Source organism: Mustela putorius, unplaced genomic scaffold, assembly GCF_011764305.1.
Source record: "Mustela putorius furo isolate JIRA1106 unplaced genomic scaffold, ASM1176430v1.1 tig00000997_pilon_pilon_pilon, whole genome shotgun sequence".
Taxonomy (NCBI): Eukaryota; Metazoa; Chordata; class Mammalia; order Carnivora; family Mustelidae; genus Mustela; species Mustela putorius.
Window position 1 is genome coordinate 3671444 of NW_025421527.1, and position 141500 is coordinate 3812943.

At 50.1% G+C, this 141500-nt stretch overlaps 3 protein-coding genes and 2 long non-coding RNA genes across 11 annotated transcripts; 4 read left to right on the forward strand and 1 right to left on the reverse strand.

Annotated features, from left to right (window-relative positions):
* Window positions 1–18244: 18244 nt before the first annotated feature.
* FCRL4 (Fc receptor like 4) lies at window positions 18245–39438 on the forward strand. The gene is given in 13 exon segments (XM_045086664.1): window positions 18245–18413; window positions 20208–20228; window positions 22302–22553; window positions 23618–23875; window positions 24168–24452; window positions 25306–25505; window positions 25507–25594; window positions 30856–30969; window positions 32456–32483; window positions 32983–33065; window positions 33297–33365; window positions 37626–37657; window positions 37757–39438. Coding segments are annotated over 13 exon segments (1578 nt in total). The 5' UTR covers window positions 18245–18382; the 3' UTR covers window positions 37874–39438.
* Window positions 39439–39487: 49 nt separating this feature from the next.
* LOC106004054 lies at window positions 39488–46604 on the reverse strand. Its single transcript, XR_006608556.1, has 3 exons — window positions 45239–46604; window positions 44490–45037; window positions 39488–42850 (listed from the first exon to the last, which is right to left on the reverse strand). It is a non-coding gene; the product is annotated as an uncharacterized LOC106004054 (long non-coding RNA).
* A 7063-nt stretch (window positions 46605–53667) lies between these two features.
* Window positions 53668–86123, forward strand: FCRL5 (Fc receptor like 5). Of its 6 annotated transcripts, XM_045086660.1 has the most exons (16): window positions 53668–53831; window positions 62827–62847; window positions 64014–64253; window positions 66193–66447; window positions 66672–67010; window positions 68489–68767; window positions 71163–71255; window positions 71361–71441; window positions 75396–75674; window positions 76829–77107; window positions 81019–81297; window positions 81727–81843; window positions 82459–82486; window positions 83414–83496; window positions 83664–83729; window positions 84959–86123. In XM_045086660.1, exons 1-16 carry the CDS (start codon window positions 53801–53803, stop codon window positions 85111–85113), a joined length of 2625 nt encoding a protein of 874 aa, XP_044942595.1. In that variant the 5' UTR covers window positions 53668–53800; the 3' UTR covers window positions 85114–86123. The 6 variants fall into 6 exon arrangements, with proteins under 6 accessions (XP_044942595.1, XP_044942594.1, XP_044942596.1 ...); XM_045086659.1 differs by having other exon boundaries at window positions 71163–71441; XM_013047530.2 differs by having other exon boundaries at window positions 53669–53831; window positions 66723–67010; window positions 71163–71441.
* Window positions 71448–72094, forward strand: LOC123393736. The gene is made up of 2 exons (XR_006608557.1): window positions 71448–71617; window positions 71844–72094. It is a non-coding gene; the product is annotated as an uncharacterized LOC123393736 (long non-coding RNA).
* Window positions 86124–118547: 32424 nt separating the features above from the next.
* On the forward strand, window positions 118548–128245 carry LOC123393738 (SLAM family member 9-like). 2 transcript variants are annotated; one of them, XM_045086674.1, is made up of 7 exons: window positions 118548–118743; window positions 123505–123897; window positions 124022–124174; window positions 125462–125758; window positions 127255–127386; window positions 127586–127676; window positions 127935–128245. In XM_045086674.1, exons 1-6 carry the CDS (start codon window positions 118671–118673, stop codon window positions 127642–127644), a joined length of 1107 nt encoding a protein of 368 aa, XP_044942609.1. In that variant the 5' UTR covers window positions 118548–118670; the 3' UTR covers window positions 127645–127676; window positions 127935–128245. The 2 variants fall into 2 exon arrangements, with proteins under 2 accessions (XP_044942609.1, XP_044942610.1); XM_045086675.1 differs by lacking the exon at window positions 124022–124174 and having other exon boundaries at window positions 118556–118743.
* The last annotated feature ends 13255 nt before the right edge of the window (window positions 128246–141500 follow it).

Consider the following 141500-nt stretch of genomic DNA (forward strand, 5'->3'; position numbering starts at 1 on the left):
CACATGGGATACTTGCACCAGCACATGGCATTGAGCAAGTGCTCGGGTTAGCTCTGACGATGATGTTGGTGACGCCGATCACGTTTATTATTGTTGCTGGATTTGACATTTAAGAAAGATTGCACAGACCAGACATTTTTAGTTCTCTGAAAACCTTCCTTCTCCCCTCCTGGCCCTGGCATACCGCAGTCAGCTGGGTCAGAGGAACAGAGATAATGTCTGACACGGAAATGACAGGAGCCACATCTCTCCTTAAAAAGCCACTATCAATTTCAAGAAACTGGCTTTTATTTAATAATTAATTAATTAATTAAAAAGAAAGAAAGAAACCAGTTTATGTCTGCTCAAACAACTACTGGATGTCTGAATCCTTCTACATGTAGCAGCATGTTCCACAGAAACCCTAGACTGTTTTATGGTTTTTAGCAAGAATATGATAGGAAGTGTCCTCCATCCTCACTTCCTGCGTATGTTTGTATGTGTACAAGGCAGGACTATGGGGAAGAATGAGGGATCCATAGCAGAAGAAGCCGTGGGTTCTCATGTCTGGAAACAGAGCCAGAGATTTCCAAATTCATGTGTGGAGTGAGTTTGGTGAAAGGGACAATGGGACTGGAAAGAGGACAATAGAGCAGAACATCATTTGGACATTAGTTCCTTCCTTCCCATCAGGTGGGAACAGGGCTCAATTCCAGAGAGGTCTTAAAGCCATCCTGAACCCCTCTAATTCCTGCTGGTGCAGCAGGACCAGAGACCAAGCATCACACAGCTTCAGCATGACCACCAGCTTCCTCTTCCCTTTACCCTTCCTCTACTGGGTGACCATGATGGTGCTCTGGAGGTCATTCAGGACACCAGTGGCCTGGGAGGTGCAATCGCCACAGGCAGGGAGCCAACAGTCAGCCAAAGGACAGCCCAATGCCAGGACTGACCCCACAGGGAGGCATATGTGGGTCAGAGAAGATGATGGTGAAGCGGGGGGTGTGAAGAGGTCTGAGCACATGGCACAGACTGTAGTTTTTCCCTCCTGCAGTGTCCCTGCAGAGGAAGGCTGATGCTCCCATTACCAGCCCAGCACATTCTTCTCCAGAACTGCCCCTGCTGAGGGAAATCAGGCTCCTGAGGTAAGCACACAGCCCAGGTGAGGAGGAAGAGGTCCTGCTTCCTACAGAAGTACATTCACAGTGGACACCCATCCTCCTCAAGCCCCCACTGCAAACCCCTCCATGGCCGGGTCCTAGTGTAGTGATGGGGGGATGCTGATGAGTTTCCTGGCCACTCAGTCCCTTTACCTATGGTTGAATCTCCTGCATAACTCGGATGCCCGGCCAGGTTTGGGCCCTTTGGGTAATTAACAGAACTAAAAATAACATAAGAAATATTGAGCAACAGATACTGTGACCATCACTTAGCATACATTAATGAATTTAATCTCCATTTGAGAGGTATTATTACTGTTTTCCCCATTTCACAGATGCAGAAACCAAGGCACAGGGAAGTTGAGCAACTTACCCAAAGTGGCCCAGCCAGTTGCTGGCTGAGGGAGCATGGCTCCAGAGCCTTGCTCTGTTGCACACACGCTACTCGTAAAATTACGCCAAAGCCCACAGAAGCTAAGTGATTTACTCAGGTTAACCAACCAGTAACCAAATCACTAAATTTTCAGGTACGAAGCACCAGCTGGCTGGCCTGGGGAAGATAGGGATCTCACACTTTTCCATTCATTCCACTAATGCATTTGAAGCACGAGCTCTCTGCCAGGTGCCAGGAGGGAGAGACACAGTGGGATGGACTAAGGCACTGAGAGCCAAGAACTATATAGGGCGGTGGTCCCTGACTGCCCTTCTGGGCAAGGACCCTACCAGACCATCTTCTGTGGTGCCAAAAACCAGTGGACCCCTTGTGTGCAATCCATCCCCAGAGAGGTGCCTTTGGCCAACACCAGTGCTCTGCTGTGTAGGAAGGGTGCCAGTGCCAACACCCGCCGCTGAGGCTGCCGTGTCTAGTCCACTCTTATGGGCTGGTTCACTTAGTCAGAATTTATTGTGCATGAACCATGTGCTAAAGATGCTAGAATTTTCCTTCTGATTTAACACTCAAAACAGAGAACTTGGGGAAAGTTTCAAAGTAGGAATACGGACATGCTGCATTCCACATCTCTTGCCCTCTCTGGCACTAGGCAAATGCCATACGTCCTGGAACAACCTCCACCCCCACCCCTGCTTAACTCCTACTTCTTCACAGTCAGCTCAATGCCCCTGTCTCTGAGAAGTCCCATTTTCTCCCAATTCCACCTTTAGGAATAATGATGAAAGATAGTTCCTAAAGATAATAATAGCTAGTCCTTAACATAGCACTTACCGAGAGCCCCACACTGTTCTAAGTGCTGGACATATGTTAACTGGTTGTATATAGCATTCTTTACATACGAGGGACTTAGCCACAGAGAGGGTAAGCAAGTTAGTCAAGGTCACACAGCTAGCAAACGATAAAGCCTAGTTTTGAACCCAGAAGTCTGGCTCCAGAATCAATACAAAGATGCCATAGATTTAAGACAAAATTTTATGACACATTTCAGAAAACAAAGAAGAAACACTGCATTATATTTGTACTAAACCCCTGCCTTGATGATGACTGATCTATAACCACATAATTGTATCCATTTCTTCCTTGACATTGCATTTGACTCTTGTGTCCAAGAGTCCCTCTTGCCCAGAGTGTGGATCTTCTGAACCACTTGAGCCGGCAGCAGTATATGTGGGTACTTTTAGATGTAAAGATATAGTTTCCAAGCACAAAGTTAAGTCAAAGTTTCTTTTTTTTTTTTTTTAATTTTTTATAAACATATATTTTTATCCCCAGGGGTACAGGTCTGTGAATCACCAGGTTTACACACTTCACAGCACTCACCAAATCACATGCCCTCCCCAATGTCCATAATCCCAACCCCTTCTCCCAAACCCCCTCCCCCCGGCAACCCTCAGTTCATTTTTTTATCTGTGTTGTACCATGATATACCATAAGTTAAGTATCTTCTGGGGCACTAGTCCAATATGATAGAAAGATATGTACACAGCCTAGATCTTTGAAGGAAATGACAATGAGCAATGCTATTGATAAAGATTTCCAATCAGGTGATTAGTTTTCTCTGAACTTGACTCAGACATCCCCAGCTTAGATTCATCTCGGCCACGCCAGGCCACAGGGGCTGCTCCTGGCAGACCCCACCTGCACTACCCATGCACAGGTGTATCAGGCAGCATGTGACCAATCTTGCCAGACCCTGTGCCTCTCTTGGTGCTGGACACTGTCTACCGTTTAGCTCCCATGCCAGCTTTTCTACCCCCCTCTGATTCACTGTGGAACCTCCCCAGCCCTAGTCTCTAACTCAGCCTTCTGAGACAAGCCAGCCTTTCTCCTCTCCCTCTGATTCACTATGGAACTTCCCAGCCCTGCTCTCTAACTCACACTTCCCAACCAAGGACCAGGAGCCTGTGTAGAGCCAGAGTGAGTACTGTTGTCAGGTAGGGTTTCCAAAGGAGGGGCTCACCTCTGTGAGGTAAGGCTTGTAAGGATGTCCTTGAGAACCTGGTCCTACTGAGACTCACTTGGGGGATCAAGATAGGCATGCCGCAAGTGGTTGGGGAAAATGCTTGTGTGAGTCCTTGCCCACAGCCTCCTGTCTAACCTTGTCCTTTTTTCAGAACATCCAGCCTCCTGGACATGCTTATGCCCAGCTCTGGAGCTTATGTCCAGGTCCCTCACCTGCCCATCAGGGATAAGAAGGTGAAGTTGAGCTTTGGAGCAGTGCCTCTGTCTTTGCTGGAGCTGAGGGGTGATGGGATTCAGGACACAGCAGAGCCCTGCCGAGCGGTGCCTGTTGCCCCCCTCTGCATAGACAGCAATCACTCCTCAGCATGCAGGAAGAGTGTGGTCTCTGCTGCTGATTTCCTTCAAAGCCAGCAGCTCCTGTGACTCTTTCCTGTCTGGGGAGAGAGGCTGAAGCCCTGGGTTATCATGTTTCAGGACTGGGCTGTAAGAGGCTCACAGGTTTTTTTGTTTGTTTGCTTGTTTTTTTGTTTTACTACTCCTGATTCTCTCATTTCTTCTGGCAGAACCCCTAGGAATACCCAGGGAGGCAAGCAGCATCCAAGTTCCTGGCTTTTCTCTTCCAGGGACTTAGTCTCCAAATGGAGTATGTGGTTCAGCGTATTAGACACAGCAGGCCCTCAACAAACCTTATCTTCCTTTGTCTTCATGAATACTTTCCTGCTCAAGATCCCTCTGATCTCTTCTCCACACTGAAGAAAGGGCAGCCTCAGAGGAGTGCCGCAAGCATGGAGGGGGTCCTAGAGGGAACTACAGTAAGCAAGGAATGTCCTGCAAGCATGTCTTGATCTTGACTCAGTTGTCGGGGTCTCCAGATGCCGACCGGGATGGCCATGTGCACCCCTGCCTGGGGCCCTCAGCCACTGCTTCAAGGAAAAGGAGAAATATTCACCAGGGAGCTGGCCAGGTGGCATGTGACTCAGAAGTGTCCCATGAGGATGCTAGAGAAGCTTCTGAGCTGTCTGGTCCCGACCTGCTCATAACCCAGACCCAAACCCTCAGGGAACAGAGTTTGCCTGGCCAAGCTACCCGTCAGCCCAGTACTCTCCATCCCCTCACCCATGGCTATCTCATCTGCACCACAGTGAAGCCAGCCCTGCCTCAGGGCCCTCAGCCAGGACAGCCAGGACATAGAAGGGACACAGGCCAAGGGGACCTGGGCGAGTAGGAGCTTTGAACAAACCCCAAGGGCCAGCTGTGCAGAGTCAGCTCCTGCACACGGAGAGCAAGAGCCTCGGACCAGGCCATAGCTGGCATGGCAGAGCCCTGGGGCATGTGTTGCCATGGTCCCTGGGTTTTGTGGTGACAGAGGGCCTCTACTGCATTAACCATGGGAGGAGACTTGGACTCCATCACTCAAGTCAAAACCACATCCCTGTCCATAACAGTGAGTCACTGTACCAGAAAGAGACTCACCAACAGCTCTTCACTTTGGTCCCAGGAAGACCAAAACCTGAGCTTCCGGCCACTTGAACATGTGGGCAGGACTTTCCAGTATGATTTAAATCTTGACTTTTGAATCTTGACTCTCACACGTATTTCCATCATCCACCTCAGGAGGCCTGTGTACATGAATAAACAACAGAATAACGCAATGTAGACAGATGCAGTGAGAAAACCAGTTGTGAGAACAAACTCCCGCCACATGTCCCTGCCCCAGTGGCAGACTTCCATTCCTACCACCACAGTGGAGCGCACAGACTACATCACGCTGCATTAGGTTAATCGTGTGAAAAACCACCATCAGTCCAGTAAGTTCCTGGCTAACGGATTCCCTTCCTCACTCTGCATCCTCTACTTCCCATTCCGAAGAAACAAATTAATTCTTAATACATTTTTTAGATTAACTTCACATCAATTTAAAAGGAAAAAAAAAATTTGACTTTCCTAGGAGATTTGAGCATGAATATTATGTCTGGAATTTTTTTACACCACTGGCCCTGTGGTTCTCAGGCCTGCAGGTTTGGACTGGAACTGCACCAGTGACGTCCCTGTGGGACTTCTCCATACAATGAAGTACATAGTATGGGTTATGCTTCCATAATTGCATGAGGCAATCCCTCGTAATAAATCTCTTTTCTCTGGGGAACCCTGAGGGATACAAAGCACAAAGAATGATCTAGTTCAACAAAAAAGAGGACGTGTTTGGGACAAGAGCAGCATGACCTCTGTGCTTTGGAGCTGGCAGTCCTGGCAGGCGCCCATGAGCAAGTTACAGACCAGTAAGATCCGAAAATGAGATGAGGTGTGAGAATATCTGGTTGACACATGGATAGGAAAGACCACGGCAGAGACTCAAGAATAACAACATTGGTTCCCAGGACACATTTGAGAATAGTCTCTTCCCCACTCTGTTTTTGGAAGACAGGTGACACGGCAGAACAAGAAGGAGATTTGAGCTGGGTGGGAGTGCTAACCACCATGCACACTGTCTGACCTTGGGAGCTTGTTGTCTGCTCTGAGCCTTTGGCCTCCTATCTGCAAATGGAAGCAATTGCCCCATCTAGTAGGGTGGTTAGAAGACCAAATGAGACCTTCTAAGCAATGCCTGTTGCAAAGAAAGCATATCATCAATGGCAAATTTAATGTTGGATCATTGCTACCATTTTTATGATGGGAAGTAATGTCCTTTTTTAGATACTCCAAAGACAACTCATCAGGAGGTCTCCAGTGAATCTTACTTGTGTTGTTGCCATGATATTCTCCATCCTGGGTGCCCAAACCCAGGCACATACATGGGCTCCTGCGTGCATTCATCTACACTCACCCAGTCTCCAGTCTGTTATTTCAGTCAGAACTCTTGGTTCTGGCAAGAATGACTCTGGGTCTCTTTTCAAAATGGGGGTACTTTACTAGAAGTATATCAAGGACTCAGAAAATGGGAGAATGAGACATAGAAATGAGTGAAAACAGATGGGAGCTGGAAGCCCAAGAGTTAGGAGCCACAGCAGAAACCTGACCCACACACTGCCCCTTCCACGGTCTTGGCTCCACAGCTCTGTGCCACCAGCAGAGTCCTGGAGTAGAGGTCTGATTGGCTGAGCCTGGGTCACAGCCCACCCCAAGGTAGCTCAGGCAAAGGAGGATGAAGAGTCTTCTTCTTTAGGCTTTTCAAATGAAGGCTACCCTGCCCTCTACCACACTCAACTTTCATGTAAGTCCATCTAAAGGAAAATCAAAGAACCAGTGGGAAGGGGGTACTCTGAGACATCAGATAAGTAAGTAAGCAACAAGAATCTGCTGAAGGCAGTAACTTGATCATCTGAGAATTTGACTGCCTGACCCCCAACCCTACTTCCCTTCTTAAATTTCAGAGAACACCCTTGGTGATAAGATCCTTTGAACTTCCCCTTTTTGAACTTCTTCATCCTGACCCTTGAAAACCTCCATTACCACAACTCTGACACTAGTTTCAGGACATCAAGGTTCTCCAAGTCAGTGGTACCATGTGTATCCCATCTCTATCCCTGGACATCTGCATGAAAGTGCCAAGGTCCAGATAGTCCCAGACCCACAGGGAACTGTGATTATCTCCTGATGGCCTGCCTGCCCCTGTGCCCCACCCCCACCCTCTACAACACCACACAGCCCCACAAACTCAGTTCTTTCCCTGCCTGGAAAACTTGAACATTAAAAGAACGTGAGTCTGAGAAGTTCTAGATTCTATATGTTCCAACTACAGATTTATCTCATTAACCAGTTGAAATATTTTCTTGACTCTACTTTCTACTCTGAAACGGGAGATTTTTTTATTAGATGTGTTCTGTGATCTTTATAAAATCAATACACTTGCTGGTGTGACTTACCCTAATACAGGAGAATCAATTTCTTCTTGTGTCTTTCTTAAAAAACCATAGTTAACTTCCACAAGCTGTCAATGACCCCAATCTAGCTCTTGCTCAACATATATGGCAAGATTCTTTTTTTTTTTTTTTTTTTTTTAAATTCGGCAGTTCTCTAAGGTAGGAACTCCACCCAGTGGCCAAGAATTAGATGAGGAGTTTAGGAAACCCTCCAACTTCCTGAAACTAAGTAGTGTATTCGTGGAGTCCAAGAGCTATGTATTCAGAAGCCGCTGGATGGCTAGGAAGGGAGACGAGAAAGAGCCCTTGGACCCCCAAACAGAACTCTGCCTTGAAAAATAGATGGTTTATTCTTCTTCATCTCTTTGGTATGACTGATAAGACTTCCCATAATCAAGAGCGATGCAAGAGGGCTTACCGCAAAAGGAGTTCGCCAAGACCAAGCACCATAAGGAAGAGCTTCTCTGTCGAAGAGAAGAGTGGTTCACCACTCTGAGCACAAGGCACTACAGGTCTGGGAGCTTCTTTTCATTCTATCTGAGACCAGCCTCCTTCAGAAAACCTCCCTCATTGGCCTCCATCACTGCTCCATCACTCCTTTCCTCCCTGACTTACTCTACCACATCCTGAAGCAGAACCAAGGCCAGGACAGTGAAGGCATTGCCCTTGCCTATTTGGTGCACTTCTGAAGAATACTGTTCTCTCATCCACTCATGCATTCACTTACCTGGTCTGCGATTTTGGCCACTTTTCCCAGTAATATGTGCTGACCCCAGGGGAAATATAGAATTCTACTGCACACATGTTCATTTGGTATACACTGTTGACTCACATGGTATTTAAAGGCATTGTTTAAGTTAGCTACAGTTAGGAAATCAGGAACTGGAGCTTCTCTTATAAAAATTAGAAAATGAGATTACGCCAGATTTTCGGACTTGGTAACAAAACGGGTAGTTGAAGATCTGTGTTTGCAGATGCAGTGTGTACCGTCCACTTAACCACAGTCTCTACTAATCCCTGTCATTTACCTGAATCTGAAGCCAGACGACAGGCTGCCATGATTCTCTCAAATATCTGGTTATTTTATTTATAGTAGATGTAAGAGAAGAGTGACTTTTTACCCACGTCTCTACCAAAAGCGGGAAAACAAAAGATAGAATAAAAACTTGTAGTTTCAAGAAAAAAATAGATCATTCCTTTGTGAAGAGTAAAAAAAAGTGGTCCTAGATAAGTATGCAAATAAAGTGGGTCTTTGCCAATTACATACACATAAAGATACTATTATAAAATTAATTATAGTAAGAATTATGGCAGGCTCAGAAAAGATGCATGCTAGAGAACACAATGAACTAAAAACAGAACTGAACTTTAAACAGGCTTCTTTTTCTTGTTCTTAAATTAAATATTGCCACTAGGGAATGCAGCTATGTGTTTAATAAAAAACAAAAGGCTTTCCAAGCACAAACACTTTCAGAGAGGGTAAATCTATGAAAGAATGTCTGTTGAGGGCAAAAATATTATGTTTCCTGAAGAGAATCAAGCATTGGCAGATGTTCAGGAAGCTGAAAATATCGCCTAGAACTGAAAGACTAAGTCTATGAAAATTTCAAATAATTCATGGCATTTTTCTATGGCAACTTGTAAGATTATAAGTATAAATAATATCACTTGGACTGCAATGTTCATAGCAGCAATGGCCACACTTGCCAAACTGTGGAAAGAGCCAAGATGCCCTTCAACAGACGAATGGATAAGGAAGATGTGGTCCATATACACTATGGAGTATGATGCCTCCATCAGAAAGGATGAATACCCAACTTTTGTATCAACATGGATGGGACTGGAAGAGATTATGCTGAGTGAAGTAAGTCAAGCAGAGAAAGCCAATTATCATATGGTCTCACTTACTTGTGGAGCATAAGGAGTAACATGAAGGACATTAGGAGAAGGAAAGGAAAAGTGAATGGGGGGAAATTGGAGGGGAGACAAACCATGAGAGACTGTGGACTCTGAGAAACAAACTGAGGGTTTCCAAGGGGAAAGGGAGCGGGGTTGGGTGAGCCTGGTGGTGGTTATTAAGGAGGGCACATACTGCATGGAGCACTGGGTGTGGTGCATAAACAACAAATTTTGGAACACTGAAAGAAATAAAATAAAATTTTAAAAATAGCACTTGGAGTAACTGTATTCATTTCAATAGCATTAAGAATTAAGATAGGACTCTGGTGTCAACAGCATATGGGGAGATAAGTCGTATCAGAGACTAATTCTATGTAACAAACCACCCTAATTTTTTTTAAGATTTTACTTATTTGAGAGAGAATGAGAGAGAGATAACACAAGCAGGGCGAGCAGCAGGCTCCCCATGGAGCAAGAAACCTGAGCGAGTTTGATCCCAGGACCCAGGATCTTGACCTGATTGGAAGGCAGATGCGTAACCGGCGGAGCCGCCCAGTTGTCCCATCCACCTAAGACTTAACGGCTCAAGTCAGCGGCCAGTTACTTATGTTTGGCAGCAGGGGCCAGGTTCAGCAAGACAGTTCTTACCACCTGGGCAGTGCTGGCCTGATTCTTCTGGGCTCTTACGTGTTTCTGCTACAGGGGAAGGACGGCTTTGGGCTGCCTGGTTTGTGATGGCCTCACTTAGCGTGGCTGGGATGACAGACAGGGTCCTCTCCCCATGGTCTCTTATCCTCAGCGAGCTAGCCCAGGCCGGGTCACATGGCAGCTCCTGTCTGCCAGATGGGGAAGGCAGATGCCTGCAGTCCGCCACCCAGAACTCGCACAACTTCGCTCCTGCCCCTTCTATTGGCCCAAATCAGTCACAAGTCCAGACCATACTCAAGACGTTCAGAAAAAGATCTCCACTCTGTGAGAGGATTCTCAGTGTAAGGTCATTCCTACAGGGAAGGGAAGAATTTGTGATCTGCTGTAAGTGCTGGTAAGTTGAACAGAGCCTGGACAAACTTAGCAAATGGAGTGTAGACAGGCCTCCACAGTGGCCACGGCTAACACCGCGCTCACGGGGAGTTTAAGCTCAGGAGCGCCTGGTGGCTCAGTCTTCATTTCAGTCAGGTCATGATCTCAGGGTCATGAAATTGGGCCCTGCATCACGCTCACACGGGGTGTGGAGCCTGATGAGGAGCCTCCCTCTCCCTCTGCCCGCACCATTCTCTCTCTCTCTCCAAAGGAAAAAAAAGAAAGAAAAGAAAAGAAAAGAAACAGAGAAAGAAATCTAAGCTCAAGCTGGCACTGCTTCCCAATGGTAGGAACTGACATCCTGCATTACATCACTGACTAGGAATCAGTCTGCACTAAAATGTTAGGCTTCTCAAACTCAGTAGTTAAAGCCATGAACTAGACATGCCCCTGAGATGAGCAGGTCAGAGTTTAGCTCTTTACCTGAGAGTAAGACACAGGGCATGGTGGTCATCGAGGAGTCCTGATTGTCACACCAAAGGGACTAGAAATGAAATAACTTGCTCCCATCATCTGAGGAGCAGCTGGCCTCAGTTCCCCACCAGAGATTAGATCAAATACGGGGCCTTTCTGTGGCTAATACAATCCCATTTGAACACTAACCATTTCTCCAAGAAGCACTCATTCAGAATTGCCCCAAATGAGGGGTTTTAGTCACTGAAGTCAGTTTCTAGAAATAAAGATGTGGATAGCCATGCAGGGTCCCAAATCATGGAACTGAAAAGTGAATGTGGAAAATGAAACTTGGAACATCAGCCAGCATGATCATTGACGAGTAAGACGATATCCCACAGAACAACCAGTTCGGCAGCGTGGAAACTCCAGAACCGTACACACCTCAGCAGCAGCTCTCTTAAATACAAGGACCTCTGTGCAGAGTTTCTCCCCATGATTGGGAGTGCTTGTAAACTTGTACAGCAGTAAGAAAATAACTGAAGATTGTCACCGTTTAGAGTTTGCAGAACTGAATTTTATGTTGCACATACACTACAAAAGGCCAATTCTGGTCCGGATCTCTTGATGCAGAAGTAAAGACGTCAGGTTTCCAGTTCCCAATTTGAACACGATGAACAATGAAAGAAAAAGTGATGATTTAATTATGTCTACATTCCAGTTTGTTTTTTCGAACTTGGATTCAGAATGTGATCTCCAACTTCCCCTGTTTATATTACACGGCACACAGTTCCAACAGCTCAGTAAAAACAATGACACTTTTGTTTCATTCTGGCAGTTGATTTTGCTCACACCTCACTTTCTGCACTCCACACCGCCTGCCAGGATCCCAAGGCTTTGAATTCACACCCCTTAAGATAGGCTGAGTTAGATTAAAACAGATGCCTGGGGCGCCAATCTATGAAAAGCAAGTAAGGCAGAGTACATCGATAAAATGTAAATTTGCCCCACTCCCGTCAAGGAGCGAGAACTCTCCGGTGCAGTTTTGGAAATCATGCCTCTCTAAAACCTTCTCTCTGTTGAGGTTTTTGTCATGTACAATTCCAGCTAAAAATCAGTAGTCACAGATGAAATCTGGAAGACAAATGCATAGTTTAATGTTGTTTGCCAGTGGATGGGTGATTTTACTTTAGTGTTGTCAGGGAGCAAGAATGTTCCGTCCCCTTCAAGGACCTTCTAGCCAGACTCAGAGTCCAACTGACATGGGACAGATTAAAGGGGAAAAATCAAATTTAATAGCATGTATATGGGGAATCCACACAGACACAGAAATTCCAAAAACCATGGTGCAAAATGAGGTATCTATGTCATCCCAGACTAAGGAGAAGGCGGCAGGGGTCTGGGACCTCCGTGGGAAGGAGGGTATTTCACAGGGTAATGCAGAGAAGAGCAGACGTACAGTAATTAGAGGTTTGCCCTGCCGTGCAGAAGGGTCACTCAGATAAAATTCATCTCTGCTAGTAACCCTTATTCTGGGAAAGACCCCCAGTTTAGATTCTTCTGTGTAGTTAAGAGAGGGGTGAAACTTTCTTTTGAGCCCACAGGGTCTCTGATGCCTACAGCTCAAAATAATCTTCATGCCAGAACGGCCCACCTAGGGGCAGCCCGTCCTCTGCCCCTATCGTATCTAAATTTTATTTTTTATTCTATTTATGTATGTATTCATTCATTCATTTGATTTGAGTATAGTCGACACACAATGTTATACTAGTTGCAAGTGTACAACATAGATATCTAAGTTTTAAATTTTTTAATACACAGACTTCCAGTGAATTACCAGGCTTGGAAAATCACCAAATTGAATGAAAAATTATAGCTTAAAGCAATTTTTATTTTGCGGATTTTTTTTCCAAAATGTTTTAGCCAGTTGAGGTGAAATAATGAAATTGGTTCCTACTGTTGGAGAGGAAAAAATTCTTACCTACCCTTCAAGACTCTTCTGCCTGGTCTAAGAATTAAACTGACATGATACACATGAACAAGAGAAAATAAAATTTGATTACATCCATATGAGGAAGACACGTAAGCATGAGATTCCAAAGATGTTGGGCATAATGAGGTATTTATGCCATCCCAAACTAGGGAGAACTAAGGGTCTAAGACTTAGACGGAAGGAAAACAATGCATAGGAAGATAGAAAAGTAACAGTCTGCCCTACAGTAACAACAGGCAAAGAGAAATTCTCACAACAGACTTGGCCAAGTTCCTCCCTGTCTTCCACCTCTGGTTCATATTATACCGTAGTTATCTATGGTGAGCACTCCCTTCCTGGAGTAGATCCTTTGTCCAAATTCTTTGAGGCAGTCACAAGGGAAGATCAAAGTTCTTTCTTGAATCTTTTGGGCCTTGGCTGCTTTGATCTTGAAATAATCTGCATGACAAATTGGTTCATCTTGAGGCCACTCATTCTAATCCCCACACCCCTATAAGTGAAATCAGTGGAGTAAAGCAGTATGTCCTCTCCCCTTCCAAATAAGTGTCAAGTGTCCCCTCACCCCACATCTGGCCCCGATTGATGGGACAAATGGAGGCCATCACACTACACATCTAGAGGTTTAAAAGTTAGAGCTCAATCTAGTAAACTAATAACACAGATTTTATCCTGCTGCCTTGACAAATACAGCTCCCAGCTTGACCTGGGAGTCTAGGTTCAAATGGAAAATTCTTGGATCTTTCGGATTCCCTACAGAAACTGCAGTGCAAGGAAAGTAAGCTTCTGGTGGCTGGCCCCAACCCTGCAGTGTCCTCCTTCTGCCCCAACGCCCAGCTCCACGGCACAGCAGAATACATGCGAACAAGCCAGCCTGCACACACAAGCTTCTGACACATCCTGCAAACGGTACCATCTGTGTCAATCCCTCAGAAAAAGATGAGCAAATGTGCCAAAATGTTAACAGCTGACGAATCTAGGTAAAGGACAAGCCAGTGCTCATTGTGCTATTCTTGCCATTAAAAAAATAATAATAAAATACAGGACAAAATTAGCATTTTTTTTAAAAAAGGTAATACATCTCCAAGTTGTGAAGTGGACTGACTTTAACCTGTAAAGCTCACAAGGGACAGAGCAAACCCACAGGAAGGCCTTAGGCTGCAGACCTACTTGCACAGTCTCCACCACATGTGTGTGAGTCATGAGCCTGGAATAAAGGGCCCTAAAGAGCTGTGTTTCTCAATTGACCCATGCTTTTTTTTTTTCTTAAAGATTTATGTATTTATTTGAGAAAGAAACACAGAGGGACAGGGAGAGAGTCTCAAGCAGGCTCGGAGCTGAGTGGAGAGCCTGACGCGGGGCTTGATCTCACAACACTGAGACCACAGATGGAGCCGAAACCAACAGATGGATATTTAACCGACTCAACCCCCCAGGCACCCCTCAGTTGATCCAGTTTTTGAACAAAAAGATCTAATATGTTCATGAACATGGAAGAGTCTAGACTTACAACAGGTAGCCATCTTGGAAAATTTTCTAATACCAGAAGAGTGTCTTTTGCCATTGGAGGTTAGAACTCTCTATGTGTGTATGTAGGAAATGTGAAAGAACTCTTGCAGATAGCAATGGCCTCCAAAGATGTGTCATGGAGCGGACGCACTGCCTTCTCTCTGAGGGTCAAAGTTGACCGTTCTAAGGATTTATTCCTCCATCACTCGTGAGTCAGCCTCAGGACGATGGTCACACAAACCACAGCAGCTGGTTTGAGAGCAGAGGCTGTTAATACCAAGATTTATAACAAATTTATCTGTTCAGGTTTTTTTTTTTTCCACTCATAAAGTCCTCTCGAGATGACAGATTTCCTGTCCCTCACTTAAAAATGCATAACTTTCCCCCAGTAATGAAGAACATACTAGCACCCAGATCTTACATTCTAAATGCCATTTTCCACAGAAGAAGTCAGGGAGCTTTGGAGGAATGGCTGATTCTAGAGCTGGGGCAGGAAAACACAAGACAAGACCAGAGAACCTTATGGTGCCAGGAAGTTCTGGAAGTGCTCAGGAAAAAGCACAAGGATGAGGACATGTCCAAGGGACCTACGAGCTAATCTGAAAGAGCCCCCAGTGGCTGACGCTGGAACTTTTGGACAGTGAAATAAATGAGGTAGTGTGGATTGTCGCCCAGCGCACAAAATAAATGCACATGAGTCGGAGGAGATAGAAACAAATGATTGAATGAATGAGTGAACACACGACAAATAAATAAATGAAGGAGAAGAGACAAGTCTTCCCCACAGAGCTGGAATTTAACCCCTTCCTTGTCCCATCCCCTGAGGGACAGGACCCAGGGCTTGTTTCCAAACAGCCGAGTGTGGAAAGGGACAAACAGCATCTTCACGTTGAAGAGACCTGGGGAGACCACTGGAACCCCGTGGTCACAATGAGCAACCCCTGCAAGAAATCATGTCACTACCACAGATTCCCTGGTAGGACATGACAAGAAGTACCCTCGAGTCCTGTGGCATCCTTTCTGAAATCCCATATCCCTAGGCTCATGTTTTCATGGGAAAGAGTCAGACAAACCCAGATCAGAGACATTACCAAATATTTGGCCAATGTTCCTCAATATCATCGATGTCACCAAAAAATCCCAGGAAGACTAAGAGACGGTCACAGACCAGGGGAGACTAAGGAGAGGTAAACAAATGAGATGTGGTATTTTGGATGGAATACCAGAAGAGGAAAGGGGGTATAATGAAAAACCTGGTGAAATCTGAATAAAGAGTAGAGCTAATCCTAAGGGACCCATCCTGGTTTCTTAGAATTGACAGGTGAACCACGATAGTGTAAGATGACATCATTCAGGGAAGCAGAAACAGGTGAGGGATACAAGGCACTTTCTCTCCTGTTTTTGCAACTTATTTGTGAGTCTAAATTCACTCCAAAATTTAAGGTTTATTCTTATGAGGTACAGAGTTTTAAATGCTTTTTTATTCTTTATATATGAAAAAGATCAGGATTTTCACAGTTTCTTACAGTTACTGACTACAGGTATCACTGTCCTCCCTTCGTGTAAAATCTAAATGCTGTTCCTGATTAATCAAGACACAACCTAGTAAATTGTGGTATATGCAACCCATGGCTGATATTTCGAAATGAAACCACAGTTTCGGGGCCAGGAACTGAAGCATCCATTTCAGTGACTCAAGCACAAAAATGAAAAATAGTACTTGACTTATGTAAACTATTTACGTCTTTGGAAGCTGATTGTAACATGACCTGTGTGTTTGGACATCTTATACAATGTCAAGAATGCAAAATTCCATTTGATAATTAAAATCCACTCATTCAACAAAACTGATGCCAGAAACAAGGGCACAAGATAGGACTTTGACTTCCCCAGGTCTTGGTCAACCAATAATGTTCAAGTTCCCCACCTGTGTAAACCACTCTTGTTGGTTGGAAACTGTATCGGTCCCAGTTCCTGGTCCTAAAAGAGTCATAGTGACACTGTTCACAGCGGGCCGGGTTCTGGGCCACGAGCTCTGCAGCGTCACTGCCCTCGCATATACTTTGATACCAGCATCCTCCCGCAGCGGTTATCACCTTCACCTCCTTTGTCCCAGTGCTGAGAGTGGGCCCCGCGGATGCTGATTGGCTACTTGACCAAGGTCATATGAACAAATAGGTGCAGGGCCAGGATTTGCATCCAGAAGCATCTCATCTCAGCCTTCCTGAGACAACTGAGAGCCACTGAGACAGGGCAGAGAGGTCAGAGGGCTGAGTGACGAAGGGCCAGATGCCGCCTTGACACCCTGTATGTCCCCAGAGCGCCTGATGTCTGTGGCTGCTGTGGCTCTTACCACATTGTATAAGTCTTGAAAAAAATATCAAAAAAATATCATCTTCCTATGCTTCTCGGGTTCTGGACATTGCCTGCAACATAATCAATGTTCATGTAAGCCCTCGATAGAGAAAGAAGCTAGGGCAGGTCAGAAGCACGTTGTCCTATTAGAGCAATACCGACCACTCATAACTCATCCTCTGATGTCTTCCACTCATGGAAAGATCAAGGGTCTTTTACTCATGGGTATCTCAAGGGTGAGGATGACGGTGACGGTGACAGTGACCACTTTCCACCCTTGCTCATGCTCATCACTGTGTCCCAGAATGCTTCCTTCTCAAGTCAGGTGTCACTTCCACTGAAAAAGTCCTCCTAGGTTTCCGGGATTGGGTTAGATTTCCCTCCTATTGAGCTATCAGAGCACTTCCCACTCTGTAGCTAACTCCCTCTTCTGCCTGCTCCACCAGAGTGAAAGTGTGCGGAGTCTTGCTTACCACTACACTCCCAGCTCCCAGCCCCGTGCATATCATACCGTTCTAGAATCCCTGCACATGTGTCGAAACGTTCCTGTAACAGATTTTAGATTCTAGAACACTAAGTCAAAAATGTTACAGTCCATTCTCCAGGAAGAGCGAGATGGGGCTATAATTCATTCTGCACTCTACCTCCTAATCAGATTAAAGTCGGTTGCTTCCTCCAAGACAAATGAGTCAAGGTATTTTCATATACATCAGACAGGCGATGAGCTGTCTTGTGATTCAGATGCTTCATCGCATATGGACGGTTGGCTACAAGTGGTCTGGCAGAGGCCCAAGTGTCAGAGGCCTGAGTGTCAGAGGAGAGTCTTTCTGCACTGGAAGAGAACCTCTTGGGGTGCCTGGGTGGCTCAGACTGTTGGGCATCTGCCTTCGGCTCAGGTCATGATCCCAAGGGTACTGGGATCGAGCCCCACATTGGGCTCCCTGCTTGGCAGGAAGCTTGCTTCTCCCTCTCCCATTCCCCCTGCTTGTGTTCCCTCTCTCACTGTCAAATAAATAAAATCTGAAAGAAAGAAGGAAGGAACAAAGAAAGAAAGAAAGAAAGAAAGAAAGAAAAAGAAAGAAAGGGAAGGAAGAGGAAAGAGAACTCCTCCAGCTCTGGGGTGGTTCAGGTTCATCCTTGGATTATGTGAGCAAGGGCTGCAGTCTTGCCTGGTATCTGGAAGCAGAGAGAATGTGTTGCGCCGTCCTTGGGAGAAAGCGGCTGGAATTTCTGAAAATACGGTAACTAAAGCTTTAAGAAGCTTTTCCCACCAAGAAGTCAGAGCAGTATTTCTGTTAAATAGTCACCGGGAGTCTCTGACATCGGGTGCCATGCTACCGGTATTTTAAGAAAGATTCTTCTTCTTTTTTTTAAATTTATTTTCAGCCTAACAGTGTTCATTATTCTTGGACCACACCCAGTGCTCCATGCAATCCGTGCCCTCAGATTGTTTTTCAGAGTCCGTAGTCTCTCATGGTTCACCTCCCCCTTCCAATTTACCCCAACTCCCTTCTCCTCTCCATCTCCCCTTGTCCTCCATGCTATTTGTTATGCTCCACACATAAGTGAAACCATATGATACTTGACTCTCCGTGCCTGACTTATTTCACTCATTCTTCTGCTTCCCTTTTCACTTCATGACTGCTGTGAGCTGTTCTCAGAAGCACCTGCTGCGCTGGCTGCGGGCCCAGGACGGGCCTCTGTGCGCGCGCTGCCGCTCCTCGGGATCCCGGGGCACGCTCCCATGCTCCTGTGGGTGTCTCTGCTCGTCCTCGGTAAGTGCTGGAGGGGAAGCCTCTGCTCCGGGAGGAGACCGGGCCAATCCATGAGCAAACGCCGTCCCCGGCGGGCTGTGGCACAAATGGGCTACGCTCTTACTTCAGGACCACAGGGAATGAGCAAAGAGGAAGATATTGAGGGCTTGGGAGAGTTGATTTCCAAAAGCACATCCCTCACTTGTTTTTAATTGCCCACAACGACTCCCTCCTACTCCAGAAGTGGGCTTATTTTCCATGTAAAAAAAAAAAACTACAGTTAGGAGCTGCCTAGCTGGCTCAGTCGGTAGAGCGTTTGACTCTTGATCTCAGGGTCATGAGTGTGAGCCCCACGTTGGGTGTCGAGATGACTTAAAAAATAGAATCTTTTAAAAAAAAAATCTACAGTTAGATTTTAGGTCCTAACTAGGTCCTAATTAGGTCACCTCCCTAATCACAGATCATGAAGGCTGAAGGGTGTGTGGAGTCTGGGTGGGTGCCCTGATTGTGAGCTGACGTAGGACTGAGCTTCTGCTGGGGATGGTCGTTCCTTCCCCGTAGCCCACGATCAGGTCTGCTCCGATAACTGCAGGAAGCATGAGCGCAGCAGAAATAAGGTGGTTTCCTCTGGATGATTTCCCCTGCTTCTGTACCAGTTTTCAGTCTTTGTCTAAGTGAGGCACAGGTTTCCTAGCAGCTCCAACGAGGGAAACAAGACCTGTCAGCCAGTCGCACACTACATGGTTAAGAAGTGTGTCTGTCTTCTGCCCGGCGGCACGTCCAGACCCCAACTAAAGGGAGAGTTATTCGTGTGGCTGCGCATCAGGGGAGCTCGGTGAAAAGCGAATGAAGGGGGACGCCCGGCCCAGTGCAGTGCTGGGCGGCGGGAGGACACAGGGTCGCAGAGGACAGTCTCTGCCCCCCAAACGCTGACCTTCCGGTGAGGAAATCAAAGGACAAATGCAAGAGCATTGGACTTGAAAACCCACGCAAAAATATTACACTGTGGGTCAAGATAATGTGTGATGATTATTCATTCTTGCTGATAGTAATTAATAATTAAATGCTGAGCCCTGATGTACCAGACACTCTTCTAGGAGCATCGCATGTATTGATCTGTCCAAGCATCTAACAATCAATGAGCTGGAACTGCTATAAACCCCATTTTGCAGATAAGGGAGCCAAGGCACAGAGACCGTCATTTGCCCTAAGCTCCGTGCCGTGGCCAGGTCGGGACGCAGACCCACCTGTGACACTAGCACTGCTAGTCCCCGTCCCGCGCCACATGTCTGAGTGCCAGTCCCGGAGAGCTGCGATCGCGGTGTTCTTAGCCTAGAGCAGCGTGAGGGCACCGCAGCCCCAAGGCATCCAAGAACACTTCATGGAGGAGGTGGCTCTCCTCGGGGTGTGAGGGCTTGGGTGTGACTTGGCTTTTCTTGGTACTGAAGGAGACTGACACTCCAGGCAGGGAGACGGAAGCCAAGGGGCAGCGGCAGCCACAGCGTGGTCGGGTCTGACAGACAGTGACAGGGGCCATCAATGGAAGACTTACCGATTCAACTCATTGAAATAAGACTATAAGGTCACTTTTATGGTCCCTGTGTGACAGATGAGGAGCGGGAGGCTGGGGAGCCTTCCGCAGCTTGCCCAGCACCACGCCACTCCGCTTCAAGCCTCGGTGGCCCCGGCTTCTCCAGGGGTGGAGCCGGGCCCTCCTCTCCCACCCTCGGTGGAGGGGGGCGGGCAGTGGGCTCTCTGGGCGGGAGCGCTCGGCTCTGTGCTTTGTGCTGACCGTGGCCCTCCCCTCTCTTGCAGCGCCGGTCATTGGAGAGCTTGGTAAGTCGGTCCCTTTTCCTTTCTTTTGTTTCTAGATATTCTAGTGACCATTTCTGGAAGGAATGCTGGTAAGGGGGGCTTGGTCCCCGTGTCCTTGTCCTGAGGACTTCAGGCAGGGCAGTGTCACCCTGTCCTGCAACCCGGACCCTGGGAGCTGGGAGTCCCACTCTCGAGCCAAACCCGCCATTGTGTCGGGTGAAACTGGGGGCCTGGGACGCAGGACACAGAGGTCAAGGAGGGGCGTGCCCCCACCTGATGTGGGGTGCTGGCCAACCTCACCGAGAACACAGACCCTGGCGGGACACTGGGAATAGGCTGAGACCCCAGGGCGGTCGGAGTGGGGGGGCCCAGGGCATAAAGAGCTCTGCTCCCCCACCCTCCCTGGCCCAGCCCAGCATGGCCACAACCACAGGCAACCACCCGACACCCCAGCATGCTGTGTAGACGTTTTCCTGTGAAGAGCTCAAATCGCGATGCCTTTGAGCGCCTGTCCTCTGGTCATCAGGGACCCCCGCCTTCCCGGGCCAACAGAAGGGTCTCCAGGTGTTGTGGTCGTCCCTGAAAATCCCTTCGAGAGCACCGCGTTCATCCTGGGGGCTGCTTGCTGTGGTCCGGCCCCAGCCAGCAGGTGCGCACGCCCTGCCCCTGCGGCTCTGGGTTCTGCAGTCCCCTGCTCAGTGCTGTGGACACGGACCCTCCCACACATCACTGCCCAGCTGGGAAGAGACTGTGACTTGACAGGACTTTGCTAAAAGCTCCAGGATGGAGAAGCAAAATACAGGAAGTGTCTTAGATCAGCGGCTAGACGTGCTTACGCTAGAGATCCCTGACCCAGCCTCACTGACGAGGCCCCGACGAGAGGAGCCGTCCTGCAGCACACAGCAGGGGCAGTGGGACTGGTGAGGAAGCAGGTGGCTCCCCTCAGCAGAAGTTTCCCCTCTCTCGGGCACGAGATCTGCTGCCCGGTCCCCATGTCCCCTCCCGGAGGCTTCCCAGGAGCACAGACAGTGGGGATTCTCTTCTCTCCAGGAGAAACACAACCCCTGCTCACTGGGAACACGGGATAATCTGTACAATCCTCTAAGAAAGAAAAGGTCCGCAGAGACCCAGGAATGTCTGTGTGACCAGACAGAGCCCCGAGCTGCTTCGTCTGAAACTGGCGCTCGGCTTCCTCTACGGTGTCTGCCTCCTCCGCGGGGGCACTTCCTTTACACTCGGGTGTAACTGAAAGACCAAGTCGGGCATTCTTGTCGACGAAGGCAAGACGACTCCAGGTCTCAAGCTTTAAGAACAGCCACGGTCTGTCGGTCCTTAGATGCAGGCGCTCCTTATCCGAGCGCCAAGGTGCTGAAGAAGGAACCCTCTTCAGGGGATTCCACTTAAAATTTTATGGTGAATTACATACCCCCATAATTGAAATGTTGGTTTTGAAAAACAAAATAATGCACATGGAAATAATCTGGCTTATTTTCTGCTTCGTAGAATTTAGATTACCGTAGGCAATTTGCAGAACAAATTGAATCGAATATTGATTTTTTAAATGTGGGAGTAGCTGCGACTTCAGCCATCCTGACGGCTCGGGGAGCAAAGCTGGGGGAGGAGGGAGGCAAGTAAAACTGTAAGAGAGCTCCCCCCACACCCTGTCCTCACCTTGACCTTGCTTTGCTCCTTTACTGCAGGGGTGAAGCCTCCCACAGCACCCCCACTCCCGGCCCCTCTGGCTCTCTTCCCCTGACATCCCCTGACCCAGAACTGGATCCTGTGGCCGCTAACTGCTCCCAGGGTCCTGAACTCCTGCCTCTCACAGGAGTCCGGGAGGACACGTTCCACTCCCCTTCCCTGGCACAGCAGCGCCGGCCTGGTTAGCCCAGCAACACGAGGCTCTCGTAGCCGGCAGCGGCAGCAGCAACAGGGGGGCAGGGGTGCGAGAGCGTGTTTCCAACAGGGAGTACATCTCAGGGAAGAACAACGTCTCTCTCCTCTTAGTTTATCACTGAGGCACCCGTGAAGCAGCCAGCTGCCGTGCGAGGCACAGAGGTCTCCTCCTCAGGCTCCGTCTCTTCCCTCCTCCAGCTGCAGCCAAGCCCGTGATCTCCCTCCATCCCCCATGGACCACCGTCTTCAGAGGAGAGACCGTGACTCTGACTTGCAATGCGTCTCGCGTCCACACAGCAGAGAACAGGAAATGGTACCGGTGGTTCCTCGGGGCAACAGTGCTACGTGACACCCCAGGAAACACCCTCAAGGCCCGTAACTCTGGAATGTACAGGTGCCAGACCCGGGGCTCACTCCTAAGTGACGGTGTCAGCTTGATCTTTTCTTCAGGTGAGCAGGAGGGTGGGTGAGTTCAATCGATAGAAGTGGTTCTGACGCCTCCTAGTCCCCTGGAGTCGGCCAGACCCGAGGTCCTTCTTGCGTGTCTAACCCTTGACCCCTGCCGGCTGTCCTGGAGTTCCTCGTGTCTACAGGTGTTTTTCGAACTTCTGTTGATGTTAGAGTGCCATCGTCTGACGGCCATCCGCGGCCCTCCCTGTGCACTTACACAGTGGAGGAAGGAGTTCATTTTAGGGGGTTCAAAACAGAAGCCAGCTTAGCGCCGGCCCTCCGGGGAGGCACAGCCCCCGGCAGGACGAACGACATGGACCTGCGCTTACTGACCACCAAGCAGGTGTGAAAAGTGGCCTCGGACAAGAGTGCGGAGGAGGGAGTCTCCGCCTCAGGCCTGTGTCCCCACCTGTCTCGCGCCTGTCCCTTCTCTACTCCTACTTTCGGCCTCAGGGGCTCCGCTCTCTTCCTGCGCTCTCGTGTCCTGCTTTGCCTACTTCCCAGAGAATGGTTGGGGCCACTGCACAGCCCTGCTCCGGGAAGAGGCCGTCCCTCAGTCACCGCAGACAGAGGAGCCAGAACGGGCCTGTCACGCAGAGCTGAAGAGCAGGAGAACGTCCTCACGGGACCCCATTCCCCATCCCTCCCCCCCGCGTCTGTGTCTGAGAACGAGCCTGCTGCCGGGCGAGCCCCCGAGGGCGGTGACCCTTCCTAGTCTGTTTCCTCTGCGGTGACGCTCGCTCTGGGACCCTGGGAGCAGGCTGGTGGCGATCCTTAACTGTGTTCCGCTATGTCGGAGTGTCGCTCACACCCCACTCAGCTCTCCGTCCCCGCGTTAGAATCCTCATACGATGAATCTGTCCTTGAGTAGGAAGCAGGGGTCGAGCTGGAGTGTTTGGGGCTTATTTACGAAACAGGTCATGAGGATCGGGAAGAAACGAGTGAGCCTGGGCCGGAGCCTAAATCCTGTGGAAGAGAAAAGAGAGCCAGTCGAGCCTCGTGAGCCGAGCTGCGCGGAGGGAGGGTGTCCCTGAGTGACAGGCGCTGGTCTCTGTGCTTTCCAGGACGGCTCGTCCTTCAGGCTCCGGCCTCCGTGTTTGAAGGTGACACGCTCGTTCTGCGATGCGGAGTGAGGGCGGGAGAGAAACTGGGCCCTGTGACGTACAGCTGGAAGGGGAAAGTGGTCTTCTCCTCTCCGGAAGCCCGAGACCTTGCGATACCACAAGCAAGTCTGAACAACAGTGGCTTTTACGGATGCACCGGATTTCTGCAGGGAAATCGTTACTCATACAGGTCAAGTGCCAGACATGTTCACATTCAAGGTACGCCCTTCGTCTCGTGTCGGTTGCTGAGTCATGTCAGGGCGGGGAGGGCCTGATGGGGGACCCGTACGTTAGCGCCCCAGCTCCGGATAAGGACAGCCGTGGGTCCTCCCGCAGACACAGCGGGGTCACTGCCCGGGGAGCTGCCGAAGGACAACAGGATAGCGGGGTCAGCGAGCCTCTGTCTTGCCGTGTGTCTGTCTGAAGTTTCCCAGAACCAAGCAGCCAAGCCTGCCCATCCCAGGGCTCTAAGTGACACATCCTGAGAACTTGGTTTCCCTCTTCTCTCCAGAACTATTTCCACAACCAAAGCTGGAAGTCATACCCCCCCAGCCCATGGAGGGCGGCTCTGTAAACCTGAGCTGTCGGACGCAGCTGCCCCTCGAGCGGTCGGACGCCGTGCTGTCCTTCAGCTTCTTCAGGGACCGTGGGGTCGTGTTATCGAACTGGAGCAGTTCTCCAGAACTCCAGATCACAGCCGTCTGGAGGGAGGACTCGGGGTCGTACTGGTGTGAGGCCTCGGCAGCCGTCTCCGGCATCCACAAGCGCAGCCTCCCCCTGCAGGTCCGTGTGCACGGTGAGTGTCCGAGTGGCAGAGAGCCAGGGCTGTGGCACCCTCCCCTGCAGCTCTCCATGGCCCTGTGCAGGGAGGGACCACCCAGCACGGATGGACTTGGTCATCCTGATGGACACAGGCTGGCCCTGGAGTCAGGCACTATAATAGAATCACACGGCTCATTTCCACCACTATCCGCCTGAAAACTCAGACTTCCTTTGGAACTCCAGCACCTCGAAATCATAGAGGTGGTTCGTGAAGTTAGATTCGAGAGTTAGGGAAAACAAAACCAAGAAATAAGGTGCTCTGAGCCGACACATTCTAGAAGGCCAGATCTTGGGCAAACCATTGAGGAGATGAGCCTCAGCCTCTTCCTCATCAACAGCAGCAAATGATGGGCGTGCCCGCCGAGTGCAATGCACAAGAGAAGGATGCGCAGGGAGAGGTAAATATGGTGAGTGTCACCTTGTCTCAGGGACCAAGCACGACTCCTGGAAACGGGTGTGATCCAGCCCGGCTCCAGGGGGACCTCTCTCTCTGCCCCCTGCCCCTGCAGACAATCCAGCCAGCCAGCCAGGACCTCAGACAAAACTCAAAGGCTTCTCCAGGGGCAGCCAGGTTTTCTCTCCAGCAGTTTCGTGTGTCAGGAACTATTAAATCGGGTGATGTTCTAGCTCCGAACTCCACAGACTACAGGCTACAGAGCCCCATCCAACATGCCGGCCCTGCCCTCCCCGCACAGACCCTCACTGGCCCCCTCCTGCTCACACAGGTGTCCTGGCGGCCCTCACCTGCCTTCAGCTGCCCTCTCGTGCTCACATAGATGTCCCGGTGGCCCTCACCTGCCCTCACCTGTCCTCTCGTGATCACGCAGGTGTCCCAGTGTCTGCCGTGCTCCTGGAGACCCTGCCCCAGGGGGGCCACGTGCTTGCAGGGGAGCGTCTGGTCCTCGTCTGCTCTGTGGCTGAAGGCACAGGGGACACCACGTTCTCCTGGCACAGAGAGGACACGGGGGAGCGTCTGGGGAGCACACGTCAGCGTTCCCAGAGAGCAGAGCTGGAGATCCCTGCTGCCGTGGGGGAGTCACACAGGGTGGTACTACTGCACAGCGGACAATGGCCTCGGCCTCGCCCGCAGCGGGGCCCTGAACGTCACCGTCACAGGTGAGGCTGAGTCTCCATGGGCTGGCACGCCAGCCCTCCTGGTGATTCTCCTCTTTCTGGCTGCATTTTGCCACTTTCCATGGTGACAGGCTCTTTCTTTCTTTCTTTCTTTCTTTTTCTTTTTTGTTATTGTTGTTAAGTATTTCCTGTCTATTTCCTGGAGGCTTTACATATATCATCTCAGCTAAACTTAGAACCTAACAGAACACACATGATCCACATTTTGTTAGTGAGACAGCGCGACAGGCAGTTTCCAAACACAGATACTAACCCTCGGGTCATGGTGCGGTTCTCCAGGGAGGGAGCGCTGACCGGAGCCTTTGCACGGGCAGGAGACGATGGCCCGTGTGTGCACTGCTGCATCCCGGGCTGGTGTCCAAGAGCAGCATTAGCTGGTTAACGGGCCCTCGGGGTCCTCGTCTCTCTGTGAGTCATCACAGCACGTCCACCGTCCCCACAAACCCAACACAGCCGGCCACAGGCCCTGCTTCATCCGTTCTACAGGCCTGACAGCCTCAGGGCCCGACCCCTCGCAGGCCGAGAAACCGACGGGCACGGGGAGCCGACGCAGAGCCCAGTCACCTGCGCTGAGGGGACAAGCCTTCCGCTGGGTCCCACGGTTCTGGCCTCTGCTTTCCCCTACTCTGTCCCTAGGAAGCCACACAAGCCAGGCTCCCATGCAGCCCTCGCGGCCCTGCCGACCTTCAGTCCCTCTCCGTCAGGCTCGGTCACACCCCTGCCCTCCAATAACGCTTTCACGGAGGGGCTCCTGGAAAGTGAACTCCTCTGGAGAGTCACCCCGCTCACTCCCTCCGCTTCTGCCCCCTCTCGTCCTGTCCGCACCGGCCTTGCCTCCTGCCGCCGAAGTCGCTCAGGTGAAGGTCTACTGGCCTCCACGCTGCTGAAGTCAGAAGTAACCCCCTGACGCAGCTGGTCCTCCCTCCCTTCTTGGACCGCGCTCCTCCCTGACCTCTCAGACGTGGCTCGCTCTGGGCCCCCTGCCCATCGGTCAGACTCTCCTGCCAGGCTCCCTCACGAGGTGCTCCCCGGCTCTCCAGCTCTGGACCAGGGGCAGTGGGTCTCCGCCCTCAGACCTCTCCCCGTCTGTGCCCACTGTCTGCGTCGTGCCATCCTGTCTCCTGACCTCAAGTGCACGTTTGACTTCTGTATACTTACGATTCCCGACTCCACCTACAGCCCAGACCTCTAGCCTGAGCTCAAAACCCGCACATCCAAGCGCTTAAATCAGACGCCCCCCGGGGGTGGCTAAGCGCCATCGCAAACGCGACTCATCCAGAAACACAGTCTTGGTGTTCGGGACTATCCGATCCCGTGTGACGCAGCCCCTGGGTAAACAAAACACCCCCCCACCCACCGCCCGCCTTGCTTAGGCCAAAGCTCTGGGCTTCATTCTTGACTTGCCTTCTTACTTTTTCTTCCACGTCGAAGCCACTGCCAGTCCTGCTGGCTCCACCTTCAGGATACAGCACGGAGGTGACTGATTCCTCCCACTTCCACGGCCACCTCCTGACCCAAGCCCCTAGGCTCCTTCCTGGGTGACTGCATCACCCCAGCTGCCCACAGTCTGCTCCCAGTGCAGCATCAGAAGGAACCTCTAAGTCATGTTGCTCTTCTGTACGAAATCCTCCCTTGGCTTCCCGCCAGCTCCAGAGGGACAGCCATCATCCTCAGTGGCCCCGATGTCCTGTTGCTCTGCCCTGATCTCCATCCACCCTCCCCTTCCCTCCTCCGCTCTGGTCACCGTGACCTCCCGTCTCCTCCTCAAGCCTTCCAGTCATGGTCCCACCTCAGGGCCTTTGCACTTCTCTCCCATGATACTCTCGTGCTCACCACTCATCTCCCCCAAGGTTCTACTCCCTTTTTAGTGCAACCTTCCCAAACCACCTGTTTAACCCAGAAGCCCTTCGTCCGGACACCCCTTCCCCAGAACCCCCTGGATTCTTCCTCGAAGCACATATCCCTGGCCTCCGTGCCATGTCTCTGTCCCTCCCACTCCCCCCATACTCGCCTCACGAAGGCAGGTCTTTCTTTTGACCACTATTGTATCCCCAGTGGCTGGACTAGGGCTTAGCCCCTATGAGGCATTCAATAAATCTGTACAGAGTCAGCGAATTCTACACACATCATTTTAGAAACCAGAGTATCCATCCCAGAAGACCAGGATATCAGTATCTCCATTCTACAGAAAAGGAGTACAAAGCCCAGAAAGATTTGGTATCGTTCACAAGGTCACAAAGAGCACACCTCCACGCAATCATTTAGCTCGGAGAGACAGAGGGCGTCCGTCCTCCAAAGAAGTGGTGCCCAGGCAAGTCCCGCTGTCCATCCACCACACTGAACAGGCAGAGGACGGTGCTGTGTCTGTGAGCGCTGAGCCCTGACGGAACTGTGACCCTGAACTGTCAGGGGAGCAACCGTGGGAAGGGGTGCTACACGGGCGGCCCAGCTGCTCTGCCCTTTTCCCCTCAGCTCCCTCGAGGCAAGTCCTGTGACCAAGGGGGACCTCCCCAGGCAGGTCTTCCCATCAGCGGATACCACGGGACTGTCTGCCTCTCGATCTGGAAATTTCTCAGTCAACAGTGAGAGTGGCTGAGATCCCCAGCACAGATGAGCAGAGATGGGGGCTCGTGTCATACGGATGGCCTTCCAGGAGGGAGAAGAGCCAGCAGAGAAACCAGCTGCTGAGGGCCACCACCACCACCACCAAAACATGCTGGCCTGGAACCCCACAGGGGCTCTGACAGGGGGAGACCTGCTTCTCCAGGAAGCCTCTTGTCCTGAAAGATGTCCTCGGGGAGCCCAAGGCTGCACTCCCTGAAGAGGGCAGTGAGGAACCTGTTGGAAATGCACACGTGTGTGAAGGCGTTCACCTTCCCTTTGGATGTAAGGTCAGTAAAACGCATCGACCCCCCCCCCCATGCTTTGGGCGGCCAGCCAGCGGCTCACACAGTCCCTGGGCCGGCTTGCACGACCCTGCAAGGCAGACGTCGTCCTCTGTTAAGGAAGCAGATGATCTCAGAGATGAAACAGATGTCAAGGATTTGGGGACATATGGCAGAGCAGGAATTTCTCACCAGATCTTTTTCATGCATGGACCTTATGCAAAATCTCTGTGCTCAGAAACGGGAGAATTTCTAGCAACAGAGAAAATCTGCAGTTGCTGGGAGCACCAGGCTAAGGGGGGGCTGTCTGAGCTCATGCGGTTTTAACAACAGAAATTCATTTCTCATAGCCCTGGAGGCCGGAAGTCTGGTCAGGGTGGTGTGGTCAGGTTCTGGGGGGACCCTCTTCCTTGCAGACAGCTGCCTTCCTGGAGCAGGTGTGACAGGGGTGAGACAGAGAGAGAGACCGAGCGGTGTCTGTGGTGTCCCTTCCTGTAAGGACCCTAATTCCATCAGTGAGTCTGGGGGGGGGGGGGACTCGCTTCCAGATAGTGATTTCACTTTCTTCAAATACATCCCCAGAAGAGAGATTGCCGGATCATATTTTTAACTTTGTGAGGAACCTCCATCCTGTTTCCCACAGTGGCTGCACCAGCCTACGTTCCCACCAACGGGGCACGAAGGGCTCCTTGTTCCTTGTCCTCACCAACACTTGTTACTTCTTGTCATTCTGGTAAGGGTCATTCTCACAGATGTGAGCCGATATCTCACTGTGGCTTAGGCTTGTGTTTCCCTGATGACCAGTGACATCGAGCCCCTGGTCATGTGCCCATTGGCCACTGACACATCTTCAGAAATCTTTGCTTCTGTATTCATCCGCCATATTGCTCTGTACTCTCTCGTGCTGTCCGTATCTGACCTTGGTGTCAGGGTGACGCCGGCCTCAAAAAATGAGCTTGGAAATGTTCACTCCTCCTCAGTTTTGTGGAAGACTCAGTGTTAACTCTTGTCTAAGTGTTTGGAAGAACCCACCAGTGACACCATCTGGCCTGGGCTTTCTTTGGTGGGAGGGTTTGTTACTGAGTCAATCTCCTGCTCATCACCGGTCTGTCGGACCTTAACTGACTCTGGTTTTTGCACACGTGGTTGCCCCAGCAGGCAACCCAGCAGGGGAAAGTTGCTCTCTAGGACACAGCAGCCCAGCTGTTCTGTCCGCGGATCTCACCCCTGGTTTGGCTGTCATGGTGGGGAGGCTAGGCTCACGACCCCCATGAGCTACTGCCTGCAGGCAGAACCATTCATAGGTCAGGCTGGGTTTGTTGACTTTGTCAGGAAGGGAAACATGGGGACAGAAATGTCACGGACAGCCAGTGGCCACGTGTACTGCGTGCTTACTTTGTGGCAGGACTCACAGGGGCAGAACACTGTGCCGTAAACGGCAAAATCGCCAGTGGTAGCGTCGTTCTGATCCATGGATGTTTTCTGTGTAAGTCTGTGGCACTGGCATCTGAAGTCTGAATTGGGTTTACCTGGGGACCAAGTATCTGCCTGCAAAGCACCTCTACCCCCCACTCTCTGCCCCTCTATTCCTGTTTGCTCTTCCAATAAGCGTTTATTGTCTGCCTCCCCTCCGGACAATAAGCCCCTGGAGGGCAGGGACCCCCTGTCCTCTTCACGGCTCTGTCCTCAAGGCCTGGCACCAGGCAGGACTCCGTAGATGTCTGCTCAGTGAATGAAGGAATCTGCCAAAAGAAGTCTTTTGAGTGAGAAGATAGAACGGACCCAACAGCAAGTCAGAAGCCTCCCCAGCATCTCTCATCCCCTCTGCGGCTTCTATGAGGATGGAGACCGTGCTGTTTCCCTGAGGGGACCCCACTGTGGTCTTGTAATGGTGCTGCTGGTTCCCCGAGGGTCCAGTAGGCAGTGCCAGTGCTACGTGAGGGGCTGACACACCAGCATTATGTCATATCTTCCCAGGAGGCCTAGGGGAATTCCCAAGAGGCCAGATCACTAGAAGATGGGACATACAGAGAAAGAGAGGAATTTCCCTTAAATGCTAATTCTGAACCGATGTCAGTGGGTCAGTGGAGGGAGCTGGCTACATTCTCCTCCTCTGGCACGGGCCCCCCCCCACCCTCAACCTACACCCTCTACCAGAGCACAGAGTCCTGTCCTGCCGCTCAGGCTCAGGCCATGCTGCCCCGACCAGAAGGCTGCCTCCTGCGTGCACCAGCCCTGGCTTGCCCGCGTCTGTTAGACTCCTCCCTCCCCAGGGCTCAGGACCCCAGCTGTGCTGAGGAAAGGTGCCAGGACATCACGGCCCTTTCCCCGGGGACTGACACAGGCTCTTCCCTGCAGGCACTCCAGGGAACAGAAGTGGTCTTATTGCTGCGAAAGCCGCTGGGGTTCTGCTCAGCATTCTTCTTCTGGCAGTGGTCCTGTGGATCTACCCCCGGCGCCGTCGGAACTCGGGTGTGTGCTCTCCCTTACCCTCTGCATCCCCACCAGGCACCTGGGTCCCCAGCACGGCCCCCAGTCTCCCCCTCCGCACCCCCAACCCCACAGACCTACGCCCTTCACGGAGCTGTGCAGAGCAGATGCCGCGGTGGAGGGTGGCTTGCACTAGCTGGGTTCGCTAAGGAAGGAAGCACCAATTTTTATGTTAAGTTTCAAAAACCTAATCCAAGCAGTTTCCCTGGGCGGGTTTTTGGCTCCTACAGATGGGTCAACCACACACTGCCGCGCATCCTAAATCCGTCACGAATGGGCAGTCAGTATGTCACAGGGCTCTGAGAGCGGGAGCTGGCTACCCCATAGCCTTCCTCCTCCTTGGAGACCTCCCGGTGCCAAAGCCTGAACCCTCCACCCTGTGTCCCCGAGGGCCAGCCCGCCAGCTCCTCCCCTACCTGGGGGAGAGTCGCGCTCCCACAGGCTTCTCGCCTAGGCCGCGCTCAGACTAGTTTCAGGGGCCAGAGGCCTCATGTGGGTGATGCACACAGACGCTGTTTGGGCTCTAGAACAATTGCCCACACCCCCCAACTCTGTATCTTGGTTTTAATCAACCCATTCTGTGGTTCTCAGCACAGCCCCTGTGCCCGGTGTGGGCTGCTTTGAACACAAGCCTTCTCTGAGGGCCAGAGCGGGAGCAGGAGCCCGAGCCAGCTCTGGGCGTGACCACCGAGGCTCCCCAAAGTCCTCCGGCAGCCCTCCTGGCTCTGTGTGCCAGACTGTACTTACTCAGGGCTTCTTGGGGTCGTCCATCGTCACAGCCTTGAACCTTAATCAAGTCTCCAGCATGTCTGACCCAGGAGTGTGTAGCCCTGTCCTCAGTCAGTTATGCATTTTGCTCTATCCTTTTCCACATCGTTTTCCTAAAAATCCATGACTGGGTGCATGTTTGAATTGACTTTTTCTTTCTTTTTTTTTTTTCTGTTTTGCTTTTTTTTTTTTTTTGAAGATTTTATGTATGTATAAGAAAAAAAAAGATTTTATGTATTTATTTGACAGACAGAGATCACAAGTAGACACAGAGGCAGGCAGAGAGAGGGGGGAAGCAGGCTCCCTGCTGATCAGAGATCCCGATGCGGGGCTCGATCCCAGGACCCTGAGATCATGACCTGAGCCGAAGGCAGAGGCTTAACCCACTGAGCCACCCAGGCGCCCTCTTGCTTTCTGCAGGCTTTTTTGTTTAATTTGATTTTATTTTTTCAGTGTTCCAAGATTCATTGTTTCTGCACCACACCCAGTGCTCCGTGCAGTCCGCACCCCGTAATACCCAGCACCAGGACCTCCCAACCCCCACCCCTTCCCTCCAAAACCCTCACTTTGTCTCTCAGAGGCCCCAGTCTCTCGAGCTTCCTGAACTGACTTCTTCTGCCCCTTTCTACGGGGTTCCCCTGCGATCTCTGAGAACGAGCTCCCTCTGCTGACACAAACGTGCCTTTGCTTTGTTTTGCAGGACGTGGTTTCCCCGGAAACACAGCCAGGTGAGGGCTTCGCCTTCCGGGTCTTCCAGGAACAGAATATGCAGAACTGTGGGTTCACACAGTTAGGTCAAGCCGTGTCTCTCTGTCCCTCTGGCTACATGTCCACATTTTCACATCCCCGGAAATGACCAAAATCACAACTTCTAGAACTTTCTGACAGCTCCGATCATGGTCTGTGAGATGCTTCTCGCTGAGCTGTCAGAGAGTGGCCAGCCTTGTTCCCCGGCAGCCGGCCCATACTGTGGTCCTTGGGTCGTTCTCAGAAGAACAGTCTGGCCCTATCTGGACCTGCTGAAGGACCTGCATTCCTGCTCCCGGTCCCCTGCCATCGGCTGACCCCTCCCTTCCTGTTCCCCCCGCCTCACTATGCCCCTTCCTCTCTGCGTCCCTGGTCCCCTGCTTTCCGCTGACGTCCTCCTGTGCCCCCTCCTCTCTGGCCATCCCACTGCCGGCCCCGTATGCCGTTCCAGGGATGATCACGCGTCTCCCTGTCTCGCAGGAGCCCTCCCGCCACAGGCCCGGAAGAGGCGCCCCAGGCCGGGTGCCCTGCCCCAGGGGAGCTGCTGTGGTCTTATGACAAAGGTGAGGAGCCCGGTAGGGAAGCCGTCCCCCTGGAGCCAGGGAGAAGTAATGACCTGGAGGCCTGGCGGAGGCCTGGCGGAGGCCTGGTGTCCTACGGTATCCCAAACCCAGACCCGCAAGAAGCCACCGCCTCACTCCGCGTCCAAGAAGCATGGGGAGGAATGGAGGAGGAGACGGGTAGCGCGGACCTCTGACGGGGGTGGCCTGGAAAGTGCTGTTTGTCCCTTGCAGCGCACGCCGGAGAGGGAGACTTGGTGTACTCCGAGATCCAGTGTATGCAGTTGGGACAGGAAGGGGCCGGTAAGTCCTGGGGAAGATTCCGGCTGCAGACTCTGTTGCTTCATTCAACACGTGCTGGGTGCTGAGCACCGCAGAACGTACACTGAGTCGATCAACAAACAAGGCATGTAAAACCCCCTACAGTGGTGCTTAGCGTCTAAAGAGAGAAAAAAGACACTAAAAAATACAGCATGTATCTTTGCTGATGACCAGAACAAAAACTGAACATCTCCCATCATTGTGAAAATGTATGTATGAATTTTTCCCCCTTGTTTAAGATTTATTTATTTATTTGAGAGAGAAAGCATGCACAAGCCAGCGTGAGGGCGGGGGAAGAGGAAGAAGCAGAGTCCCCGCGGAACAGGGAATCTGACACAGGCCTCGATCACAGGACCCCAGAATCATGACCTGAGCTGAAGGCAGAGGCTTAACCAACTCAGCCACCCAGGCACCCCTGAAAATTTCTTTTAAGTAATGAATTAAGTAATCAAGTGATGAGTTTTACAAGCCACCTACTATGTGGTGAGAACATTTAGAGAGACGTGCTCCCACAATGTATGTATACATAGACAAATGCTCAGTGAGTCTATACAAACAACCCTGTGTAACCAATATCCTGGACAAGTAAGACCTGTTACAAATCACAAAAATTGTGTTTCCCACCATTTCTTGAAACTTGACTCTGAGGGAGATCTTCCCAGCCACTTCAGATGAACATTTTGGCAGCACAGGCTTTTCAACACATTCTCCAGTCTCTCAGGTGATGGACAGCAGGTGGGCACTGTATGTCACAGTCACCATTCAGCAGCCAGAACACTCAGCCCTCCACTTGTTCAGGCAAATTTCAGGAGGGGAGCTGGCGGGGGCAGGAGGGCAGGATGGAGCTGGCTTTTCTGTTTCTGTGGCTGGCCACCCCTCACTGGCCTGGAGGGCACTGGGGACCTGAGCAGGGAAGGCGTGCTCAGCTGGTGCTTGGGAGCTGGCGTCCACCTGTCTGTCTGTCAGGTGCAGAAGTGGACCCTCCTCAGGAGGTGTGTGCACGCTCTCTTCTGAGGTTCCCTGGTGGATGCTCCTTCCCGAGGCTCCTTTGGCACCGTTGGGCATCTCCAGTCCCTGCAACTGTTTGTGACCCTTTGTGTCCTCACACCCCAGCACTCACATCCAGCTTCCTACCGCTGGAGTCCCCTGGTACCCATCAGCCCTACTGGACGGGGCTTCCTTGGATACACCCTTGTCCTCTGTCCAAGCTGAACCACATCTGTCCCTGGGAACACCTGGGGATTCAGGTCCCTGCTGTCCCGGCAACATCCTGATAATCCTGCCAGCTGCATGTCCGCGCTCTTGTCCTTCTAGACTGGTGCATCTCAAGTGTTTTTATTGTCAGCCAGGGGGAACACGCAGACACACCAGTACTAACACGTCACTGAGACACAAGCTTCGTAATCCTACTGTGATGCACTCGAGTTTCTCTTCTACTCAAATTTATTGTTTTAACTAGATTTATTGAGGTATAACCTGCATACAAAGTATAATTCACTAATTTTAGACGCACAATTTGATTAATGCTAACCAACGTATCCAGGCCCAGCCCCACCAACCATCTTCAAGACCTGGGGCATTTCCAGCACCCCAGAAAGCCCCTTCCTGCTCCTTTGCAGATAACTTTTCCAGCTCCACGCTGACCACCACTGACCCCCTCTTTCTGTCCCTAGAGTTTTGCTTCTCTACAATTTCCTGTAAATAGAATCCTATGTAACGTAGTCTCTTTGTCTAGCTTCTGTCCCCTAACAGAACGCTCTGCCCCTCATCCACACTCTTGCATAGCGTAAGTAGCTCACCACTTTCTCTGACATGGAAAAAGGCTGCACCTATTTAATGTATAAAAGTTTATGATGTAGGGAGAAGCATACGCCAGCGAACCCATCGGCATCATCAAGGCCACAAGCATATGTATCATCTCTTAGAGTTTCCTTCCGCCCGCATTAGTACTATTATTATGTGTGCATGTTAGAACACTCAACGTAAGATTTAGCCTCTTAGCACATTGCAAGTGTGCGATACAGTGTCATCAGCTAGAGGCACGATACGGTGTCGTCAGCTAGAGGCACGGCGCTGTGTGGAGCTCATCCATCTTGCGTGACTCAACTTTTTGCCTTGTGGCTGTCACTTCCGCTGCCCCTCCCCACAGCCCTTGGGTACCACTGTTCTACCGTCTATTTCTATGAGCTTGTCTCTTTTAGATCACACATATGAAGTGAGGACATACAGTATTTTCCTTTCTGTGTCTGGATTATTTTACTTCACACAGCAACTTTCAGGTCCATCCTTGTTGTCAAAATGTCAGGATTTCCTTCTTTTTTAAGGCTGAATCATGCTCTACTGTGTGTGTGTGTGTGTGTGTGTATCACATATTCTTTATTCATCTGTTAATGGACACCTAGGTTGTTCCCATTTCTTGGCTACATGAACAATGAGGCAGGAAACATGGGATCCAGACATCTCTTCAAGACCCCGACTTCGATTCTGTGCGTGTATACGCAAAAGTGGGGTTGCTGGATCATGCAGTAGTTTTCTTCTGAATTTCTTGAAGACTCTCCATATGGTTTTTCCACAGTGGTGGCACTGCCTTACACTCCCACCAACCGTATAGGAGGGTTCCCTTTTCTCCACATCCTTACCAGCACTTGCCATCCATGCCTTTTTAACACCACCATCTTAACAGGTGTAAGGTCACATCTCATGGTAGTCTTGTTTGTATCGCCCTAACGATAACTGACGTTGAGCACCTTTTCAGTGCTGTTGGCACTGAAGTAAGCTTCGTAATCCTACTGTGATGCGCTCGAGTTTCTGTGTTGGCCGTCTGTATATCCTTGGAGAAATGACTTTTCTTTGCCCATTTTTTAAATTAAGTTAGTAGTAGTATTTTGGCTATTGACTTGTGTGAACTCCTTATGTATTTTGGATATTAACCCCTTATCAGATATATGGTTTGCAAATATGTTCTCTCCCATTTCATAGGTGGCTTTTCCAACGATGGTACCTCACTTGGGAATTTAAAATCCCCAGTATCTTTGTGTCTCGTAGAAATTTCAATTGTAACCTGATCTTGAACTTCTTTTACAAATGGTGTCAAACATCATTGCTCCCAATGATCACAAATCCTGAAAAAGGCAAAGCTAAGACGAGCTCTTCTGTCTTGCTGTATTTGGTGCTCACAGAGCCCATCGCTGTATCTGACCCACCCAGATCACCAGCTCTGTCTGTCACTCTGCTTCCTCAGGCCATCCCCACTAGCTGGGACCTTCGGAATGGTAGAACTAGAGCTGCCTCCAAGTTGTTTCTCTTGACTGATGGCATCTCGTGGAGCCAGCCTGGCCACTTGCTGTTCTCCACCCTCTTCCCTTGACGTACTTGTCTGAGCACGATTGTGGCTAAGCACTCTGTGGCAGGACTAGTTGTCGTTCACGAACTTTACATATTAATGATCTGTAGCAAGATATCTTCCCCAGTTCCTTGAGGTTTGCGTGAAGCCCCTAAAATAGAATGTAAAGTCCATATACAGGACTATCATTCTGGAAGTGAGTACATAGCTTCTATCACATCATTTAAAATATCAATAACCCTGAAAGTTCAATGGAAAGAATTTGATGATAAAGAGAGGAGCCTCAATTGTCCCAGAGGCTTTTTTTTTTTGGTCTCTGTCTCCATAAATCACTACATGGCTCTGATACTTTCATCCTCTTCCCTGAGACTCTGAATTTCTAACATGTAGGATCCTCCAAATCCCTCCTGCTAGCTCTCCCTCTCACTGCAGCTCCACCTCTAGAAGACACAGAAAGTAAGAACTAGAACCCCATAATGTGAGACAGAGTTCTCCATGGGCACACATGTGAGGGTCTCATGGGGACGTGCCAAGCCATCACGGGGGTGCTCTGAGGCTGGAGTGGGATGGCGGTGCTGTACGCTAAGAGAGGCAAAAGTTAAAACCGAGTGACATTCTGTGGCGACATCTGGTAAAGGAAGGGAACAAAGCTTGTTGGCGTGGAGGTCAGGAGGGAGCTCGCGCATCAGTGGTGCTTGTAAAGAACTTGCAGAAGTCTGGACCAAGAAATGGTAAAACAGAAAATCACGTGTGTCATAGGACATGGTGGGGGGTGGGGGGTGGGAAACATAACCTTGAATGGAAAAGTTTCAGTGGCTCCAGCCTCTGGAGGAAAGCTCTCCGGCTGTTCTGAATGGGTCATAGTGCCCGTAGTTCAGTGATACTGTTTCCCCCCACAGCCCGCACCTCCAGAACGTCTCTAGAGGACAAGGTGAGTATCGGTCCCTGACTGTGTTCTGTCCCGTGGTTGCCTCCAGCCCCATCCTCCCTCTCTCTTTCCAGTTCTTCTTCTATCTCCTTTTCACCCCAGCATGACTTGGTTGTCTACTCTGCCGTGAAGACACGACTCCCAGAGGACTCAGCTGGAGAGCTCAGGTCTCAGGATGAAGACGCCGTGAAAAGTTATGAGAACGTCCAATTCGCATGACTTGTCCCTGATCCAAAGCCCAGCTCAAGGCCGTCCTTGGGGCCCCTGGAGTGACAAGCTGGTCCCAGTGTAGCATAGCCCGTGCACATTCACATCCGAAACTCCCAGTTCACCTGCTCTGAAGTGGTTATGGGGCGGCCACCGAGAGACTTGCTCAAGTGACCAGAGTCCATGGGTGAGACAAAATCCCACACACCTGCTCTGAGCCTAACCTGTTGTGTTCTTCAGGCTCAAATTTAGGGGAAATGATGAAGGGGGGAGAAGTACTCCTGTTGAAAACCAGAAGCACAAATTTTGGTGAATTGGAATTTGCACGTCGACGCAACTGAGTGACTCAGGTCTCTGCTCAACGTGTCTCCAACAGCTGTCCCACTGGGGACCATCTGCATCAGTCAGCTTAACACTGAGTGGTACCTGGATCCTTCCCAGACGGTGCCCAGAGCCACCCTTCCTGCTACACCATTTACTGCCAGGCTTCAGTTGCAGACAGAAGGATCCCCGCCAGTGCTTTACAGGAACAGGAATTTAAGCAGGATATTAAGTACTTTACAAAATCATCTGAAGAGCCAAAGAAGCAGCCTCTAAGTGGAGCTTCCAAAAGCAAAAGGCAACTAAGTCTATGTTATTTCAGACAAAGGTTTTTAACATTAGAGAAAAGAAATTTGAGAAATTAAAAAAGTTAATAGCCGTACCAATCTAAATTTGAGTTGGAAGTATCAGCATAAGCTGATGTGAAACCCTGCTTTAAAAAAAAAAAAAAAAGATATTTATTTCCTAGGTTTGTCCACTGAAAAGGCGTGGAAATAATTAGCAATACGCCAGCAGTGAGCACCTTTCCAGGGACTGTAGTCTCCAAATGCTATTTCCCCACCGTTAAATAGTTGATGTGGGAATAAATCATTCTTCCAATACGTGAAGAAGGAATAAAAGAAACAGAAGACCACTATCTTGACCAGATATTTCATGGGACACCTACTGATTAGATTATCATTAAAACAGCCTAATATTCTGTGCCTCTTGATGCAAGTATTCAATGTCACCTACAAAGTATTCCTGCCCAAAATATCAAAACTGGATCCCGTCAAGCTTCTAGATCAAACCACCAGCTCACAGGAACTACAGGAAGCGACAGCACCGCGCCGTGAGACGGCACCAGGAGCGCAGTGAAGGAAACCCACACTGGAAACGTCCACAGGACACATGAGCAGGTTCCTCCAACAGATAAATGATGGGGGGGTGGGAGGAAGGAGGGAGGGGGGAGGAGGAGGGAGCAGGGGGGAGGGTGGGAGAGGACCGGAAGGGGGAGGGAGAACCTACAAGCTCAGTGATACTTGACACACATCAACCAAAGGGACCGCCAGCCTCGTTTGCATCCTGACTCAAACCGAGTTAAGAAAAATCCCGCTTAGGAAATTCTAAAGGAAATGTGTATACTAATGTTAAGAAATTAGTATGTTTCAGATGCCTTTTATTTCTTTTTGTTGTCTGATTGCTGAGGCGAGGACTTCTAGTACTGTGTTGAACAGCAGCGGTGAGAGTGGACATCCCTGCCGTGTTCCTGACCTTAGGGGAAAAGCTCTCAGTTGTTCCCCACTGAGAATGATATTCGCTGTGGGGTTTTCATAGATGGTTTTGATGGTATTGAGGTGTGTACCCTCTGTCCCTACACTGTGAAGAGTTTTGATCAAGGAAGGATGCTTTGGGGTATGTGTGATCATGTTACAGTTACGTTTCATTTTAAAAATACAGGTATTTAAAAAATTGTAAGAACTCATTCTGAGGCATTTGTGGATCAAATGATACAAGCGTGTTTGAAATAACTCAGTAAGAGTTGGGTGGGTGTGATGAAACGGGGCTGGCCGGGGGTGCACCGTGTCCGAAGCCGGCTGGCAGGTACATCGCAGGAGGAAAGGGGTTTGGCACTTGTCTCTGCTTTTGTACGTGTTTAGTTTTCCATGATAAAGTACTAAAATGTCCCTACACGACACCATCTCAGTCTGGACCGCCAGCACCCCCTACCCTGGCCGAGGACCCTCCTCCTTCAAGCTCGGGCTCGCCGTCTCCTTGCTGGTGTCTTTGCTCCGCACCCCCCGTTCCTAGCACCATGGTCGTGTGGTCAGACCCTGGCAGTGGGTTCTCACTGCCCCTTGTGTGCCAGCAACGCCCCACCGACTTTCCTCCCGGGCCTCCGAGGCCCCATCTCCTGCTCCTTCCCCCTCGTCACTGAGCCACCGACACTGCCTGCACCAGGACAATCGCCCCCTAAAGCTCGCACGGAGAGCGCGTCCTCACAGACGTCCATCAGGGCCTTGAGGTCTACCCTGAATCACTCATACTTCGGAAACTTGTGCCCGTCTTCAGCGCGGCTAATCTCCGTATCTGCTCTGCTTTACTTTTCCCCCTTAGCCTATCACTTCAAAGCACAGGACAAAATTTACTTATTACACTTCTCAGAATAGAAAGAAATGAAGTTTCACAGGGACAACACCTTCTGTCTCTTTGGCTCACAGATAGATCCCGAGAATCTACAACCGTGCCTGGCATACAGTGGGTGCATAATAAACACTTTTTAGAGAATAAGTGATCGGTTTCATTGAAGTAAATCCCGTCCTCCTGGCGATGAAGGGATTGAGGTTAACAGTCCGCCCAAGGAGCAAGCGGGCCCCACAGGGGTCTTCCACTCGATGGAAAGCTCAAGTTTGGCCCCGTGTCTGCCAGTGACCGGTCTGGCCTCACGAGCAGGTGTTTCTAGAACCTCTGCAGCCCCATCAATGCCGCTTCATTCGTGGTGCGACCCTCGAGCAAGCCGGGGGTCGCGAGAAGAGGCAGACTGACACGCACGCCCGGCAGGTTAGAGACCCGCGTCCAGAGGGGTGCACGGCCGGAAGCTCTAGCAACACCAGGACTCCCCGGGGTGGGCTGCACCTGGCCGGAACCAGCGGGAGCCACCCGGCCTGCCCAGGGCCCACTCAGAGGCAACTTCATGGGTTATCAGGGTCTGGAGTCAGAGCTGGGCAGCCCAGTGCGACACGCCTTGCCTCTGATGCCCAGGGCCCTGCCCGGGGTTGGCTTCTCTCTGAAGAAAATGCGAGCAGCCACAGTCTGCGTGTGCAGGGACATGCTCAACAAGTCACGGGGGCCAGTGACACTGCAAAACCCAGAAGCGGAGGGACCGCGTATCCCGTGAATTAAAAGAATTTGCTGAAGTGTAACAGCCAAACCTGCTTATTTTGCTGATGCTGGGAGACCAGGGAGCCCGAAGATGATTTGGCCTGGGGCTGGGTCAGTGGGATTTGGCGCACTTGCCAGGCTCGGGGTTCCCGGCACCTGCACGAGCCGCGCGCGGTGGTCTGGACGAGCGGCGTTTGTGGTGGGCGGACTGTGACTGGAGCGAAGCTGACGTGACCCCGGGGTGTCGGGCAGGGCAAGAATCCCAGGTTTGTGTAGATGGGGCTGCGGATTTATCGTGTTTCACCCTGACTGCATCTCCCAAGAGGGCCCGGAGGACAGTGCTTTCCACTCACAGCGCTGAAAAATACACGACAGGAAACCCAAGCCTCCCTGAAAAGCATCAGAGAAATGGGCCCAGGACGGAGGTGAAGATGGGGCCTTGGAAGAGGACTCCCTGATTCCCACGGGTCCGGGGAGGCGCAGCCCCAGGCGCGTGTGCAGCCCCCAGAGGGCACGGCTCCCAGGAGAGCCAGCAGGGCCAGAAGGGTCATCAGAATACCGCGGCTGACCAGGACTCTGGAGCATGGGACCGGGAGACAGAAGCAGCCACATCTGTGCCACTGAAAACGTCTGAGAGCCTGGCTCAGACAAGCGAGCCGTCGCCACCCTGTAATCTGTGCCCGCTGCTACATCAGCCAGGGTTCTGCTGCGGACAGCAGAATCCGCTGCGGCTGGTTTATGGGGAGAGGGCTTCAATACGGGGCACCAAGGGACGGCTGAAGAGTGAGCCTCTAGGGCTGAGCAGCTCCCGGGGGCACCCTGCCCGTGGTCAGGCAAGAGAGCAGGCCCCTCCCAGCCCCCCACGGCTGACTGACCATCAAGGGGCCTCTGGGGCTCCAGGGAGAGCTGCTACAACCAGGGGGAGCGGGGGGGACCGGGCCACCGATGGGGACAGGCTGCCCTGCTCGCTGCCTCTCTGGTTCTCCTCCATGTTGCGTCCATGGATCAGGATTTAATTTTCCACAGATTACTCCCCCGGAAACTTCTAGAAAGTTTGACATTCACATTAGCTTTCTCTCCCTCAGCCTAAACTTTTTTTTTTTTTTTTTTAAGAATTTTGAGTGCTTTTGACAATCCCTTGCCTCTCCACTTGAGTCTAGGTAGAAAGCTGACCCGGATGACCTCCATGCCCCTTCCAGCTGGGTCTCCAGCGGCGACCCCACAGGGCACACCTCCGGCCTTCCGTTCACATGAGTTCCACCCCCATTTCTTGCATATCGTTTTTAATAAAATCCAAAAGGCTGAGCGTGAACTGGAGGTAAAATATAAAACAGCCAAATGTCAGGTCAAGAGTTTCAGAAAGAGGAACCCCAAGACAAATTTATCATTTATGTTTATGCAAAAGTGTGTTGGGTCTTTGGACTTCCCAGAGGCATGGAAAAATAACACCTCAGAGATTTACATAAGCAGGAGGGCGGGGGAAGGCCTCGAACCGGTTGGCTTCTGTTATTGTCTGGTTTAAAAAATGAGAGTTTTCATTAGGAAGTCAGCTCACCTGCATGGGGCCCTCCTTCTCCGAGAGCACAAGAAGCCAGTGCTCCCCCGGGGGCCGCTCAGGACCACAGATGACAGAGCAGGGTGCGGGGCAGGAATATATACACCTGTTGGGGACCAGCGAAAAAGGGAAATGTAAGACCCCTTGCTCAAAAGGCAAGGAAAAAAGTGTGGTTCCAAGTACAGAAATATAAAGCTTCTTCCTTTTTCCCGTGGTCTCTGCCTTGACTTGTCATGATGCTCTTAGTCATCCTAAGAAGAGAACAAATAAAATGTTAAGATATTACTGTGAATCTTCTTGTTCATCTTTATATTTTAACTGCAAACACAAGAGCACTTCCTGCCTCTGGGGTGTCTCGGAGGTTAGACAATTTACATCTCCTAGCGAATGCACACACATGTGTTCTGTCCTTGTGAGGGAGGCGGAAATGCGGAAAACCACCTCTTGGCATTTTGCACCCATTTCTTCATACGTGTGGCTCCTGCCCACCCTGTCCGCCCTGGGGAAGCTGGGAGGGAAGTGACCGCACACAGGCTGCTCGGCCTTCTTCTCTCCAACATGGCGTTTCCAGCCTAAGCGATAAGCTAACGTGGGGCACCGCATACGGAGGGACAAGCGTATTTCCTTGCTGTCCGAGTCTCTTACTGTGTTCGAAGCCAGGTTCAGGGTCAAACGGAAAGCGTGGCTTCTCAGAGCTGTTGGTCATCAATGCAACAAAACACTTGCTTTTCCCTCACTGACTCGCACGCCCTGTGGGCCCGCCTGGAGTTGTGTGTTCACGGGCCCTGGGAATGTGTTTGCAGACGGGCAGTGAGGAAAATGGGCACACGTGAGGCAGGGCTTTCCTCTGCCCCCGTGTTCACTCCACAGTCCCATCAGACTTCATTCACAAAACACGGGTCCGGGGCGCCCGGGTGGCCCACTCTTGATGTCGGCTCAGGTCATGATCTCAGGGTCATGAGGTCGAGCCCCATGTCCGGCTCCATGCTCAAAGGGGCGTCTGCTTCTCTCTCCCCCTCTCCCTCTCTTAAAAAAATAAAATTAAAATAATAAAATCTAAAAAGAAAACACGGTTTCAAAGAGAAAACCATCAGGAATTTCGAGACGGCGGCCGGACTCAGGGCCTTCCTGAGTGCTGACCTGTGTGACACACGCCGGGCCGGCTACAGCTCGATGCTTCACGTCGTGAGGCACCGGTCAGCGGCCGACTCCCGCTGGGAACCCACCTCCTGGGATAAACAGGCCCCCCAAAATTCAAGCTCTCTTTTTCTAGATTCTCCGTGGTTATTTGAACCACTGTTGGCTTCATCATTGGGTTAGTGCTGGGGTTAGAAAGCACTTGCACCCACGGGCCCCAGGCTGAGGGCAGCCCCGTGACTCAGCTACCACGAAGGTGGAAAGGTCAGAGGTCAGGGGCCAGGGTAGGGGGGCTCGGGAGCTCCCCACCTGCCTTTTGCGTGGCCCTTCTCGGTGCTGGCGGCCCAGACTTTACAAGCGGCGGATCCAGTGCTGACGACCAGGCTGCAGGGACCAGTAACACCTGCTTCCTACACGAGGAAACCGGGGCCCAAACTCCTGAGACCCGGCCCCATGTCTGTCCGCCGGCAGCCCCGCCGGCCTCCCACGCAGCGAGCCTCCTCCCTGGCCAGCGACCCGCGTCTGAACAGATGAGACGGGTGTGTGTGGAGACGGCCACGCTGGGAGGAAGTGCGCAGGGAAGAGGGCCTCTGTGGGGAGGTTTCGGGGGGGTCCGCCTCGGCGCGTCCCCAAGGTGGGCAGGTTGTGCTTGGCAAACCGCAGGATGGCTGCCTTCCTCCGTTAGCTTTTCTAGTGAGAACCAGGCTAATCGGGGAGCCAAGGAGAAACAAAAATCCATGGAAGCGGACTTACAGAAGACATTCGGAGGCTGAACTGTGGGAGGCGGGGGCGTGACTGGAGGACGAGCCATAAGCTGGGAGACGGGGGCGTCTGTCCTGGAGCCCCGTGCGAGGTGGACAGGCGGAGCTCACGGAGAAGGGGCAGCATTCAAGGACAAGGCTGAGGGCCAGTGTAGCCTGACCGAACACCCACTCTGGACGCGGCCAGGAGGACGGTAGCAAGGAGGCACGTGCCCCAAGGGCGTGGGTGGGTTGCCTCCAGCCCCGGAAAGTCTGATGGCGGACGGCAGACAAGGCCTTTCTTCATTATTTCTGCCTCTTGCCCTCACCTACGAGACTCAAGGTGCTGCAGACTCCACCCGAAAGGAAGCTGTGAAATCCTCCTTGAGACTCTCAACAAATCTGGTCATCCTGGCCAAGAGCGCTCAAACCTCAAGGCACCCCTTCACCGAACACTGAAGCAGACACAGAGGTGAGCCTCAGAAATGCGCACGAAGTGAAAGCAGCCGGACCCAGGAGAGCCCCATCACGCGAGTCCATGGTGTGGTCAGAAAGGCAAACCTACAGAGAAAGAAAGTAAATTAGTAATCTGCTGCTTGGGCCTGTGCAGGGGAATGGAAAGTTCTATCTGGGGTAGTGGAAATTTTTACGACTTGGGCGGTGGTGCTAAGACAAGTGACTTTTTTCTTCGAAAATTATGCTTCAGTGGAGTGATTCAATATATAAGCGTTCGCTCAGTGATTTTTCCTAAGCGTTCATTACCATGCATCGGGGCAGTTGGGTAGCATCCCTGAGGTGTAGAAACTTGAGAGACCAGCAGGCTTCAGGGCAAGCCGGCCGGGTTTTGTGTTTCTCCAACCCAAGGGCACCGGTGTTGCTGCCTCTGTTTGTAAAGACAAAGCAACTTGGGGTCAAGTTTAATTATTTGTTTAAGGTCATGCAGCTGGTAAGTGGCAAAGCCCCGCATCTCCCTGGGGACAGAGCCTGCTCCCCGTCCCCTGCCTGGCCCTACAGAACACTGCCTCATAGATTTTCCCTCCTCAAAATGACCTCAGAGTGCCATTTAAGAAATTAAACTCTCCTTTCGTCCAGATTTGTTCACGCCGCAAAGACTTTTCCCTCACTTGTGTGCGCCCTCTTGCTACTACGTTCCATGAGAGCGTTCCCTGTGGTTTCCTCGACGACAGAGGATCATTATGGGAGGTGCCACCTTTTTCCCAGAGGGACTCACAGAGCCCTGCAAGGATCAGGTGACTGTGGCTCATCCCCCCTTCCTACTAAAGGTCCCCCACAAGCATTTGGCTTTGATCTGCAGGGACCCAGAGCCATGGTAGGCATATGCAGAAATAGTACAGTATGTATTTATGAACTCAGAACACGGGGTTTCAGGACTTCCTTTTCCTGCCACCAGGGACTCAGAATAGGCCCTTAATTGGTCTTGCAAATCATTTAACCATAGAAACTGCGGCTTTAGCAGTGTTGCATCTGGAACCCTGCTCAAACGTCAACGACCATTGAATTTTTCACTGAATTTGCGGGACCCCTGCCCAGATGGTTGGGGGTTCCAGTCCCGCCTCCACCACTTATTGGCTGTGAGGCTCTGGGTTCACAAGGGACTGGAAGTTAAGGCCCTTAATGTCCTTGAGCCTCGGTTTCCCTCAGCCATGAAGTAAGGGTAATAACACCTGCCTGAGAGCATGCTGTCTTGGTCCCCACTCAACACGCTTCGGGTTGAGGCAAAGATTGAATCAGGGAAGCCAGACAATGTGCCTAGTGTGATGCTCTGCTACGGTAAGCATCCAGCAATGGGGAACCCTGAGGATAAGGATCTTGTTCAGTTCCAGATAAAGCTTATCTGCCACATTTTACTCTCTGAGACCAACCACAACTGTCAAAAAGAATGAAACTTTTGAAAAGTCACATCCCCACTCACAAGCTAGGAGGAACAGCTCTTAATCTCAGTGAAATTCAAATTTTAAACCAAACCAAGGGAAGAAAGAAGGTGTCTGTGAACACAGACCCCTACACACAGCTCTAGGAAGACGTCCAGCTTCTCCAAACATTGCTGGCAAAACCCTCAAGGTCAAAGCTTCAGCCATGACCCTCACTCAAAAGGTAAGATTTCTCAGAGTCCACAGTCTCTCATGGTTTGTGTCCCCCTCTGATTTCCCCCAATTCACTTTTCCTTTCCTTCTCCGAATATCTTCCATGTTATTCCTTATGCTCCACAAGTAAGTGAGACCATATGATAATTGACTTTCTCTGCTTGACTCACTTCACTCAGCATCATCTCCTCCAGTCCTGTCCATGTTGACACAAAAGTCGGGCCTTCATCCTTTCTGAGAAACAAACTGGGGGTTTTGGAAGGAGGGGGTGGGGGTTAGGTGAGCCGGGTGGTGGGTATTAAGTAGGCGTGTATTGCGTGGAACACTGGGTGTGGTGCATAAACAAATGAATTTTGGAACACTGAAAAAAATATATTTTTTTAAAAAGGCAAGATTCGGGGGTTTGAGGGCTGGGACGGGGTGGTAAGGCTGAACAAAGCACCACGCAGACACAGGAGGGGATGGTGGGCCGTCTTGTCTCTGCAGGTGCAAACGCCATCAGCTGGAGAGAAGTACAAGCCAACCCCGTCACAAAGAAATGCCGTGACATGCTTCAAGCCAGGAGGACTGCCCTCTGCCCCCAGGACAGAGGCCGTGGCAGAGACGGTGAGGAAATGCTCTAAAGCAACACGGGTAGGTGGGAGCTGTCTGCTGCCCGGCTCACATCCCTGGTCTTGCCCACCCAGACCTCTTCTTCAGCCGACACACAGCTGGGAGAGCCCGGGCCTCGTGCAGAGATGAGCTGCGCTGGAATGTTACGAGCATTGGGTTCACCATAAGGACAAGAGTAATTTTGGCAAAGAGTATGACCAGAAGTAGACCCGTGCCACGAAGTCAAGCAGGGGAAATCAGAAAAATTCTTTGAAAAGTTCTCTTTTTTATATAATAAACGTTTTGGGAGTGAAAAACAAAAAGAAGAAACAAGGTTGGAGGTAAATGCAAATCGTTTGAAAACAGAAAAAGACTAAAGACGGCTACAATGTACTGCGCGATGAAAGACGGCTTTGAGAAAAGTAAGCACACTAAAATGGGGAGGAATTAGAAGGTTAAAATTATTATGGGAAAAGAACAGGTAAGAGTGATGCCGGAAGAGCCAACGCACCCATTCATGGCACGCTGAGCAAAGCCAACGGAATAAACGAAAATAGAAAATATCTAAAGTTGTAATAGAAGAGGGCATCCCGAGCACAGAGATAGGACCGGCAGGCAGACATTCTGATGAAGGGCCAGTCCAGCTGGGGGAACAGGAAGGGGTCGAGCGACAGGAACGCCGCGGGGAGAGGCAGGGTTCGAACCCACACTGGGAGAGGACCGGACAATGCTGCAAGAGAAGCATGTTGAACCAAGAACTTCAAACCCAGGTATCCTCAGAATAAAGGCAAAGACAGATTCTTTCTAACATGTAAGAGCATAGGGACCGGAGCTCAGGGAGCACTGAGGACAAACTAGAATGTGGAGTTGGAGGTGAGCCCTCAACCCACAAGAACACGGTGCCGACACTCTGCAGTTGTAGCTCTCGGCACAAAGGGTATAACTTGGGAAATGTGGAAATCATATTATTACGAACCAGGAGATGAAAGAGACGAAAACATGGGGAGAAGTAAAGTGGGCTGATTTCTTTCTTTTTTCCTCAGGAAATAGAGTCCAATTAAGAAAAAGAGCTTTCAGAACACTAGAGTCGTAGAGTTAACCCACTAAGAGAAGGAAGAGGCAGCTACACGGGGCCTCTTCGGAGTACGAGCAGCGTAATACAGCCCTTAAAGAAAATACAGACCGGGGGCTGAAGGAAAATAAACGACTAGAAGAGAAACTTTGATGACACAGACTTAAACAACAGAACGAAGACCAACACAGTTAGTTGCCCTATGAATGTATAACAAATGTTATAAAAGTGATAGACATTTGGGATCTAAAAATAAGACCCAATCGGCTTTTGCCTATCCTATATGCAAGAAATAATTCTACAACAAAGTAAATCGATGCTAAAAGCATACCCAGTAGACACACAAACAGGATTCCTGACATTAATACCAAACAAACCTAATTCGAGCTAAAAAGAAAATTAAAAAATTTAAATTGTACCAAAAGAAGGGTACTATATAGTGATAAAGAACCTGAGGTTGATCATGAATCTCCATCTGTCAGATCACATAATTTTATGACTTACAAGTCAACCAAAAGTTAGCAGTACAAGAGAACAGCAAAGATCTACTTTAACGTATTGAATCAGCCGGTTCCACTCAGTGTGTGTAGAATTTTCTTTCCTGAAGATAAAGAGTAGACACTCCTTTTCAGGGAATTCTTAACAACAACAAAGACCATGTTAGGTCACAGAAACTCCTGGTAAATTCCAGAAAGTAGGGTATGTACACACCATATTCTTGGATTAAAATGGAATGATTAATAAAACGTCATTATTAATAGCAAAAAAAAAAAAAAAGAAAAAGAAAAATCTACCATGTAGATATTTGAAAATTCTAAAAATTCCAGTTTCAAAGAGAAATTCAAAATTGAAATTGCAAACTATCTAGGACATGCTATAATAAAGACTGTATCAGAACTTACAAAATATGGCTAAAGCGCAGAAAAAAATTCATAGCTTTGAATATTCATATTGATAAACAGGAAAAAATTAAAATAGATCAACATTTTATTGAGTAATTTGAAGACAACAGTACATCTAAGAAACACATAAATGTAAAAATTACAAAACAGGAAAAAGAGCTGTAATAAAATTCAGGAGCTGGTTATTTTGAAATTAAGATATAAACACCAGGAAATAAAACCCAGGAAAAATAAGGAAAATCAAATAAAAATAAAAGTTGTCCTGAGGTAAGAAGAAAGTCTGAACAGATAAATCACCATGGTGGGAATTTAGACTGTTACCAAGGAACAATCTTATTGAAAAAAACAAAAATCAGTTCAAGACAGTTTCGCAGCTAGATTTTTTGGTAACACTCTTGACTATATTCCCTACTGTACCTTAAAAGTTAATTTTTTATTTCAAGTTACACATCCAATATGAGTCAGGAACTCCCCCCTCCCCCGCACAAAAGGGCAGATGACCTGGCTTTCACCACTGTGTACCTGTGATCTCTGGGACACACCGGCTTTTGGGACACACACACCTGCTCTCGTCTATGTCAGCCTGGGAGAAGCAGGCGCCGCTTCCACTCACAGTCCACCAGATACACCTACTCACACGGTCCTCTGCTATTTGGGAGCTGGGAAATGTGGAGTATGTGGCTATTCCCGGAGCAGTAAATGTCTGCCCTATAGCACTGGCTGATGATTAAAGGCCAAGAGAAATAAAATACAAAAATTGGAAAGAATAAGGTAAAATTGAAACATACATGCATAAAAAAGCAGAAGCTGAGGCAGACTAAAATTAGTAAGAATGCAGATTTGAATGACATGTTTAACAAGCTTGAATTAATTAGAAAAATAAACTCGAAGACAAAGGCATTATTAGGGATAAATGAAGTATAACTTAATGGTAAAAGAAAAAACTACCATTCCTAAGAGAGATATAATAAGCCAATCTCAGTTACCTATTGGTGCATAGAAAACCACCCCCAAAACTTGTGGCTTAAAATAGCAGTGATGCTGTGGGTTGTCCATGCACCTGGGCCAGCTAGGGTCCCTCAGGGATCTACGTTCACCTAGGAACGCAGTCAGTGGGAACAGGCAAGATGGCTTCATTCACACGTCTGGAGCCTCACCTGGGGAGGCAGGGGCAGTGGCCGGTGGTAGGACTCTCCAGTAGGGCACTCAGACTTCATACCGATAGAGCCTGGCTCCAAGACAATAAAACAAACCTTGCCAGGGCTCTGAAGGGTCAGTTTCAAAACGTGGTTAGCTTTACTTCTGCCTCGTTCTATTGGCAAGTCACAGGCCAGCTAGATTCAAGCATGAAGGACATACAATGAACTTTCTGATGGCAAGAGCAGGGCGCACGTGCAGATGTGAGAAGAGTTGTCTCTTGGGAGACCGTCCACCCTATAGCCACAACATGCACATCCTTCTTATGTGAAAAATAAGCCCACCACCTCCAGAGACCCCCGAAGATCTATCCAAACACAGTAACAGATTCAGATAGAGATTCGATCCTCTCAATCAGGTCCAAAGGTAGATGAGCCCCCTCCGATGTGGTTCTCAGGTTAGAAACATCTAGAGAAACTGAGGGTTGCTGGAAGGGAGCAGGATGGGGGGATGGGCTCACTGGGGGATGGGCATTGAGGAGGGCAATTGAAGCGACGGGCACTGAGTGTTCTATGCCACCAATGGATTACCGAATTCTATCTCTCAGATGACTAATACAGTATTTGTTCATTAAATTGAATTTAAATTTAAAAAATTAAAAAGGAACATATAGAGATAAGATAGACATTTAATAGTGGTAAGTGTGTCAAACCACCAAAAGAAATAATAATTCTAAATGTATGTGCACCCCATGAAACTTCAACATATAAAATGAAAACATGAGCAGAAATGAAAGTAGACAAATTCACCATTACAGTGGAAAGTTTAACACAATTCTTTTGGTAATTGACAGAAAATCAGAAAAAAAAAAAGTGTAGCTATATGCCAACAATGAAATATTTAGGAAAAAACTTGATGATGTCACTTACAGTTATATCAAAAATACATATCAAATATTTAGGAACAAGCCTAACAAAAGATGTAACTTCTACAAGTTACAGAGAATTCTTGAGAGAAGTTCAAGCTGACCTACATAAAGGGAGAGCTACCCCTGTTTATGGTTTGGAAGACTCACTCCATGTTAATTTATATAAATTGACTTACCAAGTCAGCATAATTCCAAGTATTAAAAATTCAGTGGGTTTTTGGTATTGTTTTGTGGGTTTTTTTTTTTTTTTGAGAAGACAGAAGTAGAAATTCACAAGTTGATTTTTAAATGCACAGAAAAATATAAAGAGACCAAAAGAGCCACAGATTTGTTGAGGAAGAGCAATATTCATGACAAACTATTAGATACTAAGACTTACTAAAAAGCAACATTAGGGGCTCCTAGGTGGATCAGTCATTACATGTCCGGCTTCAGCTTAGGTCATGATCCCAGGGTCCTGGATTCGAGTCCCGCATCGGGTCCCCTGCTTAGTGGGGAGTCTGCTTCTCCCTCTCCCTCTGCCTCTCCCCCACTGTTGGTGAGTTCACACACTCTCTCGTGCTCTCTCACGTGCGCTCTTTCCCTCTCTCACTTGCGAAATAAATACATATAATCTTTTAAAAAATAAAAATAAAAAGCAACATTAATTGGGACAGTGTGGTGCCGGCATGAGAACGGACAGCCAAAGGGAAGAGAAGAGTTTCCAGAAGCAGAGCCATGCGGCTGTTGGTTTATGACAAAGGTGAAATTGCATGGAGCTGTGGAGAGCCTGGATTTTCAGTAAATATGAGAACTGAGCAAAGTGGCCACTTGTAAGTGATTATAGACCCTTAAACACAAAAGTCAATTCCAATGATATAGTAGATAAAATAAAAGTAAAATAAATATTTGTAGAAAGCAACAGAACAGTTTCAAGAGCTTAGAGTAGATAAAATTTCCTGAAAGGGACGGGAAAAGCTCTAACCATAAAGGAAAAGATTGATAAAGGGCACATCAGAGTTGGAGGAGTGGTTTGCCAAAAGGTCTCATCACAGGGGGACCAGGCAAGCCACAGACCAGGGAAGACATTGCAATACGTACCCAAAAAAGGACCCATGTCCAGCTTTAAAAGCCCACAGTACAGAATGAGAAAGTCTGAAAAACAGTAGAAAAATGGGAAAGGATTTGAACAGACATTTCACATTAAGAAAGACTATCTAAATTGCTAATTAAAATATGAAAGTTGCTCAACTGCAAAATTCACCAGGGACACAATTGAAACCACGTTGAGATCATCCCCGCAGAAGGGCTGAAACTCACAAGAATACATGTAATACCACCATCACCAAGACCAAGGATTTCAGAGCAATGAGAACTCGCACACCCTGGCTGATGGGGGTGTGCGTTAGCACAACAATTTGGAAAATAGTTTCGTGGTACCTTCTAAAAATATATGCAAGCCTTGGGAGCCACAGATTCCCCTCCTGGGCGTGTACCCAGTAGAAATGTGTGCACACGCACTCCACGAGATTGACCCAGGATTATTCACAGCAGTGCTGTTTGCATTCAAAAGCATAAAAAGCCTCTTTGCTCACATTTGAGGTCCTCCTGCTGGACTAAGATGGATCAACCTCTACTTTCCCTGATATGCTTTTCTGGTCTCTGAGCACAGCAGGTGGGAGGAAGCACAGTATACGTAAAACGATGTGCATTTGTAGATGTGAACGGTCCCCTTAGGAGACCAGGGTATAACCTTGAGAAAGGGGTAAAAGATGTTATTTGAAAGGAAGAAACTGGGACTCCTCACGGTACTAATGTCTTCAGGATCTTTGTTGACCAGGATGGAAACTTGACCTAAAAAGTTCTAAAAGCAATACACATACATAGTAATTTTTTTTTTAAATCAAACAGTATAAAAAGACATAAAATGAGTATTTCCTTCCCCATCCACAGTTCTTTAAATGTAACTACTATGTTAGGTACAGTTTCCAGGAAGAAAGAAAAGTCTATCTCTATCGGTTGATACACACATGCATTCCATTTTCCCATGGACGCCACGGGGACCACAGTTCGTGTATCAGGCCCCTCCTCACGTCTTCCTCTTCCCACTAGCCGGGGGGGGGGGGGGGTTGTTGCCTGATGATCCCTGCGGGTTGGCCTCATCCATAACGGCTACATTGCATACTGTTGTAACGATGTATCAGAATATTTGCAAGCAGTCCCACATTCGTGATCTTTCCCGTGTTTGCAGTGCTTGGGCAATTCTGGATGGCGCTACCATAAACATTCTCTTCGACAACGCACGCATACTTTCCTCAAGGTGATTTCTCAGCGTTAGAAGTGCGGGGACGAGGGTATGTGCTTTTTAAAAACCCTAGCATTATTTCCTCACTTTGATCACAGGGCAGGAAAATTTGATTAGTAGTTAAAAATGGGTACTTCCACTTCCTTTTTTCTAATTCACTGAGGCATCTTGCTCTCTGCAAAAGAAATTTTTCAGATGTGCTCCTTGAGGCTGCTGGGCGGTGTCCTACTCTCAGATCAAAACCAACCCTGTTACTCCTGAGAAAACCGCTCTTTCGGTCTCAGCCCTGGGCAGGCCAGGCCTTCATGCTGCTGTGGGTGTCAGTGCTGGTCCTGGGTGAGTAGAACTTCTCAATGGGGTCCCCAGGTAGGGCAGGGACAGCCTCTCTCCCACCCTGGGCCTGGTCCTTCTTACAGCTCAGACATTCTTTCCTGTGCGGGGGGATTATATTCTCGGGATTCACCGTCCAGTTCAGCGGTTTCTCCCTCGAGGCTGAAGGAGTGGTCAGAGCAGGGATAAACCTTCAGTCCTACAGAGGAGGAAGCCTCGTGACCCCAACAGTTAAGGTCCTAGCCATTGTTTTTCTACAATAAATATTGCTTCAAGAAGTCCAGAAAACGTATGCCGTTCGCTTGTTCCTATTGCCTTATTTCCAGAAGACCTTCCTTTTCTCTCTGCAAAGGACATATACTTACTGCTTGTATGACAAGCCCAGGTCCTGGTCCTGGGCAGGGGAGGGCACTGTCTCTACCACAAAAGATGTCTCCTTCCCTGTACTCGAATGCAAACCACAGCAGTGATGGGAGGGACCCAGAGGGGAGGTACGGAAGGCACGAGGAAAACCTAAGGCAGGCTACAGGCTTTTTCCAGGCTTATTGACATGTAATCGACAAATAAAAATTGTGCACACTTAAGATGTAAAAGGTGACATTTTGATATAATATATTATTAATATAAGTACCCTGATTGAGCTAATCAACATTTCCATCTTTTCACTTCACCTTTTGTGCGTGTTTGGTAAGAACTCTCAGAACCTACTCTCCCTGCAAATTTCAAGTATACCTGACGATTAACTGCAATCATCACTGTGCATTAGATCTCCAGAACTTACTTATCTTGTCAACGAAAGTTTGTTTCTTTTGACCCACATCTCCCCGTTCCCCACCACCTGGAAAACACCAGTTTATCCTTTGCTTCTGTGTCAACTTTAGGTTCCACATGCAGTGGGGTCATGCAGTATTCCCCTGGATCTGGCTAATTTCACTGACCTGAGTGTCCTCCGCGTTCATCCACGTTGTCACATCAGCAGGATTTCCTTTTTTGAGGCTGAATAATACTTCATGGCGTATCTGTGCCATGTTGTCCTTATACTCATCGGAGGGCAGATATTTAAAATGTTTCCATATACTGGCTACTGTAGAGAACGGGGCAGTGAACACAGGAGGGCAGGTGTCTCTGGGAGATACTAGTATCATTTCCTTTGGATGGGTATCATTTCCTTTGCTCGGTCATATGGTAGTTTTATTTTTAAATGTTTGAAGAACCTTCATGCTGTTTTTGCACAATAGCTACTCCAAGTACATTCCCACCAACAGCACCGAAGACTTCTTTACTCCGCTTCCTAGACAATGCTTGTTATCTTCTGTCTTTGTGATAATAATCGATCTGACAGGCGTGAGGTGATGTCTCATTGTGGCTTTTGATGTGCATCTCCCTGATGATGAGTGATGTGGAGCATCTTTTCATATACTTCTTGGCCATTTGTATATCTTCCGTTGAGAATATCAGTTCAGGTCCTTACCTGTTTTGTTTTGGGTTGTTTTTTGTTTTTGTTTTTGTTTTTTTAAAGTATTTATTTATTTGACAGAGAGAGACCACAAGTAGGCAGAGAGGCAGGCAGGAGGGGGCGGGAAGCAGGCTTCCCGCTGAGCAGAGAGCCCGATGCGGGGCCTGATCTCAGGGCCCTGAGACCATGACCTGAGCCGGAGGCAGAGGTTTCAACCCACTGAGCCACCCAGGCGCCCTCCTTACCTGTTTCTTAATGAGTCTGTTTTCTTGCTGATTTGTTAGAATTCCTTATACATGCTAGATATTAAGCCCCCTTATCAGATAAATGGCTTACAAATATTTTCTCCCATTCTGCTAGTTACCTCTTCATGCTGTTGACTATTTTCTTTGCTGTGCATAAGCTTTTTATTTTGATGCAATCCCATTTGTCTATTTTTCTTTTGTTCCCTGTGCTTGTATGTGAGTCAATATATTCAAGTTTCTTTTTGTACATGGTGAGATATAAGGGCCCAATTTTTTTCTTCATGTGAATATTCAGTTGGACCAGCACATTATACAAAAGACTATGCTTTCCCCACTGTGTGTTCGAAGCACTCTTGAAGACCAGTCGACTGTAAATGTATGGATTTATTTCTGGGTCCTTGATTCTGTTTCATTGCTCTCTATGTCTGCTTTCATGGCCGTTTTAGGTTACTACCGTTTTGTAATACAGTTTGAGGTCGAGAAGTACGATGTCTCCAGTTTGGTTTTCATTCCGTATTGCCTTGAATCTTAGAGTCTTCTGCAGCTCCATATAGATTTTGGGATTCTTTTTCCGAGTTCTGTGAAGAAGTGCCATTGGAACTTTGATAGAGATTACATTGAATCTGTAGATTGCTTTGTGTAATATGAACATTTTAACGTATTAGTCGTTCCAAGCCATAAACCCAGGATGTCTTTATATTTATTTGTGTTTTCTCTCATTTCTTTCATTGTTTTGTAGTTTTCAGTATAGAGATTGTTCACCTCCTTGGTTAAATTTATTCCTAAATATTTTATTCTTGTTGATGTTATTGTAAGTAGGATTGTTTCCCTGTTTGCTTTTTCAAACAGGGAAATGTATGGAAATGTAACTCATTTTTGTGCATTGACTGTGTGTCCTTCAGCTGTACTGAAAGTGTTTTTTAGTTCCAACAGTTTTTTGGCAGAACCTTTAGGGTTTTCTATATATAGGATAATACCATCTGCGAACAGACCACTTTACTTCTTCCTTTCTGATTCGGATGTCTTTTAGTTCTTTTTCTTGCCTAATTACTCTGGCTAGGACTTCCAGCACTATACTGAATAGAAGCAGCGAGAGAGAGCATTCTTGCCCTGTTCCTGATCTGAAAGGAAAAGCTTTAGCTTGTCACCATTGACTATGATGTGAGTTGTGGATTTGTCATATAAAGAGATAATTTCTTTCTAGACATAATTTGTTGAGTTCTTTTTTATCATGAAAGTAGGTTGAATTTTGTGAAATGTTTTTATGCATCTATTGAGATAATTGTTAGATTTTTACCCTTCCTTCTGCTAATTTAGCATATTATTGCCTTGCACAAGTTGGATCAACCCGGGGTAAATTCCACATGACCCTTTCACTACACTGTTGAACTCAGTTGCTTAACATTTCATGTTAGGATTTTTTTAGATCTTAAAATTTTTTAGATGCTTATCAGAGATATTGGCCTGCAATTTTGTTTTCTTGTCATGTGCTTGTTTGGCTGATCACAGGCAGTCTGTTTAGAAGTGTCCTGTCCTCTTCGGTCCTTTGGAAGAGTTTGAGAGGGTTGGAGTTAAATTTTTAAATGTTTGGTAGAATTCGCCAGCGAAGTCATCTGATTCTGGACTGTTGTTTTTGTTGTTGCTGTTGTTGTTGTTGTTTTAAGATTTATTTATTTGAGGGAGAGAGAATGTGAGTCAGGGGAGAGGCAGAGGGAGGGGAGAGAATCTCAAGCAGACTCGCCATTGAGGGCAGAGCCTGGCACGGGCTTGATCTCATGACCCTGAGACCATGACCTGAGCAGAAACCAAGAGTCAGATGCTTAACCCACGGAGCCACCCAGGCACCCCTTTGTTGTGTGTGGTGTTGACTAACAGGTAAATCTCCTTCCTTGTTATCAGTCTGCTCAGATTTTCTATTTCTCCATGATCCAATCTTAGTATGTTGTATTAGTTCTAGAAATTTATTGATTTCTTCTAAGTTTTCCAATTTGTTGGTGTATACTGCTCATAGTAGTCTGTTTATATTTCTGTGGTATCGGTGACGCCTCCGCTTTCATTTCTGATTTTATTGGAGTCTTCTCTCTTTTTTTCTTGGTCTATCTTAAGATTTGTCAATGTATCTTTTTTTAAAAAATAGCTCTAGTTTTGTTCTTTTCTATTTTTTTAAATTTTCTATTTGATTTATTTCTGCCCTAATTTTCATTATTTCATTTCTTCTGCCAACGTTGGGCTTCCTGAGTTGTAAAGTTGGGTTTTTACTTGGGAGCTTTATCTTTTTCTTAAAGTAGGCATTAATCACTATTAACTTTTCTCCTCGAATCTCTTTGCTGTAGTCCGTAAGTCTTAAGATGTGGTGTTTCCATTTTTGTTTCGCTCAAGATATTTTCTGATTTTCCTTTCAATTTCTTCCTTGACCCACAGAGTGCTCAGGAGTATGTTGCTTCGCTTTCATTATTTCCAGTTTCACCCATTCATGATTTCTAATTTCACACCATTATGGTCAGAAAACACAATCTTCTTATGGTTGAGACTTGTTTTGTGACCTAATATATAGTCTATGCTGGAGAATGTTTCGTGTTCACTTGAGAAGAATGTGTGTTCTGGTGCTGTCGGATACAATGTTCTATATATGTGCATTAGTTTTACATATTAGATACCTACACCCTTTGGTCTAGAGTATTGTACAAGCCTGCCATTTCCTTTATTGATTTTCTGTCAGAATAATATATCCACTGTTGAAAGTGGGTTATTCAAGTCCCCTACTATTATTGTATTGTTACCTATTTCTTATTTCAGTTCTGTTGTTTTATATATTTAGGTGCTTTCATAAAGGGTGCACATATATTGTATATCCTCTTGATGAATTACTAACCTTATCATTGCATAGTAACTTTGTTTCTTGTTACAATTTTTGAATTAAAATTTATTTTGTCCGGTAAAAGTAGAGTCATTCTTGCTGTCTTTTTGTTACCATACCCATGGAATATATTTTCCATCCTTTTACTTTGAGCCTATGTGTGCCCTTAAATCTAAAATGAAACTCTTGTAGGCGGCATATAGTTGTGTTGTGTTTATTCATTCAGCTGACCTGTGTTTTTTATTTGAAAATTTAATCTTTTAAAATTAAAAGTATTTATTTATAGGTAAGGATTATGATTGTCATTATTTCATTGTTTTCTGGCTATTTTGCAGTTCCTTTTTTTCTTTCTTTCTTTCTTCCTCTCCTGCTTTCTTCCTTTGTGATTTGATGATTTTTTTTTTTTTGTAGTGGCGTGCTTTGATTACTCTCTTTTTATCTGTTGTGTATTTATTATAGTTTTTTTCTTTGTGATTACCATGAGGCTCATAGAAAGCCATCATCAATGATATTAGTATCCTTAGTATCCCTGTAGAAGAGCCCAGAGAGAACTCTCTCACCGTTCTCGCCCGTTACATGAGAAGATGGCCATCTATGACGAAGTGTGCCCTCCCCAGAAAGGAATCTGCTGATGCATTGATATGGGACTTTCCAGCCTCCAGAAGGGAAGGAAAGGAATCTGCTGATGCCAGAAAGGAAACTGCTGATGCATTGATATGGCACTTTCCAGCCTCCAGTGAGAAATAAATTTCTGTTGTTCATAGCCACTCGCTATGGTATTTTTATCATAGCAGACTGAATGGACTAAGATACTGTATTTAGAGTATTCTGAATTTGACAATGTATTTACCTTCACCAGGGAGTTTTATACTTCTGTGTGTTTTTATGTCCCTAATTAGTGTCTTTTCTTTAGTGTTCTTGAAGAACTCCTTTTTGCTTTTCTTGTAAGGTGGGTCTAGTGATGGTTAATTCCCCAGCTTTTGTTTGTCTTGGAAAGTCTTTATCTCTTCTTCATTTTTGAAGGACAGGTTTGTTAGGCATAGTATTTTGATTGATAGTGTTTTTTTCTTTCAAAGTTTTGAATATATCATCCAACTCTTCCCTGGCCTACAATATTGCTAAAGAAATCCACGATAAATCTTATGGGGGGTTCTTTGTATGAGATTCCATAATGAGTCATTTTTCTCAATACCCATTTGTCTTCCCAGATTCAGGAAGTTGTCTGTCATTATTTCTTTAAATAATCTTTCTGCCTTTGTTGTCTGCTCCTTCTGGGACTTCAATAATATGTATATAGATTCACTTTTTGTTATTCCATAAGTCACTTGAGCATTTTTTCACTTTCACTTTCTCTCTTTTCTTTAGGTTCTTCTAACCAGATAATTTCAAATACCCTGTCTTTAATTTTGCTTATTCTTTCTCCTGAATGATCAGTTATGGTATTGAAAGTCTCTATTGAGTTTTTCAGTTTGGTTATTTTATTCTTTAGTGCCAAGATTTCTGCTTGAGTCTTTTTGTTTTCTATTTATTTCTTAAACTTCAGGTTTTGTTTATGTATTACTTCCCTGATTTCATTTCATTGTGTCCACTTATAGCTCATTGAGCTTAAGACTATTATTTTTAATTCTTTGTCAAGCAGTTCATGGATCTCCTTTTCTCTAGGGTCAGTTCCTCGAGCTTCATTAATTTCCATTGATGTTGTCATATTTGCCTGACCCTTCATTATCTGTGTAACTTTGCACTGGCGTCTGTTTATTTAGAAGAACAGATAACTTTTCAGTATGGTTTTGGCAGGTAAATACCATCTGTTGCTTCCCTGGACTTATGGGACTGCCTCCAGGATCATGGTTGCATAGGGCTGGAGCTGGGTCTCATGGCCATTTCTGGGCCTGCAGTTGGGCCCACAGTTGTCAAACCTCTTACCAGGGGAATGAATGGGTGTGACTTCTGCTGGGTTCCTGAGTATTCTCCCAGTGGGTTCTTAGCTGGATGATCAAGACTACCTCTAGACTGCAGTAAAGTGGGACTGGAGCTGGGTCACAGGACTGCCTCAGCAATAACAGTCAAGTGTGAGATCAGTGGGCCTGCTCCTGGGGCCTGGGTGAAGATGGTTCCTCTTGGGTCCCTTAGCAATAGGATCTAGAGGCGAGACCATGGACAAACTGGACTGGAGTTGAGTCCACGAAAGATGAAGTAGCTCTAGGTATGCAGGTGGGTTCATAGTCAGTGAGTCTTCACCCAGGGCATGTGCCTGCCTTCTCAAAGTGATCCTCCTTGGTCTGGGGCTCCAGTGGGATTTTGCGATTTCCTATCTAGCTCTTAAAGCCCCTCACTTTTTTCTGTGGATGGCTCCAAAATATGTTTGTCTGTGGGAGACACAGGCTACAGACCTCCTATTCCATCATCTTGCTCCTGCATTTCTGGTACTTGACATTCTAATTGCACCTGTGGGTGTGGTTCAGTTTCTATCAATTCACACATATAAATGGGTTTGTTTTTACCAAAGTTGAAATTATTAGAATAAAATATATTTATTCATATATTTTTTAAAAATTTAGTAACATTTAATTATAGCACTGCACTAGGTGCTGAAAATGATGAGAAAGCTTGGGAAGTAGCATTTCTGTGCTTAGAAAGCTTATGATATAAAAGGCCCTCCAGCCAGTCCAGTGTACAAGAAACATCCATCTAACAAGATCCCAGTTAAATGATTGTCCAAATTTACCAGTGATGGTGCAAACAAATAATAAACTATATGCCAAGTAGTTGGTAATGACTTCATGAGACAGAGGGAGAGTAGGAGCTGGAGGGGGCAGGGATGGAGCAGAAAAAAGACCCCATGAAAGCTGCATGAAACACTCCAGAAATAGGAAGCACATCCCAGTGTCGTACCAACACAAAAAGACAGGATCTTCCAGAAGCACATGCTTTGGGACAAAATAATATGTGTTCAAACAGAGGTTCAAAACTTCATTCTGCTACCTACTAGGTGCTTAGACCAGTTTATGGCCTATAAATGGGGATAATCATAGAACTTACTTGATAAGGATATTGACAAGATTTCATGAAATAATAGATGTGGAAGTCTACCACATAGGAAACACTCAGAAAAGTTTTAGCTACATTTAAAACAACACAAGTTCCATGGTGGCCAAGATATTTGGGTAATGACAAATAATCCATTGTTCTCTATAAAAACACTTAGGCTTGGATTACTTCTCCATCACCCTCTTATGGAGAGGGATAATATCTCTCTTGCCTACTGATAGATTTCCTTTGCCCTATCTAGTCCCTGGCATATAGTTGACATTTCAGAAATTTGTGTTGAGTAAACCAAATCTGTCCCTCACCTGAGATGTCTAAGCGATTTATAAATTTGCCAATTTTTCCTCCTCTTTCTATTACCCATTTCTCAAGACTTAATCCTCCTATCTCTATTTACTGACCTAGTTAATTAATTTTTACTCAATAAGTAAATATTCTATAAACATTTATGGAATCTCTCTTATATGCCAGGCACGGTTATAGGTTGGTGGGGGGCATATGATGAATATAAAAAGTTCCTGCTCTCACAGAACTTCTTTTCCAGAGAAGGGAAAGTAAAGTAAACAAAAGAAAAAATTTTGGATAAACACTCTGAAGAAAATTAAACATTACTATCTCTTCTCCTGACTTCTAATCAGTCTCTCTGCTTCACATCTGTTCTCACTGACGTCTACCCACTGTCACAATGTTCCATCTAAGTTTCAAATTCTAACCTTGTCACACTCTACTTGAAGACTTTCCATGCCTCTTGGTTATAATAATAAAACTGCATCTTTCATAATAAAGCCCTAGCTACTTCGCCCATGACATGAGCCATGCGTTCCTCTCTCACCTGACTCCCCCTCAATCCCTACCTTCCAGAACTCCACCCTAACCCCTGAACACCAGCGCTCTTTCTTCACTTCTGTGCCCTTTCTGCCTCTATTACTCTCTCCATCACCTCTTGCCATGCACTGACATCTTTGCCTGGCTGAATCCTATGTGTTCATTCATTTTTCTCAAGCATCTCAGTGTCAGGTATCTGTCATAGCCCGCCCCTCCCCCCCATCACACACTCACACATACCCCCCACACTGGCAGGGATGGTCCTTCGGCCCAGAAGCTGCTCTGTGTGTACTTCTATTGTACTTACATTCTATATTATAATTATGTAATTTTGCTTCATGTTTCTGCTTCCACCTTCTGTCAACGGCTTACCAGAAGGCACCATTTTTTGCTCATCTTAGAAGTCTAAGCACAATAACTAGTAGACAGAGAGACATTTGACAAATGTCTATTAATTTTTTAAAAAAATGAATTTCTAATGAAGGAAATAATAAATGGATAGGAAAAAGAAACTGGGATTACTTTTGAAAACTTTTGGTCTGTGTTCATCTCTGGCTTTTTTTTTTTTTTCAGCTCCTATCAGTGGACAATTTGGTGAGTTCTCCTTTCTTTTGCTCTTCAGTGTCCCTGGATAAGAGTGTCTCCCTAATAAAGATGAGACATTTACTTGCTGAGGCCAGAAAGGATGTGAAAGTTTTCTGCGGTCTATTGGCATCCTCCAAGGGTTAGGATAGCCTCGTGGCTACCCCTCTGACTCTCCCTGGAAGAACTGACAAATGCACGAGCAGCTCCTGGCCTTTGGTAGGCCCTGCACTTACCCCTGTTGCCAATGGAACCCACTTCACCAGGCAGGACATTTTCAACTCCATGGTAAACATGCAGGACTTGGGGTTTCTCCAATCAGCAAACTAGAAAATCTTATCTGATAACATCACACTGTGAAGATACCAGCATGAATATTACATTCTTTATAGTTTTAGAAGTAAAATCCTCCGGGAAATGTGTGGAGAACAGAAGAACACCCCAAAATCGGGCCCTTAAAGGAAGAAATGCAAAAAAGAAGACATTGGGGGAGAAGAAATAATATCGGTTTCACCCATTTTCCTAGTTCTGACTTCCATTGTCTTGGGTCAGACAGTGGCCCATGAATAGCAAGGAAGACCTACATCCTCTCTTGTCCAAAATCAGCTGACCTGGGGTTTCATCCTTGTCTGGACCACCTCTGGGTTCCAGTGAATGACTTGTCCATGCCTTGCTCTCACACAATTAGTTATGGTGAGAGTTTCTGGGCATCTGAATCATCATCTATCAAATGAAGATGTTAAAAAGGTTAATCTCCCAAGCCTTACTCAGGGTTAAATCTTCAGAAAATATGATTGATCCTTTTAGGAAAGTACAAACCTGTGATTTACCCAATTCCTTGGGAGGTTCTTATGAGTTGGTGAGCATGATGAAGTAATGGGGCAGGGGTGGCTTTCTCTAGGATCCACACCAGACTAACTAGCCATTTCTCCCACTGGCATTTGTCAGTAAATCCTGCTGGTGTTGCCTTCTTGAAATAATTTTGCTCATTGTCATCCCTGAGCAACCATTCTCCCCTGGGGGCTCCAGTAGACAAATGGCCTTGAGCAATCACTGACCTTCCCAGATGGCTTCCTTGGGTATTCTCCAAATCCTGGTCTTTGGGTCTGTACCACAAAGATGAATGCACTGGGGACCACAGGGGTCTCTATCTCAGACTCTGTCTCTTCTTTCCTCAGCACCTGTATCCAAACCCGTGATTTCTCTCCAACCTCCATGGACTGTCATCTTCGAAGGACAGGCAGTGACTCTGACTTGCCATGTAGCAGAGGACAAAAAATGGTACCGGTGGTACCTTGGGACAAAAATCCTACGTGAAATCCCATCAAACACCCTCCAGGTCCAGGATTCTGGAGAGTACAAATGCGAGATACAGGGCTCGCCCCAAAGTGATGGTGTGAGCTTGACTTTTTCACCAGGTGAGAAAAGAGTGAAAGAAATAAAAACTTTGGGAAGCATATAGTTATGCAGAACCAAAATCTATACATAGGACCCAGGTAAAAAGAGAATTTTTAGAAATGTTTATTTAAATTCAATGTAGTTAGCTTATGTAATATTGTTGACTTCAGGGGTAGATTTCCGTGCCTCACCAGCTGCAGGTAACACGCAGTGCTCACGACATCAAGGGTCCTCCTCAATGCCCATCCCCCGGGTACTCCTTCCCCCCAGCCACCCCCGTTTGTTCCTAAACTTCAGCATCGCTTATGGTTCGCCTCCCTCTCTTCTTTCATCTTATTTTATGTTTTCTTCCCTTCCGCTACGTTCATCTGTTCTGTTCCTTAATTCCCACATATGCATTTGTCTTTCTCTGACTGGCTTATTTCATTTAGCCTGATAGCCTCTAGTTCCATCCACATCATTGCAAATGGCAAGGTTTCATTCTTTTTGGTGGCTGAGTAATATTCCATTCCAATACCACATCTTCGTTATCCGTTCATCTGTCAATGGACATCTGGGCTCTTTCCATGTTTTAGCTACTGTGGACATTGCTGCTATAAACTTTGGAGTGTGTGTGACTTAGGTAAAAGGAAATTTGAAAAGAAATTTATTTGAATAGTTTCTGAATCTATGTGTAATTTTAAGCTTATAGGATTACTTGGAAGGGCGCCTGGGTGGCCCAGTTGGTTAAGCATCTGCCTTCCACTCAGGTCATGACTCCAGGGTCCTGGGATCGAGTCCTGCATTGGGCTCCTTGCTCCGGGGGGAGTCTGCTTCTCCCTCTCCTTCTGCAGCTCCCCTACTCATGCTCTCTCTCTCTCTCTTTTTCTCTCTCAGATAAACAAAATCTTTTTTTAAAAAAGATTTACTTGGAATAATAGGCAGCATGAGAATTTTTCAGATAGATAGACAGGCAGACAGATAGAGGTACAGCTGACCCATGAACAACATGGGTGTGACTTGCACAGATCCACTTACCTGCAGGTTTTTTTGGGGGGCGGGGGGTTTGTTTGGTTTTGTTATAGGACAGAGCTATAAATGTATTTCCCTCTCGTTTCGTTATAAGAATATAGTCTGTAATACAGAGAACATACAAAATACATGTCCGTTGACCATTCATGTTGTCACTAAGGTTTCTGGCACAGGTGGCTATGAGTAGTTGGGTTCTGGAGGAGTCAAAAGTTATACTCTGATTTTCCACTGCGTGGAGGATCCGTGCCCACCCCCACATTGTGCAAGGGTCAACCGTATATAGAAAGCAAGGGACAAGGAAGAAACATCTCTCTTTTTTTTTCCTGTGCCCTAAGGCCACCTGTCTGGAATTTGAAGCAGTTATAATGCTGTTTCTTTCGCAAACAAGGAAGCAGTGTGGTAGTAACAAGGAGCAAATTAGATGCTTGTCCTCTTTGAAGTGGCAATTGCCCTCCTCGGAATTGACCTTCTGAAATCATAGATATGCACCCCCCAAACGGAAGGAACTCAAATGGTAAAGAAGGAAACTCCCTAAGTAAATCACATCATGTCACAGTGAGGGAAAACTTGAAGGCCATTAGAGGTCAGGTTCGGTCAAGAGATTGACGGCAAAGTGTTCACAGCACAGAGAGTGAAAGAACAAGTTAGGAAAGACACACACTATTCCGATGTCCTGAAGCGAGCACAGCACACCCCGACTCTCCCGAACTGGCCCGCGGAGAAGAGCACCAGAAGAGTGCACGCCTGAGAGAAGATTGTGACTTACGTTTCTGCTTTCCAAGTTGACTGGGGCGTATGTGCTCATTTTAAATCAGGACGAAAGGAATTGTAATTACTGTATGCTTTCTTTTCCCCATCCCCTACCCTATAAAACCTGTTTGGAATAATAATGACAGGAAGGGAGAATCCGTGGACGGCCCCCAACGGCCATCCTGGTGTCTCCTACAGCTGAGCTGATCCTGCAGGCTCCCTCGTCCGTGTTTGAAGGTGACTCTCTGACTCTGACGTGCCAAGAAAAGCCAGGTTTATCCCTGAAGACCAGGACCCTGTACAAGAATGACAATAAGCTGATAGACCTTGGTAAAAAATCCAGCTTCCACATCAACCACGCAGGTCTGAAGGATAATGGAGAATATCGCTGTTTTGGATCTGAGACCCATGGTCGTGCTTTTTCGTCAGACGCAGTCAGAATCCAAATCCAAGGTAAAGCCTTTGTCATTTGTGAGGAGGGCTCCTGGGAAGGAAGGTCCCTGAGGTGGTCGAGGAGGAGAAGGGTGAGCTGGGGCATCACCAAACCTCAGGGCTCGTTCCCGCAAGCATCAGAGAGAGTGCAAGCGTGCTTTGCGCTGAAGAGCACGGGGGTCGTGGCGCCCCCTCTTTGTTCCCTCTGCTCTCGGCGGCCGCAGACAAGCTGTGCTTCTCTCCAGAGCTGCTCCAGGCCTCACTGCTCTGGGGCCTGTTGGGATTCTTCTCTCCAGAGCTGTTTCCACGACCCATACTGAGGGCCAACCCCTCCTCGCCCAACCCCGGGGAACCAGTGATCCTGACCTGTGAGACCCAGCTCGCCCCTCAGAAGTCAGATGTCCGACTCTGGTTCCAATTCTTCAGAGATTACCGGCACTTGGGGTCAGGCTGGAAGGGATCTCTGAGAACCTCAATACCCTCCGTCGTGGGGAATGAAGACCCATCGCATTACTGGTGTGAGGCAAAGACAGTGTCTTCCAGGGTCCGCAAAAGCAGCCAGAAACTCCAGCTGCCCGTGCGGAGTAAGTGTGGGCAGGTGCTGAGATCTGCTGGGAGGAGCCCGGCAGAGCCTCACATCAGCCCTCGGTCGCCCTCTCGGTCCGGCTCTAAAAGCCCCACCACTCCCGGCTTCAGTCCTCCTCCTGCCACCCAACCTACCTCTCCCCTTACCCGCCTCCTGCTCCCCCCCAAGTCGCCTGCTCGCGTCGGCCCAGCTGCCTGAGCGAAGCACCCCAGGCTGTTTGGCTTGCACGACAGAACCGTACTCGCTCAGAGTTCTGGGGGCTACGAGTCCAAGATCAAGGCACCAGCAGACTGGTGTCTGAAGTCAGGTTGTCCCATCACTGGCCACCATCCCCCAGTTTCCCGTTCCGCGTGTCCTCCTGCTCTCTGAGGATTCCAGCCTTATCTGATCAGGGCCCCGCATTATAGCTTCCTTTAGCCTTGATGATCCCCTCAAAGATCCCATCTCCAAATAAGCCACACGGGGGGTTAGGGCTTCAACATACGCATTTCTAGGGAACAGAGTTCTGCTGATGACACATCCCGATGTCTCCACCGGCTCTCGGATGCCTGAACACATGCCTGTCTTCTGTGGGCCTCGTGCTTTGTGCAGCCCAGGAACCAGCGCCCTCAGTGTGTCTGCAGCATCTCCACCCTTCTCCCCTCCCCCCTTCCTCTCTTTCTCTCTCTCTCCCTCCCCTTTTCTCTCCTGTCCCCCAGGGATATGGAGGTGTCTCCTTCCCAGGCATCAGTTAATTGTTGACAATAACCAATAGGCGCCCCTGGTGGGATCCAGAGGTGGGTGGGGGCGTCATGCTTACGCCAAAGATGTGGCCAGGGGTGTGGAGGCCAGCAGACCAATCTCTCCTTCACCGGTGCACTCAAGGCTGTTCGGTCAGGTGTGGCCGTGAGAGGTCATAGCTTCTACAGGGGCGTCCCTGCACGCAGGGCCAACTCCAGCGCACTCCCAAGAAGACACGGGATTCAGCGCTAGGACCAGGGCTCAGGAGACAGATCGAGGTCCTGGCGGGCTCTGGAAACAGCTGGCAGAGTGGCTGCAGACGGGCCTGTGAGCTTCTACCTAACTCTGTCCTCTTCTGGAAACAGAGGAAGTCAGGCTGGGCGCCGGGAGAACAGAGCAACAGGGGACAGGGTCTGGAAGTGTGTGCGACTCTGGTAGAAAGAAGGGTGAAGGGTGGACCCTTGAGTCCAGCCCCAGTGAGCGGAGAAGTGGAAAACAGGGGCAGAGAGGAAGACCCCTGAACCTGGGCAGGGGAAGGTCCAGGGCCCCTGGCGGGAGGAAGGATCAGGTAAGGGCCTGGAAGAAACTTCTTCCCCAAGACCATCATTGACACTGGAAGATGGGACCGAGATCGCGCAACAAGAGGGGGTCCGTGGGGCGGAGGGGCCGCAGGTGACGGAAGGGGAAAGGCGAGCTTGGACTGACCCGTGACGGACCCGCACAGGCGCACCTGCTGACTGACGTTTCTCTCCTCAGTCCCCGTGTCTCCCCCTCTCCTCACCCTCAGCCCTCCCAGCACCCAAGCTGTCGAAGGACACTGGCTGACACTTTCCTGTGAAGCCAAGACAGGCTCTTACCCGATCGAGTACCAGTTTCTTCATGAAGAAGTGGTTCTCAGGAAGACGAAGGTCACTTTTAGGGAAACGGCGACCTTCCAGCTCTATCTGAAGGCAGAGCACTCCGGGACCTACTTCTGCACCGCAGACAACGGCCTGGGTATCCGGCGCAGCCAGCCGGTGTCCCTCTCTGTCACCGGTAAGCCCTGGATGGTCAGTCCCCAACCCGGTCAGAAGCATGTCTCCACCTTCTAGAGCCTCTGCCTCTTCCTCCGCTTCCGGATGTCCTGGCTCTGGGGTCGGCTGCCCCGTCTTTGCGCATCCCACTGGCGCAGGGTAGCGACCTCCATTCCGCCCAGACCCTTGAGGAGCCAGAAGTTTTCCTCTTTCTCACCACTTGTCCTGTGACTCTCCCGCTGCCCGGTGTTCTCAGAAACTACAGAATCAGTCCCCAGGGGCTCGCAGGTGTTTCTTGTCCGCCTAACATCACATATTGATCACAATGGGGTAAGAGCCACAAAAGACACACGGCCGGCAGCAGGACGCGAGGTTCCCCACAGACGCCCCTCCTGCTCAGGCATGTGAGGACTGACAGTGTGTGCGGCCAGATGGGCTCCGGCGGTCAGGCGGGAGGCCACGCGGGGGCCTGGAGAGCCGAGGTGGCTCAGCCTGCCCACCGGCGTCAGGCCCCAAGGCCACAAAAGCGGGTGTCCACGTTACAAAATGGGTTCCGTGGAGCCTTGAGCATTGTGCTGTCCATGGAGAACAGAGTCCAGGCGCAATGCTGGGGGCGGGGACTGGAAGGTGCAGGCCCGGACCAGTGCGGAGCCCAGTCCTAGCTCAGGACCAGAGCAGACTCCCTTTCCTCGTCTGTAGAAAAAGCACAGCCAGGCCAGAGACAAGCCTGAATCCAGCCCCTCCCGCAGCAGATGCACAAAGCATTATGAGGAAATAGACCCGGGAGTCCTATGGGACCCTCAGAGGAAAGACCGGGGAGACATGGCTCTGATGTCTGGACAGCCGAGGGCATAGCCAGTGGCATCTCCGGGAGCGCCCTCCCGGGTGGAAGGCTCTGCGTGACGGCGCCTCTGCTCGCCTAAGGCAGGAGGGCCCTGGGGCCGGATTGCGCTCCACCTATGGACGCCTCAGGCCAGCCTGCGTGGCCTGGGCACACAGTTCTGGGGTCACGCAGAAGGTGTGGACTGCAATAGAGCAAGACCAGTCCAAGGGCTATGAGTACCTGGGCTGTAGGTGGGCAGAAGGAACCCCAATGTCTCCTGTGCCCTGAGAGGATTCTGGGGGAGTCTGCGCACGAGTTGACGGCTGGATAGCGTGTCATGGGAAGTGGGGAAGCACAGCAAGAGGCTGTGGCCCAGGCAGGGGCAGGTGCTGAAGGCCTGTGGGAAGGAAGGGAGTGGTCCAGGGCCAGGACCTGGGGACCCTAGAGCTTCATCCTGAAGGGAGCTCTGGGGTCTGCGAATAGTTTCGCGCTGGGAGGGTCAGTGCAGGGTCACTACAGGTGAGCATGGATGGCAGAAAAGACTGTCTGGGGAGCAGCCAGGATCAGAGCAGAGGCCCCAGAAGAGAGGCCAGTCCGGACCCCAGGCCAGCCCCGTGGAGGGGGAAAGCCCCTGAGAACCGTGGCTGGCAGAGAAGGTGCCGTGTCCGCGTGTCCCACGGAAACCAAGGGAAGAGACAGCTTGAGCAGAAGACAGGGGCCAGTTCAGGCAAAGCAGAGCTGAGAGCTGGTGAGAGGCGAGGACTGAGTCACTGCCCCTGAGTCCAGCCACAAAGCACCGAATGCAGAAGCAGGATGCAGACGAGAGCGGAGTGCTGAGCACGCCGGCTGCCTCACCACCTACAGCGACGGGCCTCAGCTTCCTCTTCCGTACCACAGGGTCCATAAGCGCGCCTGCCCCACAGGACTCTTCGGCAATTCAGTAACGGTTCGCGTGCCTGTTTGCGATCACCTAAGACAAACGCACACACACCGGGCACGCGCAAGGAAGCCCTATAGTACCATTATCATCACCGACACAGAAAACCCGCTTTATAGATCGGTGGGGATAAAAAGCAGGTCTCAATGCACACAGAAAAAGAAGTGGGAGGAAGAGAAGTGGAGACAGTAAGTGTAGCCCCGTCCTTCAGAGCTCGGTCCTCAGAACCAGGGAGAAAGGCGCCGGCGGGAAGAGCGAACACGGGCCTCGTAGTTGTGTTTGTGGATTCTCCTGCGTGCAGGGGATGGAACACATCTAAGTGGAACTTGGAAGGAGCCAGTCCAGCGAGAGCATCTGCATCTGGGACAGACAGAGGCAGCTGGACTGGCGGGGGGGACCCTCCTTGGGCAGGGGAGAGGCAAGTCTACCAGGGTCACAGGTAAGCGTGGCGCCTGGCAGCAGCAAAATAAGAAACTTCTTCCCCAAGAGCATCATGTACACTGGAAAATGGGACTGAGGTCACCTAACAAGGGGGGTGTTTGTGGAGAAGGGGCTGTGGGTGACGGGAAAGGGAAAGGCCAGCGTGGAGGGCAGGGCTGAGACTGGCCTGTGACGGACATGCAGAGGAGCACTGCTGACTGACGTTTCTCTCCTCAGTCCCCGTGTCTCGTCCTGTCCTCACCCTCAGCCCTCCCGGACCCCGAGCTGTGGAGGGAGACCGGCTGATGCTTTCCTGTCAAGCCCAGAGAGGTTCGCCCCGCATCCTGTACCAGTTTTATCGCGGAGACGTGCCCCTGGGGAGCAGCTCGGCCCCCTCTGCAGGAGGGGACTCCTTCAGTGTTACTCTGACTGCAGAGCACTCCGGGACCTACTTCTGCACGGCGGACAATGGCTTTGGCCCCCAGCGCAGTGACCCCAAGAGCCTGTCTGTCACAGGTAAGCCCTGGATGCCTACTGGTCACTCGTCTTCTACTCTTGTGTCCCTATTTTACAGAAGACGAAACTGAGGCCCCATGCGGTAAGTGGCGAGACAGCCGGCACACCAGGGACTCTATTCTCGTCTGCAATCTCCTACACCTGCACTGAGCACTTCGTGGCTGAAGTCAGGGGAGGTGACTCAGTTCTCGCCCCTCACACTGCCCCTTCCGAAGTCTGCATGTACCTTCCAGTCCCTGCCGCCCCCCTACCCCCACCACCCACTCCCTTTCTATAGAACCAGCTGCCTGGGCCTCAGCCCTCACGCAGCCCTGGCTCAGCCAGAACCCCGGTAGCTCAATGTACTCCCCAGCTTTTGCCAGATGAATGTGTTCCCTCAAATTATTTTCTCCTGCCCTGTAGGTTCAGTCCCCAAGACCATTTTTTCTTAACTCAATGCACAGAAGCATCTCCTGCTTTCCCCACTAACACATGCGCTCACGAAGCCACAAGCACAGTCAGGGGGACAAGTCGCAGGCGAGCCCTCAGCTTCTCCAGAGTTCCCAAGAGGTTCAAGAGCTCACAGCAGGGTGGACGAGGGAAGGGGGAAGGGCTTTCTGGAGTTTCCGTGATGCTGTGTCCCAACCCTTTAAAATAAGTTTCATTTTACGGTATTACATCTTTAAAGTTTGTGTTGAAGTATGACACACATTCAGAAAAGTATACAAATCAGGGGTGTACAGTTCATGGTGACTCATGTAGCCACCAAAACGGTGTCATGTTCAGAGTGAAGTCGCTTCTATTTACACTGGGATCTTTGCTTACGAGAGAGTGAGAGTCTGGTCGTCCACTGGTGCATCGGCTCTTCCGAGAGGCTGACGTATGACCGAGAGACCTTGAGGGGCTCCTTCCCCCTCAGAAGGAAACAGAGACAGGGCGTCCCCAGAGGGGGGAGACTTGCTGGCTGGACACCCAGGGAGTGCGTAAAACAAGAAACACAACACGTGCAGACCCACGGAAGAGATGAGCAATGTCTCAGAATAGGGCTTACTTCTCAAAAGCAGGTTATGTTAACACGCGACAGGCTAGATGCTCCCGTCACGGGACTTCCGGGCCACCAGCTGTTCTCCTCGTGTCCCTGTCCATCATCCCTGTCGCTCCTGGGTGTCCTCCACCCCACCCCCATGACTTCTTCTGACTCACAGCTTCTGCAGCTCCCCGCGTCGACGGATCAGCTTCTGGGTGGGACCCCTCGCTCTGGATTCCACTCTCTGCCTGGGCTGCCAATGTTGGGTGGCTCATTGCCGAAACAGTGAGCGGCTCTCCCTGGTCTAACCACCCACCAAGGCCACGGCCAGGCTACTGCCCACCATTAGCCTAACAAAGTACGGAGGTGACATGACACATAAGGAAGTCTGTTTCAGAAAATGCTTGTTTTAGGGAACTAGAGGCATAGCACAGATTCTGAGGTTTCCTAGAAAGAGCCAGGGTGCCTGAAAAACATTTGGGTCATCAGATCTAAGTATGAGTCAGAAAACCTGAATGCGAGCTCTGGCTATGAACATCATTGGTTCGTAATTTGGGCGAAACATTTAAACTTTCTTCGTCCTACTGTTTTCACCTTATATTGGTAGTTAGATAAGACAATAATTAGTGTCTGTGGCAGCCCCAGAGTTCTGTGATTTGAGTTGGAACAGGAACCCAAGGGCCAGGAATTCATGATGTTCTGGAAGAAAGGTAGGAGATGCACCAGTCAAAGACCCAGAGAGGACAGCTGGGGAAAACCGTGCGGGCTGCAAAGCTGGGCTCACTTACCTGTCCCAGCAAGAGAAAGCACCACCATGACGGGTTCCATCGCCGCTCATGGGGGAGCTTGGAGAGGCACCCTGAGGGCTGTGGGAGTGGGTGTTAGCGCGTGAGTGCAGCTGGAGATGGCGGCTGCTGAGTGTGCAAATGGGTGATGTGCTGATCTTAGGAACGCGTGGGTCTCGGTACGGATGGCCTTATCTTTGAGCCTGTGGATGTGAAGGCTCTCTGTCTCCTTGATAACCCTTGTTTTCAATCATGGAAATCAAGAATGACCAAAAGAAGGCATTTTCCCCAATATAAAGTGTGAAGAGATGATGTAAAGATGTAAAGAGATGATTTAAGAAATTTTAGTGTTCTGGGCGCCTGGTGGCTCGGTCGTTGAGCGTCTGCCTTAGGCTCAGGTCATGATCCCAGGGTCCTGGGTGGCTCAGTCGTTGAGCGTCTGCCTTAGGCTCAGGTCATGATCCCAGGGTCCTGGGACTTTGGAGAGAGGAAAGAGAACCAAGAATTCTAAACCAAATCCGCAAGTCATACTCAGACATGCAGGGACCCAGGGAACGTAGTGTCTATTAAACCCTTTTTAAAAAATTATTTGATGAGAGACACCTGGGTGGCTCAGTGGTTAAGCCTCTGCCTTGGGCTCAGGTCATGATCTGAGTCCAGGGACAGAGCCCCACATCGGGCTCTCTGCTCAGCGGGGAGCCTGCTTCCTCCTCTCTCTCTGCCTGCCTCTCTGCCTACTTGTGATGTCTGTCTGTCAAATAAATAAATAAAATATATTTTTTTTAAATCACTTGATGACAGAAACCAGCCAGACAAATTAGGAATTGATACAAAGGACTCAAACTTACTTCACTGTGATACAAAATGCATGCACTGAATATCTTTCCGCAGCTGGAGCTCAGCTCAGAGAATCAGTTAGAAGCTCTGAAGCAGGCTCATTACTAAGCCTCTCTCTGGACCAATTAAACTTAGAATCTCTCAGATGTGACCTCAGAATCGATATTTCTTAACACATGCTTAGGTGAGAATATTGTATAAATAGGGCTGACAACCACGGGTTCAGAAATAAAAACAAAGGCTAATCAACTGTGAGAATTATGGTTACAGAAAGTGCCAAAAAAGGTAAAAAATACATGTAACAAAGAAAAGGCAGTTGTTCTAAGGGAGCAGAAGAAATAAAAGAACAACACGTCTCTCGTGATTATGATCCTTATTTCGTAGCAGAAAACCAAAGAAAAGACTTGACTGGATACATTTTGAAAAATTAAGAGTTTTCAAATCTTTCGTTTTGTCAATAATGTCTGAATCCTTTACAGGCGGTAACTTCTCATCAATGGATTGTAGTTCACCAGCAGCCCTGGAAACACCCAGTCTTAGACCACAGGGTCCCATAGGAGGCAGTGACTGAGCTGTTCAGAGGGAGTAACTGTGGAGTTGAGGCTTAGGAGTAGAGAAGGAGCAATAAATAAGCCTTTGCACTTCTATGATTCGCACCAGTGAGAGTGTGGGAATAGGAATTCTTACATTCCCTTAGTGCAAATGCAAACCGGCCCAAAGCTTTTGAATAATAATGTAGCGTAAGCATAATATATGCTTATTTGAGAAGTTCATATTCCTCATCCCAGAAATCCCACTCCTAGGAATTTATCCTAAGCAGCATGGGCACACATGGGCCAGGGTGGAGATGCAGGACTGTGGCCCGTGGCATCATCTGCAGGAGGAGGACATGGACATTCCCGGTCGGGGCATCCCCCGGTGCACTACGGTGAATCCACACACTGGAAGGATTTGTGCTTATTAAACTAATTGAGCAGTATTCACCCCCAAATTATCAAACTGTACACTTGAAAGGGTTGCCTTTTGTTGTGTACAAATTACACCCAGGTGAAGTTGGTCTCTAAAGGTGGAGGAGATACACCCGTAAGAGTGATGTGGAAGGATGCTCGGGACGCGCTGCTGAGGGGAAAACCCGGCTGGAGACCAGGACCTGTGTGCCTGTATGTGTCATGTGTTTGCTTACTGTTGGTGTGAACCGGTGTTCTTATACATAGGAAAGATCTAGAACGTGCCACAGATGCTCTCCAGGGGTAATCTCTGAAAAAATGAAAATAAAGGAAATGTGAAAAGATCCTGATGTCAACTACCTTATTTTTCCTCCCTCAGTCCCAGCGTCCCGCCCTGTCCTGACCCTCAGGGCGCCCAGGACCCGAGCTGTGGTGGGAGACATGGTGGAGCTTCGCTGTGAGGCCCAGAGGGGCTCTCCCCCGATCCTGTACCGGTTTTACCACGAGGATGTCATCCTGGGGAGCAACTGGGCCCCCTCTGGAGGAGGAGTGTCCCTCAACCTCTCTCTGACCGCAGAACATTCTGGAAACTATGCCTGTGAGGCCGACAATGGCCTGGGGGCCCAGCACAGCGAGGAGACCTCACTCAGTGTCACAGGTGAGTTGACCACCCCAACTACAGCATAACTGGGCCCACCGTGCCCCCACCTTCCCCAGGAGCCAAGATCAGAGGTCCCACAGGACCCTTTGGCTTGGGACATCACAGCAGGCCTACTGCCCAAACAGCCTCCATCTGGGAGCTCTGGAGTCTGCATTTTCGGGAACCTGCACCTTCCCTTTGCTTGCTGTGCACTTCCTAGAAGCAACGCTGTAGCCACTGTGACCCAAACTTCCCTAACATAGACGCAAAGGCTCTCAGGGCACCAACTGCATCCTAGTCCACAATGATCAACCAGAAAGGAAATTACAAGTACAGTGTGTCTCACCTCACAGGAGATTTAAGTGGGGTTCCCTCTGTCCGATAATCCATAAAAAGGCCAACTCACTCACCCATTGGCCCTTTAATTTCTCTGGGCTCGGGAGGTCAATTTCTCTGGGCACCAGGAGGTCTGGCTAGAAGACTTCTGATGTCCTCTTCTGACTTCTTACCTGTCCCTGAGTGTTCAGCCATAGCACAGTCTCCACCTGGCCCTGTCATGGGCTGATCTCCCTGCCATGCCCCATTCAGTGCCGACTTGGCATCTCCACCCTGCATTCGGCCATCAGTCCATGACTCTAACGTGCACATGGGTGAACCACTCAACACCGTGGCTTGGCATCTGCTCCACATCAGCCACACTGCCATGTCCGCCGTGGCTCCAATAACCTGAGCACAGCCTCCTGTCCTTCAACCCTTTGAATCACCCCTTCCTCAGACCCCAGCAGAGCCCCGGCTCACTGACGCCTTACTCCCTCCCAGACGCTCAGTGCCATCCCTGGCTGCATGACTAACAGGTCTCTCCTGTTCCTACTTTTGATGGCACCGATTTCTCCTTTTCCCCAATTATCTTTTGATTTCCCAGAAGTCAGCTGAATCTTTGTTTTCAGATTCCCCAAACACACTTGCAGCTGCATACCCAACCCCGGTGCCACACATAGCACCACACCAATGTCATTGTTTCTTCAGATCCACACAAATTACAGCTGGGTTCTGAGTAGTGTCACAAAGTCCCTGAAAGCTACAGAAAACAGTTTCCAGTTTGAAAGCTCTCTCCTCTGGAGGAACATACTTCCACAGTAGAAACTGATGATTAACTATTTTTCCTCCCTCAGTCCCAGTGTCCCACCCCGTCCTCACCCTCAGGGTGCCCAGGGCCCAGGCCGTGGTGGGGGATGTAGTAGAGCTTCGCTGCGAGGCCCAGAGTGGCTCTCCCCCGATCCGGTACCGGTTTTACCACGAGGACGTCACCCTGGGGAGCAACTCGGCCCCCTCTGGAGGAGGAGCATCCTTCAACCTCTCTCTGACCGCAGAACGTTCTGGAAACTACTCTTGTGAGGCCGACAATGGCCTGGGGGCCCAGCGTAGCAAGACAGTGCTACTCAGCGTCACAGGTAGGTTGGTCCCGTCCACAGTAGCATCACCAAGCATGGCACGCCTTCTCTCCCCAGCAGCCAGAGGGGAGTTCTGACACCCCCACTGTTGGTGAGATAGCCCAACCCCGGGGAATTCCTGCCGGCAGGAATCCTGCCCCATCTTCAAGCCCAGGTCCCTCTTCCTGTATGGGATCCAAACACCTCACTAGACATCCAAAGTCTTTTTAGGCAATAAACTCTAGACTGATCTGTAGTTATGCTTGTGAAAGAGAAATTACTAAACTTTGAAAATATGTCTCTCTACTCCAAAAAAAAAATTTAGCCATCCCTTATCTGGGTTTCTCTCTCTCTCTCTCTCTCTCTCTTTATTTTTTATTTCTTTTCAACGTAACAGTATTCATAGTTTTTGCACCACACCCAGTGCTCCATGCAATCCGTGCCCTCCCTAATACCCACCACCTGGTCCCCCCAACCTCCCACCCCCCGCCCCTTCAAAACCCTCAGATTGTTTCTCAGAGTCCATAGTCTCTCATGGTTCACCTCCCCCTTCCAATTGCCCCAACTCCCTTCTCCTCTCCATCTCCCCTTGTCCTCCATGCTATTTGTTATGCTCCACAAGTAAGTGAAACCATATGATAACTGACTCTCTCTGCTTGACTTATTTCACTCAGCATAATCTCTTCCAGTCCCATCCGTGTTGATAGAAAAGTTGGTGACAATGTGGAAATTCCTCAAGAAATTAAAAATAGAGCTTCCCTATGACCCTGCAATTGCACTACTGGGTATTTACCCCAAAGATACAGATGTAGTGAAAAGAAGGGCCATCTGTACCCCAGTGTTTATAGCAGTAACAGCCACAGTCTCCAAACTGTGGAAAGAACCAAGATGCCCTTCAACAGACAAATGGATAAGAAAGATGTGCTCCATATACACTATGGAATATTATGCCTCTGTCAGAAAGGTTTTTCTCTCTTTGACCCTCACAAGCCTCTACTCTTATGCTTCTTTTATTACCATAAATATAAACATGCCTCAATTTTCCATATTAAAAACTCTGTATTAACATTAAGTCTGTGCATAGCCCTTCGGGAGACAAAGCCAGTCCTGTTTACAAAATGATTCTTAAAGCAATGGGGACACAGGAAACCCGCACAGAGCGGTGAAAGTTAGATGGCCTGGATGGAATCAGCCAGCCCTCCACCAAATCCCTCCATTCTTTACACTGCCCTCTGACCTTTTGACATTAAGTATTATATCCAAAGGAAATCTGCTACTTGTGAGCTCTGAACCTGTTGCGATGGCCCCTACTGGCTGTTCCAACCTCCAGATTCCTTTTAGGGAGAACTGGGGTATAGCAAAAGTATGCAAAGGGCAGTTGAGATGAGTGTTCTGGTCATCACCATCATCACCACCGCCATCACCACCATCACCACCACCATCACCACCATCACCACCATCACCACCACCAGCACCATAGCCACCACCATAACCAACCACCATCACCATCATCACCATCATCATCACCAACATCACCATCACCATCACCACCACCACAACCACCATCATCACCATCATCATCACAACCCCCACCACCATCATCATCACCATCATCATCACCATCACCATCATCAACACCACCACCACCATCATCACCATCACCATCATCAACACCACCACCACCATCATCACCATCACCATCAACACCACCACCACCACTGCCAGCACCGTAGTCACCACTATAACACTACCATCACCACCATCACCTTCATGATCACCATCAACACCATCACCAGCACCACCACCACCACCACCACCACCATAAACACCACCATCACCACCATCACCTTCATCATCACCATCACCATCATCATCATCATCTCTGAGTCCTTACTTGTACTAGGCCCTGTGCTTAGTATTTAGCATGTAATATCTCATTTCATCTTAAAGATAAACCAGTGAAACCACTTTTATCCCCAATTTGCAGGAGAGGAAAGAGAGGTTTAGAGGTAGAAAATAGCCAGTTTACATGTAGCTGGCAATAGGAAAGCCATGTTGAAGGATGGGTCTACCCAGGTCTTCACCTGAGTCTGCATTGTGACATTCCTTTATGGCCGTATTTTCACACAACTTTTGAGTTTTTATTGTATTTTATTTTTGTATTACATTCAGTTAGCCAGCATATAGTACCTCATTAGTTTCTGATGATTCAGTGATTCATTAGTTGTTTATAAGACCCAGTGCTCATTACAACCCATGCCCACCTTAATATCCATCACCTGGCTACCCCATCCCCCTCCCCTCTGAAACCCTCAGTTTGGGTCCCACAGTCCAGAGTCTCTCCTGGTTTGTCTCCCTCTCTGAATTCTCCCCCTTCGGATTTCCCTCCCTTCCCCGTCATCCTATCTGCTATTTCTTACGTTCCACGTACGAGTGAAACCACATGGTACGTGTCTTTCGCAGCTTGACTTACTTCACTCAGCATAATTCCTTCCAGTTCCAAACATGTCAATGCAAATGGTGGGTATTCAACTTTCGAGTTTTTAGCAATTATTCTGAAGGAAGACATAAATCTTCATGATGAGTAAATGAATGGCACAAAAGGGACAATATGAAAAGTGAAGGTCTCAACCTCCCTGCAGGAACAAACAAACCTTCACGTCCACATACTTCCAAGATAAAACCACTGTTAATAATTTCATGGGGAAGAAGAGAGTCTCATGGATATTTTCTTTTTTTTTTAATATTTTACTTAAATTTAATTTAGTTAACATATGTAGTATTAGTTTCAGAAACAGAGTTTAGCGATTCACCGGTCGCATACAACATCATATGGCCCTTTAACACCCAGTTGCCCCATCCCCCAACACCTCCCTCTACCCCAGCAACCCCCTTGTTCCCTAGAGTTAAGAGTCTCTCACGGTTTGTCTCCCTTTCTGTTTTCATCTTATTTCTTCTTCCCTTCCCCCATGTTCACTATTTTGTTTCTTAAATTCCACATAGGAGTGAAATTGTATGGTATTTGTTTTTCTCTGACTGACTTACTTCTTTTAGCATAATACCTTCTTGAAGTCCTAGCCTCACCAGTCAGACAATTCGAAGAAATAAAAGGCATCCAGACTGGCAAAGAAGAAGCCAAACGTCCACTCTCCGCAAATGACATGACAGTCTATGTAGAAAACCCCAAATATCCACCCCCAAGTTGCTGAAGTCGTGGGTATTTTTCTAGAAATATTCAAATATATTATAAACATAGAGATATAACCTTTTTTCACAGAGGTAGAATCAGGTTATATGTAATTCTACAACTTGCATTTTCACATAAAAAAATACATCTTGGATGTCTCTTGTATTTCATTAGTCACTTAACAAGGTTGTCTCTAGTTTTTAGCTATTATAAGAATTCGTCCGCAGAAATCCTTGCACAAATGCTTTTGCCTAACTCACGTCAGTATCCCTAAAGGAAGCAGTCTTACAGGTAGATTTGTGGGGTCAAATGTGATGTGCATTCTAAATCAGGCAATTATTGCCATGCGAGAAAGTGTCTCAAATCCACAGTCCCTCCAGAGCGTGGTGAGGTCTGTTTGTCCACAGGCCCAAGAGTATTATCTGTCTCTTCAGGCTTTGCCCTGCTGGTGGGTGTGTTTATTGTATATATTTAGTTAGGAATAGAAACAATCATCGCTTCATCTATTTATTGACTACTTGATGTTTTCAGCAATTCACACCTTCCCGCACTTCTCTGCTGGGTATTTTTGGGTATTTTTTGTGCGTCTGTGGATGAAGGTCATTAGCTTTGTCTGTCATAGGAGTTTCCGTCTAAGAGATTGAATCCAAGGTTGAAGTCTGCGCTCTGCCACTTGTTATGATTTCTGCTCGTTTACGAATATGTTAGAAATAGGAACTTATATATTCACTTTTGTCTCCCTCAGTCCCAGCGTCCCGCCCCGTCCTCACCCTCAGGACCCCCGGGACCCGGGCCATGGTGGGGGACATGGTGGAGCTTCGCTGTGAGGCCCAGAGCGGCTCTCCCCCGATCCTGTACCGGTTTTACCACGAGGACATCATCCTGGGGAGCAGCTCGGCCCCCTCTGGAGGAGGAGTGTCCTTCAACCTATCTCTGACCGCAGAACGTTCTGGAAACTACTCCTGTGAGGCCGACAACGGCCTGGGGGCCCAGCGCAGTGAGGCGGTGACCCTCAGCGTCACAGGTAGGTTTCCTGTGCCCAGGTCGCAGATGTGGACAGCTGTCTCCTCCAAGGATGTTCTGATAATCCTCATCATGCGTGAGCTGGGCACGGTTTCTCAGGGACAGGGACACAAAGCTGAGTTCTCCATGTGGTCCTCTTCTGACGCGTTTCTGAAGGGACAGTGCTTGAGCGGGAGCAGAGGCCAAGGAGGATCCCTGACGTGATGCTCACCGCTGGGCCCCGCCCAGCCCGGCCCTCCAGCCCGGCCTCAGCCGCAGACATGAGCCCCGTCCCCGGGAGCAGAGCCATTTCCCGGGAGGCTGTCTAGCCTCCCAGTCCTGGTGCCTGGATTCTTCCTCCCTCCCAGGCCCCGGCATCAGCTCCAGGGGTCAGAGCAGTGCGAGACCACGAGCCTCTCCCTCCAGCTCACACGCGGGGTCTCCCCTCCAGGGCTGACAGGGAGCAGAAGTGGCCCTGTTGCCACAGGCGTGGCCGGGGGCCTGCTCAGCGTGGCGGGCCTCGTGGTCATGGCTCTGCTGTTGTACTGCCGACTGCCCAGGAGAGCAGGTGGGTTAGCTTCGCTTGAGTCCCTGCCCTCCCCGCCCCCTCCCCTCAGGCTCCTGCTGCTTTCGTAAGCACCCCTGAGCTCTCAGCACCTCCTCCCCCTGCACAGTCCCAGTGCCCACCTTCCCCACCCACCTCCCCAGAATTCGTCTTTACAGAGTTGCCCAAACAGCCCCAGTGCACAGAAGATGCCTCCATGAGACAGACTTTATCCACATCACAAACCTCAGCATGTCTCCCTCTGCACCCTTACAAGCCCCAAGGGAATGGGAGGAAGAGGAGAAAGACCGAGAAATGGGAGTGAGAACAGAAACCCAGTGGGACCTGATGACTTGCTGGTTGTTTCATGGGCAGTATTTCCGCAGCTGCTCAGACCTGTTTCCCACCTGCAGCTATGCAGCATTGCTCTCGACAAATCCTCTTCCGGGGTGTACCTGTGCCCCACCGCGAGCCAGGGCCAGCCACCTTGCCCCATCTGCCACCTCCCTTGGGCATAGCAGAGCCGGGTCCTCCCAGTCCTGCTGACCCGCGACAGGTTCTCGTGACCCTCCGAGCACCTGTGTCCCTTGGAAAGGCCCCCTTCTCCTGGCTCCAGTGACCCTCTGTTTTCCTTTGCAGGAGGAAGGCTGACCTCTGACCCCGCCAGGTATGTCCCAGACTGTGTTGTGTGTGGTTAATGAGATGCCCACAGGGGATAAAAATGAACCAGGTCTGGTCACTGCTGGGTTGTGCGACATGTTGTGTGATAGGTAGGTTGTATGACCTTCATGTTACTGTTTCCCTGGGCATATATGTTAAGGCAATTGCCAGGACGGTCTCACCACCACCTTAGCCACATACACCTTCTTGCATCAAGAGGTACTAAATAAAATTTAGTGACATACTTCTCTACCCCTGTTGCCTTGGTGGTCTGAGTGACCACTACAAGACTGAATCCATCTGTGTCCTAAGCGAGTCTCAGCTTGGTCAGCCTGCAAAGCTCTGGCCATGACCAACCTAATAGCTGCTCCGGGGACATCCTAAGAGATGGAGTCACATGACCGGCCACCCAGAGGCACTGCCTATGAAGAAGGGGCTGCCATCTTGGATCTCAGAGGCTAACCTTGGGAGCCCTGCCATGGCTCACAGTCCATCTCTGGGCAAGCCCATGGCCCCAGCACCCAAACCACGCATAGCTCCTCTGGGTCTGATCATGACCGATTTCTCTGAGATCCTGGTCTCTCTAAGAGTTGGAATCCTGGCTTTTGTCTTTCATGGCCGCGTGGTCTTGGGCAAGTCACTTCGCCTCTCAGAACCCTCCCGTTCTCCATCTATAAAAGAGGATAATGACAGAATCAGCTTCATATTTGTATAAACATTAGCACAGTGCCTGCTATGTACCCGGTGCCCATGAAGTCTGCAGATGTCGTGATCTATAGCGTGATCGCTCCTAACAGCAGATCCTCGGATGTGGGGTTGGTTCTGCGTCCAGGCTTGGCGGCCACCCGGTGGTAGAGAGACCTGGCAGCAGGAAGTGGTGGCCACAGCTGCTTCGTCAGGGCTGCTGGGAGACGTGGCTGTTTCTGTCTCGCAGGAGCCCTTCAGACTCCGACTCCCAAGAGCCCACCTACTACAATGTTCCAGGCTGGCTGGAGCTGCAGCCGGTGGACAGCAATGGTGAGGACCAATGACGCCCACCTGAGCAGGGACCCCAGGGTTGGTCCAGGCAGGGGTGAGGCAGGCAGGGACCACGGGGCTGTGCGGAGGACAAGCTCTGGCTGGGGACTAGCTCAGACAAGAGGCCAGGCCCTTGTCGCTCTCTCAAACTGCGCCTTCTCTCTCAGTCAACCCTAAAGCAGGAGACGTGATGTACTCGGAAGTGCGGATTCAGCAGGGGAACAGACATGCAGGTAAGACCCGCGACTCTTGACTCAAAGGTGCAGCGTGCAGCTTCTGCAGCTCTGGGCCAAAGGAGCACAGAGCCGCCCTCATGCGGGGTTGCTACCTGCCTGCCCTGCTGGGGTCCCTGGCCCCACCGTACAGGCCACGCTCTCCATCCCCCACCCACGGCCTCAGGAGACACCTGCCTTGTTAGGCTGTGGCCTTCCCTCCTGTCATAGAACACGGGCTAGCATTCCCGTGCTCCCTCCGTCAGTTTTCTGTTGCTGCCATGACGAATGTCACCGATACATTATCTTACCGTGCTGGAGCCCCGGGCCCCCCGGGCCCCCCCGGGCTCACATTGAGGGTCTGCCCTGGCTGCCCTCCTTTCTGGAGGCTCCGGGGGCAGATGCACTTTCTTGCCCTTTCCACCTTCTTAAGGACAGCCCTCCCCCCAGCTCAGGGCCCCTTCCTCTGTCTTCGAAGTGGGAGGTGCTGTGCTGTGTCCCTCTGATCATTTGTCCAAATCAGTCTCCCTCTGAGCACAGCTGGGAAAGTTCTTCCCGAAATCTCAACCTGGAGAACCCAGGATAATCTGTCATTGCAAAGTGCTTACCTTAATTGCGTCTGCAAAGTCCCCTGTGAAGTCACCCAGTCGCGGGTTCCAGGGACTGGGACACGGACGTCTCGGGGCCAGGCTCTGCCTCCCACCCTAACCCACGGGGTTGAGAGAGCAGACGTGGAGATGCAGTCCCGGCCGCTCGAGGATGACTCACTGCTGGGGTCCCGGTCCATTCCATCAGGACAGTGTGTAAAAGCAATCACAGCACCTAGCGTCCCACCGACATGTGTTAAGGTCCTATGTGCCCAGTACAGGTCCAGGTGCTGTAAATAAATACACTCCGTGGGCTTCTGTGTCCATTCACAGCGGGTGGGACCGTACCCGGCACGCGAGACGGACACTGGAAAATACACACACGCACACACACACTCACCAATTCACACTAACCCCAGGGGGGCTGGTGTCATTTCTCCCACCGTACTCCAAGCATTAGCACCGTACTCCCGTGCTCTCGGGAGACGAGGAGAGGCTGGGCTCTGCTGGAGGCCGGGGTCTCAGGACGGGCCCTGGCGGTACAGGGATGCTGCCGTCTGGGCGGGGAGGGGACTCAGGCTGGGTCGGGGACGTTGGGGGCATGGGGCCGGGCCAGAGGGCTGGGCCATCTTGGCCAGCTGAGTGCTGCTTTTCTTCCCACAGCGGCTTCAAACTCCGCATTCGGGCTCCTCCGGACCTACCTGCCCTCGCATGGCCCGGCCACCAGCCAGCAGCCTTCCAGACCCCGGCCCTCCTCGGTCATCTACTCCCAGGTGAAGGTGGCATCGCCCCCAGTCTCCACAGCTCCTCGAAGCTGAGTCCACACACCCTTCCCTGCACCCCAAGCCATCCTGGGGTGCGAATGTGCAAGTAGGAAGGTCTGAACGGCTCCAGGCCCCGTCCTGCGGCCTCTGCTGTCAGTGTGGCTGGAGCACGGGCCCCACAGGACGTCGCTGTTTCCCAAGTGACAGCCCAGAGCTCACGGGTTTTTGCACAGTGGCTTCCACTCAGGGCCATCTTGTCCCCTGGTTTCCTCAGTGGGCTTCAGCCACAGATCCTGCTCTGAGTCCCACTCCCACATACACCCTGAGCTCTCCTCAGTGGGACCTGCTCCTCGACCTCGTCTGCAGACACCTGTTCTCCCTGCAAACCCTGCCCCCGCAGACACCTGCCCTCTGTGGACACCTGTCATCCCCACGGTCACCTACCCCCTCTGCGGACACCTACCCGCCCCCAGGTACCTGCCCCTCACAGTGGCTTTCCTCAATGGTCATCAGCCTGGCAGGGCTACCACAGCACTTGGCCAAGTGGGACAGCATGGGACCCTGGGAACAGGCGCAGGCGGGCTGCAGACCTCCTCACCATGGGGCTGTCCTCCGTGCCCCCAGCTGCCTCAGACAGCAAGGTCAGCCCCTGACGCCAGGACAGCTCCTCCCTGCACAGGGTCCGACACCCCTGCCCGAGCCAGTGGGTTCACAGCCCCTTCCCATGTGCCCCCTGGTGTGGGCACAGGGACATCCTCTCAGCTGTCACCGGGAGGAGACGCGCACTCCAAGTGTGGACTGTTGTGACAGAGCCAGCTCCGAAGGTCATGAGGACAGAGAAAGGCAGGCAGGGCCGGAGACAACAGAGGCGGGACAGCTTGCTGGGAGCCGTGATCAGATTCCAGGTCAAGAGGAAGACACAGGAGAAACTTTGGAGACAGGGAAAATAGAATGTGAACTATATAGTATTGATACCATTGAATAATAATCTGGTATTACTTTAAGAATATTTTTGAAAATATTTGAAATACCTTGAAGTGATTCAGTAAAAGTTTTTAAACGTGTGTGTGTGTTAGTGCATATTTCTATGTGTGTGTGTCGGGGGGGGGAGGTTGTTCCAGGATTCTCCGTCCGCACAGCCGCCTGGGAGCACTCCGGGGCAGGGAGATTTGGTCCCTGCACACGCCGACATGGGTCAGAAGTGTGACCACGTCAGAGCCCACTCCAGGCCACGCCAGCCCTGAAGCCGAGAGTCCCTCTCCTCCCCGTCACCCTCCCCAGATGACGTTGTCTGAGCTCGCCGGCCGTCTTTCAGGGCTCCCGCTAGCATGCCAGCCACCACGTGCCCCAGAGACTCCCAAGATGATGAAGTTCTATTCGGGAGGCACAGCTCTGTGGCCATAACCGTGGACTACTGGGTGGGGGGGGATGTAGGACTTGGGTGCACAGTAGAAAAACCCCAAGCTGACCACCACACAGCAGGTGAGGAGGCGGGCTGCAGACAGGCAGGGCCTCTGTGAAGACTGTGTGCGGAGAACAAGTCATGTGGATGACAGACGAGTTGGAACCCAAAGACCCTGAGCTGGCCTTCATCCCAGAAGACACGGTAGAGACCTCCGATCTCTGAGGAGCAGCAACAATAAAGACTTGACAGCAACCAGGAAGCCCGGGAGAAACCAGGCACCTCACGGAGTCGTGGTTCAAACCTGACGCAGGCTCTGTGCCTGAAGGTGGTGGGCAGATCACCGAGTGGAGGGAAGAATCCATCCCCCGGGGACCCCTGTCGTCCGAGCGCCCGGGGTTTCCCTACATGGCCTTTTATGTCCTTCTGTGGGCGCCCCACCCCGGAGCTGGCTTCTGCACGGGTAACGTTGGCGACGTCGTGATGCCCTCACGCTGGGTCAGTGCGTTTTCAGAATTAACCCAAAGCACAGGACACTTAGCAACGGTGGCTTCAGTCTCCTTATACCACAAACACGCCAGCCTGACAGGAATCAGAGGCGGCGAGCCCGTCTGTGCGCACTATCTCCTTGTTTCCTGTAGTCGGGACCCCACAGACTTTGTCTTGAGATGCTACATCGAGAAATGGATTCAAGTCACTCTTTTCAAGCATAAATCAAACCCTTGGAAAAGCCTTCTCATTTTACAAGTCAAAAACCCAGAAGTAGAGGGTCAGGAAGAAAGGAAGGTCCTAAAACACTAAATTCTCTCTTCCCTCCAGCGGAGTTAATAGGACACTCTCTGAGGTCCATCGATCAGGAATTGACATCTGCCGTCCTGACAGTTAGGTTTGTGAGCTGGTAACCCGACGACCAAGCGCAGACACTGTTAATTGCAGGGGCAAACCTCAAGGAACAAGGAACCTTCCGCTCACCGTCTGCTCTGGTCTACTGCTTGGATCTTCAAGCATGAGCTCGTGTCCTTCGCAGGAGAACGTGTCTCTGTGGAGGGTGTCGGAGGGATTGCTGCTGCACAGCGAAAACTCAAGGCCAAGCTGACCACTAGTGACCACTGCGTACTGCTGTGTCCCTGGGCTGGTGCCAGGCCTGGGAGAAGAGTAGCCAGGAGCGAGCCGGATGGGCGGGGGTAACAGGGGGGCTCCTGCCCCATGGGGCCACTGCGGGAGACCAGCAGTTTTGCCGGGTGCCCGCAGCAAGAGAAGCAGGCCGTTCCTGGACACGGCAGCCCCAGGCCGCACGGGAGTGAGCACGCCCCCTGGAGAGCCCACACGGCATCACCTCGGGAGAAAACGCGCGATGGGCAGGTGCGGCACCAAGGCCGGGCCGGGCTGTCTGAGGCAGGTGGCGGCGGGGAAGCAGAGGTAGGCCGCCTGGGACCCGGCAGAGGCCGGCGGGCAGGGAAGCTTTCGCATCAGGCGAGGGCGTGGAGCTCCGATTCCTGAGATCTGCCCGGTCCCAGCCTCGTGCCCCCCAGCCAGCTGCCTAACCCGAGGGCAGCTTCGTGCCCTCACCTGCAGGGTCGGGTGAGGACAGCCCCTCCCCCAAGCCGCTGCGGTGAAGACTAAGGTCTAAACATTGAAACCATGGTTTCTCAGTTCGGCAGTTTCCCGTAAAGCTACGCCCACCCTGACCACAGCAGCCAGCAAGCCCCCCCCCCCCCCGGGCTCTGACCTCAGCAGAGTGAAAAACACCATTTACACCACACCTGTGCGTGGGCGCTTTTAGCAGCTTGAGGACGGTCTCCAAAGCTAGAAACAACGCAGATACCCCCAAACTGGCAAACGGACCAATCCAATGGACGAAGGTCATACAACGGACCCCCACCCGGCGCTGAAGAGAGAGACAGGGCTCCTGGTCTCTGTGACCGCAGTGTCCCCCACAGGGACAGCTCGCCGGCTGGGGCTGGGGCGTCAGGAGGGCGGGACTGAGGGCTCCCCACCAAGGGGACTGGGGAGCTCTTGGCGACGATGGAATGTTCTGTCTTGATTGTGCCGCTGGCGGTTACATGAGCGCGTGTATTTGCCGGGACTCAGACGAAGCCCTAAAAAGATACACACGTCTCGATGAAGCTTACGGGGACCCCTCGCCCTTGCCGTGCCCCTGCTCGGTCCTCCTCCCGCGGAGCTTTGCAGGGCTCGTCCTGCACTGCGTTCAAGTCTCTGTCCAGAAGGCACTTCCGGAGAGAGCCTAGCTCCGGCCCTGTGCCCCGTGCCGTCCAGCGCAGTGGCCCTCATGTCACCGCTCACTGTCCCTTCGCACGGCTTCCAGGCTCTTCACGGTCTTATCGCTGTGTGACCTCCGTCATGGCAGCTCGTTTCCTCGTCCTCTCTTCCCGCTACGGCGTGGAGACCCCTCGGGTAACGCATAGACCGTGCTAGGCGGGGTCTCGTCACGTAATGCTGTGAGTGACGCAGGAGGAAAGCTTACAGCAGAGCTGGGCGCAGGGACGGAAGTCCTTAAGTCGTGGCTCCACCACCATCATGCGCGTCTGTCACCCGTCCTGTTGGGGATGACGTGAGGCCACAGTCGCACGCGGCCCCGGCGGTGACCTAAGCAGGTCTCCCCTCTCTTCCAGCGGAAGGGCCGCACACATCGCAAGGGCTCAGCCAAAGCCAGGTCGTGTTGTTCTGAGTGTCCAGGCTAGGAAACCCCGGGGAGGACAGGGCAGGTGCGGGGCAGGCCAGCATGCTGCTGTGGCCACTCCCTATGATGGGGGGCCCGTCCTGGCCGCTGAGAGCTCAGCCCAGCCAAGGGGACAGGGTGTGGGCGTCTCCTGATTGTTGTCCCGCCTGGTGGCAGCCCAGAAGCCCCAGAGCTCCTTCTGTCCAGGCTGGGCCTCCGTGCATGCCCTGCACCACACACACGGGGACGCCTCCAGTGACAGATAAGAACTCTGGTCCCAGAAAGATGACAGCCTGCCCTTCAGGCAGTTTTGGTCCCAGGCTGGGCGGGGGAGGGGTGGTGTCCGTGATGGGAGACAGATGGGGGGATCCAGCCCTCCGACTCGCCCCAGGGTCGCCCAGGGCACCTGTGTGGACACCCCGAGACTTGAGGTCAAAACACGTAATACTCCGGGATCTACTGCTCCACATTTCTTCTGGTTTATTGTCTGCGGTTAAGGTCGTATGTCGAGATCGTAAGGTCGTATGTTGAGAAATGCTAAGAAAATCACGGGGAGCCGAATGGCGGTGACCCCGGAGGCCCAGGAGAAGGCCCCGTCAGTTCCTCCAGGTCTTTTGGGATGAAGCCAGAGGCCCGTCCTGCAGTCTGCTGGCCGCCGCGGGTTCCCTTCACCTGTCGGCTAGCAGAGGCTCGAGCAGCTGGTAAAACGTTACCGCAGGTGTGTCTGTGAGGACGTTTCCAGAAGAAATCAGCGCCTGGGTCAGGAGACTGTGTAACAATCCCCCTCCCCAGGGCAGGTGGCATTGCCGATGGGTTGAGGCCCCAGTAGAACAACATGGTGGAGGAAAGGCAGATCCACCCCTGCCTGGGCGGGCCGTCCGCCTTCTCCCCGGGGGACGGCAGCTTCTCGGGTCCTCTCCCGCTGTCAGCGGGTGCTGCTGCGGGACTCCTTGCTCATGCCGGGAAAGATCCTGGTGTCCAGCGTCCTCTTCCAACAAAACAATCATTCTAAGGGATTTCTGCATTTTTTATGAACACCTAAACCCAGCATAGTGCTTTGTTGTGGTAATTCCTGTCTTTCGCACTGAACTCTCTCTCCAGCAGTGGACAAGTACACCGAGGGCCTGGCCACAGCCCCCCCCCCCCGTCCTCCCTCGGTCCCTTAGGCAGTTCCCCCAGGGCCGGCTGTCTGTGAGGTTTTCGAGAACTCTCAGCTGCTTGTAACCTCAGCTACACCTGAAGTTCTCGAATTCTGTCACCTGCTGATTTCGTGCCCCTTGTCTGTATCCCCTGATCAAAACCCAGTAAAATCCCGAAAGAGGCCCAAATATAGGTAAGCACAGGGGAGCTAGGTCCAAGGTCAGGGTCCAGGGAGGAGGAACCCCATCTTTAAGCGGCTCATGAAAGCTTCCTTTAAGGAGAGGAGAGTAGGCCAGACCGTGTGGGGAAGGCTGGCGGGACCACCAGACACTCTGCAGACTCCGTCCACCCTGGGGCTGGGGCCACGCTCATGAGGTCACCAGCTTCAGAAGGAAAGGGCTCTCCAGTTCCTGTCCCTCACACAAGGCCCTTGAGAGCTAGTAACCCTGTGTGGTGGGGACGGATCACACTGGCCACCAGCGCCAGGACGCAGACACACAACAGGCGCAAGGTTCACAAGGTCCACAGCAGGATGCACGTGGCGGCTGCGTGGCCAGTGCGTGAGGCAGGCCATCAGGGTCCCAGAGGCAGGCTCGGTCACCAACAAGGTTTTCTAGAAGGGCCAGCAACACTAAGCACACAACGGAGCCCAGAGCAAGAATATTCTCGCAACAAGTGCTAAATGAGAGGCAGCTTGACAAAAATGCACTCCAAGCAAATACCTAACAGTTGAAACTGCCCATTTCAAAGCCTGGCTCTGGGTCACTGAGCCCCTGACAGACGCAGGCAGTGTCCCCTCACAGGCACCTGTCACCCCGGGCCCTCATCAACCCTCCCACCGCTGCCTGTCTTGGAGAGAGGCCACTTGCAAAAGACAAACCAAACACTGAAACGAAAGCACCTAATCATCAAATCCTGCCACGTGGGCTCGGAGACGGCCAGCGCCACAGCCCCGGGCACTGCTGGGGTGGGCGGGGGGACACCAGCTCGGACCCTCCAGGGCCCGTTGTGGGTGAGCCTCTCAGGGAAAGGTAATGACCTTTTCCCCAAAGGCAACGTCACCCTTTTGATACTGTACGTCACAGTTTCTGAAGACTCACAGGCTGCCCACGTGGAGACAGAAGACTTTCACGGTGTATTTGTAGAGTATTCTACATTTTATTCTTTGCGAAAAGCTGTTCTCGCAGGACTGCCGACCTAGGTAATACGGTGAGTCGTCTCAAACCCAAAACCCTGAAGACAAATGACAAGACGTGGCCTCAGCCTGACAAATGAATTTGGGGACGCTTCAGTCCATGGAGAACGAATTCCTTCTGACCCTACAGCCAGACCGGAGCTGCTCCGGCCTGCCAGCTACACATCATTGCAGAAGAGCCCTTGGGAATGAGAGAGAAAGTTGGGAAGAGAATGGCCTGGGCCCTGGGGTCATGTATCAGCGTCTGTGGGGGCATCAGCCTACCTCGGCACACAGGGAGGTGGCTGCTGTCCCAGCGGGTGCACAGTCTCCCCCCCCTGGGCTGTTCCCCTCCACCTGTGGACACTCCGCAGGGAAGGACGGGTGTAACAGGACTGAACAACAGGGACTCGCTGTCAAAGCCCAGAGAGAGAGCCATTGGGTAGGGTGGACGCGGGAGGCTCTGTGTTCCTCACCCGGCCTCTCCCTGGTCCTCAGGACAACCGTCCATGTGGTGACAAGCTTGCCCCCGCTGTGCCCCCCATGGAGAAGCTGGGTCCAGAGCCCTTCGGAGGGAATATGCATGGTCTCCTTCCAGCTAGGGCAAGAGGGGAACAGAGTTCAGGAGGCAGCACCCCCTCTTGGAGTCACCTGTTTTGTCAGTCATGATGGTGGAAAGGAGACCTGGTTGTAACAGGTTAGAGTTCCTTTAAAGCAAGGCACACACCCATTTCTTTACCTCGTCTGGGTGGGAGTGCCAGTGCCCAGGCTGAAGATGAGGAAGGCTGCCAGAGTGTGAGTACAATTCCCGGACGTGTAGCCGGAGTGCTCTCGCCCCCTGACATCACTGGACGTTGCCTACCCTGGGAGACCCCAAGTCCCGTTCACCCTAGGGCCAGCTTCTGTGGCGGCTGGGAGCCTGGGCCCGTCCCTGCCCCTGCCTCACAGGCACCCTGAGAATCTGCTCGGATGCTGCCTAAACACGTCTAGTGGCAGGGCGCTTATTACCTAAAACATCAGACGAGAGAGTCCAGACTAGCTGTCTGCATTGAGAGACCCCTATAATCCTTAGCAGTGCCTTCCTGGAAACGTCCCCTAAAAGGCACACGATGCGCACTTCTCTCTGTGTAATTGCTGGCAGCTGGAGAGCCACAGTGTGGCACAGGGGAGACGAGGGACTGCCCACTCCATCCCAAGAGGGCTGACTGTATCCAGGAGGAGGAGGTTTCGGGAAACCGGTCTGTGGGGCTGCAGTTCCACCCTCTGCCACTGGGTGTCGCTGACGGTGTGGGCACAGACCGCGGTGCCGGGCTCCTGGGTGCTCTCTAAACTCCCCCGCCCACCAGGAACTCCAGTTTGGGGTTTTGGGGGTTTGGGGGGCTTTTTTTTTTTTTCTTTTCTTTTCAGCGTTAACAGTATTCATTGTTTTTGCACCACACCCAGTGCTCCATGCAATCCGTGCCCTCTATAATACCCACCACCTGGCTCCCCCAACCTCCCCCCCCACCCCACCCCCCGCCCCCCTTTCAAACCCCTCAGGTTGTTTTTCAGAGCCCATAGTCTCTCATGGTTCATCTCCTCTTCCAATTTCCCCCCAACTCCCTCCTCTCTCTAACTCCCCTTGTCCTCCATGCTATTCCTTATGCTCCGCAAGTAAGTGAAACCATATGATAATTGACTCTCTCTGCTTGACTTATTTCACTCAGCATAATCTCCTCCAGTCCCGTCCATGTTGCTACAAAAGTTGGGTATTCGTCTTTTCTGATGGAGGCATCATACTCCATAGTGTATATGGACCACATCTTCCTTATCCATTCGTCCGTTGAAGGGCATCTTGGTTCTTTCCATAGTTTGGCGACCATGGCCATTGCTGCTATAAACATTGGGGTACAGATGGCCCTTCTTTTCATTACATCTGTATCTCTGGGGTAAATACCCAGGAGTGCAATTTCAGGGTCATAGGGAAGCTCTATTTTTAATTTCTTGAGGAATTTCCACACTGTTTTCCAAGGTGGCTGCACCAGCTTGCATTCCCACCAACAGTGTAAAAGGGTTCCCCTTTCTCCACATCCTCTCCAACACATGTTGTTTCCTGTCTTGCTAATTTTGGCCATTCTAACTGGTGCAAGGTGGTATCTCAATGTGGTTTTATTTGAATCTCCCTGATGACTAGTGATGATGAACATTTTTTCAAGTGTCTGATAGCCATTTGTATGTCTTCATTGGAGAAGTGTCTGTTCATATCTTCTGCCCATTTCTTTATATGATTGTTTTGTGTGTGTTGAGTTTGAAGACTTCTTTATAGATTCTGGATATCAACCTTTTGTCTGTAATGTCATTTGCAAATATCTTCCTTCATTCCATGGGTTGCCTCTTTGTTTTGTTGACTGTTTCCTTTGCTGTGCAGAAGCTTTTGATCTTGATGAAGTCCCAAAAGTTCATTTTCACTTTTTTTTCTTTTGCCTTTGGAAACATATTTTGAAAGAAGTTGCTGTGGCTGGTATCGAAGAGGTTACTGCCTATGTCCTCCTCTAGGATTCTGATGGATTCCTGTCTCATGTTGAGGTCTTTTATCCATTTTGAGTTTATCTTTGTGTACTAGCAACAGCAATCAGACAACAAAGAGAAATAAAAGGTATCCACATTGGCAATGAAGAAGTCAAACTCTCTCTCTTCGCAAATGACATGATACTTTATATGGAAAACCCAAAAGATTCCACCCCAAAACTACTAGATATCATACAGCAATTCAGTAACATGGCAGGATACAAAGTCAATGTACAGAAATCAGTGGCTTTCTTATACACTAACAATGAAAATACAGAAAGGGAAATTAGAGAATCAATTCCATTTACTATAGCACCAAGAACCATAAGATACCTGGAAATAAACCTAACCAAAGAGGTAAAGGATCCGTACTCGAGGAACTACGGGACACTCGTGAAAGAAATTGAAGAAGACACAGAAAGATGGAAGACCATTCCATGCTCTTGGATCAGAAGAAAAAGCATTGTTAAAATGTCTATACTGCTTAGAGCAATCTATACTTTTAATGTCATTCTGATCAAAATTCCACTGGTATTTTTCAAAGAGCTGGAGCAAATAATCCTAAAATTTGTATTGAATCAGAAGAGACTCCGAATCGCTAAGGAAATGTTGAAAAACAAAAACAAAACTGGGGGTATCATGTTACCTGATTTCAAGCTTTACTACAAAGCTGTGGTCACTAAGACAGCATGGTACTGGCATAAAAACAGACACATAGACCAGTGGAACAGAGTAGAGAGCCCAGATATGGACCCTCAACTCTATGGTCAAATAATCTTCGACAAAACAGGAAAAAATATACAGTAGAAAAAAGACAGTCTCTTCAATAAATGCTGCTGGAAAACTGGACAGCTATATGCAGAAGAATGAAATTCTACCATTCTCTTACACCGTACACAAGGAACTCAGTTTTGAGTATATTAACTTTATTGCCACATTACTCAAAGGTATGCAAATACAAAATTCATACGCCTTATGCTTCTCGAATAACAACAAAAGTTTAAAGTATAAAATTGGAAACAGAACAACACAATTCAAGCTAATGTTAATTTCATGTGTGTGATGTTCCCCTGCTGGAAATAAGACGGTGATTCGGAATTTAATGGGACTCACGGGCATTCATGTTTTCTGGTCCACTGGTTACATTTTAAACCGTCTACTCATTCTGCGATGACCCGCTATATCCGAGAACGTACACTCACACTAACTCAGTTCATTCCTCTCCCACTTTACGTGCCCTCGTGGTACAGATTCACTAAAACGCTGATTAGCTTCGTGGTGTTCTCCAGAGAGAGCGATGTAAGTACTGCTAATGCCTTCCTCGTGTTCTGGTCAGACCTTGGCGAGCAGGAACTACCAGGTCCCTCCAACCTGTCTGCTCCCCCTTGAGGTGTGGCCTGGACCTAGATGTTCTACTGCTTTGCCCCTCTCATGGCAGCCCTTGTGGTCTCAGGGTCCCACCACAGATACCTCCACCAGCCTTTGCGTTAGAGACCGCTGACCTCAGAACCGTGACCCGCTGCAACTGGTGTCACCTGTGAGGCCAAGCATCTGGGTTCCCCTCCCAGTGGGCTCAGCTCAACTGTGCAGCCTCAGCTCTGGGCCTCATGGTGCAGGGTCTCAAAGCGGCCTTTGCAGAAGACCATCGAGTGCTGGACAGCAACTAGGAAGCTGGGGTTTTGTGAGGGCACCTCTGTCCCCTAGCCTCTGAAGTTAACATAGGAAAGGTGCCCCATCAGCTCACCTGAGCAACCAGTTCCTTCCTGTGGTGCTACTGTACATGACAAGACATGTGAGGGTGTGGCTGGGCGTCTGCTGATAATGATTCCCAAATAGCCCACTGTGGCTTCAACATTCCTGCCACTGCTCTGCCGTGGTTGGTGCTCTGCCCAGACACCAATAAGCATCTCAAGTGTGGGGAATTCTTGATTCTAAATGACACAACTCTTAGCCCTATGGAAGCTTAGATACCCTGCTATGATTTTTCTCTGATAAAAAAATGAAGAAGTAAATTGTGTAACTTCTGCAAAGCTCTTCATCCTCACCCAACAATTCTCCCAGAAAGGTTTGCAAAAACCTGTGTTTGCCAGCACATTGTTTTCTCCAGGCTCTGCTCCTAGAGATAATACCAATGGTGCCAGTACCCCAGGACCATGCAAAAATGAACGTACACACACATATCCAAGGGGCACTGCTGTCACCTGGGACAGAGCCAGCTCATAAGGCCAGGCTACCGGCCTGAGATGCAGGTGTTCCTAGCAAATTCAGAGCAAATCCACAGAGAGTAAACGTGTACTATTTCCCATCTAAACCCACCTGTTACAACAACTGAGTGGCCACACAGACATCCACATCTGACCCCACTACATGGTCCTAAAAGGAAGATCCCAACTGAAAGGGGAGGCACAGTTTCACTCAATATCCGAAGGCAAACAGCAGACCAGACTGTCCCCAAGAAGTAAAAATCCTCAATGAGAGGATTTTTAATAAAGAGATGTAGGAAAGTTGTTTTTTTTCCTCTGGGAAACACAAGAAGATCTTGTTTATGCTTGAAATTGGTGACCTCTACTGTATGTATTTCACATCTCAATAAAAAAGTCATCCATGAGAGATGAGCGCTGCTCCCCTGCCTCAGCGCCCTTCCCCTGCCCTTCCCTCTGGCAGCTCCGCACAGCTGGATTGGCCTCCAGAGTCCTCTGCTCGGTGGTGGGACCATTTGCTCTTCGTAATGAAGGACCGGTGCTTCTGTTTCTTTAATCCATGGGTCTCTCTACAGACGGATGCTCCGTGAGCGGCTGTCAGCTCATCGCTGGTTGAGTTCCGGTCCTTCCACTTAGCGGAGGATGGCTCACTTCTGGGTCAGTCCCCACCACAGTCTGATGATCCTGGAGCTCGGGGCTTCTAAGCCGGTCTCAGGGACTCACAAGTTCTGTTTGCCTTGAAGGATGTGTATGTTTACACATTTATTCGAATGTGCACCGTGAGGCAGCCACCATCACAATCGAGATGGAGAACACTTCCATCACTCCAAAAAGGGTGCCTTTTTCAATCAATCTCCCTCCCTCTGCCTCCGCCTGGATTCGAGCAACATGGGTCTGTTTTTTGACACTATAGTCCAGTCTTGTCTAGAAATTTATGTAAATGGAGTGACCCGGTCTGACTCCTTCCACTGAGCGCAGTGCCACGGAGACCACCCCCCCCCCACGGTTCTGGGTGTGTTTGTGGCTCAATAACACTGCACCACAGCGAGGTTATCCATTCACCACAGACAGACGTTTGGGTCGGTTCCCAACCCGAGCCGTTATGAAAGCAGACATGAGGAACATGCGTGTCCTTGTGTGGGCACGTTTGCTTGGGGCTGGGACAAGGGTGAGGCAAGGAGAGCACTGGGGACAGAATTTAAGGAGGCGTCCGTGCTCGGGGCCTGCAAGAGCAGCTCTGGGGGGTGAATCTCCCTCCCTGGGCATGTCTCGTCTCATACAGTCGCACCCTCGGCGTTTATCTCTTCAGGAATGGGACTGTGACATCCACAGCTGAGAGTGGGATGCTGGGTCATACAGTCAGTGGATATTTAAAATTATACAAGGGGCGCCTGGGTGGCTCAGTGGGTTAAAGCCTCTGCCTTTGGCTCAGGTCATGATCCCGGGGTCCTGGGATCGATCCCTGCCTCAGACTCTCTGCTCAGCGGGGAGCCTGCTTCCCTTCCTCTCTCTCTGCCTGCCTCTCTGCCTACTTGTGATCTTTGTCTGTCAGATAAATAAATAAAATCTTTTTAAAAATTTTTAAGAAATTATACAAAACTGCCCGACCAGTCCCCAGGATGCACACACCACTTCTAGAACCTTCTGCAACACATGGGAATTCTGGTGGCTGCACCTGCTCATCAACACATGGAGCTGTTCCAGTCTTCCCGTGCTGGCCCTCATAGGGCTGTGCAGCTGTATCTCACTGTGACCCTAATCCATGTTTCCCCAGTGATTCCTGATGCTAAGCATTTTCCACATTTCAAGTAACTTGTCCACCCCTCAGCGGAAGTGTCCACTCATCATTTGCTCACTTTTGAGAGTCTAGTCCTCCTACCGTGTCTTATTCGGAGAGTTCTCCATAGGTTCTCCATAGAAGCCATGCATCAGATCCATGTTTTGCAAGTATTTTCTCTGGCTCTGCATCCTCCCTTATGATGTCCTTTCTTGGTTTGAGTAAGTCATGTTCTAGGCGTAGTTTCCTGGGAGTTTAATTCATAGCGTTGAGTTTTGTCAGATGCTTTTTCGGGCTTATTGAGATGATTAAAGGTAATACAGGGAGCTACACTACACGATTTTGAGGGTTCAGTCAACCCTGCCTTCCCGGCATGATCCCACATGCTCAGAATCCAGTATTCATTTAATATATTGCAGAAGCCAATTTTCTGATATCTTGGTAAGGAAGTTTGTGTCTGTGTTCATGAGGAATACTGGTTAGTTCCCTTATTTTCTTGTTTTATCTTTGTTTGGTATCTAAATAATGTTAGCCTGATACAATGAGTTAGAAAGTGTTTTTCTCATCTATTTTCTCAAGGCACTTTTGTAGAATTGGTGGTTATTTCTGCTTTTTGTTTTGAGTGGACTTCACCAAGGAAGCCACATAGGCCTAAAATTTCTTTGTGTGAAGATTTTTAACCATAGACTTAACTTCTTTAGCAGATATAGGGCTACTCAAATGATCTATTTCCTCCTCTGTAAGCTTTGCTAATTCGTGTCTTTCAAGGAACTTGTCTATATTACCAACATCATCAAATTTATTGATAAGAGTTGTTTGTGATATTTCCTTATTGTTACTTTAATGTGTGTTGTAACTTTAGTAATGTTCTCTCTCTTCTGATGTTGATAATTTGTGTCCTCTCTCCATTTTTTCCTTATTGTTTAGCTGGATGTTTAATGTTTTTTATCATATTTTTAAAGAATCAGTACTTGATGTGGTGGATTTTTCCTCCACTGTTTTTCTCTGCTTTGTATTTCATTGACTTCAGTTCTTTTCTGTATTTTCTTTATTCTGCTTACTTTGGATCTACTTTGCTCTTTTCTAACCTGTTTTTCTAACCTACTTTTCTAACCTGTTAAGGTGGAATCTTAGATGATGAAACTTTCTTACTCTCTTAAATCAGCAGGTAATACTTGACTATTTCAGTTACATCCCCAAATTTTTAGATTTAATTGTTGTGTCTTTATTGTTATGTACTTTGAAAATATTTTTTAACTTCCTCAGTGATTTCTTCTTTGACCCCATAGGTCATCAAAGTTTGTTGTCTAATTTCCAGTTATTTGGGGACTTTTAAAAAGATGTTTTGCATTTTTTACTTCTAACTTAATTACGTTGTGTTAAAAAATATTTCTGTAATGTTTAAATGTTTCAAAAACTATTGCAGTTTATTTTATGGCTGAGAATATGGTCTTTCTTGATGAGCATTTTATATGTGCCCTTGGAAGGTCATGTACTCTGTCGCAGTTGGATGTCATGTTCTGTAAATGTCAGTTAGGTCAAAGATGTCAGCACGCCAATCAGATCACCTATATTCTTCCTGACATTTTAGTGTCTAATTGTTCTATCTGTTTCTGGAAAAGATGTATCAGAGTTTTCAAAATAATGCTATTTTTTTGCTTTAAACAATCATGACTTTTTTAAAAATTCAGGAGAAAGAAACCAAAATTATGTATAATTTTTTATGTGTATTTACATTTTTACCATTTCCAGTGTCACCGGTTGTTCCTGCTGATCTGAGCTGTCCTCTTGAGTCATCTCCCCTCAGACTGCTGGAGTCTCTGGAATTAACGTGTGAAGATATGCTGGCATCAAATTTCCCCCTTGTTGTTTATCTGAAAATGACTTTAGTCTTTTGTTTTTGAAGGAGTTCTTGCAAATTTTTTAGATTTCAAATGACATTTTTTTCCCTTCAGTACTTCGGATGATCATTCCAATGTCTTTATGTGTGTATAATTTCTGATGAAAAGTCAGCCGTTATCACTGATCCCTCGTAGGCACCACGTAATTTTCCTGTGGCTGCTGGCCACAGGTCTCTCCTCTGGTTTTAAGCAGTTCAACTATAATGTGACAAAGGGCCATCTTCTTGGAGCTTCCTGGATTTGAAAATTAACGTTTTCTATCAAATTTTGGACACCTTTTAATCTTTTTTTTTTTTTTTAATTTATTTCTTCAAATATGTTTGCTGCCTTCTTGTCTCTCCTTTTCTGGTATTCCAATCACACATATGTGATTTATTCATAGTGTGCCATAGGTCCTTGAAGCTCTGTTCAGTTTTATACAGTGTTCATTCTCACTTTCATTTAAGAAGAGCAGTCTCTATTGGTATCATTTAGTTAATGAATTTTCTCTTTTGTTGTATCTAATATGCTTATAAACAAATCAAAAAATATTTTTAATTTCAGTTATTGTACTTTTGAATTCCAGAATTTCCACCTTAATTTTTTTTTTTTTTACAATTTCTATTTTTCCATTGAGAAACCCTGTGTGTTCATTCATTGATAGCATATTTTCCTTCCATTCTTTGAATATATTTGTATTTCATTAAAAATTTTTGTCTGCTAAATCAAACATCTGAGCCCCTTTGAAATTTTATAGATTGTGTTTTTTCACTGAATGTGTATCACATTTACTGTTTTTTTGCACATACTTCTGGGGAAAAAAGTTTACTCATTGTAAATAATGTATCGTAGCACTTGTGGATTCTGCCATGTTCTTCTGAAGGTGATTGCTCTTCTAATAGGCAGTTAATTTGCTTAACTTGAGACTGGACGTGTTGTTACCCATGCAGTATACAGCTGCCCAATATCTGCTCTTATGACTCTCATTGTTGCTTTTTTAGCCTAGAAGACTTGGTGAGTCTGCAAAATGGGCAGCCAGCCAGGATTCAAGCAGAGATGGCTTTGCCCTCTCCATGCTTTTCTTATGTTTAGATATCCCCTATTTTTGCCAGTGTCTCTTCCAGATTTAGACTCTTTTCTTTAACATTTCAAGCCTGTCTGGCTTCAGCTTTTTACCATCAAGCTGCACACCATTAGGGAATAAATTCAGTAAACAAAACAAATAAACAAACAAACAAAACACCTCTCAGGTCTGGTTCTTCATGGCTGTCTGTCCATAGTATGTCTCTCTCTGCTGTATACTGGGTTTTTTTTTTTTTCCCCAGGGTCCCTACGGTCTCCTTCTCATGTGTATACTTGAGCTGCCAACCAAGAGTTTTAGAGACTTTATTTTCTGCATTTGGATCTCAATCCCTCTAGATTCTTACATGTCAAATTTTTCCTTTAATTTGGAAACCCTGAGCTCTGGCCTTTGGTAACTTTGGCTGGCAAGATTGTGCTATCTTTCGAAGTTTTGTTCCATAACCAGAGCTGGGGAAGAGGTGGCAAGGGGAGGGCCAGGCAGTGACATTAGCTACAGTCTTCCCTTCCAATCTTTCACAACTGCCCAGCCAAAGTTCCTGATCAGGGGCTCTGAAAAAGCAGAAACACAGAGAATCCAGGTAAATCTGCTGCCAAAACATAAGGGGCCTCCCCTGCTCTTCCTCCTGCTGCTGCCCCTGATGTCCCTGCCCTCTACTGAGTTACCTTGTGAAGTGGTGACCTCCTCTCCTCACCCCAGTTTGGAGCTCTCTGTGTGCTCTGTTCTCAAAGCTGAGCTGAGTAGCAGCAGGAGAGGAGCTTCTGATACCTGTGACTGCTGAGCGACCTGTCCTTTCTCCCAAAGTGGAACCTTCTAGAAAATTTAGTTCTGGACTAGATGGGCCCCTTTTTGGATAGATTCAGCTTAAGTTTGGATCTGTAGGGAACTAGCTGTAAGACATCAGGCATTACTTAATCTTCTGACCTTCAGTTTTCTCCTAATATCCTATAATAATGTCTGCCTATTTAGAACAGTGTTAAAGCTTAAATGGAAGAAAAGCAATCAGCCTAGAGTCAGGCACATGGCAATGCTCAAGAAATATGATCTCTTACTACAATTATGTTGGAGATAAAGTTGGATGCATTGGACTATGAAACACTGTCTTACATCAAACCCAGGCACTGTCCTGGTTAGGGAGGCTAGATCAGACAATCTACATAACCTGCCACAACTTCAGTTTTTCTGAAAATACGAACGACATCACCCACCTCATACTAGGTGCAAGGACAAAATGACATACAAAACATACAATACATACAAAACACTTAAAACGGGGCTTGGTACATAACAAGACCTAATAAATGTTACCTATTGTTAATGTCAGTCCTCCCAAAACTCTGCAAGGCTTTATCATCCCATATCGTTGCTGAGGAAACAAAGATCTAAAAATTGAGAAACTAGTCCCAGGCCACCCAGACAGTCACTGGTGAGCCAGGACTTCCATGAAGAGCAAACACACCAGTCCACACTGCCTTCCTCAGCTGCAGGAGGACACGCAGCTGTCTGGTTCCACAGCCCTCTGTGCCTGCAGGATAATACTTCCTACACTGCGACCTTTCCCTGTGGTGACTCCCTCCAGGGCAACTGCCCTGTCTTACTCCTCCCTCAAGAACCAGCACCTGATGTCAGCCCAGCCCTGGCAGGTGCAATTGATGTAGGGCTTCCTTTGACCTGTGTCCTGGGTGTCAGAGGAGAGAGGCAAAGATGACTCCACTCCGGGGACCGAGTCTGGACCAGCAGGAGGGAGACGGGGCTGACGGCACAGAAGGGAAGTTGGGAGAAGCTGCTGGCTTGGGTCAGAGAGGAAAGTGGGGGAAGGGAACATGCAAAGGTCAGGTTGAGACAGGTGGAGATGGAGAGACAAGGGCCACATACCTGGGCTTCCAGGCTATGAAAATCCACTGATGGCTCCCTCCCCCGAACCCATGGACTGGCTTGTGACCTGGCCTCGAGGTCCCTGCCCTGGACTTGCTCTTACAGGAGAGACCTGAGACACACCCAGGAAACCACAGAACTTAGGACACATGCACAATCACCTGTCAACACCCAGGAAAGGAAAGGGAGTCCGATCACTGAGGATGAGGAGCTCTGGATAGGGGACAGGGAGGGTCTGTTTGGAGAGCTTCCTGGTGAAGGAGGGGGGCTGGAGAGGCTCAGCTTTGGCCAGGATGGGCAGCTGGCTGCCAAGGACGAGGAGAGAATCCAGGGATGATAGTCTTTGAAGGAAGATGAGGCTTCCTGCTTGAGGCTGGGATGCTGGGCCTGGTCCCCTCACCTGTCCACAGGACTTGCTGGAGGAAGAGACCATCACAGCTGTCTTGAGGGGGCCCAGAATGAGATCTCCAGGGAAACAGGACAAAAATAACCATTGTGGTGCACCCTTCCAGCTCAGCCGCCTTCTCTCCCTGTGGGGGCTTTGCTTTCTGCCTTGAGGACACCCCGCACTCCCACGGCCTCCACCCTCCATCCTCCAACTCTGCACCGGGCAGACGTGGGGAGGAGGGATCTCCAGCTCCCAGTGAGGGGCGCTGGCTGGCCCCGCGGCTGTCCACACCCTCACCTTGGCCCATCGTCACGTTCCCTTCCTCCTCTCTCTTCCCCCGGGGTGGGCAGGGCCAGCTCTGGCCCGACAGACAAGTCAGGCATCCCTGCCTGTGTCCCAGCCCCCACCACCCCCTCCTCCCGGCTCTGACCCTCTCCCCCCAGCTGGCTGGGAGCCATATCACCCTGATGTGTAGGAAGTAAAAGCCTGGATGAGGCCACCTCTCTCTCCCTCTTGGGCTGCTGGCCCTGGGCTATCCCCGGTATCTCCCAGGATGCTCTCCGACCACACACACCCCCCCGCCCTGCCACCTGGTGCACCTCAGCTCCACCCTCTGCCCCCACCCCCTCTGGCCTGCCATCAGGGAGGCACAGCAGTTCCCTGGTCCAGGCCAGGCCAGCTGTGAGTCCCTGGGGGACAGGGGCAGTTCTGTCTCTGGGATTTCCCCAGCCTGCACCAGCAGGAAGTCTGCATGGAGAGAGAAACCTTATGCTTGGCTGCAGGCCAAAGTTCAGACCAGGAGCCTGTTGCTCTGGACAGCTGGGGACTCCCAGTGTCTTAGGAGCCCAGAGGTGTGGGGCAGGAGAGAGTGCTGGAGGGTATGGGACCCCATGTTGACCCCTGCCCCATCCCCCTGTCCTATCTGACCCTGCCCTCAACTGTCCAGCAGGGGGTTGGGGGCTCTGTGGGCTGTCTCTCCTCTCCCAGCATGCTCTGGGAGCCAGGCGTGTGCTTCAGGTGGGTGTGGCCAGAGCCCAGAGTATAAAAAAGGCCTGTGTGGCAGCACCACCCTCCCCACCCTCAAGGGAACCCCTGTGTCCCAGAGCAGAGCAGGTAAATGGGAATCCTCCACTCAGGTCTCATCCTGAGGCACCCAGGATTTAGGGGCATGAAAGGAGGGTACCTGGCAGCTGGACCAGTTTCACCTGGTCCCCTGAATTTAGCTGGATATCTACCAAACCATTCTGAACACCCATGAAATCAGCCTGAGATGTAAGAGTATATATCTGGATCTCCACAAGGAGAAAAGTGACTGCTTTTTGCAAGGGAGATATGCGGAGTCATGAATCTGCGCAGAGATATTGGAAGATAAACAGGAGGGGGAGGGAACCTCCATAAGTGGGATCCCAGAAAGGGATATAACACAGGAGCGCACTCTCAGAACCCTCAGAAATCTGCTCTAGGAGGGACATCCTTCTCTGAAAGGGGCTCGGAGAAGAAAAAGCAGGATTCTAGGTAGAGCACTGTGGCTTCAGGGTAGGAGGGACCACAGAGCAAAAGGAGGTTTCCAAAGTGGTAGAAAGTGCAAGCAGTGGAGCCAGGAAACAGGTTATGGTCAATGAGCCCAGGAAGGGACTCTCAGCTTGGATCTCCATAGACCATGACCTGGGCCAGTTGATAACTGCTCTTTCTTTGAACTGCCTGAAAAGAAATCTGGAAACTGTGCCCCAAAAAGGGCAAAAACTTGCCATGGCACCAAACCAGAAAGGGCTTTAGAGGCACCAAGACATGATCCAGGAACTCTGGGTGCATGGGAGCCAGTAGCTGCTCAAGACTTGAGAATCACAAAAGGCAGCAGCACCCCCGGGTCCCTGGGACTGTCCCCGAGAGAGTTTCTGTGGACACACGCCATGGGAGGCTGCAGTTTTCAGCAGTGCATGCAGAGTGGAGACTGTATGTCCTGGAGGGTTAATTAAAAGGCAGACTTTGCGAGCAAACTCAACACCCAAAGAACAAATAATCCAATCAAGAAATGGGCAGAGGACATGAGCAGACATTTCTGCAAAGAAGACATCCAGATGGCCAACAGACACATGAAAAAGTGCTCCATATCACTCGGCATCAGGGAAATACAAATCAAAACCACAATGCGATATCACCTCACACCAGTCAGAATGGCTAAAATCAACAAGTCAGGAAATGACAGATGCTGGCGAGGATGCAGAGAAAGGGGAACCCTCCTACACTGTTGGTGGGAATGCAAGCTGGTGCAACCTCTCTGGAAAACAGCATGGAGGTTCCTCAAAATGTTGAAAATATAACTGCCCTATGACCCAGCAATTGCACTATTGGGCATTTACCCTAAAGATACAAACATAGTGATCCAAAGGGGCACGTGTACTCGAATGTTTATAGCAGCAATGTCCACAATAGCCAAACTATGGAAAGAACCTAGATGTCCATCAACAGATGAATGAATCAAGAAGATGTGGTATATATACACAATGGAATACTACGCAGCCATCAAAAGAAATGAAATCTTGCCATTTGCGACAACATGGATGGACCTAGAGCGTATCATGCTTAGCGAAATAAGTCAAGCGGAGAAAGACAACTATCATATGATCTCCCTGATATGAGGAAGTGGTGATGCAACATGGGGGCTTAAGTGGGTACGAAAAGAATAAATGAAAGAAGATGGGATTGGGAGGGAGACAAACCATAAGTGACTCTTAATCTCACAAAACAAACTGAGGGTTGCTGGGGGGAGGGGGTTTGGGAGAAGGGGGTGGTATTATGGACATTGGGGAGGGTATGTGTTTTGGTGAGTGCTGTGAAGTTGTAAACCTGGTGATTCACAGACCTGTACCCCTGGGGATAAAAATATATGTTTATAAAAAATAAAAAATTATATTAAAAAAAAAAAGGCAGACTTTGAATTTTCTGCTCTGTGCCAGAGGTTTCACTGCAATCACTTTTGCTTTGATCCTCTAAAGAGGAGAAAAAAGCAACCAGGGAACAAAAACCACACAGAAGACCAGTTTCCCCTGAGCCCATACTCTAGACAGGGGGTAGGGCAACTCTGCACACACAAGGCTACCTGAGAAACCACAGGCAGGCTTCTCCCCAGAAGACAGGCTAGAATAAGAGCTGGACGACAATCCTGTGGACACTGTAAGACTGTAAAATCCCAATGCCAGGGGCAAATTACATACTGAGCTCCAGGTGTGGCCTCACCACTTGTTCATTTTTCAGATAAAATTTTCCTTTTCTTTTTTTCTTGTTCTTATGCTTTTTCTCCTTTTTTTCCTTTTTGCTTTCTCATTTCAACTAGATGTTTATTATATCAACTTGTGTTTTGTACTAGCTTTTTAACTTGTATTTTTTCATTGCTATATTTTTATACATATATACATTATTGTAGTCCTTTTCTCACTATTCAATTATATATATATTGGATATAGATATAGGTATAGAGATATACATAACTATTATTTTTCTTGTAATTTTGGGAATTTAGTGTCCTCTAACACACAGACCAAAATATACCCAGGAAAAACTGAAACTCCCTGGTTTGTCCACACTGAGAGATTATAGCCTTACTTTTATCCCCCCCTTTTTTCAATTTTTAAAGTTTTATTCTTGTTTTTCATTTTGGCTTTGTTTTTTTTTGTTTTTTTTTTTTTTTTTTTTGTCTGTTTGTTTGTTTGTTTTGGTGGTGGCTTCTGATCACTTGGAATTTTGCTAGGGTGCATCTTGCTTGGGTTGTGGTTGATATTTTGGACTCTGCTTATTCATTCAACCAACCCTCAACAGAATGACTAGGAGTAAGAGCTCTCAACAAAGAAAAGAAACAGAGACAATGTCCTCTGCCACAGAACTAATGGATATTAGCAAGATGTCAGAGATAGAATTCAGAACAGCAATCATAATCAAGCTAGGCTTGAAAAAACATTAATGACAGTACTGAATCTCTAAGGGCATAAATTAGATCTAATCCGACCATATTAAAAAACACTGTGAATGAGACGCAGTCTAAAATAGATACTCTAACATCCATGGTAAAGGAGGCAGAAAAGAGAATTAGTGATCTAGAAGATAAGCTAATTGATAGGAAGGAAGTCGAGGAAAACAGACATAGACTACTAGTAGCACATGAGAAAAGGATTGGAGAGATTAATGATACCATGAAACATTCCAATGTCAGAATTATTGGGATCCCTGAGGAGCTAGAGAGAGAGAGAGAGTAAGAATGTATATTTCAGCAAAACATAGCCCAGAACTTTCCTAATCTGGAGAATGAGTATTTGAGTCCACGAGGCAGTGAGGACAACTCCCATATTAATAAAAATACATCAACACCCAAGCATATAACAATAAAGTTTGCAAATTTTATAGGCAAAGGAGGTATCCTGAGAATTGCCAAGGAGAGGAAGTTCCTTAAGGAAGTTCCTTACATATGGAAGGAGGAATATCAGAATAACATCAGACTTGTCCACAGAAACCTGCCAAACCAGAAAGGGCTATCAAGACATATTCAGGGTGTTAAATGAAAAGAACATGCAGCCAAGAATACTTTATCCAACAAGGCTTTCATTCAGAATGGATAGAGAGATAAAGAGCTTTCAGAATGGGCAGAAACTGAAAGAATATGCAATCACTAAGCCAGCCCTGCAAGAAATATTAAGGGGAATTCTGCAAGTGAAGAGAGAACCCAAGAGTCACATAGATCAGAAAGGAACAAAGAAAATCTACAGAAGCAAGGACTTTATAGGCAACACAATGGCACTAAATTCATTTCTTTCAATAGTTACTCTGAATGTAAATCAGCTGAGTGCTCCCATGAAAAGACACAGGGTTTCAGACTGGATAAAAAAAACAGGAACCATCCATATGCTATCTACAAGAGACTCATTTTGAATCTAAAGACACCTCCAGATTGAAAATGAGAGGATGGAGAACAATTTTCCATACTAATGGACCTCAAAAGAAAGCTGGGGTTGCAATCCTCATATCAGACAAATTAGATTTCAAACCAAAGAGCTGTAGAGGGACACTATATCATATTTAAAGAATCTATCCAACAAAAAGATCTAACAATTGTATGTATCTATGCCCCTACCCAGAAGCAGCCAATTATATAAACCAATTAATAAAGAAACATATTAAAAAAAAATAAACATATTAATAATAGTGCATTAATAGTAGGAGACCTCAACACTCCACTTGCATTGGACAGATCATCTAAGCAGAAGATCAACAAAGGAACAAGAGTTTTGAAGGACACATTAGACCAGACAGACTTTGAAGATATATACAGAATATTACATCCTAAAACAACAGAATATTCATTCTTCTTAAGTGCACACAGAACTTTCTCCAGAATACACCACATACTGGGTCACAAATCAGGTCTCAACCAATACTAAAAGACTGAGATTGTTCCCTATTTTCAGATCACAATGCTATGAAACTGGAACCCAACCTCAAGAAGAAATTTGGTAGGAACTCAAACACATGGAAGTTAAAGAGCACCCTGCTAAAGAATGATTGGGTCAACCAGGAACTTAAGAATTTAAACAATTCATTGAAATTAATGAGAACAAAAACACATCAGTCCAAAACCTATGGGATACTATAAAGGCAGTCCTAAGAGGGAAATAGATAGCCATCCACACCACTCTCAAAATTTTAGAAAAATTCCAAATGCACAAGCTAACCTTACACCTAAATGACCTGGAGAAAGAACAGCAAATAAAATCTAAATCAAGTGGGAGAAAAGAAATAATAAGATTAGAGCAGAAATTAATGAAATAGAGACCAGAAAAACAGTAGAACAGACCGATGAAACTAGAAGCTGGTTCTTTCAAAGAATTAATAAGATCAATGTTTTTCTGGCCAAACTTATCCAAAAGAAAAGGGAAAGGACCCAAATTAATAAAATCATGAATGAAAGGGGAAAGATCACAACAAGCACCAAGGAAATAGAAACAATTATCAGAAATTATTACCAGTAACTTTATGCCAACAAATAAAGAAATCTAGAAGAAATGGATGCATTCCTGGAAACTTATAAACCACCAAGTCTGAAACGGGAAGAAATAGACAATCTGAAGACCAATAAGCAGTAAGGAAATTGAAGCAGTGATCAAAAACCTCCCAAAAACACAAGAGTCCAGAGCCAGGAGAATTCTACCAAACATTTAAAGAAGAAATAATACCTATTATACTGAAGCCGTTTCCAAAAAAATAGAAATAGAAGGAAAACTTCCCAACTCATTCTATGAAGCCAGGATTACCTTGATCCCAAAATGAGACAAAGACTCCATAAAAAGGAGAATTACAGACCAATAACCCTTATGAGCATAGAAGCCAAAATACTCACCAAGGTACTAGCAAATGGGATCCAACAGTACATTAGGATTATCCACCATGGCCAGGTGGGATTTATTCCTGGGATACAGGGTGGTTCAACATTCAGAAATCTATCAATGAAAGAGAGCACATTAATTTAAAAAAAAAAAAATCCATACAATCTCAATTGATTCAGAAAGAGCATTTGACAAAATACATCATTTCCTAATTCAAACTCTTCAAAGTATAGGGATAGAGGAAACATACCTCAATATCATAAAAGCCATTTATGAAAAGCCCAAGGTGAATATTATTCTCAATGGGGAAAAACTAAGAGCTTTTCCCCTAAGGTCAGGAACACAACAGGGATGCCCACTCTCACCATTATTTTCCACCCAGTACTAGAACTTCTAGCCTCAGCATCAGAAAACAAAAACAAACAAAGGCATTCAAATTGGCAAAGGAGAAGTCAAACTCTCTCTCCACAGGTTAATTGATACTTTGTGTGGAAACCCCAAAAGACTCCACCTCCAAATTGGGAAAAGTCATCAAGCAATTCAGCAACGTGGCAGGATACAAAATCAATGCACAGTGATCAGTTGGATTTCTATACACCAACAAGCTAACTGAAGAAAGAGAAATTAATGACTCAATTCCATTTACAATAGCACCAAAAACCACAACCTAACCAAATAGGTAATAAACTAGGAATAAACCTAACCAAAGAGGTAAAGGAACTGTACTCTAGAAACTATACAACCTTTATGAAAGAAATTGAAGAAAACACAAAGAGATGGGAAAACATTCCATGCTCATGGGCTGGAAGAATAAACATTGCTAAAATGTCTGTGCTGCCCAGAGCAATCTACACATTCAATGAGATCCTTGTCAAAATACCATGGACATTTTTCACAAACTGGAACCACAAAAGGCCCTGAGTCACGAGGGGAATGTTGAACAAGAAAACCAAAGCTGGGGACATCATGATGCCTGACTTCAAGCTTTATTACAAAGCTACACTCATCAAGACAACATAGTATTGGCATAAAAACAGACATATTAATCAATGGAAGAGAATAGAGAGCCCAGAAATGGACCCTCAGCTCTATGGTCAAGTAATCTTTGACAAAGCAGGAAAGATATCCCACAAAAACAATACAGTCTCTTCAGTAAATGGTGCTGGAAAAATTGGCAACCCACATGCAGAAAAATGAAACTGGACCATTCTCTTACACCATACACCAATATAAACTCAAAATGCATGAAAGACCTCAACTTGAGACAGGAATCCATCAAAATCCTAGAGGAGAACATAAGCAGTAACGTCTTCAACATCTGCCACAGCAACTTCTTTCAAGACGTATCTCCAAAGGTAAGGGAAATACAAGCAAAAATGAACTTTGGGGACTTCATCAAGATCAAAAGCTTCTGCACAGCAAAGGAAACAGTCAACAAAACAAAGAGGCAACCTACAGAATGGAGAAGAGATTTACAAATGATGTATCAGATAAAGGGCTGGTATCCAAGACCTATAAAGAACTTCTCAAACTCAACACCCAAAAAACAAAAAATCAAGTAAAAAAGAGGGCAGAAGACATGAACAGACATTTTCCAAAGAAAACATACAAATGGCTAACAGACACATGAGAAAATGTTCAACATCACTAGCCATCAGGGAAACTCAACTCAAACCCCCAATGAGATACCATGTTACACCAGTTAGAATGGCCAAAAGTAACAAGACAGAAAGCAACAAATTCTAGCAAAATTTGTTCGCTAAAGGGGAACTCTCTTACACTGTTGGTAGGGATGCAAGCTGGTGCAGCCACTCTAGAGAACAATGTGGAGGTTCCTCAAAAAGTTGAAAATAGAGCTACCCTATGACCCAGCAATTGCCCTACTGGGTATTTATCCCAAAGGTGTAGTGAAAAGAAAGGGCACATGCACCCTACAACTCATCGCAGCAATGCCCAAAATAGCCACACTGTAGAAGAAATGATTTATCCTACAACAAATGAAGAGATAAAGAAGATGTGGTCCATTCATACAATGAAAAGCTATTCACCCGTCAGAAAGGATGAATGCCCACCATTTGAATCAACATGGATGGAACTGGAAGGGATTATGCTGAGTGAAGTAAGTGAAGCAGAGAAAGAAAATTATCATACGGTTTTGCACATATGGAGCATAACAAATATCAGGGAGGACCACAGGGAAAACTGAATTGGAAGAAATCAGAGAGGGAGACAAACCATGAGACACTCTGGACTCCAGGAAACAAACCGAGGGTTACGGGGGCGGGGGGGATGGGTAGCGGGGGGATGGGTATCAAGGACGGCTTGTGATGTGGTGACCCCTGGGTTTTATACACAACTGATGAATCCCTGAACACTGCATCAGAAACTAATGATGTACTATACGCTGGCTAACTGAACATAGTAAAAAAAATAATAAAAACAACCCAAAGATATTGGGATATTACCAAGTGGACTAAAAATTACCCGAACATTGTATAATGAAAAAACTTTCCTATGAATTTTTAACTATTTCTCTATATAAACTTGATGATAGTAATATGCTAATTTAGAGTGGCTCATTTCGCTCTCCTTCCTTACCCCCTTGGAAGTTGTTAAAAATACATTTAAAAAAATAAAATATGACCCAAGTTAAAAAAAAAAAAAAAAAAAAAAAAAAGGAAGCTGAACCCGGAGCCCAGCCTTACCCTGTGAGGCCCCCACCGGCCTGCAGTGGGTCCTGTGTCTGAGCCCATTGGGACAGGGGTGAGGCAGGTGCTCACTGGGGTCGGTGGGGGGTGGGGGCAGGCAGCCTTCTCTGGCAGGACCTCTGGGAACCAGGCAGTGGGAGGCCGAGGAGCAGAGCTCAAGTAGGCGGGGCTCTAAGCCGGGACTGGGTCTAGATCACCTTCCCGGGATGAGACCAGACAGGCCTGAGGCCCTTTGTCTGCGGTGATGCCCGTGGGAGGAATCCTAGGTTGCTTCGGGTGCGGTCAGTTACCCACATTGGGGATTAGTGTCCAGAGGAGAGTTGTCCCAGGTCCACCCCAAAGCTTCTGGAAGCAGAGTCGTCCCCCCATCCAGGTAAACGTCCTTCTGCACCCACGCCCTGAAGACCCCTGTGTGACAGCTGAGGACACAAGAGGGAACGTGTGTGCTTGGCCTCAGGGGCATGCATTTCCTACGAGGCCCCAGAATGCCCCCCAGTGTTGGTCCTGCAGGTGATGTCCATGTTCATGATGCCCACGGGGACTGGGACACATGCTCCGTGAAGACATGAGCTTCAGCACCCTGCACACAGCAGGCACTCAATAAAGGTGCATGGCCTGAAAGAAGCCAGGAGCACCTGCTTGGGGAATCATGGAGACTGGATGTCCCAGGCCCACAGGGTGTGTTCAGACCCACAGAGAGAATTGTTACAACAGCAGAGTGTGACCTCTGCTTTAGGATACTAAATTTCAAGGTCAAAATTCAGCAACACCCCACACAGCTGTAAGGGGTTGATTTTCCCCAGGTCAGGGTGGGGGCCCTGCTCTGTGGCTCAGATCCTAGGAAGCAGGTCCCCCGAGATCTGTCCACCCTGCAGAGTGGGGACCGGGACCTGCCTCCCCTCTTCACTTGATCCACAGGCAAGGAGCCCAGGAAGAGAAAGGGGGGACAAGCTGTGGGATCCTTACCGTGGTGGGGTGGGCCAAGGCCAGCTCTCATGGAGTCTAGAGAATCAGGGGCAGATTTTGACCCCAGGATAGCATCTCAGGGAGGGAGGAGTCCTTCTACCCCCGTGTCAGAAGGGCTTGGGGGTTTGGGCACAAATGACAGCATCCGGTGGCTCTGAGTGTCATGGAAAGGAGAACCCTAGGCCCAATCCAGGACAGAGCTACTATCCTAAATGGTGATGGTGACAAGGGCAGGGCTCTGCTCCTACACCAACCCCAGGAGAGACGCCTCCTCCCTGGTCCAGATGTTCTCAGCATGCTGTGTCTGACGCCAGGGCAGTGGGGAGCCTTCGGGCTCTACGGACTCCCCACCATGGCTGCAAGCTGAGGACACATGTCCCTCAGTCATTCCATAGTTGCTCCAGTGCCTGCAGGAAGTAGTACATTTCTTTTCTTTCTTTTTTTTTTTTTTATTTTTTAACATATAGTGTATTATTTGCTTCAGGGGTACAGGTCTGTGAATCCTCAGTCTTACACAATTCACAGCACTCACCATAGCACACACCCTCCCCAATGTCCATCACCCAGGCACCCTATCCCTCCCCCTCCACACCCCAGCCACCCTCAGTTTGCTTCCTGAGATTACGAGTCCCTTATGGTTTGTCTCCCTTTCTGGATTTGTCTTGTTTCATTTTTCTCTCCCTTCCCCTGTGATCCTTTGTCTTGTTTCTCAAATTCTTCATATCAGGGAGATCATATGATAATTGTCTTTCTCTGATTGACTTATTTCATTTAGCATAATACCCTCTAGTTCCACCCATGTCATTAAATGGCAAGATCTCAGTGGTTTGATGGCTGCATGGTATGTATGTATGTGCGTGTGTGCACATACATCACATCTTCTTTATCCATTCATCTGTTGATGGTTCTTTCTGTAGTTTGGCTATTGTGGACATTGCCGATATAAACATTGGGGTGCACGTGCCCCTTTGGTTCACTACATTTGTATCTTTAAGGTAAATACCCAGTAGTGCGATTGCTGGGTCATAGGGTAGCTCTATTTTCAGTTTTTTGAGGAACCTCCATGCTGTTTTCCAGAGTGGCTGCACCAGCTTGCGGTCCCACCAACGGTGCAGGAGGGTCCCCCTTTCTCCGAATGCTATTCAACATCAGTCGTTTTGTGACTTGTTAATTTTGGTCATTCTGATTGGCGTGAAGTGGTATCTCATTGTGGTTTTGATTTGGATTTCCCTGATACCGAGTGATGTGGAAAACTCATGAACGTGGAATGTTTTTCCATTTCTTCCTGTCTTCCTCAATGTCTTTCATGGGTGTTCTATAGTTTTCTGAGTACAGATTCTTTGCCTCTTTGGTCAGGTTTATTCCTAGGTTTCTTATGGTTTGGGGGTACAATTGTAAATGGGACTGACTCCTTACTTTCTCTTTCTTCTGTCTTATTATTGGTGTATGGAAATGCAGCTGATTTCTGTGCATTGAGTTTATATCCTGACACTTTACTGAATTCCTGTATGAGTTCTAGCAGTTTTGGGGTTTTCCACATGTTTTCATGTGTCTGTTGGCCATCTGGATGTCTTCTTTGCAGAAATGTCTCTTCATATCCTCTGCCCATTTCTTGGATTATTTGTTCTGTGGGTATTGAGTTTGATAACTTCTTTATAGATTTTGGATACTAGCCCTTTAGCTGACATGTCATTTGCAAATATCTTCTCCCATTCTGTCGGCTGTCTTTTGGTTTTGCTGACTATTTCCTTGGCTGTCCAAAAGCCTTTAATCCTGATGAAGTCCCAATAGTTCATTTTTGCCCTTGCCTCCCTTGCTTTTGGCGATGTTTCTGAGAAGCAGTTGCTGTGGCTGAGGGCAAAGAGGTTGCTGCCTGTGTTCTCCTCAAGAATTTTGATGGATTCCTATCTCACATTCAGGTCTTTCATCCATTTTGAGTCTATTTTTGTGTGTGGTGTAAGGAAATGGTCCAGTTTCATTCTGCATGTGGCTGTCCAATTTTCCCTAGACCATTTGTTGAAGAGACTGTCTTTCTTCCACTGGACATTCTTTCTTTCTTTGTCGAAAGAGAGTTGACCATGAAGTTCAGGAACATTTCTGGGTTCCCTCTTCCATTTTATTGATCTATGTGTCTGTTTTGGTGCCAGCACAATACTGTCTTGATGACAGCTTTGTAATAGAGCTTGAAGTCTGGAATTGTGATGCTCTGATTTCTTGTTCAACATTCCTCTGGCAGTTCGGGGTTTTTTTCTGGGTCCACATAAATTTTAGGATTATTTGTCCCATTTCTTTGAGAAAGTTGATGGTATTTTGATAGGGATGACATTAAATGTGTAGATTGCTTTAGGTAGTTAGATATTTTCACAATATATGTTCTTCCAATTCATGAGCATGGAATGTCTTTCCATTTCTTTCTGTCTTCCTCAATGTCTATCATGAGTGATCTATAGTTTGCCGAGTACAGATTCTTTGCCTCTTTGGTTAGGTTTATATAGGTACCTTATGGTTTTTTGATACAATTGTAAATAGGACTGACTCCTTAATTTCCCTTTCTTCTATCTTATTATTTTGGTGTGTAGAAATGCAGCTGATTTCTGTGCATTGAGTTTATATCCTGACACTTGACTGAATTCCTATATGAGTTCTAGTAGTTTTGGGGTTTTCCACATAAAGTATCATTTCCACATAAAGTATCCTTTGGGTTTTCGACATCTGCAAAAAGTGAGAGTTTGACTTCTTTGCTGATTCGGATCCCTTTTATTTCTTTTTGCTGTCTGATCACTGACACAAGGACTTCTACTATGTTGAACGGCAGTGTTGATAGTGGATATCCCTGTCGTGTTCCTGCCCTTAGAGGGAAAGCCCTGTTTTTTTTCCATTGAGAATCATATCCACTGAGGGGTTTTTGGAGATGGTTTTGATAATACTGAGGTATGTACCCTCTGTCCCTACACTGTGAAGAGTTTGATCGGGAAGGGATGCTGTACTTTGTCGAGTGCTTTTTCGGCATCTACGGAGAGGATCTAGGGGTGAATTTCTGGTTCCTCACCCGTCCCTTCCCATCGGACGACCACCCGAGACCACTGATGCCCTGGGGGTCATGGTATTGCTCTCTGGTGGGGGAAGAATCCAGTGTCCATTCCAGGGAGGACGTTCTGATTCACACTGATGTGTCCCTACTGGGTTTCAGACTCTGGTGTGGGAATTCTCCCTCAGGGGCTGCCTATCCCCAAGGTCACTCCTGCTTCTCTGATAGAAAATGAGGGAAGGGGGTATGGGGCTGCTTCTAGGAATCTGGAAAGGAAAGGAAGCACGTTCCTGATGCACGACATCTCTCCCCTAAGGGCATTCTGGAGTCTCCTGGAGCACGGGTGAGCTCACCAGCCCCACACAGGCCAAGGGACTCACGCAGCGACTCCGCAGCAGCTCCCCGTCTGCAAAGTGCTGAGAGCTTGGGACTCAGGGCTGACCAGCCCTGTGCCAGGGACACGCAGGGAAGGCGTGCGAAAAACAGAGTCAGCCTCGCCATGTCTGGTCCGAGAGTCCGCGCCTCTCCGGACGCGGACGAGTCCCTGCATCTCCAGGAGGGTGTCCAGCTGGAAGCCCAAGGTCAGGACAGAAGCCACACTGACCAGCACGTGTCCTCCGGCTCAAGGTCATCAGCTCTCTGTCAACCAGGGAGTTGTGTCCAGGCAGGTTGGAAGTTTCCAGAAGAGCCCGAGTGTGGGAAAAACAATCCCACCTTGAGCTGGACTGGAGGTCTGTCCTCTGTGTGACTCAGCCAGTGCAGGCAGCGGCTGTGGTCTGCAAAGGCCCACCGTGGACCTCAGAGCCTGCAAGATGCAACCACAGGCTTATTTCCTCTGCCTGCGGGTGTGAGAAAGTAGGAGGCCGCTGGGGGCTCCCACCTGAGCTCCCTCCCAAGCTGGGGTTTGCACAAGCAAACAGTTCTTACACTGACAGGGCTCGCTCAGGTCTGTAATGACGGGGACAGGGGCACAGGCTTGGTCCCCATCACCCTGAAGGGACCAGGGATGAGCTGCCCAGATCTGGACTCTATCTGAGGAGTCTCTGCCCACAAGGCTCAGGGACGGCCCAGGGAAGGGCTCTCCCATCACAGGGTGGGAGCGGCGGAACAGGCAGTGCCGAGGGCTCTCTGGGCTGAGGGGCACAGAGCAGTTCCGGGGAGCCCAGACTGGATGCGGTGATCGCTGGAGGCCACACACTGGGATGGGACAGCGGCGGTGACACGGGCTTTCTCAGAGTTCCTTGTTGGGAGTCAAGACCCTGCCTCTTGCTCTGCTGGGTGACCTCTGGAGGGAGGACCACACACTTAGGACTCGGGTCTCACATCCATAAAATGGGTTCAACAGCCAACAGGCTGACCACCTAGAGTGCGGGGCCCTGGGCCAGTCCTGGGGATCCAGCCGGAGGATATGAGAGTCTGAGCAGCTGAGGGGGAGCCCAGTGAGCAGTGAAAGAGGCACCAGCGGGGGGTTAGTGATGGAACTGCTCCCCGAGGGTCCACAGGAGGCCACGGTTCTCAGACTTTATAGGAACCCATACAAGAGAAGGCCAGACCTGACCCTCCATATTGCCATGGGTCTGGGCCGCTGAGCCGGTGGCCAGAGGTGTGTGTCCCTCTCCATCCCTGCCTGTGTGTGAGCCCGGCCGAGGCCTGGCAGAGCCTCACAGGGAAGGGGAGCTGTGGGGCCGCTCCTGTGGGGGTGGGCTTGGTCCTATGTGGGGCGCAGGGCCCGCCCTAGGCTGCAGACAGAGCCCTGAGGACCAGCAGTGGGGACATGCCTTGTGTGCCCTGGGGTTTGGGGGTGACACTTCCCAGGAGGCTTTGTTCTCGGGCTCCTAGCTTCTCACTGTGACACCTGACAGTGAGGTTCCCAGAACATCAGACAGGAGATGTGACTCGTGAGATGGTGTAAAGACAGAGGACAGGCCCAAAGCAGGAGAGGCCCCGTGTCCTTGGCTCTAGGAGGGGACTCTGTGCCTGGCCACAGCTGACACTGGCAGCAGAGAGCTCCAGGCTGAGTAGGAGCCCAGGGACAGAGGTCAGGGGTCCTAGGGGTGCAGGCTGGGGACGGGAGACCACCAGGCTGGTTGTGAGCACAGGAACGGGGTCTCTCCGGCACCGGGCCTCCTAGAGGGAAACTGTTCCCACACTTACTCTGCAGTTATCTCCTGAGGCCCCCCTGCAGGTGCTGAGCTAACAGGAGTGATGAGAGTGGGTTACTCTAGGCTGGACTGTGAGGTCCCAGAACTGACAGTCAGCCCCGCCCCTGGGGTGCGGAGAGCCTAAGGGCTCTTGTGAGTGAAGAAGCTTTCTTCCTCCTCTTACATCTGTATTCTGGATGTTTCCTTGAAGCAGAATCGGTCTATACTGAGCCACCAGGGAGGCGGCCGGCCATGGGCGCCTGCTCAGAAGACCCCCACCTGTGCGGGGCCTCCTGGCTCCTGCGATTCACCAGCCTCCTCCTCAGTGAGTGGCCCGGGACCCCCGGGAGGGAGGCCGCCGGGCGGGCAGGGAGGCAGGAGCTCCCGGGCTGGCTGGGGTCTGTGCTGAAGAACCAGACGGAGCAGCTCCGTGAGGACGGAGCACACGCGGTGCGCTGGGTCAGAGCCCCGGGGTGGACAGAGGGAACAAAGGGAGCTTTGGGCTGAGGCCAGGCTGGGAACCCCGACCCGGCTGCCTGGCAGCATGAAGGGAACCCCCTCCCCCAGCGCAGAGCTTTGAGGCCCAGAGACACCGGAGCCTCGTGGGGGAGAGGATGGAGGAGACACAGGAGCGGCTCTGGGGGACCCGGGGTGGGGACGGACATCCCCTCCTGCCGTGCACAGGGGACCAGCAGCCTCTGCCAACTGCTGTGTGCGGGAGGCGCCAACCCAGAGCCCCTGTCTGAGCTGGAGGGGCGGCGCTAGTCTGGCTCCTTGGGCAAGATGAGGCCCCGAATCCAGTGACATTCTGTTTGCAAGGGAAGGACAGGAGCCCCCAGCATTGAAGGGTCCGCGCCCACCTGCCGTGTGTAGGGGTGAGCCCGGAACGGGAGACTGCTGACCTGGGCTCCGAGTCGGGGTGTCCTGGGGGTCAGGACAGAAGCAGAAGCAGTCCCAAAAGGGAAGTGAATGACTGTTATAAGGAGAGCCCGATTTTCCAGTTCTTACTTCATCTGAGACCATCTGCTTCTGTGTAGTAAATTAAGTAAGAACCAAGGAGAAAATACTAAGTTCTTGATGTTCTGAATTCTGCAGACCCCATGGAAAGCTGTTACTGTCTGTAGTGTTTGCTGTGAACACACCAGCCCGTCCGTGCCTGCAGGATTCTAGGGAATTTCTGGGATCCCAGGACGTTTGCAAACAGGGAGATAAATCATTAGCAAATGAGTTTTGTAAGGCTTGGAGACTATTTCAACAGGGTAACTTTCTATCAACCATCGTGGGCTTTCCACTCTTTTCAATGTTATTTAAATGGAGACACACGGGACATTACATAGTTTCCTCCGTTAACGTCTAGGCTGGAAGATTAGATAAGAGAGAAAGGAACTACGGGAGGACTGGAGGGAGGAAAGAGAAAGACAAAATGTTCTGTTGACCGTTGAAAGTCAAATTTCCTCTAATTTAAATAAACTCGGACTCTCTAGCTCACAGCCACCTGCCCCTGACCTGTCCCTCCTTGGGGTCAGCACCTTCTGCAGATCTGAGCACTGTCGGGTCTTCCTCCTGTCCTGAGTGGGCTTCCAGCTTCTGGGCCGCTCCTCCCCCACAGCCTGGGGGCTGAGCCTCCTCTGTCCCGGGTTCCCCCTTTCCAGCAGGGGCCGGTTAACCCTCAGGTAGCCCCACGTCCCCGCCCTGCCAAAGCCCACTGAGTGCTTGAGTCCCCTCTCCCCGGACAATAGCTGGGGGGTGAGACCCCAGATCTGCTCAGACCCCACTGACCAGACAGCAGTGCTGGGAGGGAGCCCTGCGCAGGGCAGGGGAGAGCAGGACCGCCGGGGGAGGGTGCATGGCAGGTTTCTACACGGGAGCCACTGAGCTAGGGAAGAGCGGAGCCAACTCTAGGTCTGTCTCTGCCCTGGGTGACTCAGGACAAGTTCTCCCCAAGGAAGCCCCTCCTCTGTGAAAGGTCCCCTCAAAGCCCCTCCGGCTGTGACATCCTGGGATTGGGGTCTCCTCCTGGACAGGACTGACCTGTAGCTTCTCTGAGGCCTCTGCTCTGTGTCTTCCTCCTGACCTGTCCTCCTCCTGTGTCCTGCCGGGGACGGACAGTCGGGGAGCCTGCTTGACCCCTTCAGAACCCAGAGCCCAGGACCACCTGTGGTCACTTCCTTCGGCCTCCAAGGAGGCGGGGATGCATCTTGAGGCTTCCTGTAGTCCTTGGGCCTCCGCTGCCTCTGTCTCTGCTACTGAGTGGGGTCTGCCGTGCTCCAGCCCTGGTGTGGACCACAGTGTGCGGACCCCAGTGTGCATGGCCCGCTCAGGACAGCGAGCTGCCGCCGGATGGGGGAGAGGCTCGGAGTAGCTGCTCAGGAACAGCCTGGCTAGAGCCGCAGGTGCTGCCCGTGGTCAGCAGAAACACCAGTGTCCGTGTTTTTGTCCCCTAGGGTAGACCACTCTGACACACACAGGGGCACTGAGAGCAACAATGTGAGCTCAGAATTCCCGGGGAACAGCAAAAAGGCAGGTGCCGCCCTGGGGACGGCTCTGCTGTCCCTCGGGGAGCCCCTGTTGGAACAAGGGGTTGGCGTCCTGTGTGCACCACACTCTGCGTATTTGCACACAAGATGGGCCATGGCCGTGGACTGGGTGGGGACGCGGGTGTGACGGACACTGTCGTTCTGTGCATTTATTCATGAGGAACCGCCAGGCTCATTCACAGGAGGAATGTTCCTTAGATATAATGTGACATAATGTTCTCATCAGTCTGGCGAAGGGCAGAAAGCTTGATCACCGTGTGCCGGTGGGAACCTCAGCATTATTGGGGGGAGAGCAGCGGGGGTCACTCTCAGGAGGCGATGAGCAGGGTCTGTCAGAGGCTGAGATGGAGCTGCTTTGGTCTAAAACCCACTAGTGGGTTATCCCAGTGTCTGCACACACAAGGGGACTGTCTACACCACCAAGTGTGATGTACGCACACCCACGTGTGGCGCATATGCAGCTGCCTGTGGTGTGTACACTCATGTGTGGTGGATACGCGGTCACATGCAACCTGTACACACACAAGTGTGGCATGTATAGCCCAGCGTGTGCTGTAGACACACCTGTGTGTGACGCATATGCCCCATGTGTGACACATACGTCCCCATGTATAACATGTGTGCTCTGTGTGTGCAACATGCATGCTCCAATGTGTGGCTCGTATGTCCCCATGTATAACACATAGGCCCCATGATGATGCACATACCTGTGTGACTCATGGGCACGGAACAGGACAGATACGCCCCTGCGTGTGACTCCGTACGTCCCTGTGTGCAGAGCCTCCAATCCCAGGCTGCTCATGGGACCTGATGGTCAGGTCAGCCACCTGACCGCCCATCACACGTGGAGGGAACTAGAGCCCCACGTGCGGCCGGACAGCTGTTCATGAGACATCCCCGTGTGCAGACGCAGGCTAGAGGCTACGCTAGAATCCCTTCTGGTCCTGAGCCGTGCAGAGAAGGGGGGAGCAGAGCGGCGCAGGCGGTGTGGGGTCGTGCAAGTGGAGACACACGTAGGCACCTGTCAGTGCAGAGACCTCCGAAGGAGGGACACACGGGAACCTGGAACAGCAGCAGCCTGTGGGAAGGGCAACATAGCAGTGGGGCTCAGAGGTCGGGGAGAAGCTGCATTTCCATGTCTAGTGCCCACCTTTACTGGAATGTGGAATCTGCTTAATATTTAAGACAAAAGCTGCTGAGTGTGGCAGAAATGCAACCTTCTCACCTTGGAAAGGGCACGACACTCCGCACCCGCCTGCGTCAGGGGGTGTCCTGGGATCCCGAGATGCTCAGAATCAGACGAAGCAGTAAATGTAGGGAAACGGCCTCACGTTCATGGGGAGCCTGTGGTCTCCGGTGAGCGAGTGGCAGGTGGCCCAGGTACCTGTAAACTCCCCGCAGCCCTCACACACTGGGGAGACGACAAGGAAGCAGCCACTGTGGGGCTTTCTCGTGTGTCGTCACATTCAATCCTTGCGGGAGCCCCGGGGACACACTCACATCCCGTCCTGGTGGTCCCATGTGGGAGCTCCAGGCTTAGACACTTTAGGAAATAGCCCGGGTCCGCTCACCCCATGAAGGGAAGATCTAGAATGTGACCCCAGCTGTGTCTCACCCCAGAGCTCACACCTGTGACCTGCTGTCCAGGAGCCCAGGCAACCCCAGGAGCCCTCACTGGGCCACGTGGGGTGGGGGCTGCATTCCTGGGCTCCTGCCTCAGTTTCCTGGGCTGCCGAAACAGGACAGTGTAAACCCTTAAACAACACAATCCTTTTCTCTCCTGGTTCTGGAGGCTGAGCCTAAAATCAAGGTTTTGGCCAATTCGCTTTCTGAAGAGAGGGCTGGAGCACTGGGCTGTGGGACGCGTGGCACTTGTGTCCCGACGTGCTAGCGGGACTGGAGGGGTGCAGTGTGGCTGCGCCCGACTCAGTGGAGCCTGTGGGAGCCGTGTCAGGACCCCACCCCTCCCTGGCTGTTGGCCAGAGGCTGCCCTCCGTCCCTCCCCATGGGGGTCTCTCCACGGGGCTGCCCACAACACAGCGGCAGATGTTATCACAGCGAGCGGGACACAGGGTAAAAACAAGATGGGGTCACACTCCTGTTGGACCCGCTGTTCCTGAGAGCCGTCCACCATGTTAGCGACACTCTGCTCCTTAGAGGGGAGCCCTGGGGGCAGACCCCCACCAAGGGCAGAGCTCACATGGCCTGTGGGCACGAGGGGTCTCTGCAGCCCCGTGAGAACCTGCCTCCTGCAGAAATGCACTCGCTGTGGCCCCAAACGGTGCTCGTGCTTCGGACCTGAGATCTCCTGACATTCGTCGTCTCGCTGTCAGGGGTCAGGACACTGCAGGAGAGCAAGTTCCCGTGACCTGCTCAAGGGGACACTCCCCTGGGACCGGGAGGGATTCCAGCCTCGCCTCAAATTCATGGCATCTCCTGTCTTCCCAGTAAAGGGGGCACACGGGATGGATTTCAGGAAGATGGCTTCTAGGGTTTCCTCCTTTTTTCCCAATGAAAACTCCTGACAGTTTCTGTATCTTATGCCTTAGGTGTCTGCAGCGCTGTGACCCAGAGTCCTGGAGCCCCTGAGTCTGCAGCGGAGGATTCTGGAAACCTTGTTACTCTGAAGGGGATTCAAGGAGCTTCTGTGTTGTTTCACATGAACAGAAATCCAGAAATACCTCCAGGAGCCAAGCTGGAGAGTATTACTTGGGGTGTTATAAATCAAAAAATGTACACACCCGTACTCCAAGTCAGTCCCGGGGGAGATGGTCCACGATGGGTCAACTTCAAGGACAAGTTCAAGAAGAGGGTCCATGTGGTCAACACAACGACCCTGAGGATTGACAACCTGACCCTTGAGGACAGTGGGCTCTACCGGGCTCAAGAGTCCTATATGAGAGGAAGACAGTATGACCAGGATTTCCACCTGACGGTCTACGGTACGTGGCGGCCCCTCCCCCAGCCCCACAGCTGACCCCCTTCCTCTGTCCCCGGGAGTGTCCGTGCACCCCGCTAGCAGGATTCCTTCCAGACTGCAGCCTTTGGACTCGATCTTCTCCCCAGAAATCCGATGCTGTGAGGTCAGCACAAGTGCAGGCAGAGCTGAGACTCACACCAGGGACGAGTCACGTCTGTGCTTCAGGAGGGAACACGGAATGGGGAGAAACGGGGATTTTGCCGGAACACTCGTTGTCCCCGTAGGACTCAGGGTCCTTGGTGAGACTCTTATTATCTAGTGTTCCTGTAACAGGTGACAGCACCTCAGTGGCTGACCACACACCCCCTGGGGTCCTCCTGGGCTGTAGGGCAGGAGTCAGACCCCAGAGCCTCTGCCATGAGGTCCGGTGTCGGCGGGGCTGTGCTCCTCTCTGCAGGCTCCGGGGAGAATCCACTTCTGTTCTTCTCCCTCCTTCTAGGGGCACCGACATTCCCTGGCTTCTAGCCCCTTCTTCCCCCTTCCCAGGTGGCACTGGTGGGGATGAGTCCCTCTGGCACCGTGTCCCTCCCACCTCCTCTCCTGCCTCCTCCCACTTGTGAGGACCCTGTGATCACGTGGGACTTCTCTGGGGAATCCAGACCATCTCTAGTCCAGGGCCCGCTGGTTCTCAACCTCAGTTCCCTTTTGCCCTGGAACCTAAGACACCTGCTGGCTCTGAGGGTCAGCACATGGCCAGAGTTGGGGGACACTCGTCACCTAGCAGGATCCGGAATCCCATGTGTGGTTCGCCTCACACCAGTCCCTCATCCTCAGCCCAGCCCGAGTCACTCACAGACTCCACGGTCCAGCTCTGAACCTTGACAGATGGGGAAGTTCACAGGGTAACTCCTCCTCAGACCCTCAGGGAGCAGCTCTCTCTCCCTGCACCCTCCACCTGCCCCCAAGCAGGAAGACGTCCTGCCCCAGAGAGAGAGTGAGTGGCCTTTGCAGCCTCACGACCAGAGATTTCCAACTGACTATCAGCCTGTCCCTTGTCTTCCCATGTGGGCCCCAAGCTCAGGGTATAATCCAACCACAACTCAGGGAGGCCATTCCTAGTGACCTCCACTGCGGTCAGTCCTGGGGGAGCCTGGGGCTGCTCTCTGGGCTCCCAGAGCTGGCCAGTGGCCGTCGGCACCACGGGCTGTGCCGTCCCGGAAACCATCCAAGCAGGAACAGTAGGGCTGGGTCTTGGAACTGAAAATCTTTCTGTCCCTGATTTCTTCTTCTAAGGGACACCCCATCTTCCTCAAGTTATGGGGTTTGGGTAGGTGGGGTCCACATTATATCTCAGGGGAGATGTGTAAGGCAAGCTCAGTCTGGCGGAGTCACATAGAGCTGAACGCACTGGCTCCTTCTGTTCTAGCTCCTGCTGTGTATTTGGGTCACTTCTCGGTGATCTGTCAAATGCAATCCCTGTCCTCAGTGGGAGGAAGCCAGAGCGCCAAGGAGAACCCACAGGAGGAAGCAGGAGCTGTGATGTTCTACACTCACCTCAGTCTGTCCTCTTGTCCCTCCCAACCCAGAGCCTGTGCCCCGTCCCCAGATCCAGGCCATGGATCTGTCCCTCACACCAGGCTGGTGCAACCTCACCTTGGAGTGTGACCTCCCGAGAACCAGGGAGGACCTGATGGTGTCCTGGGAGAGCGAGTGTCTCCCCAGGGAGCTGGAGCAGAGACCGGCCCCAGGACCAGCCCCCAACCCCTGGACCCTGGCTGTGACCCTGCCCCTGAGCCGGCCCAGCCCCAGCCTCACCTGTGTGGTCAGCAACCAGGCGGACAAGAAAGCTGCCTCCCAGGACCTTGGGGACGTCTGTGGCCGCGGTGAGTGCACCTGCCAGAGGGGAGGGACTCTCCTGGAACTCAGAGAGCCCTGGGCGAGGGTTCTCGGCTTCTGCCCCCATGTTTATGTCACCCCCGGCCACCTGGTCACCCCATCCAGGACTCTGGCAGGCACACCCAACCTGCGTTTGCCCTTCGGTGTTGCTCCCGTGCTGCTGGTCTGGGCAGCACGCAGCAGGTACCTCTCCCCGCCCTCGTCCATCATCCCAAGTGTGTCCACGGTGGTTTTCAGGAAAAGCGAGTTGGGGGTGTCCGTGGTCTGTGCCATCGGAGGGGTCTGGCCGGTGACTCCCTGTATGATTCCGGGCTCGTGCTCCTCTGCCCGATTCTGGTCTCAGGGACACATGTCACACCCACCTGCTCGCCTGCGTTCCCGATGTGTCCCGCTCTCCTCCGCTGCCAGCCTCCGCTCAGGCCCCTCCCTCTGCCCTCAGCCCTTCCAAGTCAGGAGTTCCCCCACTCCCCACTTACTCCCATCCAGGGACCCCCTCCCTGCTGCTGGCTCTGGGGGCCTGTGACCCGGGCAGTCCCACAGGGCCGCGTGCTGGGGGCAGTCCCAGCATGAACAGAGTTTGCACAGGGCTCCGCAGCCTCGATGGCTCAGGGCCCTGCAGGAGCTGCTGCTGTCCTGCCCTCACACCTCGTCTCCTCTAAGGAGTGGTCAGTGGCCCCGCCTTGGGAGCTGATGCTCTGGCCCAGGATTAGTGTCCTGTGCCGGCTGAACCCCTGGTGGGCAGTGGCCATGTCTGCTGCTCCTTGGAATGCCTGTCCCGGCCTCGGCCTCAGGCCCTTTGCTCATAGTCAGCGTGTCCCTGAGTGAGTGAATGACCTGGTTCCCTGTGATTCCCCTCACCCCTACAACTACTCCTCTACCAGCCCCTGGGAGACCTGCTACCTCAGTATCCATGATCCCAGAGGAAGCTCATGGCTCAGGGACCCACTGGTCCCTCTGGAAACAGGCTCCTGCCTCCCTCTCTTCCTCCCACCCGGCTCCCCTTACATGGTCCCTCTCTGGCATGTCCCAGTGGGTGCCAGCAGAGCTTAAGGCTGGGGAGTCGTCACAGCCATTCCTGGTCATGGCTCTGCACCCTGGTTACCTCACCCACCCTGAATATTGGGAAATCTCCTACTCCTCCCTCAAGACCAGGCTTGCCCATCACCTCCTCCAGGAGGCCCTCCCTGATGACCTGGGTACAAGCTGTAACTCTATTGCCCTGGGATGGCTCTGGCTGGCTGCCCCTGGCATGTGTCAGCCCTCCCCCTGCTGAGGGACTCTTCAAGGGCGGGCACCATGTCCTGCTCCTCTCAGCACCTGGCCCCAAGCAGGAGCTCAGGAACGGGCTGAGTGAGAGCCTCTGCCATGCTCCTCCCTCTCGAGCTCCTGACCAGGTCCCTTCAGAGTCTCCATGTGCCTGGCAGTGGGCGCCCTCAGTTCCCTGTCGCCTTAACCTTCTTCACACTTTGTGCGACAAAAACAGAACCACATGGACAGACCAGTGCTGCCCACTTGCCCGGTATCCTGGTGTCTGTTGTGGTTCTGCTGCTGATCCTCGGAGCTGAACTCAACCTTTGGAAGAGACGTGGAATGAAGAACGTGAAGCCTGGGACAGGCAGGTTGCACTTCTCTTTCCCATGCCCAGACACCTCCCTCCCCTGCATGAACTGGGTTCCCTTTCTCCTACAGTTTGCTGCTCAGGGAACGTCCCTGCAGGAGGCTGGCAGGTGTGGCCATGGCCATGGGGTGATGGAAGGGGAGGGAGGGGACAGGCTTCCAGGCTGAGACTCAAGCTCCATCTGTGTGTGACTCAGGGTCAGGATCGCAGGAAGAGCATGGGAACATGATCGTTGCATCCACTCTGCAGAGCTGATCCAGCAGGAGTCTGGAGACCACAGGGACAAGGTGAGACCAAGGAGGAGGCATCTGGGTTGTCCCAAGTTCCTCTGTGCCTGGGTGTGTGTCTGTAGATCCCAGTCATCTGCTGGCTTTTGTCTCCATGTATCTGTAACCTTTTCCAGACAACATAGTATTAACTTAAGAACATTCTCCTGGGGTCCACGCAGTGCTGGGCATTGGGGGAGGTCATGTCAGCAGCCCTGGGTGTATGGGGGTCCCTCTGCGTCCCTCAGCTGTTCCAGGAACCCTCCGTGTGCATTCCAGGGTAGGGGAGAACCACATCTAGAAGAGGAGAACTCTCTCACTGCTGTCTACGGTGAGGTCCTGCAGCCCTGGCCAGGCCATGACCATGATTTAACAGGAAGAAGCAGGAGAATCCTGCCGCGGGGACACCTGTCTTGTGAGCATGACACCTGCAGCTCTGCTCCTGCCTCTTCCCCCCTCCGACGGCTCTGAGCAGGAACTTGATGGGTCCAGCAGTTCTTTCTGTGCTAAATCCGTGTGCACAAGCTCCCCGTGAGACACACACACTGATAGATCAGGGGAAACTGAATAAATAAATTGGTCCAAACCTGTTCCAGGAATACTCAGCCTCTGTTACGTGACAAAACTTTACAGCCCCCACTGTCCCCTCATCTGTACGACATCAAACTGGCTTTCAGACCCTCAGCCTCTGGGGCAAACCGTGGAGAATCCCAACATCCCCCCGGGCCCGTCATGAGCACCCCAGCCGTCAGTCCTGCACTGAGAACTCTTTACAGACAACGTGAATTCATAGTTGTCCCTGCTTGCTGAGGGCGGGCTCTGTGACCCGCACTGTTCGGACATTCTGCTCGCTGCTAACTCACTGGGTCCTGCTGGACTCTCTGTGGAGTGGGGATCCTTGTGCCCACTTTACAGATCAGTAGAAGGAGCCAGAAAGGCTGACTCTCCAGGCCGCACAGCTTGGAGCACCGGAGTCAGGACTCAGCCCAGGGAACGGAGCTCCAGGCCCGTCTCTCCGGGACTCGGCTGGCTGTCCCACGTCCTGGCCAGCCTCCTTCTGTCCTGTCCTGCTGGACAATGGTCCGGCCTCCTATTGCTCAGCACAGACAGAAGTTTCTAGTTCCTGACAGTGAGCTTTAACTGACTGCACACAGTGACAGCCACGTTCCCTCTCTGCTGTCCCCACACAGGACGCTGAGCTCCTCGGGGCTCAGTGAGGACTTTCCCTGGACTTCAGGCCCTTCTCTGGGGACGTGTCGTCTCCTGCAGGCCTCTCTCTGGCTCGTCCCCTGACCCTGCCGGCTCCTCCCCTGCAGTCCTCACCCGGTCCCCGTGCTGCCCCTGCTCCACACCTGAGCCTGCACCTTGGCCTCACCTCACGGGGACCCCTGGACCTCCAGGAGGTGACCCCCATGTGACACCATTGATGCTCCTTTCCTACTCCAAGCCCCCCATCTCGGGTCCCCTGACGGCCACTCCCCTGGACCCGGGCCCACCTGCCAGACTCTCCGCCGTCCCCCCAGGGCCGCTCTTCGCTCACAGGGCGGTGCTTCCCCGGGTTTGGGCAGGACCCTTCCCATCCCCCGGGTCCTCCTGTCTCTGGGGCCCCGGCTCCTAGGGTTCAGGGACCAGTCACACGGCTGATGCCCAGGGAAGCCTCCCCACCCACGCCCTCTGCTGAGCCCCATCGCTGACCCCCAGCCCCACCGGCCACACCCTTGCCCCTGTGTCCTCTGCCCTCTCCTCGCAGGGTCACGTCCCCCACGTCCCTTTCTGTAATACCGGGGACCTGGTGAGAAAGAGCAGGAGCTCCTCTCCCGCAGGACGGAAAGCAGAAGCTGTGATCACGTGTGTAATCAGGCAATGAATGTGCAGGAGTGGGGGGGGCGTGGGAGCTGCTCACCCGATCCCAGGGAAATACTGTAAGTTCTCCCCTTGGTAAGGGACACGTTTTCTCTCCTCCCATGCTCTACCGTCATTCCCCCAGGTGACAGCGCCGCCTGCTATTAGACCAAATTAGTAATTTGAGCAGGAAAACTGGGTCTCAAATGTCCCTTGCTCTCCGTCTCGCAGCTGACCCAGAGCTCCACGGGAAGCAGGTAGGTCCCCTCAGATCAGAGGAAAGGAGAGACAGTTCTCATCCCAAAACCTCAGTGTCTGCACAGGAGTGCGCGCGCACACACACACACACACACACGTGCGCACACACACACACACGTGTGCGCGCACACACACACACACACACACACACACACACACACCAGCCTCCAGCCGTGCAGCTGTCGGGTCAGAACTAGGGCTGTCCCACACACACGCAGATCCCAGTAGAAAGGAGGAGTCGGTGTCCGAGAACACTGTCCCATCGGGGTAGCTGGCAGAGCAGAGCTATGTCCCTGAGTCGTGTGGTCCGTTTCTGAGCTCAGCTCTGCTCCCTTCGGGGTCCCTACAGCTCACTTGCTGGTGGGCGGGGAGCAGGGAGAAACCACGTCCCGGGCACTGGGAAGCAGGAACTCCGGCAGGTGGTGACGCTGTCATTAGCCACACCGCACACGGTGGGTGACAGACGTTTGACGTGATTCCTATCCTCAGTGCAGCCCGGACAGTGCGGGGGTGAGGACGGGAGGTGAGGGCACGAGGCCACGGTACCCCCCAGAGCCACGCGGGGCTCCCTGCCCCCCCGTCCCACCCTCTCACCCACGCCGTGGGCCTGGACTAAATCCGCGTTAGTCCCCCTCCTGCCCCTGGCATTCCCCCTGGGCCCCTGAGCTTTGGGCATGAGGAGCCGTGTGCATGGACAGATGGGCACCTGCTGCGGCCCTTCTGGGGAACCTCTCGCTTCCCTGTCACCAGGTCCCCGCAGAGGAAGGAGGACAAGGAGCGGCTGTTCCTGTGCCCCTTCTCCAGCTGCCCCTGCTGGCCTGAGGCTTCCTGGTACCTCGAGGCTCGGCCAGGCCTGGCTCTGCCCACAGCCTGCTTGGAGCTGGACCAGAGCGGTCTCAGACGACCAGCCCTGGAGGACGTCAAAGACATTCAGGTCTAGACGACATACAGAAAATTGTTTAAACCCACGCTGATCTTGCCTGGATATTTAAAGGACTTTTCCTTTTCCTTTTTAAATCTGAGCAAAGAGACTTTAAAAACCCAGGTCAGGTGTGGCTCGGGGTACATTGCTGGGGGGGCTGCAGGTGCGACCCCGAGATGAAAAGGATGTGCAACCAGTAGCCGTGAGAAGCTAGGGGTGCTTCTCTGGGTGTCCGACAACGAGGGTCTTGTTTTCAGAGGCTCAGTGTGTCCCTTGGAGCCCAATTCGAGGCTTGAACTCACGACCTGAGATCAGGACCTGACCTGACATCAAGAGTCAGACACTCAACCGACTGAGCCACCCAGGGGCCCGACTGTCCTTTTCTTGAGTGGTGGAGGATTGCACTGGTTCTGTGTGTCTGGGGTTGTTGGGGGCCCCATGCCCGGTGTGGGGCTTGAACTCATGACCCTGGGATTGAGACTCACATGGTCCATGGACTAAGGCAGCCAGGCACCCCCACTAGTTACTTCCAATTTTATCCAGATGTGGGGGTTTATCGTGAGACTCTGGGCCTTATCAACACCACCTGGGGATGGAGCTGATTTGTCTCTGTGTCGGCCACCCCACCCCCCCGTCTGGCCAGTCCTGCCTCACCCTCTGTGGGTGCTGGTCCCCTGTCGGTGACATCATAGCCTGCATTACGGCGCTCGGGTCCACGGCGCACGGGTGTCATTCAGCACATAGCCTGGGACTCGGGTGGTGGATTAAGTCCCAGGGCAGGTGTCAACGTCTCTGCGGCTGTCCCTCAGCTCTGTCCTCCGCGGTGCCGTTCGGAGGTGGACTTAGGACTTGTGATGGGGATCCTTTTCTTGCTCTTTCCTTTCTGAGATTTCCCCGAATCTTTCGGCTACGTGGGGCCCTAGCTAGAAACCCGGGGCTCTCCGGATGTGATAGCTACACGACTTCCCACCGACCCCTCCTCCCCCGTCCTCCCCGCGTGCTGGGAGAGACCGGACCAGACTCCCCCGAGTGAGAGGAGAGACAGGAAACAGGAAGACACGAGGATTCTTCTCGCGCGCTGCTGGCCACGGGGCTCCGTTCTTACGTCCCACTTCTCTCCGGGGCCGCAGACGCTCTGCAGGCGTCGCTCAGGCTTCGTGGGACGCTGAACTCGGAGGCTAGCCGCGGGGCCAGGCAGGCGGTAAGGTGGCCCCGGATTTGCTCCCCACACTCTCTGGCTCACCGGGACCCTCTTTCTTGGTTCTCTCTGAGGTTATGCTCCGTGCTCTGGCCACGTAGGTTGGGGACTTGGTCCATCAAGGGGTCAAACCAGAAAGAAAAAGAAGAAAGGAAAAGCCCCTGAAACTCACGTCCATCCTGGGTCTCACTGGTTTTGACTTCCTCCTTCCCCAATCCGAAGGCTGGGCACTTTTCAGAGCCCTCACGTACTTGCTTTTTGTTTTGCCCAAGGTTTGGGGTTGTAATCATTGGGAGAAATGGGCTGTACTAAGTCACTGTAGTTGACTTGCCCCAAACCTTAAATTTATATTCTGAGAATCACAAAATTCATTTGTTTCAGAAATCTGGGGGAAAAAAAAAAACAGAAAAGCTTAGCGAAGTTTTTAGAGAAATTATCTATAATTGCACTATCTAGTAATAAGCCGTTTTAACTTTTTCCTCTAGTTTTTTTCTCCGTGTATTTTAACACGATGAACACCATAATGGAGATGATCTTCTTTTTTTTTTTTTAAGATTTTTATTTATTTATTTGAGAGACAGTGAGAGAGCACGAGCGGGGAGAAGGTCAGAGGGAGAAGCAGACTCCCCGTGGAGCTGGGAGCCCAATGCGGGACTCGATCCCGGGACTCCGGGACCGTGACCTGAGCCAAAGGCGGTTGCTTAACCAACTGAGCCACCCAGGTTCCCTGGAGATGATCTTTTCTTGTACCTGGTATTTCTGTTGAACTGTATCTGCATCACAGTATGTCTACACTGAGCACCTTCATAAAACCTGCATCTCTCTCACGTGCACCCGTCACACACTGAATCATACCCTTGGTATCAGACATATAGTTTATGTCACGTGACCATCTTTGTGTACAACTTTTGTCTGACAACATTTTACAAACTCTTGACGTCACAATTCCTATCAGTGGAAATTAGTGTCTCCTTATCTGTTTGAAATAATAGTTAATTAGTTTTGGAACTGTGAACCAAGGTGCTTGTATATAATTATCTTCTTATAACTATTTTAGAAATGATACCATATTTGATGGGGGACCTAGTGGGTTTGGTTGTGTTGAACATTAGAGTTCATACTCAGAAAACCTGATTAAAGACAATGTTGTCAGTTTTCAATCCTTGGAGGAATGAATGAGTAGGTTAGTAAATTTGGATTTTTATCCTTGAAGACAAAATGGAATGGTGATGAAAAATGATGTTCATATATGGCCGGCATGGTTTGTATCTGCTCAAGTGTGTGTTTACACAGAAATAAGGTCAGTGTAAAATAGGAATGAATGAGAAAATAAATAAACAAACCTGTACTACATCCTGACTAGTGTTCGATGGGTGTCTTCCCTCCCTGTGGGCCTTATATCCTGTAGTCTTGGCGAACTCACTTATGAGTCCCAGAATTTTCTGTAAATTCCCCAGGATATTCTATGCAGACAAACCTATAAAGAGTGTCCATGATGATCTTTGAGTAGAGCAGACTGCCCTCCACAGTGTGGGTGGGCCTCACTCCATCAGTTGAAGGCCTCAGTGAGAGTAAAGACTGACCTCCCCTGAGCAAGGAAGAATTAGACAGCACACGGGCATCGGACTGGGAACTGGGGTATTGTCTCGTCCTTGTGTCTCCTCCTGACGACCTTGGACTTGAACCCCAGCAGCAGATCTTCCCTGCATCTCAGCCTGGCTCACCCTCCCCGCAGACCTGACTCACCAGCCTCTATAACAGTGTGAGCCTTTCCTTACAGCACATCTCTCTGGATCTATAAGCGTCCTTACTGCTGGTTCCTGCAGAATCCTGACTACTACCCACAGCACGTCTCTTCCTATCCCCTTTCTGCTAACCCAGCTCCCTCAGCACAGACTAGGAACACTGATTCCAGAGTGACCTGGGCCTTCAGTCCTGCGTCCAGTCTCCTGTCTGAGCAGCGCCCATCTGAGTGCTCCCTGACCTTCCTCTGCCTGCTCCTGTTCCTACCCCATCCCAGCACACACACTGAATGGCCCCACAGAAACCACATCACCTGCTGTCCACACCGGGCTTCAGTTTCCCCATCGGCTGATTTTCCTGAGATCGTCTCTCTCACCCTCACTTCTTCCTACCCCTTCTCCCACTGTCAGTGACTGTCCCAGTGAGTGTCACATTTCCCTTCTTGTCATAAGGGTCCACAGAGCCTGAGGAGACTCCCAGGGCATCTTCTGTCCCAGGGGGACCTCAGCAGGTGCATGGACACCACACCCAGACCTGGATGCAGAGGGAGGACAGGCGTGGGGAGGAGCCGAGCTGTGATGCCTGGACAGGCCTGTCCTTCCAGCTCCTCTGAGCTTCTCGGGACAAGAAGAAGGTAACACATATCAGCGATGCTCATCAGAACAGATTTTCTGTGTAGAAGTTTTTTAATAAAATGAAGTTTCTAACAGTAAAAGTTCAGCCGGGAAGGAGAGAAATGTTGACAGACACTGACACGCACGTGCCCAGTGGCCATGGTCCAGCTACGGCATGACTCTTCATTGGCCGCACAGCCAGAGGTTGGAGGAAGGCTTGAGGACACAGAGGTGACGAGTCCCTGAGAAGGCACTGGACACGTGGTCTCCGAGTGGTTCAGTCCTGCCCGTCCATGTTAGAGGGTTGTGGGAGGGGAAACTGTATATCCCCATGATGCAGGAGATATAATCTGGGTGGATGGGACTTGAGATGTCCATAAATCTCTCAGTGCATCTGTTCCTTCTACTGCGTCCCCATCCAGGTGGAGCGGAGAGGGACCCAGATGTTTCTGGCCACTCCCTGTCATCTCACTCCCTTCCAAACCTCCACAATCATGGGCATTAGTGGGATAGACCAGATCTTGGGTCCTGTTCGACTCTCCTCCAGGGGAAACTCTCCAAGACTGAAGAGCTCCTGCTTTCCTGATTTCTTTGGCAAAAGTGACCAGATAAAGTCTGTACGAGGAACAGTCTCTCCTCTCCCTCTTCCCTTTCTCAGCTGCTCCCTGTGCAGCTCACAAATGCAGCTCAAGCTCATGGGGGTCCTTTCGTTTCCGTGTAATTTCTCCCTCACGAGCCTGCAGGCAGCCTGAGGGCAGAAGCTTCCCCTTGTTCTCTGTCCCATCACCTGTGACGTGGACAGAGCTGCTTCCTGGCACCTGTTCAATACTTGGTGGTGGGAGATGAGGAACATCTGCTCAGAAATCATTTGTCCCTCGTCTGGGCTGCTAGGGAAGCCCACCCAAGCCCCCACATCAACCATGTGAAGTTGAATGTCATTGTCCCTGAAGATGACCTACCCTGAGATGCCCACATGGTTCTGCCAAGACAAGCTCCAGGGTCTCCTATGTTTGGACCCACTCAGTGTGCCTCCAGCCACGGACCTCAGCTGTCCTGGGATCATAGCTGCTGGGATCATGTCTCAGTCCATCTGCCCTCATGCTGACCTCCCATGGGGATTCCATCACCATGATATGACCAATGAGAAGGAAGTAGCAGACATACTACATGTCCTGGTATGCAGAAGAGCATCAGAAAATTGATTATAAATCCCATGATAATCAAGGTCTGGACATTACAGTAAAGGTTCTAGAGGTTCATTGCTTTGGGGAAGCATCAGCATGTAACTTCAAAATTATCTCATGTCTAGTGAGTAGATGTGACCTGGGTCTGGATAGTCTTGGGCTCCTTGTGGGGCAGCCGGTTCCCCTCCCAGACCCTGATGCTCCAAGTCAACCACTTCTGGGAGGGGGCCAGATCAGAGGGGCAGCTTCGGGGTGGGCTTTGCTGGGGGCTCAGGAGGCAGGAGTGAAGGAGGGAGGTGGGCAGCAGGGGGCTATCTAGTATCCACATCTTAATTTCTCCAGACTCTTGAGGGTTGAGGGGGAGAAAGGGGTACTAGGTCCTGTCTGGGATGCCCTCACATCCCCAGGATGGACAAACCACCCTCAAACCTCTCTTAGGGACAGCAGGCTTTCTCCTGCTTGGGAGCCGAGGCTGAGATCACCTGCAGATCAGAGTCTCACTTTCCAGAGTCCTGCTTTGTCGGGAGAGCTCTGTCTACAATCTCAGGCCCTGGTGTGCACCCCGCCCCACTCCCCAGTGTGCTTGTGTCCCGGCTAAGGAGAGTGTGTGTGTGAGTGAGGGGCCAGGACAGCCTCCCAAGGCCCCTGCACTGACCAGCTGGGCTGTGACACTGTCTGCGGGGGTTTGGGGACAGGGTAAGGGAACCTTCCCTTCCTATCTGGGGGTGACCTTTCCTATAGCTCTTTCCAGGCTCTTGTGGTGGGAGGGGGTCTCCTGCAGGACGCCTCATGTGAACCAGGCCCTGACTTGGGGTCCACAGCTCTTCACAGTGCAGACAGGGGCTGAGCTCTGCAGTGAGACTCACTGGGTCACTCATTCTGCTTCTGCCTCACATTGATGGGCAGATTCCGGGTGTGGCCACAGAGAGCTCGCTCGCTCCCCTGTGCTCCCACCGCCCCCACGCCCCGGCTCTCCACACAGACGCGGACACTGAGGGAACCTTTATAACAGCTCAGGTCCCCTTTGTGCATCAGTGAGAGAAATCACACCACCACGGTCGCTACCCAAGCCAAGGGCGCGAGCACAGGACGCGCAGAGACGGGACGGATCAGGTGCAGGAGCCCGAGAGATGGTCGTCCTCGCAGGTCAACGCACAAATGCAAATCGAACATTCTGGCTACCCTGTTTGCCTGTCAAATGAACGCATTTGTGTCTGTGGTGTTGAGTCCAGAGTGCAGTGACAGGGCAAGAACAGGCTCTCTCCTGTCTTATGGGCCAATGTCCCATACCTAAGTGTTCAGCCCTGGGGCAGCCTTAGGAAAGACCTGACCCCAGCCCTGAGCTCTCCAGGTGTCTGCGGGGGAAGCTGTGCGAGCAGCGCCCCCTGGTGGAAGGGGCCGCAGCGACAGCCGCCTGCACCCAGGGCTCCCAGCCTCCCCTTCCTGGGCCACCGGGAGCAGGTCTGTCCTGGACACGTGAAGAGAAGACAACGCAGCCCTGCCCCAGCCCAGGCCAGCTCTGCTCCGGCCAGAGCCAGGTCTGAAAAAGACTGTTCAGAAGCCAAGTTCTGTCCCAGTGCCTCCCCTGTCCCCCTGGTTCTCTCAGCTGTCCAGCACGGGGTGGGTTATGGGGCCGACTCTGAGGCCCCTCTGGCTCAGGCATCCTGGGATTCTCGGTCAGGATGGACCCGATGGGGCCCTGTTACCTTCTGACCTCCATCTCCTACCCGCCTTGCCTGGGCTCACGGATGCTGCAACCACACTTGACCTCTTACTTCTGGAACAGGGCAGGCAGGTCCCACCTAAGGACCACTCCATGGGCTGTCACCTGCGCCACGAAAGTGATTCCCCAGATGTCCATGATCACTCCTCACCTCCTTCCAGTCTTTTCTCAGAAGTCTCCTTCTTGGGGAACCTGTTCTGACCTCCTGGTGTAACCTGGAAACCACACTGCCGGGTGCTGAGCCCCCCACCCTGCTCTTCCATGCAGAACCCTGCTTGCCATATGGACTGTGGTTCCCGCGCATGGCCTTTCCCCATGGAGGAGGGGAGGAAGGCAGGGGGGAAGGCAGAGGGATCGCTGGGTGCACTCGTACGTGTGTGTGCGTGTGCGTGTGCGTGTGTGTGTGTGTGTGCGTGTGTGTGAGCACCTGGAGTGGGGTGGCGCACAGTAGGAGCTCTTGCACTGTTTGTGGAAGGATCGAGTGAACCATCGGGGCGGGTCTGGGTCGGGAGCTGACAGGTCCCCCCTAAATAGCTCACACTCGGTACCTGGATGGGGTCATGCTACTGTGACCATACAGGGGTTGAGGGAAAGGAGCTCGTGGCCCAGGAGCTCCCCCATGGGGACAGCAAGAAAGGGGCAGACGGCTCATGGGGAGAACTTGTCAAAGCTCAGCCACTGTCACTCAGCATGTGCACACACAGGCCCCCGATTGACCCTCATCAGTGATTCTGGTGGATCCAGGGACGTCAGCTGTGAGAGACACTCCTCAACACGGGGTGGGGGGCCGAGGTCAGATGAATATGGAAACGCGACAACCACATCCCTCCTGTGATGTTCACCGCCCTGACTCCAGGGCAACATCAGTTATATCCTTTCGTTGAGATTCACAACATGTATGACCAGGGGTTCAGGTTCCTTCTTCCTTTTTTGGAGCAAAGTTCCTTTGGAGCTCCTGCTCCGTCAGCATGAGCCATCACCTACTCTGGGAAATGTCCACTAGAAGAGGAAGCTGAACCCCTAACCCAGCACCCACCCTTTGAGGTCCCCGCCAGCCTGCAGCGTGTCCTGGGTCTGGGCCTGCTGGGGCAAGGGTGAGACAGGTGCTCACTGGGGTAGCCAGTGTGGGTGGGAGCAGCAGCCTTTTCTAGAAGGACCTCTGGAAAGCAGGCGGTGGGAGACCAAGGAGCAGAGCTCAAGCAGGCAGGGCTCTGAGCCGGGACTGGGTCTAGATCACCTTCCCGGGATGAGACCAGACAGGCCTGAGGCCCTTTGTCTGCGGTGATGCCCGTGGGAGGAATCCTAGGTTGCTTCGGGTGTGGTCAGTTACCCACATCGGGGCTTAGTGTCCAGAGGAGAGTTGTCCCAGGTCCACCCCAAAGCTTCTGGAAGCAGAGTCGTCCCCCCATCCAGCAAACGTCTTCTGCACCCACGCCCTGAAGGGCCCGTGGGACGCCTGAGGACACAAGAGGGAACGTGTGTCCTTGGCCTCAGGGGCCTGGATTTCCTACGGAGACCCCAGAATGCCCCCCAGTGGGACTGGGACGCACAGTCAGGGAGGAGGAGGTGTTGGTCCTGCGCGTGCTGTCCACGTTCATGATGCCACGGGTCAGAGACACCTGCTCCGTGAAGTCATGAGCCTCAGCGCTCTGCACACAGCAGGTGCTCAATAAATGTGCATGGCCTGAAAGATGCCGGGAGCACCTGCTTGGGGAATCATGGAGACTGGATGTCCCAGGCCCACAGGGTGTGTTCAGACCCACAGAGAGAATTGTTTCAACAGCAGAGTGTGACCTCTGCTTTAGGATACTAAATTTCAATGTCCAAATTCAGCGACACCCCACACAGCTGTCAGGGGTCGATTTTCCCCAGGTCAGGGTGGGGGCCCTGCTCTGTGGCTCAGATCCTAGGAAGCAGGTCCCCCGAGATCTGTCCACCCTGCAGAGTGGGGACCGGGACCTGCCTCCCCTCTTCACTTGATCCACAGGCAAAGAGCCCAGGAAGAGAAAGGGGGGATGAGCTGTGGGATCATTACCGTGCTGGGGTGAGCCGAGGCCAGCTCTCATGGGGTCTGGAAATCAGGGGCAGATTCTGACCCCAGGACAGCATCTCAGGGAGGGAGGAGTCCTTCTACCCCCGTGTCAGAAGGGCTTGGAGGGTTGGGCACAAATGACAGCATCCGGTGGCTCTGAGTGTCATGGAAAGGAGAACCCTAGGCCCAAGCCAGGACAGAGCCTGCTGGCCTGAATGGTGATGGTGGCAAGGGCAGGGCTCTGCTCCCACACCAACCCCAGGTGGGACGCCTCCTCCCTGGTCCAGATGTTCTCAGCATGCTGTGTCTGATGCCAGGCAGTGGGGAGCCTTAGGGTTCTACGGACTCCCCACCATGGCTGCAAGCTGGGAACACATGTCCCTCCATCATCTCATATTTGTTGCAGCACCTGCGGGAAGTAGTACTTTTCTTTTAAAAAAGATACAGATATAGATATAGATATAGATATAGATATAGATATAGATATATAATGTATTATTTGCTTCAGGGGTACAGGTCTGTGAATCCTCAGTCTTACACAATTCACAGCACTCACCATAGCACATACCCTCCCCAATGTCCATCACCCAGGCACCCTATCCCTCCCCCTCCACGCCCCAGCCACCCTCAGTTTGCTTACTGAGATTACGAGTCCCTTATGGTTTATCTCCCTTTCTGGTTTTGTCTTGTTTCATTTTTCTCTCCCTTCCCCCGTGATCCTCTGTCTTATTTCTCAAATTCTTCATATCAGGGAGATCATATGATAATTGTCTTTCTCTGATTAACTTATTTCATTTAGCATAATACCCTCTAGTTCTACCCATGTCATTAAATGGCAAGATTTCGGTGTTTTGATGGCTGCATGGTATTCTGTTGTATATAAACACCAAATGTTCTGTATCCATTCATCTGTTGATGGACATCTAGGCTCTTTCCATAGTTCGGCTGTTGTGGACGTTGCTGCTATAAACATTCGGGTGCACGTGCCCCTTCAGATAACTACATTTGTATCTTTAGGGTAAATACCCAGTAGTGCGATAGCTGGGTCTTAGAGTAGCTTTATTTTCAACTTTTTGAGGAACCTCCATGCTGTTTTCCAGAGTGGTTGCACCAGCTTGCATTTTCACCGACTGTGTAGGAGGGTTCCCCTTTCTCTGCATCCTCGCCAACATCTGTCATTTCCTGACTTGTTAATTTTAGCCATTTCGGCTGGTGTGGTGGTATCTCATTGTGGTTTTGATTTGTATTTCCCTGATGCTGAGTGATGTGGAGCACGTTTTCATGCGTCTGTTGGCCATCTGGATGTCTGCTTTGCAGAAATGTCTGTTCATGTCTTCTGCCCATTTCTTGATTGGATTATTTGTTCTATAGACGTTGAGTTTAATAACTTCTTTATAGATTTTGGATACTAGCCCTTTAGCTGACATGTCATTTGCAAATATCTTCTCCCATTCTGTCAGTTGTCTTTGGGTTTGGCTGTTTCCTTGGCTGTCCAAAATCTTTTGATCCTGATGAAGTCCCAATAGTTCATTTTTGCCCTTGCCTCCCTTGCTTTTGGCGATGTTTCTGGGAAGCAGTTGTTGTGGCTGAGGGCAAAGAGGTTGCTGCCTGTATTCTCCTTAAGGATTTTGATGGATTCCTGTTTCACATTGAGGTCTTTCATCCATTTGAAGTCTATTTTTGTGTGTGGTGTAAGCAGTGGTCCAGTTTCGTTTTAATGCATGTGGCTCTCCAATTTTCTCAAAACCATTTGTTGAAGAGACTGTCTTTTTTCCACTGGACATTCTTTCCTTCTTTGTTGAAGGAGAGTTGACCGTGGAGTTCAGGAACATTTCTGGGCTCTCTATTCCATTTCATTGATCTGTTTATCTGTTTTGGTGCCAGTACCATACTGTCTTGATGATGACAGCTTTGTAATAGAGCTTGAAGTCTGGAATTGTGATGCCCTGATTTCTTGTTCAACATTCCTCTGGCTATTCAGGGTTTTTCCTGGGTTCACATAAATTTTAGGATTATATGTTCCATTTCTTTGAAAAAACTTGATGGTATTTTGATAAGGATGGCATTAAAATGTAGATCGCTTTAGGTAGCTAAATGTTTTCATAATATTTGTTCTTCCAATCCATGAGCATGGAATGTTTTTCCATTTCTTTCTGTCTTCCTCAATGTATTTCATGAGTGATCTATAGTTTTCTGAGTACAGATTCTTTGCCTCTTTGGCTAGGCTTATTCCTAGGTATCTTATGGTTCTTGGGTGCAATTGTAAATGGGATCAACTCCTTAATTTCTCTTTCTTTTGTCTTATTATTGGCGTATGGAAATGCAGCTG

What these genes read in the sequence shown, in the direction of transcription:
- LOC123393738 (XM_045086674.1), top strand. Translation starts at nt 118,671, where the DNA reads ATGGGCGCCTGCTCAGAAGACCCCCACCTGTGCGGGGCCTCCTGGCTC. An exon ending in ATTCACCAGCCTCCTCCTCA is followed by an intron (nt 118,744 to 123,504) that starts GTGAGTGGCCCG and finishes CTTATGCCTTAG; the next exon opens with GTGTCTGCAGCGCTGTGACC. An exon ending in GAACGTGAAGCCTGGGACAG is followed by an intron (nt 127,387 to 127,585) that starts GCAGGTTGCACT and finishes TGTGTGACTCAG; the next exon opens with GGTCAGGATCGCAGGAAGAG.
- FCRL5 (XM_045086659.1), top strand. Translation starts at nt 53,801, where the DNA reads ATGCTGCTGTGGGTGTCAGTGCTGGTCCTGG. An exon ending in ACTCCAGCTGCCCGTGCGGA is followed by an intron (nt 67,011 to 68,488) that starts GTAAGTGTGGGC and finishes TTCTCTCCTCAG; the next exon opens with TCCCCGTGTCTCCCCCTCTC. An exon ending in GGTGACCCTCAGCGTCACAG is followed by an intron (nt 81,298 to 81,726) that starts GTAGGTTTCCTG and finishes TCTCCCCTCCAG; the next exon opens with GGCTGACAGGGAGCAGAAGT.